We start from the raw sequence: 120,780 nt of genomic DNA, 5'->3' as shown, positions 1-120,780 counted from the left end.
TTTCCATCTCTCCGGTGCCCCAGGGGTCTCAGTTGTCTATAAAATCCAAATAATGTTCCCATTCACAAGGTTACTGTGAGAGAACAATTGCCAAAACCAAACGCTCGAGCCAGCTCTTCCTTCTGATTAACGGAGCCCTGGGGCTGGGTCTCAGGGCTCCTGACTCCAGGGGTCCCCGCTTCTCCTCCCGTTTGTGGCCCATGCTTGTTCTCCATTGTGCCCACCTCTCCCTGTCGCTCTTAGGGCTCCACATACCCTACCCCTGCCCGGAGGGCCGAGTCCAGCAGGGATCGAGAGGCGGGAAAGGGGGGGAGGGTGCTCCCCCTCCCCTTGGCCCCAGTCAGGATATGGCGGCTCTGGGCCCAGCCCTGACCGCTGGGTGGAAACAGGAAATGTGTGAGACTTGGTGTGCGCTGGGTCTCTGCGCCTGGCTCCACGGCTGATAAGGGCCATTGTGTGGCCGCCAGGGATGATCCTGCCCTGGATAGATGTGCTTCCCGGAGGAAGGAAGGAAGCTTTGCTGGCCTTTCCTGGGCGGGGGAAGCCGAGGGCAGGGAAGGAAGGGTGCCTGGGGGAAGGTGCCTACCCCAGGGGCTGTCAAGGCCAGCGTTGCCCCACCGGACCCTGCCCCTCCCATGCCAGCGTCTGACTCTGGAAAGGTCGCTTTCCCCATCCACTTCCCTCTCCGCACTTCCTATAAGGAATGGCCGGAGATCCAAGGGCTCAGTCCCAGGCCAGGAAAGTGTCAGCTGTGATTTAGCAACAATGAAGATAGAAAAACAGGAACGTCTGGGGGTGGGGAGCACCTGAGGGTGGGCGAGGAAAAGTAAGGGGCAAATAGGACCCAGCTACCCACTGCCACGCCACCCAGCGACCCATCTCTTAAACGTTTGAGGCTCCAGAGGAGGATGGGACAGGGACCTCCTCCCCGTGCCCTCCTGCCTCCCAGCTAAACCCCTCTGCCAACACGGCCAGCTCCCAGCAGCAGCCCTGGCCTCTCAAACTCCAGGGGCTCACCTGCTGCTGCAGGAGGCAGGCAAGCTCGGGGGGACAGGCAGGCGGGGCAGTGCCTACTGATGCATCCTCTTGGCTTGGGGCAGGATGCACATTTGGGGAGTGGTCGCAGCTCTCCAGCGGACACCAGTGAGAACACCCGGCCGTGAAGCTGCTGGGGGGAAAAACTTCCTACCCTTTGACCTGGAGCTCAGGGTCCCTCGTGGGTGGCTACATCAGCTCCTCTGGTTACCTGGGACAACAGGCATTTCCTCCATCCCTCAGCCCCTCCTCTTCCTGCCCCAACCCCGCTGGGCCAAGAGGCTTCCCAATCAGACCTGGGCTGCTCCAGCTGTGTCCTGAGGCGCTGGACCAGACACATCCCCTGGGGCTGGAGTTGAAGCTGAACCAAGTGGCCATCCCAGCTTAAGATCAGATTCCTGGTTCCGGCAACAGGCAGAGCCAGCAGGCAGGCAAGCGGGCTTTTGCTCAGAGGCCCCAGTGCTCAGCACGCTGGCTATCCACAGGCGGAATGGCACTGCAAGTGGAGCTGATACCCACGGGGGAGATCATCCGTGTGGTTCATCCCCACAGGCCCTGCAAGCTAGTAAGCTGGGAAGCTCTGGGCTGGGAGGAAGGGTGGCTGTATCTGCCCGGGGCCCAGCAGCCCCTTCTCAAGCAAACCCCTTGAGAAGGCAGTGAGCAGTGGGGAAGCGTTCTGATCCCTGGTGGAACAGAGACAAACCGGGCAAGAAGGGGTAAATGGAGGGAAGGTTGAAGGTTTAAGCCTATAAGGAGTAGGGTTTCAAAGCCGGGATCTGGGTTTGAATCCCTTCTCCTCCAGCTCCCTGATCCTCAGCGGGCTGAGCTATGAACTGGTGACAGAGCCGCTCTGAGATCTAAGGACCAGTGCACGTGAACCTCCAGGTGCATAGTACAGGCTCAGTTAAAGCCGCCGCTTTCCGGTCTGGCCTGAAGAAATGACGCCCACCGGCTCAGCGCGGTAGCGTGGGCGGGAAGGCAGGTGAAGGGAGCATGGTAGTCACAAACGGGAAAGAACTGACTTGGCCTGGCATGCAGGGCAGGGTCGGGTTTGCTCTGGGGATGCAAAGGCGCCCTACGATGAGAAGCGAGAACCCCATACGACACCCACTCGCCCAGGACTGCAGCGAGTGGGCCGGGTCTTCGGTCGGAGGAGGGTGCGTGTGTGTGTGTGTGTGTGTGTGTACCTGTGAGTGTGAATGACTGTGACGCGCCTCGTCCCCGGAGAGCTGGCTGCGGAGTGCGCTGCACCAAGCCTCCACGGACACGAACGCGGACCGGGCCGGGCGGGCGGGCGAACGGGGCGGGGCCGGAGGGTGCGCGCGCGGGGCCTGAGCCCTGCCCGGGATGACGACAGGCAGCGGCCCGGCCCCGGGCGGGCCCTGGGCGGGGAGAGCGTGCCGGGGCCGCGGACTCCGGAGCCGGCCACGCCGCCCAGCCTGGCCCCCGCCCGCGCACCCGAGAAGCCGAGCCGGTGGGTACGCGGGGCGGGCCGCAGCCGGGGCGGCGCGGGGTGGGCTCCGCTGGCTGGCAGGATGGGGGAGAGGGAGAGCGGCCGGGCGGCGACCTAGGCCCGGAGCTACCGTTCGGGAGGCGGGGTCGCCGGCGCGGAGACTGCGAGGGCCGAGGGTCGGCTCGGCCTGGCCGGGGCAGGGCCCCAGAACCTGGCGGCTCCAGGATTGGGCTGATGGAAACGTGGATTCGTTGCGGGTAACGTGAGGGCGAGAAGGAGCGTCCTGGGTGGCGGGGCTACCCTGCGCGCCCTTCGGGGCCCTCCGACTGCCAGCTTTGCCTCCGGGTTCCGGAGAAGCCGCCCCGGCCCCGCCCCTTCCCGTTCCCCGCCCACGGGCCCCGCCAAGGCAGGAGCCCCCGCGTGTGAGTGTGGCGGATGGGGGGCTCTGAGATGAATGAGAGAATGAATGGCTGGCCCATGGCCTATTCAATGCCAGGCACGCTCCGGCTTCCTGCTCACCCTCCCGGGCTCTGTGATTCATTCATTCAGGCGGGCGTCCACGAGGGGCGTTGAGCCCCCACTGGGTGCCGGTATGGGTGTACCGCCAGAGCGCGGGAGTCGTCTCCTGGGAGAGACTGACAAGGAAATATCCAAATAGAGCGGATTGCGATGAGGAGAGGGCTGTGTGTTTTCGGGGAGTCAGGAAGGGGCTCTGGAGGAAGTGATACCCGAACTGAGTCTTCAAGGACCACCAAGAGTCAGTCAGGTGGGGAGGGGGTTGGGTCGTCCAAGGATGCTGCAGGTGCAAAGGCGAGAAGCTTAGAGCCCCACGGCTGGTGGCAGGGGTAGGCGTAGCTCCTCCTGGCTGTGCCTGGTGGTGAGGGAGGCATGGGGAGACAAGGGACTGGAGAGGGCTACCCATGTGGCCACGCGGGAACGGGACGCGGGGGAGCAGTGGGGGCTGCTGGAAGAAACAGTGGGTGTGCTTGGCACATGAAGGAGTGCCCTATAAACCTTCACTCTGTTAACATGAGCTGTTAATTGATTGGATTTGGATTTGTAAAAACCACCGGCTGCTGTGGGAAAATGAATTGGAGGGAGGAAGGCAGGGAGGCCAGTGTGGAGGCTGCTTGCTTACTCTGGCAGGGAGAGGGAGGGTGGAGAAGTGATACAGGAGCAGAGGGGAAGTTTCAGCAAGTGGTGACTCGTTGGTGTGAGGAGTGGAAGGAGGAGGGCAGGGCTTTTGGTGCCAAAGAAGTGATGACTTAGCTGGAGGTGCCTCCCTCCTCTCAACATACAGGATCTTGAACAAGGAGGATAGGTTAGGCGGCAAGGTGCTTTGTGTCTTTCTGCTAGACCCTCAGGCAGAGGCATCTGGCAGGCAAAAAGCCCCTGGTTCTGGAACCAGAGTGTACAGCCCTAGACCGGAGCCCAGAGAGCTCTCAGGTAGAATCCCTAGTCTTCACCTTCTCCATTCCCCCTCAAAACGTTTACCTTGAGTCTGGAACAGTCCTTGGTGGGGCAGCCTGGGCCCGGACCTAAGATATGTTCGATACACAGAAGTTGAGCCACTGTTCTGTGCCCAGCATGAGCTGTGAGTGAGATAGGCTATGGTTATTCTGTTTTCTTTTTTGTCTTTTAGGACTGCACCTGAGGCATACGGAGGTTCCCAGGCTAGGGGTCACTTTGGAGCTGTAGCCACCAGCCTATGCCACAGCCATAGCAACGTGGGATCTGAGCCGCATCTGTGACCTACACCACAGCTCATGGCAACACCAGATCCTTAACCCACTGAGCAAGGCCAGGGATCCAACCCACATCCTCTTGGATGCTAGTCAGGTTCGTTAACCGCTGAGCCACAATGGGAACTCCTCTCTTTTTTCAAGTTTTATTGAAGTAGAGTTGATTTACAAGAGTTGATTTACAATGTTGTGATAATTTCTGTTTTACAACAGAGTGATTCATATCCATATCCATTCTCCCTCAGATTCTTTTCCCACATAGATTATCACAGATTATTGGGTAGAGTTCTCTGTGCGATACAGCAGGCCCCTGTTGGCCAATCATTCCATATACCTCAGTGCGTACATGCCAATCCCAAACCCCCAGTCTATCCCTCCCCCCAGCCTGTCCCCTAGGCTGTGGTTCTCTTCTCTGCTCCCCAAGGCCTCAGTGGAAATCAGTTTATAGCAGCAATCTGGGGGTCTCCTCAGAACACCTTCTCCAGAACTGCAGAGCCCTGAGGTGGGGGAACACCTGAGGCTACCCACCACCCTCTCCCCCCTCCTCCAGAGCTTGGGGGCATCTGGCCGATACTAGGTCATGGATGACCCAGGTCTGCTGGACCTGTTCCATCCCCACCTTCACGGGAGAAACGACCTCCCCATGTGGGAGAAGACCCTGAGGGAGCCCTGGGAAATAAGTCCTGGGTCACTCGGGGACCATGACTGCACCCCAACCTGCAGCCAGCCTCTAGGTCCAGGGACATGCTGGCAGCTCCGATGACATGTCCCACTCCCAGGCTGCTATTCCTAAGGCCTACACGTCAATTGTCACACAATAGCGCCAAGGGAGGGTACCGGGCGCTGCAGTCACGAGTTTCCCGAGGAATGTCATGGCCTGGCAGGTAGCATGTTAACCTCTACAGAGAAGCCAGGAGATCCACCAGCCCTCTCCCTGCCTCATCACAGCCCTGCAGGAGGAGAGAGTGCTAGACTTCCCTTTTCCAATCCCACCTCTCCTTTTACTAGTCCTGGGCTCTTGAGCATGTCAGTCACCTGCCCTGCCTCAGTTTCCTCATCTGTAGAAGGAGGGGTAATAATACAGACCTCATGGCTCGGCTGGGGTCATTGACGGGTCTACCAGAAGACAGCACTCGGCTTTGCATCCTCGGCCGCCGTGTCTCTCTCACCCTCAGTCCCCCGCCTCCCCACCCCTCTCCCAAGAGGCCGCCCCTGTCCAGTGAGGCGGGGCGGGCGGTGGCTGTAGCGGGGCGGGGTGAGCCCTGTGGTCCCGCTAGGGGCCCACCGCGCTCAGGTCCGCCTGGAAACGGAGACGCCCCCTTCTTCTGCCGCCGGGCGGTGGCTGTGGGGGCGCCAGCGGGCATCCCGGGAATGCAGCGGCGCGGCTCTGGCTGGGGGAGGCCGGTCCGACCCCTCCGCACGCAGATTCCCCTCATTCCAGCAGGTTGACGCGGCGGCGGGTGGGGCGGGGCGGGCACTGCGGCCGCGAGGCCCCGCCCCCTTGCCAGCTCCTTCCCCAGGAGTCCGCCAGCCGCAGCCCTGAGCTCCAGCCTTGCCCGCCCCCGGGCCCTGCTGCTAGTGGGGGCCAGCTCGACCCCTTTCCCCCAGTCTTGCAAAGCACTCCACACCCCGGGTGAGCAGGAAGCTGAATCCCCTCCCCATTCTCTCTCCTTTCTGCATTTTCACCCTGGGGGCATCGCGGAAGGGGCCTCCTCCCACCCTGAGCCCGCCGCAGCGGGTGGCTTTAAGCACACAATCCCCACCCCTACCCGCTGCTCCCACCCATCTCCCAACTGCGCGCGGCAGCACCCAGTCCCCTCGCCCCCTCCAGAGGGCCCCATCTCCCAGCTGGTGCCCCCGCCGCGGGCTCCCCCGGGCTGCGGCTCCAGCTGGGCTGCTGTTCTCGAGGTAATGAGCCTTCCCCACGAGGCTGCAGCCCGCACCTGCCGCAGCCTCACTCTCTCCTGGGGGAGCCTGGGCCCGCGGGTGGGGCGCGCTGGGACTTTGAGTCCTAGGCCTGCTTTTTGTCCAATAGGACAAGTCAGTGTCCTCCGTTTTGCACCTCTGGGTCCTTATCTGTCAGGTGGGGCACAGGTAAAGTTCGAGAGCTCTTTGTAACTGGCAGACAGACACGCCTGAGGGGCTTTCCCAGCTAGATAAGAAAGGTGACCTGTCTGGGCCAGGACCTGGTTCTTAGTAGGTCTGCTCCAAGCGTGTGTGGGTGTGTGGCAAGAGTGTCAGGCCCAGAGAGGGAAGTGGTGTTTACTGAGGGACTGGGAGGTGCCTTGGCTCCTTATCTTAGCCTTCTCAACCACACCTTGGAGACTGGCATTTAAGGCTGAAGGAGAGACTCCCAGAAGCTGTGACCTGCTGGCAGGCACACAGCTCGAGAGAAGTGGCCCAGCCTTTTGGAAGCATTAGCCGTCACACCCCCACCAGCGCTGGGATCTGGGCCAGAGTTTGCCCAGCAGGCTGCTGCCCTCCAAGAGTCCAGAGAGGGTGGAGCTGCCTGGGGGCTGGTTTGGATAGAGAGAGGGTGCCCTGGTTAGAATACGAAGGGGGCCGCCGGAGGGACAAGAGGGGGAGGACCCCTCCAGTGGAGGAAGTGAAGTAAGGAGCCCCTGGGCACAGAGGCCCTGGTCAGGGTGTCTGGAATGGGGGAGGAGGGCATTGTCCCAAATGCTGGAAGTCGGACCTGGGTTTCCCAGATGGAAAGCTGAGCCCTCCATGGAGGCCGGGCACGCACTGAGCTCCAGAAAGGTGCTCAGTCCCTGGGGCGCGCGCTCCGGGCATACGCGGGAACCTAAAGAGGTTTTCTTGGGACTTAAAGACGCTGGATCCGCCCCCCAGAGATGGACAGTGTCCCGCACAGAGGCTCCGCCCGCCTGGGCGCGCCGGCCGTATTTGGACATTTCGTTCTATTTTTAACTTTCCCGGGACTCGAGGTTGGGGTGAGGGGGGGAGGGAAATCCTGCTTCCTCCAGGACCCACGAGCTTCTGCCTAGTGAGTCCTGCTCTTGGCCTAGTGCGTAGTGTAGACACAAGCCCGGAAGTGAGTTCTGGGCCTGTGTAGACGCGGCGGCCGCGTGGGTTCCGGGCCCCACCCTGGAATCAACGACGTCCCTCCAGGAAAACCTGACTCAAGCGGAGCCCCTGCTCCGCGGGGAGCCCCGCCCCCACCTCTGCCCCCACCCCCGCCCCGAGATCCCCCTATAGTTCCTGCCCCACCCCCACCAGCAGGAGAGGGACCCCAGAGTACGAGCCCCGAGGGAGGCGGGGGCGCCGGGGGAGTCCCGCGCTTCCGAGGCTCTCGGAGGGGGCGGAACCGGGGGCGGACTGGCCCCTCCCCCGTGACGCCGCCGCCGCTGCCGCCGCCGCGCCACCGGCCGAAAGCACGGGCAGCGGAGCAGGGCGCCAGGCCGGTCGGGCAGGATGCGCTACCGGGCGTCGGTGAGCAGGGGCGGCGGGCAGGGCGGGGGTCCCAGGAGTCCCTTCTGGCCTCGCGGCGCCGCCTCGGCCCCGCCAGGAAGCGGGCGCGGCCCAGGAATTTCGGGTGGAAAAACGTCCCGGAAAGTTGCAGGGGGAGGAGGCCGAGGCACGCAGGGCCTGGAGGCGCTCGGACCCGGACCGGGCGAATAGCTCCCGGGGAAGGCTGAGAGCGCCGAGACCCGTCACCCAGAGGGCAAGGGGGCGGGAGCTTGGGCTGCCAGATTTGGCAGCTGCTTCAGGACAGGATTGGAGGCAGCGGCGGGGGTGGGGGCGGGGGGCGATGAGGGACCTGCCTCCGAGAGACAGGCCCCTGGCCAGGGGTGCCCAGGCCAGAGATCTGGGTGGTGTGCGGGTGGGGGAGACGCCTTCGGGAATCCCACCTTTGCTGCCACCTTGCTCTTCTCTGACTGTTGACATTCTGGAGTCAATTTCCTAGAGCCCTCGGACCCTCTCTGAAGAACGTGGTGTGGGGTGAGGGCCTCGCTGAGCCCTGTACTTTTCCCAGCCTCTTATGGGCTGGGAGGCAGCTGGGCTTTCCGTGGTAAAACCCCAGGGCCACGAGACTTCTCATCGCTCTCAGGGGAGGAGGGTGTTTGGGGAACCGAGCAGCTGGAAAGAGAGGGTGTGGTTCAGCTATGGGAGGGAGGCCCCCCTTCTGGGGTGAGTGCTGAGCCCAGCTGGGATGCGAGGCCCCTGGGGGAATCCCTCTCCTACGTCCTGGGACGGCCTCTTGCTCCCCCTGGAGAGTTTGGTGGGTGGGGATGGAGAGTTGGCCCCACCCTGCCTGTAGAGTTCCCTCCGGAGCCACTTGTCCTACAAAGCACCTGTCACACGTGGCTCAGAACTAAGGGACTTGAAGTCACCTGGTCTAATTCTCAACTCCTCCTCTTGAGAAGGAAGCAGCCCAGAGAGAGAAGGCGTTTTGTCCAAGGTCAACAGAGCATTCTTTCTCTTCTTCTCATGACATTCCCCCGCCTTTTGCTACACAAAACCAGCATCTCCTTGGAATCAGGGGCCTTGCCCCATGTCCTCTGGGTTCTCTGCTCCAGGGTTGTGTGGTCAGGTCCCATGTGCCCCACGTGGCCTTTGTTCTGGGAGTGGTGTCCTCAGTTCCACGTGCCAGCTGTCACCAGCGTGGTCCATCTCCAGGGTGTTCCCTGTGTCCAGGCCCCCTGGGTCCACGCGCCCCTCCCTGGTGGCCCTCTCGGTCTTACAGGCTGCAGCGCAGGGGGAGAAAGTGGCCTTCCTGCCCCCTGCTACCTCTGACCCTCTCCCGTGGCCCACCCCTGCAGGCCCTGGGCAGTGACGGGGTGCGGGTGACCATGGAGAGCGCACTGACCGCCCGAGACCGGGTGGGGGTACAGGATTTCGTGCTGCTGGAGAACTTCACCAGCGAGGCCGCCTTCATCGAGAACCTGCGGCGACGCTTCAGGGAGAACCTCATCTATGTGAGGCCCAAGTGGGGGGCACAGATGCAGGGCTGAGGCGGGAAGAGGCTCAGGGGCCTCTGGGAGAAACTTCTGACCCTCCCCCCCGCCAGACCTACATTGGCCCCGTCCTGGTCTCTGTCAACCCCTACCGGGACCTGCAGATCTACAGCCGGCAGCACATGGAGCGTTACCGGGGTGTCAGCTTCTATGAGGTGCCCCCCCACCTGTGAGTGACCCCTCCTGACCTCTCCGGGGATGAATCCCGATTCCCCCCTGTGAGGGAAGCCACAGCCGCTCACCCATGGTCACCCCAGTCCCCCCTCCAAGGTGAATCTCCCTACTCCATCTGGGCAGGACCTCCACCCCAACGCACACCCTTGACTCATTCCCCCGACTCTGCCTGGGCACGGCCCCCCATCTTAGTGACCCTCTGAGCCCTGCCTCTGAGGGATCTCCCAGTCTGAACATATGCGTGACCTCAGCCTTCAGCTGCATGACCTCCAGTCCTCCCACCCGTGGGCGATCCGCTCAGTCCTCCGCCTGAATGGGATTCTCATCCTCAGCTGTGAAGGTCTCCCTGGACCTGCATCCTGACGGGTTCCCCCATCCTCAAGGGTACACCAGGCGTGGGAGCGCCCATCCCCTGCAGTCACCGGCCCCACCCCCCACCCCCTAAGCTCCTGACCAGCCTCTGCTCCAGGTTCGCGGTGGCTGACACTGTGTACCGGGCATTGCGCACGGAGCGCCGGGACCAGGCGGTGATGATCTCTGGGGAAAGCGGGGCAGGCAAGACAGAGGCCACCAAGCGGCTGCTGCAGTTCTATGCTGAGACCTGCCCAGCCCCCGAGCGGGGCGGTGCCGTGCGTGACCGGCTGCTGCAGAGCAACCCGGTGCTGGAGGTGAGGGGACAGCAGTTTGGCCAGGGGTTGGGGGGGCAGGGGGAGACTGCCAGGCATCCCTCATACCCCCGTCCCTTCCTAGGCCTTCGGAAATGCCAGGACCCTCCGGAATGACAACTCCAGCAGGTTCGGGAAGTACATGGACGTGCAGTTTGACTTCAAGGTACCAGTGGGTGCGTCAGGGCAGGGGGAGTGGGATTCCCATTCTGTAGGCGCCCACTGGCCAGGTCTTTGGCACCAGCAAAAGACTTGTCTACTTATGGAGAACCTACTGTGTGCCAGGCACTGTTCCAGGTGGTGGTACCGCAGTGAAACAAAACTGACAGAAACCCTGTCTCCAGGGAGATAGACGATGAACAGAAAGATGTAATTTAGGTGACAAATGTCATGGCAAAAAAAATAAAATGAGGTAAGGGGAGGGGGCAGTTGCTGTTTTAAGTAAGGCAGATAGGGAGTTCACGTCATGGCTCAGCAGTTAACGAACCCAACTAAGGTCCACGAGGATGCGGGTTCGATCCCTGGCCTCGCTCGGTGGGTTAAGGATCTGGTGTTGCCATGAGCCGTTGTGTAGGTTGCAGACACGGCTTGGATCCCACAGTGCTGTGGCTGTGTCCTAGGCTGGCAGCTGTAGCAGCAATTCGACCCCTAGCCTGGGAACCTCCATATGCCGCAGCGTGGCCCTAAAAATAAATAAATAAGGCAGTTAGAGTGGGCCTCGCTGGGAAGGGGGCATTTTGGTAAAGGCTTGTTGGAGACGGAGGAGTGAGCAGATAGATATGGGGGGGAGTTCAGGCAGAGGCCCTGAAGTGGGGGGGTGCTTATGAGTTCGAGGACAGCAAGGAGGCCAGAGTGGCTGGAGAAGAGAGGGAGGGGCCGAGGAAGAGAGGTGGAGGCCAAGGGGTGCAGGCCCTTCGGGGTCTTTGTAAGAATTTTTTTAAAGCTTTGAGTGGCAGGGAGACCATCAGAGAGTTTGAAACAGAAATGTGTTATGGAGTTCCCCTGTGGCGCAATGGGATTGGCAACGTCTTAGGAGCGCTGGGTCACAGGTTCTATTCCCAGCCTGGCACACTGGGTTAAGGATCCAGTGTTGCTGCAACTGCAGCTGAGGTCGTGACTGTGGCTTGGATCTGACCCCTGGATTCCTGGCTTGGGAACTCCACATGCTACAGGGCGGCCAAAAATGGGGGAAGAAAAAAAAGACTTGTGTTATGACCTCACTTCCCTGCCTGCTTTGTTGAGACTAGATGGTAGAGAACCAGTCTGAGCGAGGAAGCCAGTTAGGGAAGTGATGGTTATTAAATCTAGACGACAGATGGCAGGGGCTGGGCCCAGGGTGGTGGCAGTGGATTCTGGATGTTCTGAAGGTTAAGGCAGCAGGCTTGGCTGTCTGATTGGATGTTTGGTGTGGAAGAAAAGAGGCTTCCAGAAGTTCCCATCACGGTGCAATGGTTAATGAATCCCACTAGGAACCATGAGGTTGCGGGTTCGACCCTGGCCTTGCTCAGTGGGTTAATGATCCGGTGTTGCCGTGAGCTGTGGTATAGGTCGCAGACGTGACTCGATCCCACGTTGCTGTGGCTCTGGCGTAGGTCGGCAGCTACAGCTCTGATTAGACCCCTAGCCTGGGAACCTCCATACGCTATGGGAGCGGCCCTAGAAAAAGGCAAAAAGACCAAAAAAAAAAAAAAAGGAAAGAAAAAAAAGAAAAGAGGCTTCCAGAAGGATGGCGGGCTTCTTGGCCTGAACCCCAGGAAGGGTGGAGTAAGTGTTGACCAAATGGGAAGAGGAGCCAATCTGGGGAGGGGGAGATCAGGAGTTCAGTTTTAGGCCTCTTGAGGTTGAGATGCCTGCCTGGCATCCAAGTGGAACTGCCAGGTAGAGAGTGCTGGGCATCCTATCACTCAGAGGAAGAAGCTGAGGCCAGAGGGACGGCTTGCCTGGACCCACACAGCCATGGGCTGAGCAGGAACGAGTGCCCAGGAATGCAGGAGAGGTAGGGGAAGCTGGGCTCTGCCCCGAGTTCCCCTGAGCAGTCGCTGCACCCTGCCCTGCCCACAGGGTGCCCCCGTGGGTGGCCACATCCTCAGTTACCTCCTGGAGAAGTCGCGGGTGGTACACCAGAATCACGGGGAGAGGAACTTCCACGTCTTCTACCAGCTGCTGGAGGGGGGCGAGGAGGAGACGCTGCGCAGGCTGGGCCTGGAACGGAACCCCCAGAGCTACCTGTACCTGGTGAAGGTGAGGAGTGGGCGGGCAGGGGGGGCAGGTGCCACCCAGGGAGCCCAGTCCTAGGGCTGGTCAGCCAGCTCTGCCCGTCCTCCAGGGCCAGTGTGCCAAAGTCTCCTCCATCAACGACAAGAATGATTGGAAGGTCGTCAGGAAGGCCCTGACAGTGATTGACTTCACGGAGGATGAAGTGGAGGTGAGGCCTCTGCTGGGGACCCCCCCTTTTCTCCTGTCACACCGGCAAAATCTCGGTCCACCTTTACACCCTGTTTCCACACTAGCCACCCACCTTCTCCCCTCAAGGCTTTACCCCCTGGTCCCTGCTCCTTCTGACCTTCCACTGTGTGGGGCCCTCCCGTAACCCCACCTGCCCCTCCCCGTCCCCCCAGGATCTGCTGAGCATCGTGGCCAGCGTCCTGCATCTGGGCAACCTCCACTTTGCTGCCAATGAGGAGAGTAATGCCCAGGTCACCACCGAGAACCAGCTCAAGTATCTGACCAGGGTGAGCGGGGTGAGCGGGAGCGAGGGCAGGGCAGCGGGGCCGGGAGCGTGCTCACCCACCAGGCCTACCCCTTCCCTTGGCAGCTCCTGGGTGTGGAGGGCTCGACGTTGCGGGAAGCGCTGACGCACAGGAAGATCATCGCCAAGGGCGAAGAGGTGACTTTCGGCCCCGGGAGGTCGGGTTGGGGCGGGGGGGATGTTCCCAGGCAGCCCCTGCTCCCCTCGTCCCTTCCCCCGGGTCTGTTCAGCTGGTCTTCTCAGCGATGCTGAGGCAGGTGGCTCAGAGAGGCACCTCTGGCCAAGGTCGCAAGGAAGAGAGCGAGGCTTGAAGGCAGACTCCCCTCCAGGAAGAAGGCGTCCTGTGTCTACACCACCTTCCCTCTGGTGTGGCCACCGTGGCCTCCCCTGGTGCCCCCACCCCCAGGCTCACCAGGAGCGGGGAGGGCAGAGCGGCCAGTTTCCTGAGCTCGAAGGGGCAGGGCTGGGAAGTGGCTGCGTTCATCTCCCCTTCTTGCCCACGGCAGCTCCTGAGCCCGCTGAACCTAGAACAGGCTGCGTATGCGCGAGATGCCCTTGCCAAGGCCGTGTACAGTCGCACCTTCACCTGGCTGGTTGCCAAAATCAACAGGTCACTGGCCTCCAAGGTGAGGGCTTGGCCCCTGCTGCTCCCGAGGCGGCAGGGAGGGCCGTTCGGGGAGGCCTGGGGCGGGAGCTGGCCAGCACTCGGGCCCATGCTCTGGGTTGCCTGGCCCTAGGACGCCGAGAGCCCGAGCTGGCGGAGCACCACGGTCCTTGGGCTCCTGGACATTTACGGCTTCGAAGTGTTTCAGCACAACAGGTCAGCGCCCTCGGCCCCGCCGGTGCCTCCTCCACCCGCCCTGTCCCTGCTCGGGTCCCTCTCCTCCCCCTCGCCGCCCCCGGGCTTCTCTCACCCTTGCCAGCGACTTCCCAGCCACCCTGAGTCCTGCTCCGCGTTTCTTCCCTTCAATGTGCAGGGGCCTTGTCCCCCCGCTGCCCTTCTCCTGGTCTCATGTCCCCTGAGCTACTGAGGGCTCCTCTGTCCCCCTCCCAGCTTTGAGCAGTTCTGCATCAATTACTGCAACGAGAAGCTGCAGCAGCTTTTCATCGAGCTCACCCTCAAGTCGGAGCAAGAGGAGTATGAGGCAGAGGGCATCGCGGTGAGTGCACCACACATGTCACCACGGGCCTGCGGGTGTCCCCACATGTCCTCGAAGCCAGGTGTCGGCCTCCTCCAGAGGGGTGCCAGGACCCCATGACCATGGCTCCCTCCCCTCTTGCTCCTCAGTGGGAGCCTGTCCAGTATTTCAACAACAAGATCATCTGTGACCTGGTGGAGGAGAAGTTCAAGGGCATCATCTCCATCCTGGTGAGCCGTCTGTGCCTCCAAGGCCTGGTGCGGGGGCTGGGCGGGATGCTATCACTCTTTTGGCTCTGCTCTCCCCGCCTGTCCGCAGAGGGCTGGAGTCTGAGCAGGGCCAGGACAGGGCCATGTGCGGGGAGGGGCAGGGGGATGGGAGGTGTGGAGAGGCCTCCTGGGCCTGCGTCTCCCACGAGGGCCCCTGAGTCCCTGTGCTGTCCAGTCCCTCCGCCACGTACCCCGCACCCTCTGCCACACCCCCTAGGACGAGGAGTGTCTGCGCCCCGGGGAGGCCACAGACTTGACTTTCCTGGAGAAGTTAGAGGACACAGTCAAACACCATCCACACTTCCTGACGTGAGTAAGGCTGCCGGGCTGTCTTGGGGTGGGGGGGGTCTGTGGAAGCCTCGGATCCCCCTCGAATCATGATACACCTGGTGACTCAGGAGGTTGGGGACCTGGTGTTGTCCCTGCCGTGGCACAGGTTCAATCCCTGTCCTGGCCTACACCACAGCCACAGCAACACAGGATCCAAGTTGCATCTGGAACCTATACCACAGCTCACAGCAACCCTGGATCCATAACCCACTGAGAAAGGCCAGAGACTGAACTTGCATCCTCCTGGATGCTAGTCAGATTTATTAACCGCTGAGCCACGGCGGGAGTGATTCTTTTTTGAGAATGAAACTTGCTAAGGTTTTTTAGCTTCCTTATTTGGAAACTGCTTTTTATTTAAGGAATCCCCTAAAGTGGGGAGAGAGGAGGGAAAAACAAGCCCTTCTGTCCCATTTCTGCTGTACTTTGAGCTCATCATCTCTAACCTGAAGCAACCCTTGAAGGAGGTTTTCCTGAGGCTCGCAGAGGTGAAGCTACTTGCCCAGGATTATCTCACATGCTTAAGTCTGGAACTGGGACTCAGCCCCAGAGCCACAAATGGCAAAGCCCAGAGCATTTTTTCTTTCTTTTCCTTCTTTCTTTTTTTTGCTTTTTAGCGCCACATCTGTAGCATATGGAAGTTCCCAGGCCAGGGGTCTAATCGGAGATGAAGCTGCCGGCCTACACCACAGCCACAGCAACTCGGGATCTAAGCTGCATCCTTGACCTACACTGCAACTTGCAGCAACGCTGGATCTTTAACCCACTGAGCAAGGCCAGGGATTGAACCCCCATCCTTATGGATATTAGTCAGGTTCTTAACCCACTGAGCTACAACAGGAACTCTGCCCCTGAGAATTTGTATTTAAGAGAATTTTTTTTTTTTTTGTCTTTTTGCCATTTCTTGGGCCACTCCCATGGCATATGGAGGTTCCCAGGCTAGGGGTCAAATCGGAGCTATAGCTACTGGCCTACACCGGAGCCATAGTAATGTGGGATTCGAGCCATGTCTGCAACCTTTACCACAGGTCACGGCAACGCTGGATCCTTTTTTTTTTCTTTTTTTTTGTCTTTTTGTCTTTTTCTTGTTGTTGTTGTTGTTGTTGCCATTTCTTGGGCCGCTCCCGCGGCATATGGAGGTTCCCAGGCTAGGGGTCCAATCGGAGCTGTAGCCACCGGCCTACACCAGAGCCACAGCAACGCGGGATCCGAGCCGCGTCTGCAACCTACACCACAGCTCACGGCAACGCCGGATCGGTAACCCACTGAGCAAGGCCAGGGACTGAACCCGCAACCTCATGGTTCCTAGTTGGATTCATTAACTACTGAGCTATGATGGGAACTCCTAAGAGAATATTAAAAACCCTTTTTCTTATTATTTTTTAAAACTTTTAGTTGAAATTTTTTATTATAGTTGATGAAAACCTTTTTCTGATTGTAAAAATAACACTGCTCATCAGAGAAAAGTTGGAACATGTGCAAAAGCCACTTGTAATCCGTCACCCAGAGGTCACCACTGTTAACAATTGGAGGCATTTTCTTCCTGCCTTTTTTCTATACATTTTTTTTTTCTGTAGTTGAGAACTTATTGTGTATAAGGCAGGATAATGTTGTATCCTGAGTATGTTCCTGTATCATCAAACAGAAAAATTTCCTCAAAACACTTCCTGCAGTGAGTCTAACACACAGATACTCCACTGCTCTCACCCAGCCTTTGGGGGCCCTGGCCAGCCTCCAGGTTTCTGCTGGGAAAGCAGTGCTGCCACGGATATCCCTGGGCCTTAAATCTATGCCTGTGTCTCTGGTTAGTTGCTTGGCATTGTTCTTAAAAGTTGAAAATGGGTTAAAGAGTATAAACATGCTTAAGACGTAAGTGATCTCTTGGGGCAGATTCCATTCTTTTTTTTTTTAAGGGCTGTACCCACGGCATATGGAGGTTCCCAGGCTAGAGGTCAAATCGGAGCTACAGCTGCCACCCTATGCCAGAGCCACAGTAACGCCAACTGCGAGCTGCATCTGTGACCTACACCACAGTTCACGGCAATGCCAGACCCTTAACCCACTGAGCGAGGCCAGAGATCGAACCCGCAACCTCATGGTTCCTAGTCAGATTCGTTTCTGCTGCGCCACAACGGGAATGCCTTGCTTTTTTTTTTTTTTTTTTTTTTCTTCTTTCTCCCAGATTCCATTCTTAACATGCAGTGGGCAGCACCCAGCCCTCTGAGCAGAGCCATGCAACAGCCAAAAGCAACACCAAGTAACCCTCCACCCAGCACGCCCTGGCAGTGCAGAGGCGTAGGTTCCTGGTCCTGGCGCTGTGTGACCCTGGGCAAAGCCATCTACCTCTCTGAGCCTCTCTGGCAGCCTCTGTGCAGGGAGGTGGCCCCGCCCTGCCCGCTGCTTACGGGATGCCTGGTTCCTCTCTTGAAACCTCTTCAGCAGGCAGGGCGCGTGGCTCAGGCCAGCAGTCTGAGGCGTCCTCTCCCTGTCGCTCCCAGGCACAAGCTGGCTGACCAGCGGACCAGGAAATCTCTGGGCCGGGGGGAGTTCCGCCTTCTGCACTACGCTGGGGAGGTGACCTACAGTGTGACCGGTGAGGAGCCCGGGGCTGGGTCCCCACAGTGCGCGGGGAGAGGGGCTCGCCCTCGCTTCACAGGTCCTCTCTCCTCCCAGGGTTTCTGGATAAAAACAATGACCTTCTCTTCCGGAACCTGAAGGAGGTGAGGACGTGGGGAGGCCGCGCGGTCTGGGCTCTGAGTGACCTCCGCCCCAGGAATCAGACTGGCTTGTCCCTGTGCTCCCACCGTGACGCCCTGCTCTGCCCTCACAGACCATGTGCAGCTCGGAGAATCCCATCATGAGCCAGTGCTTCGACCGGAGCGAGCTCAGTGACAAGAAGCGGCCAGAGACGGTGTGAAGGCTGTGGGGCCCGAGGGGGCATGTGTGTTTCCCGGGAGCGGGACCAGTGCCTGCATGAGCTGGGAGTTGGCAGTGTGTGTGTGTGAGTTCGTGCATTCGTGGGTGCCTGGGAGCACATCCGTGTGTGTCTAGGAGGCTGCCCGTGGGTGGGTGCACCTGTGCCTGCTTCCATGTGTGCTTGTGTGTGCACTCACCCCCTCAGCAGATGTCTGTGGTGGCTGCTGCTGTGCTCTCGTAGAAATGGGAACTTAGAATAGGGAGCAGCAAATTGCCCAAGGGAGTAGAAGAGGGGAGGGGACCAGGGAGGGCTTCCTGGAGGAGGAGGCATCTAAGACCACTTGGGAATGCCTAGGTGCTTGTCAGATAGACCTATGGGAGGGCACTGTAGGCAGCCAGAGGGCCCCACACAGGTACATGAAAAGGACTGGGAGATGGACAGAAAAATGACATTTTGAGGAGAGAGGCTGGGAGAGGCAGATAGGGCCAGTGGCACCAGGTGTGGGGAGGGTTCCAGATGTCAGCAGAGGCGTGGCTGCTGGGCTTGGCAGGAGGAGGGCCGGGGTGGTCCCAGGAAGAGCCAGGTCCGTGGAGAGGAGGAAGCCAGAGTGTGGCAGGCAGGCTGAGACATGCTGGCAGGGAGGCCATGGAGGCAGCGTGTGGCTCAGGGTCTGACTCCCTGGGACCCTGCCCTCTGTGCTCCGCCCGTCCCCCTCCCTGAGCATTCTCATCCTCCAGGCCAAGGTATCCCCCTCCCCCGCCCTTGAGAGGACACCCCAACTCCTGTCCAGGCCTCTCCTTAGATTCTGCTGACCTCTTCCAAGTGGCCCGCAGGCGCTCCAGACTCCGCTAGTCTGTGACGGGTCCTTGACTGTCCAGGGTCCCAGGCCTGCTCCTTCTGTTTCCCTGATTCGGGGCAGGGACTACCTTCTACTCAGTCCTAAAGGCCCAGAAACCTGGGCAGCATCCCCGATTCTGCAGCCTTCCCCTTTCCCTCATCCTCACAACCACTGGATCTTGCCTCTTTCTGCTGCCTAAATACTCCTTCCTCTCGGCCCCCCCCCCCCATCACCATGACTCCAGCTCAGTCCTCTGAGCCAGCCAGCCACCTCCCTGGTCTCCTTACCAACCATCCTCCATCTATCTGCCATAGATATTCCAAAAAGCAGGTCCAAAAGCATTCCCTCACTCCAGATTCCTCTTTGGCTCCCTATTTCCCTCAGGATAATAGTCAGTCTCCCTTCTGTGGCTCTCGAGTCCTGCCATGATGCTGCCTCTCCAACACTATCATTTTTCCTCCCCAATTGGATCCGTGTGCTGCTTGCAGCTCCCTCTGTACATCTAGCCTTTGCCCACACTGTTCCTCCCCCTGATGCCTTTCCCTCCTCCCTTCCCTCTGGCTGTCCTCTACTTATCCTTTCCTTCTTTATATATTTTTGTCCTTGCCCACGGCCTGCTGAAGTTCCTAGGCCAGGATGGAACCTATGCCACAGCAGTGACAACACCAGATGACTCCTGCTTATCCTTTAAATCTTAGCTCAGCAGTAACAAACCCAGCTGGTGTCCATGAAAATGCAGGTTTGATCCCTGGCTTTGCTCAGTGGGTTAAGGACCCAGCGTTGCCATGAGCTGTGGTGTAGGTTATAGATGCAGCTTGGATCTCATGTTGCTGTGGCTGTAGTGTAAGCCGGCAGCTGCAGCTCCGATTCGTCCCCTAGCCTGGGAACTTCCATATGCCTTGTCTGTGGCCCTAAAAAGACAAATAAATCTCAGCCAGAGGGTCATTTCCGGAAGGCCCTTCCTGATGCTCCCTACCCCACAAACTGGATTAGTTGCCCCTTCTTGATGCTTCCAGAACCCCCAGGCACATGCCCATGGCATTAATGGGACCATGATGAACTGCGAGTCTTTGCTGAGGCATCCGCTTCTCCCACAGGCCTGAGACCCTTGGAGGTTCCGCAGCACAGTCTGTAGGGATAACGGTTGTAGGCAGAGAAGTAGGATACCTTGTTTAACAATATGGCCCTGAAATTCTAAGAAGAGAGAGTGGCTGCCAAAGGGAGATGTAGGATTCTGGTTGCCAGGAGACGTGAGCAGGATTTTTGGAGCCGAGTGAAGCTCCCTAAGCTGAGGTCTCTAGCTCAGCCAGAGGGATGCTGGTGAGGTAGTCTGGCCCCTTCCATCACTGTGAGGGAGGGGTGATGGGAGGAAGTAAGCCCCCCCCACCTAAGGGCAGGGGTAGTTGTGGGAGCCAGTGCTCTTTGGCCCAGGGAGGGGCCTCTGGAGCTTGGCAGCTCTGCCACAGGGAGGGTCATTTGCAGGGGTCAGCGGCCTCAGCCCAGCTCCAGCCAACCTTGTCTTCATCTTGGTTGACCAGGTGGCCACCCAGTTCAAGATGAGCCTCCTGCAGCTGGTGGAGATCCTCAAGTCTAAGGAGCCTGCCTATGTCCGCTGCATCAAGCCCAATGACGCCAAGCAGCCTGGTAGGCCGTCCGCTCCGTCGGCGGTGGGGGCCTTGTCTCCTCCCGTTGCAGAGGCGATGGCCGTCTGTGGGCAAAATGCCCGCTGACCACCCCGTTGCCCCCCCCCCACCCAGGCCGCTTTGACGAAGTGCTGATCAGGCACCAGGTGAAGTACCTGGGGCTGATGGAGAACCTGCGCGTGCGCAGAGCCGGCTTTGCCTATCGCCGCAAATACGAGGCTTTCCTGCAGAGGTGGGGGCGGGGCCTGGCTCTGCGCCAGGGGTGAGGGGCGGGGGGGTGGGGGCAGACGGTGGGAGCCTGGGCATTCCCGAGAGGGAGGACAGCAGTTCTCAGGCCCGTTCAGGGACAGGGCCCTGAGCTGCCGGGGGATCCACGGCAGGGGCCCCTCGGTGCTGCTGGCCTAAGGTCGAGCTTGGAAGGGCAAAGACTCACCCCCCAGCAACCCCAGGCCCAGCCCTCTTCGAGGTCCCTGAGGCCTGTCACCGAGGGAGACAGTAAAAGCCTAGGAGGAGGACAGAGTTGCCAATCAGCTCAGAAAGGCTAGAGCAGCTCTGAGGCGACCTGGAGTTAGAGAGCTGGGGAGTCGGTCAGGCCTGAGTGTCTCTACCGCTTTCAGGTCCATTGCCCTTAGGCAGTTGAGAAACCTGTTTCCTCATCTTTAAAGAGGGGGTGTAGCAGAGCGACCTCCCAGGCTTTCTGTGAGCTGTCAATCAGTGGGAGCGCCCAGCAGGTGCCCAGGAAATCTGGTTTGGGCCCCCAGAGAAGGGCGCTGGCAGGGGTGGGGACTGGGTGTGCATTTCTGCTCTTCCTGGCCCCAGGTACAAGTCACTGTGCCCAGAGACATGGCCTACATGGGCAGGAAGGCCCCAGGATGGGGTGGCTGTGCTGATCAGGCACCTTGGCTACAAGCCAGAAGAGTACAAGATGGGCAGGTGAGTGGCACCCACGCCTGGCGTTTGGGGGCACGGGGGTGGCAACCAGGGGCTCATCACCGCTGCCCTCCCAGGACCAAGATCTTCATCCGCTTCCCCAAGACCCTGTTTGCCACAGAGGATGCCTTGGAGGTCCGGCGGCAGAGCCTGGGTGAGAGAGGGGCCCCATCCTTCCTGTGCCAGCGGGGTCCATTCTGGGGAACAGGAAATAAATCCCTGCTTTGGGGCTCCTTCTGCAGAAAGCTTGCCACGCCCACCCTCAGCGGGCCCCCCTCCTCAGCAGCTCCAGCCCCAGCTGCCACCTGTCCTGCCCCCAGATACGGGATCCCAGCAGGTTCCCACCTTGCTCGGCTCTCTCATTTCCTCTCCCTTCATTTATCTCTCACTCAGTAGCTCGTTCAGCCACTCCCCTCCCTCATGTCACTCATCGGGCTCTGCCCGTGCCAGGCCCCCGGCTGGGTCCCCTAACCTTTGGCCAAGTGACTTTCTTTCCCAACCACAGCCACGAAGATCCAGGCCGCCTGGAGGGGCTTTCACTGGCGGCAGAAATTCCTCCGAGTGAAGCGATCAGGTTCGGGGCCCAGGGGGTTCTACAGGAGGACGGGACTGGGGCTAGAGTGGGCCACCGCGGGGAGGAGAGAGAGAGGTCAGCCCTCTGTGGTCTCCGCAGCTATCTGCATCCAGTCCTGGTGGCGAGGAACGCTGGGCCGGAGGAAGGCAGCCAAGAGGAAGTGGGCGGCACAGACCATCCGGCGGTGAGCAGTGGGGCGTGGGGAGGGGATGCGGAGCCGGGTGGGAGGGTCCGTCACCAGGCTTCTCACCCCCACCCGTGTCGGGCCTCCGCCCGCAGGCTCATCCGTGGCTTCATCCTGCGCCACGAACCCCGTTGCCCCCAGAACGCCTTCTTCTTGGACCACGTGCGCACCTCTTTTTTGCTCAACCTGCGGAGGCAGCTGCCCCGGAATATCCTGGACCCTTCCTGGCCCACGCCCCCACCTGCCCTGCGTGAGGTCTGTGGGCCCTCCCTCCTGACTCGGGAGCCACCAACACCCTCGGCAGAGGGACTTGATAATCATGTGACCAGAGGAGCGAGCGGCAGGGAAGGGAAGGGACCTGGAGCTGGGCTGCAGCGAACAACTCCGGGAATGGAGGGGCGGTCCAGGTCGAGGGGGTGTCGCTTCCGCCTGTCGTCTTCCGAGTGGGGGGGTGGAGCCAGGCTGCCTGGCTGCCCTGACCTCGCTTGTGCCCCCAGGCCTCGGAGCTCCTGCGGGAGCTCTGCCGGAAGAACATGGTGTGGAAGTACTGTCGGAGCATCAGCCCCGAGTGGAAGCAGCAGGTACGGGCGAGGGGGCCCTGGGGACCAGCCAGGGGCCGCTGGAAACGTGCCGGCCCGGCGGACCTTTACTTGGATTTACCATGTGACCTCAAGTGGGTCCCAGCTCCGATTCCGCCTCATGCATGAAGCCGAGGCTGGAGAAGACTTTTTGTGGCCAATAGGGTTCATGGTCCGTACCAGCTCCCCTGACTGGGAGGGGCTGCCCAGAGCGCGTTGTTGAAAAGGCTGCAGCTTCAGTTTGATGGAATGATGGCAGAGAGAGACACTGGTGACTGACAGGCCTTGCATTTGCCAGCTTGGTATAGGACGATGCTAAGGGATCCACTCAGCACCGTTACCCTGTCTTTAAAATTTATTTCTGTTAGAGTGTAGTTGACTTACAGTGTTGTGTCAATTTCTGCTGTTCAGTGTACTGACCCAGTCCTACATATGTGTATATATATATATACACATATATATATAATTTTTCTTTTTTTAATTAAAATTTTTTTTAAATTTTGTAATGATTTTTATTTTTTCCATTATAGCTGGTTTACAGTGTTGTCAGTTTTCTGCTGTACAGCAAGGTGACCCAGTTACACATACATATATACACGATCTTTTTTTGCACATTATCCTGCTCCCTAATAAGTGACTAGATATAGTTCCCAGTGCTATATACATTATTTTTCTCACACTGTCTTCCATCAAGTTCTATCCCAAGAGACTGGATACAGTTCCCTGAGCCGTACAGTAGGCCCTCGTTGCTTATCCATTCTCAATGTAATAGTTTGCATCTACCAGCCCGGGTAGTAGTTTCAGGTATCAGCAATCAGCCAGCTTCAAGATCCCAGGCTGCAGCTGACTCTCGGGGGCTCCAGGGCCTGATATGATGGGGAGTTAATATCATGACTATACTGTCCTGACCCTTCTGAGGGAGCCCCCCGCCTTGGTTGGTGGGGATGGCGGTAAGGGAGAGGAGGGGCGGATGGGGAATGTTGGTGTCGGGGCTTAGCCGCCTGTGGCTGGGGCCAGAGAGAAGGCGAGGGGGCCTGTCTCGGTTCCTGAGGCCGGGCCTGCCTCTGCGGTGATGGCCCCTACCCCCACTCTGACAGCCCCCTCCCTGCCCTTATCTCCTCAGCTGCAGCAAAAAGCCGTGGCCAGTGAGATCTTCAAAGGCAAGAAAGACAATTACCCCCAGAGTGTCCCCAGGCTCTTCATCAGCACACGGCTTGGTGAGCCCCTGACTTTCCAGTGCCAAAGGCCCCCATCTCCATCCTCGGCCCCTCTCTCCTCCTCTTACTCCCCTCCCCCATCTGGGTTACAGGTGCGGATGAGATCAGCCCCAAGGTGCTGCAGGCCCTGGGCTCTGAGCCCATCCAGGTGAGACCTGCCTGTAGCGCCCAGTCCCGCGGTTCTGCCACCCAAGGGCTAGGTGGCGGTCAGGGCCTGGGGCGGAGGGTGAGGGAGGCCCCTCAGCCCCTCACCTGCCCTCTGTCCCCAGTATGCCGTGCCCGTTGTGAAATATGACCGCAAAGGCTACAAGCCACGCTCCCGGCAGCTGCTGCTGACACCCAACGCCGTGGTCATCGTGGAGGATGCCAAAGTCAAGCAGAGGATTGATTATGCCAACCTGACCGGTAAGCCAGAGTCCTGGGCTGCGTGGGGAGGGCCTCCTGCTCTGACCCTTGAACCCTGACCTCTGCCTTTCCCCCTCAGGAATATCTGTCAGCAGCCTGAGTGACAGCCTCTTTGTGCTGCATGTGCAGCGTGAGGACAATAAGCAGAAGGTGCCCCTCGGGGGACTGGGAGGCAGGGAGGGGGTGGGGTCTCTAGCTCTGGGCAGGGCCTGACCCCTCCCTCCGTCTGGCCCCCAGGGGGATGTGGTGCTGCAGAGCGACCACGTGATCGAGACGCTGACCAAGACGGCCCTCAGCGCCGACCGCGTGAGCAACATCAACATCAACCAGGGCAGGTGAGGCGGGGAGGGGTGGCAAGGGGGCCGTGTGGGCACAGAGGGCAGGCCTCACCCACCCCCTTCCCTCCAGCATCACGTTCGCAGGGGGCCCGGGCAGGGATGGCATCATCGACTTCACACCCGGCTCGGAGCTGCTCATCACCAAGGCCAAGAACGGGCACCTGGCCGTGGTGAGTGCGCCTGGCAGCAACTCCCTGCCTCCCGGCTGAGAGCCCTGGGGCCACGCCTTCCTCCCAGGGCTGGGCAGAGCCTGGGCACCTCCCCGAGGGCCTCGATTCAGAGGGCACCATACCACTCCCTTCCTCCTGCTGCCCCTTTGAGGACCAGAGAGAGGGCCACTTGAGCCTCCAGAGAGCAGAGGGTTGTAGAGATGGCAGCACAGGGAGGTAGGGGAGATCTGGGGGGGGGGGGGTCAGTGTGGGTAGGAGAGGCTCACCCTGGCTAGGACACAGATTCCTATGGGGACAGGCTCAGGGTCTCCAGCACCCCGTACACCACAGCATTCCTAAGCCAGGAAGACACGTGCCCCCAGCACCTCTGCTTCCTGCTCACCCCTTGGGCTTCTTCCCCGGCCCCCACAGGTGGCCCCACGGCTGAACTCTCGGTGATGAAGGTGCCCGCTGGACCCTCTCCCGCCTCCCAGTGCTTTGCTCATCCCCCCTCCCCTTCCCAGTTACCAAAGACTCGAGCTTCCAGACAGGGACCCAGGGACACCTCGAAGCCCACCGACAAGCTCCCACCCCCTGCTCATCCCTCTCCTGGGGGAGCAGCAGGGGCCAGGGAGCTACCCCAGGAGTGGGCCAGGCCGGGCCACAGCAATAGGAAAGCCGGGGCCAGAGGCAGCCGTGCCAGCCCCACTGCCAATGCCAAATATTGGAGAAAAGGGAACTTTTGCTGAGGTTTTTCTCTGAGATTTTTTGATGCTTTATAGGAAACTTATTTTTTTAAAAAGCCCTTTTCCTACCCCGAGACACACTGGATGTGTTTTCCCTGACTCCAGCAGGGCAGGGAATGTAGCTGGGAGGGTGGGCGGTCTGGGCCCTGGTGCCCTCTTCCCTGCCCGGGCCACCTTCGCCTCCTTGTTCCCTTGGCACCTTGTCTGTCTGCCTGCCCACCTGTACCCTTTGCAGCCCACTCCAGCATCCCCCTGGGGCTGAGACCATCCTTGCCTGGCCCCTCCTTCCTGCCTTAAAGATGCCCTTCTAATGTCATGCCAGCCTGAGGGCATCCTGGAGTGGGGGCAGGACTCTTAGACTGTGTATTTTAGAAGCTCTGAGAGATCATCCAGTCTAGCTGCCTAGTGTGACAGAGCAAGAGACAGAGGCCCAAAGAGGGGAGGAGACTCGCCCAAGGTCATCCAGCAGGCTGGGGCAAAACCAGACTGCAGCTTTGTCCTCAGCTCACCTCACCTCCTCTCCCAGGGACAGGGGGGCCCATGAAACTGGCTCATGTCTTAAGGGTGCACATGGCTCCCTGACCAGCAATCACCCTCGGGGGCCACCAGGTGGGAGGAGCCCTCCCGCCCGAGTTCTTGCCTTAGGATGACAAACACCCTGCCCATATACTTTGGGCCCAGTTCCAGGACGAAGGGCCTTCACAGGCCCCTGCACCCCTCCCCATCCTGGGAGCCTGGGGGAGGGGCTGGCCTTGGGAGGAGCTGCAGGGGCATCACCTCTTTCTGCTGCTTCTCCCCCCACCCACCCCCACCCACCCCCACCTCCCATGAGGGCCTAGGGCCTGCCCAGCTGCCTCTGCCCTCCTGGGAGTCTCAGTCCACTGCTGACACTTCTGCGATCCAGAGAAACACTAAATAAAGCAATATGTGTTTGCCAACACTGGTCTCCTTGTGAATTAGCAAAGGGAGAGAGGACCCCTAGAAGGCAACCAGGGGTCTTCCAGTATAGTTTTCTCCTGTGCCCAGAAGGAAGGGGACAGGGCTGCCCTCTCTCCCCACCACAGGGGGAGAGCAGGAGTGGCCAGTAGCTCCTGTAATGGCCTCGCTCTTTCATTGCTGCCTATGGAAGGGCCACTTGGCCCGGTCCGGTGGGCGGGCTGGGGAAGGGGCATCACACAGTCCCTGCCCTGTGGTCTGTGGCCCCGCGAACAGGGCTGGTGGATGGAAACACAGCCCAGTGCGGCAAGTACAGGCACCAAGGGCCCACTGACAGGAAACTGACTCAGCTGGGGTTGAGGAGTTGCAAATGCTTCACAGAGAAGGTGACATTTGAGGGGGTCTCTAAGGATAATCTTTCAGCTTTGTTGTGAGTGACCGAGCCAGCCCAGACTGCTTTGAGCAGAAGAGGACATTTATCAGCATTAGCTACCTAACAGTTCCAGGATAGGGCTGTTTCAGGCACTCAGACAGCACTGTCAGCAATGCGTCTGGAACCATCTCCTGGCTCCAGCCTCCCTGGGAGGTGGCTTCAGTCTCAGGCAGGTTCTCCCCTAGTAATGCGGTGGCCGCAGCCACCAGCAGCTCCAGGCTTACTTACATTCTATAATTCAGCATCGGAAGGAGAAAGAGAAAGTGCCTCTTGGCCAGTAAAAGTCAAAAGTCTCAGAGCTGGTTCTCAGTGGGCCGGCTTGAAACAGGTGCTCTTCTCTGACCCAGACGCAGTGCGGGGGGCGGAGCCTATTCAGATACGTGCCTGCCGGGGGCCCGGGTCACGTGTCTGCTTCCCCTGCACAGAAGCTGGAACCACCCCTGCCCGCAAGGACAAAGCCTGGGGCCCTGTGATTTCTCAGGTGATCCGAGTGGCTGCCTTTAGAAGGAAGGGAGTGTTGGAAGTTGCAATCACAGAGCCCATCTGGAGGCTGAGATTTCCCCAGGGGGAGGGGCACTGTGGGCAGAAGGAATGGCACGTGCAGGGCTTACAGGCAAGGAAGGGTGTCGAATGGAGTCAGGCTACGGCTGAGGAGTTGGTTCATCACCTTGGACAACATTTCGCAAAGAAAATGAGATGCCACGTGAATGTCTCGGGTTCGACACAGTCCTGTGACCACACCCAGATCTGGATCCCTCCCGGGCAAGGTAAGTTACTGAAAAATGAAAGCACCACAATAATTTGTCCACTCTGTCAGCAGTAACCGCGGCTCCAAGAAGCTGACACCAAGAGGCTGACAGATAAGATAAGCATTGAGATAGGTGCAATTACCAGGTTTACAGCTGTAACAACACGCCTTTCTCTAGCAAGTTGGAGCGCACGCGGGAGTGCTGTAGAAGACAGAGACCAGATGCAGCCGAGGACCTTTTGAGAGGGAACCAAGAATGGTTTGCACCCCCAGCTCACATCATGCGGGAGTGCAATGCCCCCCAGGAGGTATCTGTCAATTGCAGGAAGCTCCTTTTGGCTCTGGACAGGTGCCTGGATTCCATTCATTCAGTCATTCATTCAACCAATATCCACTGGCTCTCTGCCAGGCACTTGGGATATAGCAGAAACAAGAAGACCCAAATCTGGAGTTCCCATTGTGGCTCAGGGGTAACAGACCCGACCAGTATCCTTGAGGATGTCGATTTGATTCATGGCCTCGCTCAATGGGTTGAGGATCTGATGTTGCTGAGAGCTGTGGTGTAGGTTGCAGACTCAGCTTGGTTCTGACACTGCGTTGCTGTGGTTGTGGCGTAGGTGGGCAGGTGCAGCTCCAGTTCAGCCCCCTAGCCTGGGAACACATGTGCTGCGGGTTCGGCTCTAAAAAGCAAAAAAAAAAAAAAAAAAAGTTCTTGTCTCTGCAAAACTGAGGGCCACGCACTGAGGGCTGGGGCATCTTTCTTCTTCATAATCCAGAAACTCCAGCAGACACTTGGAAATTTCTGTCTCCTGTCTCCTTGTCTCTATACTGGCAGAAATGTATTTTCCCACTAATATAAATAGCACCTATACCCCCACCATCTCTTTTCTTTCTCTTTCTCTCTCACACACTTTGGATGTTAACTGTCTGTTTTCTCTCTAAACAGCAATTTTGGTCATCCTCATACAAAAATCTTTCTGTTCTTTTTTTGTTTTTGTTTGTTCGTTTGTTTGTTTGTCTTTTGTCTTTTGAGGGCCGCACCTGCGGCCTATGGAGGTTCCCAGGCTTGGGGTCTAATCGGAGCTATAGCCGCTGGCCTACACCACAGCCACAGCAACGCCAGATCCGAGCTGTGTCTTCGAGGTACACCACAGTTCACGGCAACGGTGGATCTTTAACCCACTGAGTGAGGCCAGGGGTGGAATCCGCAACGTCATGGTTCCTAGTTGGATTCGTTAACCACTGCGCCATGATGGGAACTCCTGTTTTTGTTTCTTATTTCTTTTCCTTTTATTTTTTTGGTCTGTGGCATGTGCTAGTTCCTAGGCCAGGGATTGAACCTGTACCACAGCTGTAATCAGAGCCACAGCAGTGACAATGCCAAATCCTTAACCCATGGCACCACCAGGGAACTCCCGTTTCGATTCTGGGTTTTTTTTTTTGTCTTTTTTTTTTGCTATTTCTTGGGTCGCCCCTGCGGCATGTGGAGGTTTCCCAGGCTAAGGGTTGAATCGGAGCCATAGCCACCGGCCTACGCCAGAGCCACAGCAACGCGGGATCCGAGCCGCGTCTGCAACCTACACCACAGCTCACAGCAACGCCGGATCATTAACCCACTGAGCAAGGGCAGGGACCGAACCCGCAACCTCATGGTTCTTAGTCGGATTCGTTAACCACTGTGCCACGACGGGAACTCCTCGATTCTGTTTTTTTAAGGAAAAAGTGAGTGTGAGTAGCCCAACTCCAGAGGGTTGCATTTACCTAGGACCCTGGAGTTGTGCAGTGCACAACTGTACAAGGCAGCTCTAGACACTTTAGGAGACACAGAGCGGTCAGGCAAATAGGTCCTTGAACCCTTGTTTCCTGGTCTTCTGCCAAAATAAAGAATGCCCCTTTATCTGGTTAGAGGGAAGGAACTTTGATGTGTTTCTCTTTTTTTTTTTTTAGGCAGCATATGGAGGTTTCCAGTCTAGGGGTCAAATCAATCAGAGCTGTAGCCGCTGGTCCATACAACAGCCACAGCAATGTTGGCTCTGAGCCGCATCTGCGACCCACACCACAGCTCATGGCAATGCTGGATCTTTAACCCACTGAGCGAGGCCAGGGATAGAAACTGCATCCTCATGGATGCCAGTCAGATTGTTTCCACTGAGCCCCACCGGGACCTCGGTATCTCCGATGTGCTTTTCTCTTGAACAGGTCAGCCTTCCGTTTCTTTTCCCCTTTCATCTCTGTTTCTCCTTCAGGCACCTCCAGGAGAATCTTCCTAAACAAGAAAGTCACATTCTCCACATTCTTTGTAGGGCATATCTCAGGCTTCTCAGGGGCAAAAGCCACCATTTTGGCTGTAAATCCTTCTGTAGAAGAGGGGAGGTGGAGGAGGAGGAAAGAAAGGAGGGAGGGGCAGGGGCCTTGTCTTTTCATCCCAAAGCCACTCCGTTCCCACCTGGTTGGCCTCTGAACTTGCAGGTTCTCTGTGCTCCAAGGAAGAACACCCTTGAGGGGCTGTTTGGTGCTGGGCATCCCCTCCTTACCAATCCCCTTGCTTATTTTCCAGCTCAGTTATGATTTGTTTTCTTTGTTTCTTTCTTCTCTCTTTCTTTCCTCCTCCCTTAAGGTCTTTCCTTCAGTCCTGTCCCTGTGCCCTAGAGAGGGGACCCTCAGAGGCAAGGCGTCAGACACCCCCCCCCCCGCCGCCAGGCGATCTCTGGTAAGGTCCTGCCTCCAAGCTCAGTCACTGTGGGGACATGAAGAAGAGCCACTTCTCTTTCCCAAAGGACCCTGGGCTGGCTTCTCCTACTAGCTTGTGGTGGCATGCTGTGACTAAGGCAGGGTCACGATGAGTCACCCGCAGCAAGGAAGGTGCCCTTGGCTCCCCACCCCTTCCCAGAGCAGGCCCAGGGGTGTGTGAAGTGGGTCCGGAAGAGGTGCGTTATTCATGTAAGGCCATAAAACCCAGGGCTGACTGATTTTTTTTTAAAATGACTTTCTAAATGAATATTTAGAAAAGGGGGGGAAGTCTATTTCTGCCATATTTCCCCTACCCCTCATCTCCTGCCATTGCTATCCCAGAAGTCTGAGGATATAGCAGTGTGACCAGAGAGCTCTTTTCTTTCTAGGATTTGTTTTTTCTTTTTCTTTTTTCCTTTTTTTTTTTCGCTTTTTAGGGCCACATTTGTGGCATGTGGAGGTTCCCAGGCTAGAAGTTGAATCGGAGCTATAGCTGCCGGTCTACGCCACAGCCACGGCAATGCCAGATCCGAGCCATGTCTTCCGACCTACACCACAGCTCATGGCAATGCCGGGATCCTAAACCCACTGAGCGGGGCCAGGGAGCGAACCCGCAACCTCATGGTTCCTAGTCAGATTCCTTTCCGCTGTGCCACGAAGGGATCGCCTCATTCCAGGATTTGAATCTCAGTTCCCAACTCAGCAGCCGTGTGTCTCAGGACAAGTTACCTAACTTCTGAGCTTCATCTGTAAAATGGGAATAGTTGTAAAATACCAATCCAGAAGGTTGAGAGGATTAAATGAGAGACCTACCTAAGGGCAGTTAGCACTATGCCTGGCAGGTAAAATTCCCTAAATAAGTGTTAGTTATTCTTATGAGGCAATTATGGAGTGCCTCCTACACTTGCTGCCTAGCCTTTGAGGAGATCTAGCATGGAACACGGACTTGTAAATCGAAAGATTACAATACAATGGGTAATACAACAGGTAGAACCATAAGAGAGATAACCTGGGAGTTCTAACACCTGGAGACTGTTAAAAGTTTTACACAGGGTAGCAGCACACTCAGAGCTATAATTGAGAAAAATACAACTTGGCAGATGTGTGCTATGCAATTAGGGGCAGCAAGACTATAGAATACCAGGGACAGGCTGTCATAGGAATACAGATATAGATATGGAATATAGAGATAGCAGTGATCGTGACGGCAGAGAGAGTAGAGGATATCCATGGCCAGACTTAGAGAATCTGGGCAGATGACTTGAAAGCCTCAACAGAGAGGACTCCATATGTCTCCTTGACTTGGCACACTCTGGTCCCTTTGTCTTGAATGCTTTTCCCCAACTGCCATTCAATATTCAGCTCAAGCCACTGGGAAGTACTCTTGGGTTCCTCTAAAGCATGGATTAGGGGGCCCTGCTCTATGTTCCTAGAGCCCCTTGTCCTTACCCCCATCAAATGGCTTGGCATCCCTTCGTCATGGCCTGTTTCCTGGTTCCTCCTACGGGGTCTGAGAATTCCCCGAGGGAAGGGCCCAGCCTAGATGACCTCTGCGACCGAAAGGCAAATGTGGTGTCAACTGTTTGCTGAATGAATCAGTGAAAACAAGAGCTTAACAGATCTGAAAATATTCAGAAAATATTCGTCTCAGGGAACTCAGGCCCTGAGGCCACATCACCTTTTCTACTCCAATTCTGTCTCTTAGTTGCTGCCCAGAAGCACCGGGCCTTCCAGGAAATTGAAGCCTGGACTAGCCAGAACCGCGTGGCCAACAGCACACAGACAAACTTCTGCGGACTGCTAGTTGAGGCCCCGCCCCTCGGCCCTAGACTCCGCCTCTCCACTCTCTGCACTCCCTGTCCCCACCAGGCGGCGACGCCCAAGAGTCCGCATGCGCAGTGAGCGCGCGAGCCGCCCCTTGCCCTTCTCCCAATGGCGGGCGGCAGTCCCCTTCCCGGCATCCTCCCGGAGGCAGGGAGTACGTCATTTCCGGTGGGGAAGGCCCGCGGCCGCCGCCGCCATTTCAGGCGCTGCTGTGAAGCGGAGACCCGAGCCGGTCCGCTGGGCGGCGGGCGCCGGGACTGGAGGGGCGCGCGTGGCGGCGGCGGCCCAGCGTGTAGGCGCGGAGTCGGCCATGGCGGGCAACTTCGACTCGGAGGAGCGGAGTAGCTGGTACTGGGGGCGGCTGAGCCGGCAGGAGGCGGTGGCGCTGTTGCAGGGCCAGCGGCACGGGGTGTTCCTGGTGCGGGACTCGAGCACCAGCCCCGGGGACTATGTGCTCAGCGTCTCCGAGAACTCGCGCGTCTCCCACTACATCATCAACAGCAGCGGCCCGCGCCCGCCAGTGCCACCGTCGCCCGCCCAGCCTCCGCCCGGTGAGGGACGGAAGGGACGGGAGGCCCCGGGCGGGGGTTAGGGCCGCCGAACTCCCCAGCCTAGCCGGCTGCTCCTCGAGAGCTGACCCCCACGAGGGACTTGGGCAGCGGGCTGGAGTGACCGTGGCCGGAGGGCAGCCCGCTGTCCGGCTCGCTCCCACGGACGAGCGGGAGTGTGTGGGGGAGGAGGAGCCGCTGACCCAGGCCTCTGGGTGTGACTTGGGAGGACAGCCCAGGGGAAGGGGAACTGTTTCGGCCCCAGGGTGGGGCTAGCGCCCGTGCAGGGCCAGGCAACGTGGGGACAAAGAGCTGAGGGGGATGTTGGCACTGCGGGGGCATCACTTGGCAGCGGTGCCCGGAATGAATCCGATAATCCTACAAGTGGCTTTTTAGGCTTGAAACATTTCCTGCAGTGTTGGAGAGCCGGGTTTGGCTATACTCCCCTGGTGGCCTTTGGTAGGAAGTCACCACATACCGGCCGGGAGGGATGGAGACACCCTCAGGAAACCGGTCAGCTTTTTCCTTTCTTGGGCATTTTTCCAAAATACTTTTACCGTCCTCTTCCCCCGCGGAGGACGAAGGTGGTGAGCTAAGTGCCTTGGTTATAGAAGAAAGGTCCCCTGTCACCGGCCCAGAATAAGCTGATGCCCGGCTGACTGTGCCGAGGAGATCCTGGTGTCCAGCGACTGTCTTTGACAATTAAGGGGTTGTAGTTTTCAAAGCGAATAGTGGAGGAAAGAATTTTTTTTTTTTTCAGGAAATAAACCAGATATACGCCAATGGAAACAATCCCTTCCCTGAAAGTGAATGGAACTTCATTTTTCCTTGGACTTCAGCATTGTCAGTCTTATACTGCAGGGTCTCTCCTTGCTCAGTAGGTTGGGGGTTGTTGCCTGAATCTTCCTAGATATGTCTGTCTTACACATAACATGGGCTGTTTGGGGAGTGTGAAGAGGATTTATGCACTTGGTACTTGAAGTTTGTGAGGTACAGAGTAATTCTGAGGCTGTTGTTACCTGTGTAACAGCACCTAGGGTCTTAGTGCCTTTTCACGCTCACCAAGCTGAAGCAGTTTCCTCCTGACCAGTTGAAACTAGATTCAGGCTAGTCTCACATGAATCGAAAGGCTCCTGAACTAGCCCTTTGCAGACTTGCCCTTTTAGAATAATCCTAATTTAGATTTATCCCCTCTGACCAGAAATGGGAAGATGAAATAGTTTCTCTTGTTAACACATACCAATTTTAAAAAGGGTGTGGAATCTTTAAGCCCACAAATTATCCTAGGTCTTTCTCGGTCTGATTGGTTTTATAACATTATAACCTGAGATGGGAATAGGTATGTAACATGTACTTACCCTAAACCGAATGTATTCGAGTTTTTACCACCTTCCTAGTGTCTGGGGTTTTGCGTTGCTGTGCAGTGAGTGACACAGCAAATGATCATTGGAACTCAATTCTCGACCTTTTGTTTGTGTATGTGTTTTGTTGGTTACAAAATTTGGAAATGGCAGGCAGTTTTGTTTGAGCTTTCCCCACATCTTGGTGTTAGAACTTTAATCTCAGATCTTACCTTAATACTGAGCTCCACCTTTTCATAACAGATAGGAGGTCAGATCCTTGGCCCAAGAGAGAAGGTGAAGATTGCCAGAGTTTGTGGATGGGGTGTGGAAAGTTCATGGCTATTGTAATTGTTCTTTCTGCCATGTACCCATTTTCCACATAGGGCAACTGATTCAGTTGCGTCTTTTTAAAGATTACTTAATCTTTGTTCCGCCCTGCCCCCATTGAGCTCTTTTTCTTTGGAAACCACACAGAAGAATTTCTTGAACTTAAGCAATACAATATTAATGACTGGTCATTCTGTGCCAGGTACTTTGCTGAGTACTTTAGTGCCTTGTCTCATTTACTGTCTATGACAGTCTAGTGAGGAAATTACTGTGATTTCCATTTATTAAAATATTTACATTTTAGGGAGTTCCAGTTGTGGCTCAGTGGATTACAAACCCTACTAGTATCCATGAGGATGCAAGTTTGATACCTGGCCTTGCTCAGTGGGTTAAGGATCTGGCTTTGCCATGAGCTGTGGTGTAGGTCTTATTTGTGACTCAGATCCCTAGTTGCAGTGGCTGTGGCGTAGGCCAGTGGCTACAGCTCTGATTTGACCCCTAGCCTGGGAACTTCCTATGCTGGGGGTGCAGCCCTAAAAAGCAAACAAAACAAAGCAAAATTCCATTTTGCAGGTGAAGAAACAGGGTCAGAAATTCAGTAATTTGCCCCAGGTCACACAGCTAGTCAATGACTGAGCCGGAATTGGAACCTAGGAATTGTGACCTGAGATCAGACACTATTGGACTGTATTCTTTTTTTGTCAAAGCCAGTTTCCTTTTGAGATCCCTTGAGGACTGAACACTTTTGTCATTGTCCTGGGTCCCAGGTTCTGCTTAAAGACCAAAAGGAAAGGATGACAAGAAAATGGCCTTCAAGAGTTCCCGTTGTGGTGCAGTGGTATCTATGAGGATTTGGGTTCAGTCCCTGGCCTTGCTCAGTGAGCTGGGCATCTGGCGTTGCCATGAACTGTGGTGTGGGTCGCAGAGGTGGCTCGGATCCCACGTGGCTGTGGCGTAGGCCGGCAGCTGTAGCTCCAATTAGAACCCCTAGCCTGGGAACGTCCATATGCTGCGGTTGCAGCTCTAAAAAGCAAAAAAAAAAAAAAAGAAAAAGAAAGAAAGAAGATGGCATCTGCTGTCTAAAGTCAGTGATGCTGAGGCTTTTAATAACCTTTTTTGGCAGATTGAATGTGGGAAATAAGCTTTTTGTTTAGGATTATATAATGTATTTTGTGGATATAGGCATAAGATAAATTTGTATGGAATGTCTTAGATAGAGATTTTAGAGGCATAGGAACAGAATAGGCCAGGAATTCTCAACCTTTTCCTGTAAACCCATTTTTAGCTTAACTGTTTAGCTCCCCCAGGCTATCAGTGCTGCCATCGCCTGGAGGTGCCCTTACTGCCCCAGGGCCAAAGGGCAGGGCTTGGTCAAGTCTACTGGTTATACTCTGCAGGTGTACTTCTTAGGAAGGTTTTGCAATCATTGATTGATCCACTAGTTTCTTTCTTGTGGAACATGAGGTTTTTACTAGACCTTGTCCAGTAGACAATCAATAAAACTGAGTTAAGTATGAGTTAGGAGAGTAGCTAAAAGCTCGTACTCTGAAGCCTGGGTTTGAACCTTCTTTGCTTGCTGCTTACTACTTAATATGACTTTGGGCAAGTTCTTTAACTTCTCTCTGCCTCAGTTTCCTCATCTGTGATGAAAGAGAGGAAATAGTAATACTGACCTCATAGGGTAGTCGTGGGGATTTTAGTGCATTACATGCTTAGGAATGGGTTTAGCATGTAGTAAGTACTCAATAAGCATTATGTATGTTAATTTATGTGGTTGAGGGGGAGGAGTTGAAGCAAAATGGGAAACTGTCCTCCTTTGAGAGGCTTGCAACACGACTGAAGAAGTAAGTGAAGAATCCATTACGTGGAAGTAGGATGACAGCTGTTACCTGCTCAACCCAGAGCTACCCACCTGTTGTCCTAGGCGTGACGGGAGCATAAAAGCTTGCCTCATTTTGGGGTCGGGTGCAGAAGCTAGGGTGGTAATTGTTGGTGTTGGGCCAAGCCACCTCTGGAGATCCTAGGGGACTGCTCATTACCCACTGCTGCCTTTTTGTGCCTTCAGCATCTGTTTCATTTGTTTACCTCATCTTTGTAGTTCTCAGACCTGGTCTTCATGTTTCGCTCTTTAATATCAGAGTATTTCTCCATTCAGTAGGTTCGGAGTTCTAAAGTGAGTTACTTAAAGGTTTTAGCACCCCTTCCTCCAATTTTTTTTTCATCATGACAGGAAGTAGGTTTATTTATTGCAGAACTTCTCCAAGTTTTTGCTATGCTTATGTGAAATTATGGTTCTATAAGAGAGGCAGGCATTGGATACTGGATTTTTCAAACCAATTTGACCACAGAACTTTTTGAGAAACATCTTGAATTTCTGTGGAATCTTCTTTTGGAAACCGTGCAGCAGACCCTGGATTTAGGAATGAATCAAAAATTTTTAAAGGGGAGTTCCCATTGCAGCTCAGCAGAAACCAATCTGACGAGTATCCACGAGGATGCTGGTTTGATCCCTGGCTCGTTCAGTGAGTTAAGGATCTGGCATTGCCCTGAGCTGTGGTGTAGGTCACAGATGCGTCTTGGATCTGGCATTGCTGTGGCTGTAGCTGTAGCTCCAATTCGATCCTTAGCCTGGGAACTTCCGTGGGCCTCAGGTGTGGCCCTATAAAGCAAAAAAAAAAAAAAACAAAAAACCTTTGAGTTTGGTTTGGGGGTGTGTATTAGGGTAAATTGCTTTTTATTGGGCACTTATACCAGCTACTTTTAGGAACTTTGTTAGATAGCAATTAGGCCCTATAAGAAGTTAAATAACAACTCATATAGCTAGTAAATAGTAGAGCCAGGATTCATCAAACTTAGTCTGAATCTTCAAAGTACCTTGCTGACATCCACCATTTTTAGTAAGTTCTATTTGCTTAGGATCCCCTACATCTTGATACTTCTTTGGGATACTTTCTCAAATGGAATCAGTGGCCTTGCCAGGGCTTTTCATTGGACAGGTGGTGAGAGTGAGCAACCTCTAAAAATACAGAGAACACTGAGGAGAAAGAAGAGAGGGAATGGAAATTAAGAGCAGAGGAAAAGAAAGAGGAAGAAGTGCTGTGATACCAAGGAGAGAGGCTGATGATGGAGCCACTGTGGTGGTACCCATGCAGAGTGACTTGGCCTGTTTTGGCCCACACAGCTCTTGGATGTTCCTAAAACCCTCGGGGAGTGGTGGTGTAAAAACTGATGTAACCTGAGGGCTGAAACGCTTAGAATTAATTATGTATAGAAACCGAAAGATACATCTGACTGTATTGATTTTGATTTCTGACTGTTCTTAACTGCAGATTCAGAATCCAACACAGCTTTGATGTAGAACAAGTCCGCTCCAAGTCCCAGCTGTGAGAACTCTGTTGTTGGTTCTGTTCTCTAGACTGACTGACTGTATCTCCTTCCTTTCCCGCCCTTCTATTTCCTGCCTTTGGCTGCTTGTGGTTGGAAGGAGATGAACTAGGGAAAAGGAGCCGGAACACATAGCTGTGGTGAGGTTTGGGCTTATCTGGGACTTAACGTGTGTTCTGTTCTCCTCCCTTTCCTTCTGGATCAGTGAAGCTTGATTGCCCCGTATATCTAACTCTGCTGCAGCAGTGCACAAAAACAAATATTCCTCTCTGGAGTAATTATAGTGTCATTAAAATAGAAAAAGAATTTATAGGTAAAATTTTCCTTGTATTTCTGTATTTGTTGGGATTGCCAAGCAAGAAACAAAACAGAAAAAAAAAAAAATGGTGGACCCAGTTCACAGCATGAAGCATTTGAACAAGAAATGAATTGAACCAATTTGCTACCTTTCTGGCAGGTGAGCTGATCTTTCCAAGGGATTTGGCTTAATGGTTTTATTTGTTCTTCTAATCCCTGCCCCCCCTTCCAAAAAAAAAAAAATTCACTTGCAGTGGTACAGTAATTGGAGGAACTGTAACAATGGTTGAAAGGGAGTGGTTGCCATCTTAGAGTGAAAAGAGTACCTTAGAAACATTCAGGAATGAGAAGAGCTCCTTTGTTATTCTTTTTAGGCCTGTACCCTTGGTGTATGGAAGTTCCCAGGCTAGGAGGGTCAAGTTAGAGCTGCAGCTGAGGCCTATGCCTCAGCTCGCAGCAACGCCAGATCCTTAACCTACTGAACAAGGCCAGGGATCGAACTTGTGTCCTCATGGATACTAGTCGGATTTGTTACCACTGAGCCATAATGGGAACTCCAAGAGCTGCTCCTTTATCATGATTTTGTTGTATCTTTTTTTTTTTTTCTTCTTCCACAGTGGTGACACTGAACACTGAGTCTTTAACTGCTAGGTCATCATCAGACTGATTTTGTTGTGTCTTAGAACGTAGTTTATTGTCCCTATTTTTTGTAAGAACACATTTGCAGTTAAAAGTGAAAGTGGAGGGGGGGGAAATGCCTTCCTAAGACATGCTGCTCTGCTGCTCACTCACCAACCCCATAGTGTTTGCTTTTGTATCCCCAGTTATGCTGAGTTTCAAAGCTGTGAAAAGATTTTCATTTAACTTTTCCTTGCTTCACAATTAGGTTCATTAATAGTATATAAGGAGTTCCTGTTGTGGCTCAGTGGGTTAAGAACCCAACTAGTATCCATGAAGAGGTAGGTTCCTTCCCTGGCCTTGCTCAATGGATTGAGGATCTGGTGTTGCCGTGAGATGATGCAGCTTGGATCTGGCTGCGGCGTAGGCTGGCAGCTGCAGCTCACATTTGACCCCTAACCTGGATCTTCCATATGCCGCAGGCATGGTTCTAAAAAGGGGGGAAAAAAACCCAAGAATGCTGTATAGTAACATCTAACACTGAGCACTTACAAAATGCTACCCACTGTCCCAAAAGGTAACTTAACTAGTGAAAACCATTTTGTCTACAGTACTAACTCTACTCTAGCAAGGGAGCTTTTCTTTCTAGGTGTCATTAGGATTCTTTTCGAAGCCAGAATGTTCTGCTGGTGTGAAGTTCTCCCTACCGCTCTGCCCTGGAAGCTTTCTTAACCAGGCAGCAGTGCTAAGTAGATTTTGGAGTTGACACTGACCCTGTCTTTGACCTAGTTCTGCAGGCCTCGTGATCACTGTAGCCTAGTGATAGGTGAGGTGGTACTGCATCTCCTTGTTCACGAGACTCGCACAGGAGTGGTTGCCTGTCAGTGCTCTGCCTTGGTGAGGAGAAACTCCGGAGTGGAGCAGCACCATGCTCTGGTTTGATCCTAACCACAGTCACCTCTCCAGCCCTGCACTTGGAACTATTGGGGCTGCATTCTGCTGGTGTCTGATGAGTGTTTGCCATAGATGGACAATTCTGGGTTTGGGCATCTATTTCAACATCTTGAGTTGGAGAGACAGCCAACATTACTGAACGTGGGCTCTTAACTTGTTTTAGTTTATAGCCTTGAATTCCACAGATGGACTTTTGCAATGTAAGAAATGTGCATCAGCCCTCTAAAGTATGTCTCAGTCTTTCTTTCATTTGGGTGAAAAGGGAAGCCACTCATTAGTACTCATTCTGTCTTGAGGACTTTTGGTTAACTTCAAAAATTTATATGTTCACCTCTCCCCAGTGGAGAATTTTAAATGTACTTTTTCTGGTTTTTCTGGAAGAAGTGTTTTCTAACATGGAACAAATTAATTAGATCTCATTTCTTTAGAGTGGTGAAGTAATTTAGACATCTGGGCTACCACAATATTCTGATTTCACAGCATTAATAGCTAAGGCTTTTAGATGTGTGGGCCAGTGTCAATAGGAGTGGAGAGGGTGGATTGGCCATTTTCCCTTAACAAAGTACTCAAAACAAGGAGCTTTCACAAAAGAAGTACAAAAAGTCAACAGAGATGAAAAACATCAGTCAAAGATATTGAAGAAGATATATCCTTGCTGTTTTGGCAAGGATAGAGGGGAAATGAGAACTCATAAACCTCTGGTGGGAGTGTAAAATTGTACAAACTTTTTGGAGAGCAGGTAGGCAACATAAACTTTAATGTAAGAATATTCTTTGATCCAGCAACCGCATTTCAAGTTTATCCTAAAGAAGTATTTAAAAATGTTCATCCATAGATCAGAACGAAAACACTCAAAACAGCATTGTTTGCAACAGTGAAAGCTTGTAAATATTTTATAGCCATTAGAAGTCATATTCTTGGGGAGTTCCTGTCATGACTCAGCAGTAACAAACCTGACTAGGATCCATGAGGATTCGGGTTCGATCCCTGGCCTCGATTAGTAATTAAGGAACTGGCATTACCGTGAGCTGTGGTGTAGGTTGGCAGCTGCAGCTCCTATTCAGCCACTAGCCCAGGAACTTCAGTATGCTGCAGGAGCAGCCCTAAAAAAAAAATTTTTTTTTTTTTTGAGAAGGGGGTTCCTTCCGTGGCACAATGAGGCTGGTGGTGTCTCTGGAGTGCTGGGATGCAGGGTTGATCCCAGGCCTGGCACGGTGGGTTAAGGATCTGGTGTTGCCACACCTGCAGCATAGGTTGCAACTTTGGCTTAGATCTGATCCTGGCCCAGTAACTCCATATGCTGGGGCGGCAGTGCCCCCCCACCCCCCACCCCCGCACCAAAAAAGATGATTTGAGGAGTTTCCTTTAGGCACAGCAGGTTAAAGGTCTGGCATCACTGTAGCAGCTCAGATCACTGCTGTGGCATGGGTTTGATCCTTGGCTTGGGAACTTCCACATGCTGCAGGCAAGGCCAAAAGAAAAAAAAAAGATGTGATAATTTTTTTTTCTTTTGTCTTTTTTCCTTTTCTTGAGCCAATCCTATGGCATATGGAGGTTCCCAGGCTAGGGGTCTAATGGGAGCTGTAGTTGCCAGCCTGCACCAGAGCCACAGCAACGTGGGATCTGAGCTGCGTCTGCGACCTACAACACAGCTCACAGCAATGCCAGATCCTTAAACCACTGAGCAAGGGCAGGGATCGAACCCACAACTTCATGGTTCCTAGTCAGATTCATTAACCACTGCACCACGACAGGAACTCCTGATGTGATAATTTTGAATGCTTAGCGGAGTGCAAGCTAAAGTTTTGTATTCTTCATTAGAAACTTTGCTTCTTCTTTTAGAATGGAATGCAGTCATTTATTATCCTTAAATTTTTGAATCTCAGGATAGAGAGGGAATACATCTGTTTGTTTATTTCTGTCTTTTTAGGGCTGCAACCCATGGCATATGGAGGTTCCCAGGCAAGGGGTCCAATCAGAGCTGTAGCTGCCAGCCTCCACCACAGCCACAGTGATGTGGAGTCTGAGCTGCATCTGCAGTCTACACCACAGCTCACAGCAACACTGGATCCTTAACCCACTGAGTGAGGCCAGGGATCAAACCTGCATCCTCATGGATGCCTGTCAGATTTGTTTTTTTTTAATTTATTTATTTTTCTTTTTTTTTTTTTTCATTTTATTACTCAAATGAATTTATCACATCTGTAGTTGTATAATGATCATAACAATCTGATTTCACAGGATTTCCATCCCACAGCCCAAGCACATCCCCCCACCCCCCAAACTGTCTCCTCCAGAGACCATAAGTTTTTCAGTGTCTGTGAGTCAGCATCTGTTCTGCAAAGAAGTTCAGTCTGTCCTTTTTTCAGATTCCACATGTCAGTGAAAGCATTTGATGTTGGTGTCTCATTGTGATGCTAGTCAGATTTGTTTCCTCTGAGCCATGGTAGGAACTCCAGGGAATACATTTTATTTAATTTATTTATATATTTTTTTTGTCTTTTTGCCTTTTCTAGGGCTGCTCCCTCGGCATATGGAAGTTCCCAGGCTAGGGGTCGAATGGGAGCTGTAGCTGCTGGCCTACACCAGAGCCACAGCAACGCAGGATCTGAGCCTCGTCTGTAACCTACACCACAGCTCACGGCAACGTCGGATCCTTAACCCACTGGGCAAGGCCAGGGATCAAACCCGCAATCTCACGGTTCCTAGTCGGATTTGTCAACCACTGCGCCACGACGGAAACTCCATAGGGAATACATTCTAAAGCATGCTCTCTGTCTGGGGCCCACTCAGATCTTTTTGTGTCCTGTGAATTTTAAGCATTCCTAATATGTCTGTCTTTTCCCCCCTTTTTGGCCACACTGGTGGCACGTGAAAGTTGCTGGGCCAGGGATTGAACCCTCACCACAGCAGTGACCTGAGCTGTAGTGGTGACTGCTGGATTAATCTGCTGAACCATAAGGGAACTCCATGTCCTTTCTCTTGCATGCTCACCATGTCATCCAGAGGTTGGGGATTTTAACACTTTGTTTTCTTGAGCATCCTTGTTTTACCTTTTTTCAGGACCTGTTTGTTTGTTTGTCTTTTGTCTTTTTAGGGCTGAGGCATACAGAGGTTCCCAGGCTAGAAGTCGAATTGGAGCTGTAGCCTCCGGCCTACCCCACAGCCATAGCAACACAGGATCTGAGCCACATCTGTGACCTACACCACAGCTCACGGCATGACGGGAACTCCAAGACTTACTTGTTTCTAAGGGAACAATCCAGTTTCTATGTTTTATTTAAGTGAAGATCGTGGGAACTGAGGTTTAAGCAGTTTGCTTTTTAGTTTCTCTTTCTAGTGTTTTTTTAGCTGTCAAAGAAATGAAGTTGAGATTAGTAATTGTAGATTGAAAAGATAGCCTCAAAACTTTTGCTTATTAGGAATTGCCCAGTCTAGATGTGAAGAGATGAATGTATGAACCTAGTGTCGATGACGTTCTCCCCACCTTTTCCTGGGACACTTGCTGGGACCCATGGAAAAGAGGAGTTTGCTACATTTCCAAGGTTCAGAAGAGGAGTGTAACACAGCCTTGAACCCTTAGTACTTTGTAAGTGGAATGACAACAGAACATTTTGGGAGAAGGAACAAAAAGGCCATGCTGCTGTGTCTGATCCAGTACGAGAGCTTCTGAGTGGTGTGACTGGTCTGTCATAGCCTTCTGTTCCTTTTCTGCCTCAGACGGACACAGCCATCTTTCTTCCCAGGGAATGTTTGAGCTACAAAGTATTTTAGTTTGCTATGAGGAGAAGGGGTTATTTAGATTTATTTTTTTCTGATTGAATTAATGTGTGTGGGAAATGCTTAAAATCTGCGTTTCATTCCTGGTATATCTAAATAATGCCCTGCTCTGTTTTTTTCCTAGGGGTGAGCCCCTCCAGACTCCGAATAGGAGATCAAGAATTTGATTCATTGCCTGCTTTACTGGAATTCTACAAAATACACTATTTGGACACTACAACGTTGATAGAACCAGTTTCCAGATCCAGGCAGGGTAGTGGAGTGATTCTCAGGCAGGAAGAGGCAGAGTATGTCCGAGCCCTCTTTGACTTTAATGGGAATGATGAGGAAGATCTTCCCTTTAAGAAAGGAGACATCCTGAGAATCCGGGATAAGCCTGAAGAGCAGTGGTGGAATGCGGAGGACAGCGAAGGCAAGAGGGGGATGATCCCAGTCCCTTACGTCGAGAAGTATAGACCTGCCTCCGCCTCAGTATCGGCTCTGATTGGAGGTAACCAGGAGGGTTCCCACCCACAGCCATTGGGTGGGCCGGAGCCCGGGCCCTATGCCCAACCCAGCGTCAACACTCCGCTCCCTAACCTCCAGAATGGGCCCATTTATGCCAGGGTAATCCAGAAGCGAGTCCCTAATGCCTACGACAAGACAGCCTTGGCTTTGGAGGTACATAATGTGCAAAATGTAGAAAGAAGAGATCTGCTACAGGGTCTCCCTCTCAGACCTCTTAGAGCTTTGTAGCAATGCCAAATACAAGCGGCAGCATTGTGATGTTGTTGTAGATGTCGAACCGTTAAGTACTGATTTTGGCATTTAATGTTGGGTTTTCTCTTTTACGTAGAAAACCTGTTTGGGAATGAGTAAGCTTAAAACTGTATAACGGAATGTTCTGATTGATTTACTAAACCATACCTTGACGACTTTAATAACACCACCTGAATTCACAGGAATTAACCTAAAATATTTTTTCTCATCTACATTCTCATCTGTTTCTTTTTTTCTGTTTATCATTATCTACGACAAAATGGGCTCACACAGATTTGAGTATGATAAGTGGTCTCAGTCAAAATACTTAAATGGAATTTTCTTAAAAAACCATGATATTTTTACTTTAGAGGGCATGGAGTTTCTTACCATTGATTGTGCATTCATTAAATAATTCAGGAGGGTAAGTGAAGTGTGCAGGTATGGAGAGATACCCAGAAGTATTCGTTCCAAGGAACAGCAGGTTGACTTGGTCTTTGTTTAAAGCATTTTATAGACAAGTAGCCAGTTCCTCCTGAGGAGCAGATTTTTGCCTTTCGCTGGTTAATGGTTCTCCTTGGCAACCCATCTCCTCTGGCCAGCCATTATATTGTATTGATTCCTGTCTTGAGCACTCACAGCTTTGTCTCTTAGCTCTTCTCTTCCTCTTGCCCACCCTCCCTTTCTTTCTCAGTTATGCAGAGCTAGTGGTTTAGCATAAAAGCTTATACAGATGGGGCACACTATCCCAGGTGTCAGAGCCTTTTAGATATGGTGACTTGAATGTAAGCAAGTAGCTAACTTTCGTAAGCACAGGCTGAAGTTATGTGAGTACAGGTTAGCAGAGGAGGGGCAAAAGTGTGTTCTTGTAAGCTGAATTCTCTTCTCAATTTTGTTTCTTCTGGGTCACGTTTATACCACGGAGGAAGGGGAGCTGCCCTCTAAGTGGGAGCATTAGCCTAGAGAATGAGCTGCTTTGAAATAGTCTCTGATAGTACTGGATTTGATAGTACTTTTACATTCTGGATAGCGCATGCAAAGGAGGATTAGTTGGTTCTTAACAACTTTGACTGAAAAATGGTGGTGGTGGTGGTGGTGGTTGTTTTTGTCTTTTGTCCTTTTTAGGGCTGTACCCGAGGCATATGGAGGTTCCCAGGCTAGGGGTCTAATCAGAGGTGTAGCTGCCGGCCTACGCCAGAGCCACAGCAACTAGGGATCCGAGCCGCATCTGCGACCTACATACACCACAGCTCACAGCAACACTGGCCCTTAACCCACTGCGCGAGGCCAGGGATTGTACCTGAAACCTCATGGTTCCTAGTCGGATTTGTTTCTGCTGCGCCATTACGGGAACTTCAAAAATGTTTTTTTTTTTTTTAAGGTGGATATATTTCGGAGTTTCTCTTGTGGCTCATTGGTATTGAACCCAACTAGTATCCATGAGAACCAGCATTCATCCCTGGCATTGCTCAGTGGGATCAGTCGTTCTGTGAGCTGCAGTGTAGGTCGCAGAAGAGGCTCGGATCTGGTGTTGCTGTGTCGTAGGCTGGCAGCTGCAGCTCTGATTTGACCCCTAGCCTGGGTACTTCCAAATGCTGCACCTGCTGCCCTAAAAAGACAATAAATAAATAAATAAAAAATAAAAGGTTTGTATATTTTGAGATCATGTAACTTAAAGGTATTGTGTCTTAGCTTTGATGAGAAATAAGATGTATGTTGTCTAGGTCACACCACTTTTTCCCACTTAGTGGTTGGAGAGTAAGAGAAACAGTGAAGAAATAAGGAGTTTCTGGCCTCATACTTTTGATTAAGTTCAGATAATGGCAAAATGCAACACTGTGCTGTACACGTGGTAATTATGACTCTTGACATTTACTGCAGACCTTGCTGGCACTGGACTGGAGTGTGAAAATAACATTCATAGAACAAGCCAGCCAACACCCAGGAGAGAATTATCACATTAATTTTGCTTCCATTTGCAATTCCTTTCTCGAAAAGAATTGTTTCTTAATGATGCCTACCTTGATTAGAGGCTTTATTTAGTGCTCAGAAATGATTGAGCTGCTCTCCTGCTGTGAAACCTAAATCTTGTGAAATAAAAATTAAAGTAGAAGACGAGTTTATGATTTTAGTAAGTTTCCTTTTTTAGTTGGATGTTAATTTTGAGCCATGTATGTTGATTGATGAAGATAACCACTTTCCAGTTGGAACACATACCCCAAATAATAGCTTTAAAACACCTTATGTACTTAAAACATGGTGTGTTTTTAGTGTCATAGAATTTTATTTTATTTTATTTTTGGTCTTTTTCCTATTTCTTGGGCCACTCCCGCGGCATATGGAGATTGCCAGGCTAGGGGTTGAATCGGAGCAGTAGCCACCGGCCTACGCCAGAGCCACAGCAACGCGGGATCCGAGCCGCGTCTGCAACCTACACCACAGCTCACGGCAACGCCGGATCGTCAACCCACTGAGCAAGGGCAGGGACCGAACCCGCAACCTCATGGTTCCTAGTCAGACTCGTCAACCACTGCACCACGACGGGAACTCCAGTGTCATAGAATTTTAAAGGGAGGTCCTGTTGTGGCTCAGCGGGTTAAGAACCCAGCTAGCATCCATGAGGATTCGGGTTTTATCCCTGGCCTCTCTCAGCAGGTTAAGGATCTGGTGTTGCCACAAGCTGCAGTGTAGGATCTGCTGTGGCTGTGGCTAGCAGCTGCAGCTCCATTCAACCCCTAAACTAGGAACTTCCATATGCCGCAGGTGTGGCCCTAAAAAGCAAAAGAAAAAAATGAATTTTAGAGCTGGAAAGACCTTAGATGTCCTTACTCACTGTGTGGAGAAAACTCACTTTGAGGCAGATTGAATGGGTTGTTCAAACTAGTTTGGTGGAGATGTAAGGAACCCAGACCTCCCTTGGTCCCTTTTCTACCATACCAGGATTCAGTCTCCATTCTTTGGTTTTATAACAGTGATGCTGCCTCCCTCAACGCAAGTTGTGTGTGGTTTTACTGACGCCATATCCTCACTTGCACTCTATGCAGGGAGGCAGTTTTCCTTTCCCATCTATGGTTTTTCCTAGGAGCTGATGCCTGGTCCTTATTGAGATGAAGCTGCGAGATAAGACTAGGAGACTCTGGCTTTCTGGTCTTGGTGTTTTGATAAGAAAAACATTCATCGCTGTACTTGACCCACTATAAGTTCAGGTCTGTAGATTGCCTAGGCACATTTTAGTGGAGTTAACTTGAAGTTAATAAATTAGAATTACTGCATTTTAGAATTGGACAGGACCCTAGACATAATATATGAAAACAGTAGAATTCAGACTGCTCCCATGTCTTGACACTTCTCAGGAAGTGTCAACTGAGGATTTAAGGCTTTGGGTTTCCTCTCTTACTTTAATTGAAGCAACTCTGTTTTTGTTTTTCTTTTTTTTTTGGTCTTTTTAGGGCCACACCCACAGCATATGGAGGTTCCCAGGCTAGGGGTCGAATCAGAGTTATGTATAGCTGCTGGCCTATACCACAGCCACAGCAACACTGGATCCCCGACTCACTGGGTGAGGCCAGGGATTGAACCTGCATCCTCGTAGATAACTAGTCAGATTTGTTTCTGCTGAGCCATGGTGGGAAATCCAATGCAACTCTGTTTATTTTTTTATTTTTTTGCATTTTAGGGCCACACTTGCAGCATATGGAACTTCCCAGGCTAGGGGTGGAATCATAGCTATAGTTGCCAGCCTACGCCACAGCAAGAGCAATGCCACATCCAAGCCAAGTCTGTGACCTATACCACAGCTCACGGCAAAGCCAGATCCTTAACCCACTGAGTGAGGTCAGGGATCAAACTCGAGTTCTCATGGATACTAGTTGGGTTCGTTACTGCTGAGCCACAATGGGCACTCCTAAAGCACCTTGTTTTTAACTGTGTTATATGTCAAGGTCTCTCGGAGGTTGGTTTGTTTGTGTGTTTTTTGTTTTTTTTTAGGAATATCTGTACTTTAAAAAAATTACTAAAAAAATTGTTCATGAATGGAGTTCCCATTGTGGTGCAGTAGAAATGAATCCAACTAGATCCACGAAGATAAAAGTCTAATCCCTGGTCTCATTCAGTTGGTTAGGGATCCGATGTTGCTGTGAGCTGTGGTGTAGGCCGGCAGCTGTAACTCCAATTTGATCCCTAGCCTGGGAACTTACATATGCCGTAGGTTCGGCCCTAAAAAGAAAAAAATTATTCATGAGCTACCTATCCTCACTTTACAGATGGATATTTCCTGCATGGTATATTTGCAGTGACCAGAGTCCTCCAATAGAATATAAGCTGATGGCTTTTTTCACTTTTCCTACTCACCAGATTTCTCCAGTAGGGGTGAAGGATATAGGAAGAAGGAATTAATTCTAGCCAATAACCAAAGTAGGGGTATTCCTCTGCCCACTGTAGTTTTAGGGGAATGTAACCAAACCAAGAAGACACCATCTGTTCCATCCTGGAGCTTCTCATGAAGAGAGATTTTATTTTATTTTATGTACTTATTTATTATTTGTTCTGAAGATAGTTGTTTATTTGTTTTGTTTTTTTTTTTTTTTTTTTTTTTGGTCTTTTTAAGGACGTACCTGTGGCACATGGAAGTTCCTAGGCTAGGGCTTGAATCGGAGCTGTAGCTGCCAGCCTACGCCAGAGCAATGCCAGATCTGAGCTTCGACTGTGACATACACTGCAGCTCACAGCAACACCGGATCCTTAACTCAGTGAGTGAGGCCAGGGATTGAACCTGTGTCCTCATGGATATCAGTGGGGTTTGTTACCACTGAGCCACAACATAAACTCCTGAAGACAGATTTTAAACAAATTCAGATATGCTGAATATTTTGATGGAGAAATACTGGAAATAACATTAGAATAGTGAGAGTGTACCTTTTTTTTTAATCTTGATCTAAGATTTTGATTTTTTTTTTTTGTCTTTCTGTCTTTTTAGGGCTGCTCCCTCTGCATATGGAGGTTCCCAGGCTAGGGGTCTAATCGGAGCTGTAGCCACCGGCCTATGCCAGAGCCACAGCAACGCAGGATCCGAGCCGCGTCTGCAATCTACACCACAGCTCACGGCAACGCCGGATTGTTAACCCACTGAGCAAGGGCAGGGACCGAACCCGCAACCTCATGGTTCCTAGTCGGATTCGTTAACCACTGCGCCACGACGGGAACTCCAGATTTTGATTTTTATTTCATGGCTCCTGAGAGCTGGAATAGTGATGCATTTTATCTTGTACATTGTAGGTATTAAAGTTTATTTTATGCCTCTATAGACTGTCCAGAACAATCACATTATCTGTAAATGTACTAATCAAGTGAGTTCCCTGGTGGCTCAGCAGGTTAAGGATCTGGTGTTGTCACAGCTATGGTGCAGGTTTATCTATTTATTTATTTGCCTTTTCTAGGGCCACTCCTGCGGCATATGGAGGTTCCCAGGCTAAGGGTCTAATCAGCTACGCTAGAGCTACAGCAACACCAGATCTGAGCCGTGTCTGTGACCTACACCACAGCTCATGGCAACTCCAGACCCTTAACCCACTGAGCAAGGCCAGGGATCAAACTCGCAACCTCATGGTTCCTAGTCGGATTTGTTAACCTCTGAGCCACAACAGGAACTCCTTTATTTTTTATTTTTACTTTTCATATTTTTGCATTTTAGGGCTGCACCTGCGGCATATGGAGATTCCCAGGCTAGGGGTTGAAATGGAACTGTAGCTGCTGGCCTACGCCACAGCTCACAGCAATGCCAAATCCTTAACTCACTGAGCAAGGCCAGGGATCGAACCTGCATCCTCATGGATGCTAGTCAGTTTCGTTAACCTCTGAGCCACGATGGGAACTCCCATGGTGCAGGTTTGATCCCTGGCCTGGGAACTTTTCATGCCAAGGGCACAGCCAAAAAAGAAAAAAAGTGCTAGTCACATAACTTCTGTTTCCTGATTTGACTTGATATTTGCCTTTGTTAGATAAAACTTCAGAGTAACCCAAGAGCCTCTTGGGTGTTCTTAGGCAGGGACCAGCTCTTCAGGGCACACATAGGAAAGGAGTAAAGTGCTTTGGGTCCTGGATTATATGCAGCAGGGCCTACGTCAACTTAACATCTCCCCGCGTAGAGCTCTTTGAGATCTAAGTAATTTAGGCCTTTTGACTGATATAGAAAATTGGAGTGAAGATCTTAATTTTCCCTTTGTTCCAGAGAGAAAAAATGAGATTGGAAAGTTTAAGAACCTAAATGACAAGTCCTGGCTGTGTCCAGTTTGTCTTTCTCTTGAATTGTGGACTGTTCATTGAGACAGATGTCTCCTCTCCCTCTTCTTCCACACATTTTGGACATCTCCTTCCGTTCAAATCACAGTATCTCAGTGGGAAGAGACTGTCTCAACCTCTCAGATATTGAAGGCAGCCCCTCTAGTATCTGCATGGATGAATTAACTTTTCTTTTTAATTTCAAGTTTAGTTGATGTACAATATTATACGTTACGCAACATAGCGATTCATAATTTTTAAAGGTTATATATATATATTGTCTTTTTTGCTAATTCTTGGGCCTCTCCCACGGCATATGGAGGTTCCCAGGCTAGGGGTCGAATCGGAGCTGTAGCCACCAGCCTACGCCAGAGCCACAGCAACGCAGGATCCGAGCCGCGTCTGCAACCTACACCACAGCTCACGGCAACGCTGGATCGTTAACCCACTGAGCAAGGGCAGGGACCGAACCCGCAACCTCATGGTTCCTAGTCGGATTCGTTGACCACTGCGCCACAACGGGAACTCCCTAAAGGTTATATTCTATAGTTATTATAAAATATTGGCTATGTCCCCTGTGTTGTGTAATATATCTTTGTATCTTATTCCCCATCTGTATCTCTGGCCCTCTGCTCCCAGATGATTTTTTTTTTTTAATCAAGTATCAATGGTTTTTATTTATTTATTTTTTGTCTTTCTGCCTTTTCTAGGGCTGCTCCTGAGGCATATGGAGGTTCCCAGGCTAGGGGTCTAATTGGATCTGTAGCCACCAGCCTACGCCAGAGCCACAGCAACGTGGGATCTGAGCCGCATCTGGGACCTACACCACAGCTAACGGCAACGCCGGATCCTTAACCCACTGAGCAAGGCCAGGGATCGAACCCACAACCTCACGGTTCCTAGTTGGATTCGTTAACCACTGCGCCACGATGGGACCTCTGATTTTTTTTTTTTTTTTAGGGCCGCTACCATGGCATATGAAAGATCCCAGGCTAGGGATCGAACTTGTGCCACAGCTGGAACAAGAGCCACAGCAGTGACAACTCTGGATCCTTAACCTGCTGAGCCATGAGGGAACTTCCACCCCAGGTGGTTTTTATTTTATTTTTTTTGTGTGTGTGTTTTTGTCTTTTCTAGGGCTGCACCCGTGGCATATGGAGGTTCCCAGGCTAGGGGTCTAATCAGAGCTGTTGCTGCCGGCCTACACCACAGCCACAGCAACTCAGAATCTGAGCCTCATCTGCGACCTACACCACAGCTCACGGCAATGCCAGATCCTTAACCCATGGAGTGAGGCCAGGGATCGAATCCACAACCTCATGGTTCCTAGTCATATTTGTTAACCACTGAGCCACAAAGGGAACTCCCAGATGATTTTTAAACATGTGTTTGAATATCTCTCCTTTTGTGGAGCTCCCTATCAACCACAAAAATGTAGATTCCGAACTTTCTTGATTCATAGAACCCGTAGTGTTTCAGTGATATTTTACAGTGTTCCAGGCCAAATGAAGTACTTAACAGTTCCATTTATTAAGTAGCTAGGTTCATACAACTTAATTATTTGTATTCTAGGAGTTCCTGCTTTGGCACAGTGGGTTAAGAACCTGACTGCAGCAACTCAGGTCGCTGCAGAAGTACCAGTTTGATCCCCAGCCTGGTGCCGTAGGTTAAAGGATCCAGCATTGCTGCAGCTGTGGTGTCGGTTGTGGCTGCGGCTGAGATTCAGTCCCTGGCCTGGGACTGAATGAGTGCAGCCATAAAAAAACATTGTATTCTGATAACTTGTATGCATTTGAGAAAATAAACTATAATTGAAAGAAAGTAATATTTATATTTTAATAAAATAACTTCAGATACTTAACTAATAAAATGTGTACTCTGAGATACTTGGTTTTTATCATAGCAACTGTCAAAACCCAGCTTTGGGAGTTCCCGTCGTGGCACAGTGGAAACGAGTACGACTAGGAACCATGAGGTTGCGGTTTCAATCCCTGGCCTTGCTTAGTGGGTTAAGGATCCGGCATTGCCGTGAGCTGTGGTGTAGATTGCAAACGTGGCTCGAATCTGGCGTCATTGCTGTGGCTGTGGAGTAGATCGGTTAGACCCCTTGCTTGGGAACCTCCATATGCTGCGTGTGCAGCCCTAAAAAGACAAAACCCCCCAAAAATCCAGCTTTGCAAAGATACAACGTCTTTGAAAGGATGGATGTAGTACGTTTGGATGTTGAAATTTTTAGCCTGCCTTAGTAGTAGTTCCTGTGGCATAATGCGTCAGGTGTTGCTTTGTTTCCCTCAAGTTTTTTTTGAGGGAAACAGCACTCGCAGCATATGGAAGTTCCCAGGCTAGGGGTTGAATCGGAGGTATAGCTGCCAGCCTACATCACAGCTACAGCAACGTGGGATCCGGGCCATGTCTGTGACCTATACCAGAGCTTGCGGCAACACCGGATCCTTAACCCACCTGATCCTTAACCCATCTAGTATCCATAAGGATGCAGGTTCAATCCCTGCATCCTTATGGATACTAGTCAGGTTCGTTAACCGCTAAGCCACGATGGGAACTCCAAGAATTTAAAATACCTGGTGGCACCTCTCTGAATTTGCTGCAGTGCCTCTGATGTACAGTTTTGGAAATTCAGGTCCAGTTCATTGTACTAACTCTTAGAAAATTCTCTATGTTGAGCTGAAAGTTACCTACTATTTGTGGTCACCTTTCACCAAGGGGAGGGGTACTTAGTTTCATTCATTATCAGTTGTTAAGCTACAGAAACTTTTCTGACTTGAACTAGAATCCGGGTAAAACCTATCTTCAAGACCACTGTGATGCTTTTCCTCCACACCTAGAAGCCTACCTACCAGTTAAATTTCTTTCTTTTTTTAAAAAATATTTTATTATAGTTGATTTGTAATGTTCTGTCAATTTCTGTTGTACAGCAAAGTGACCCAGTTAATGCATTTATATACATTATTTTGTCACATTATCCTTCATCATGTTTCTTTACAAGTGATTAGGTATAGTTCCCTGTGCTATCAGTTAAATTTCAAAGGCCTGCAGCTTTCCACCAATATGAGCCACAGCTATGTCCACTTCAGTCCATCTCTGAGGCAAGTGAATCATTAAGGCTGAATTGTCCTCACTTATTTCCGTTGATTTGAAAGATTTTATTTATTTATTTATTTTTAATGTTTGGATTTTTTTTTTTTGCTTTTTAGGGCCATACGTGCGGCATATGGAGATTCCAGCCTAGAGGTCTAATTGGAGCTACAGCTGCCAGCCTACACCACAGCCAGAGCAATGCAGGATCCGAGCCGAGGCTGCAACCTACACCACAGCTCATGGCAACGCTGGATCCTTAACCCACTGATCGAGGCCAGGGATGGAACTCACAGACTCATGGTTCCTGGTTGGATTCACTTCCATTGCGCCACAACGGGAACTCCTGATTTGAGAGATTTAGGTAGACCCTAAACATTGCATATTCCTTAGACCAGGTGTCTGCAAACTTTTTCTGTAAAGGACTTTACAGGCCCTCTGGCCTCTGTCACTCTTTCATCATAGCAAGAAAGCAGCCATAGACAAAACAACAAATGAGTTTGCTGTATTCCAGTAAAACTGCAAAAATAGGCTATAAGCTGGATGTGGCTCATGGGCCAGTTTGGTGGCCGCCTCTTAGATTGCTATAGTTTTACCTTTTTTTTCTCTTTCAGTCAAATCTTGAAGTATTTACTAAATGTGTTCTTGGTGTGTTTGAAAATGTTTAAAGACAAGGTCCCTGAGCTCCATCTCTGTACCTGGTTTTCCTTGGCTTTATTTATGTGAAGTTGTGTGTATTTCCTGCCCTGAGCTCCCCAGAATCCTGCAGCAAATCTGGATCAAAGGAACGGTGGCAGCTGTTGATGGCTTTCTGGTTAGATAGCAGGGATAGAAACTAGAAAAGCAGTCACCTGTGGTGTTATGCCAGCAGAGGAGTTTAAGCAGTGCCCTGATGTCTTCTGGTTAGTGAATACCAAAAATTAATGCCATTTGGGTTCCAGTTTCTTTCTTATCACTGGAACTGATTGGTGAGGATGACCTGGATAATCTTTTGCTTAGTTAGATCAGTACTAGATTTCACTCATCTGTACTGAGATCGTGATTGACTTTGGGGACTACACAAAGCTGAGGAAGAAACCAGTGTTCCTCAAGTTGGTCTGGGGGTGAAGAAGCTGAAGTAACTGTATTCAGGCTTCTGTACAGAAGATGCCATGATTTACTTGAGGCCTTGCTCTTCTGGATGTGGTGTCGGACCTGACTGGATACAGCAGTACCTTGGTGAAAGAATCATCACTGTCTCTCCAAAGTACTGGTGAGGTCTGCCTCATAATCAGAGGTTTCTTTTTTTGTCTTTTTAGGGCTGCGCCTGTGGCACATGGAAGCTCCCAGGGTAGTGGTTGAATTGGGACTGTAGCCACTGGCCTACACCACAGCCACAGCCATGCCAGATATGAGCTGCATCCATGGCCTACAGCACAGCTCACGGCAACGCCAGATCCTTAACCCACTGAGTGAGGCCAGGGATCTAATCTTCATCCTCATGGGTAGTAGTTGGGTTCTTAACCCGATGAGCCACAATGGGAACTCCTTGTTTTTTTCTTTTTATGCCGCAGCTGTGGCATCTGCAAGTTCCCGGGCCAGCAGTCAAATTGGAACTACAGCTGTAGGTCTACTCCACAGTCACGGTGACATAGGATCTGAGCCACATCTGCAATCTATGCCACAGCCTATGACCATGCTGGATCCTTAACTCACTGAGCAGGGTCAGGGATCAAACCCACATCCTCATGGACACTATATCAGGTTTTTAACCTGCTGAGCCACTGTGGGAACTCCTGTTGTTGTTTTATTATTAATTTCCTTTAGGCCATGCCTGTGGCATGTAGAAGGTCCCAGGCCAGGGTTCAAACCTGCACCACAGCAGTGACCTGAGCCATTGCAGTGACAATGCCAGATCCTTAACCTGTTGCACCACGAGGGAACTCCTTGAATAGTATTTGAGTATAAGATGAGTGTTTTAACAGAGAGTACAGATAAATAATGCAAGTGGGGGAAGTGTTGCACTTGCTCTGATTCAGTGTAACATAGCAAGGGAAGACAGCACAGGAACGTTACTTTTGAGTATATGTGTGTGAGAGGGAGGGAGAAGGGTAGGGAATCAGGGGTAGCTGATAAGTCAGAAACAAGGCAGATTCACTAAGGGATAGTTGTATGTTATGGAGCTTATGTAGAGCTTAACTTGTTATAACACTGCAAAAAATTTTTAAAGAGGAAAACGTGAGATGTTCTGAGTACTAGAATTAGCGATATAGGAAGAAATCTTTTAGATTGTTTTTACTACTAAGGAAAAATTTTCACTTGATGTTCTGGTCTTCTTTTCAAAGACTGAAAATTTTTTCCTGTTATAGTTGGCCTGCTCGGATGTCAGAAATTGAATTGGAGGGTTGCTGGGAATAAACAGAACCCTGGTGCTAGCATCCTATAGAACTGGATCTGTTTGCAGGGATGGACATGCAATATAATTTTTCCCTCTCCTTCCTCTACACCATCAGTCTTAATCTTCACATATCAACAGATTGAGCTGCTGTTTTTTCTCATGCTTGTATCTTGTCCCTTGTCCCTGTAATATTCCATGGTTTCTGTTGTCTTTTTCTCAGCATCCTGTGACCCCACCCCCCAACCACTTTAGGTCTCTCTGGTTTTCAGATAATTCTTTTTTTTTGGCTGTGCCCTTGGTGTATGGAATTTCCTGGGTCAGGGTTTGAACCTGCACCATAGCGGTGACCCAAGCCATTGCAGTGACAATGCTAGATCATTAACCCCCTGCACTGCAGGGAAACTCCCAAATAATTCTTAAGGAAATACAGGCCAGTAGGCAACCTGTTTCCTCTGTGAGTGAGTGTGAAGCTGGTTTTAGAGAAGGCCCCTGGTTTACACTGGAATTAGCCTTCAGACATTCTTAGGGAAGGAACTCCTAGGGCCATGGGAGCATAATTTGAGTGTTCTTGGTATAGTAAGTAGAAAGAACACAAATGGGCTTCAGAGCTTATACATATGGGTTCAAGTCCCAGCCCTGTCACTGGCTCTTTTAGCTCAGGTATAACATGTAATTGCTGTGAACCTCAATTTTATCACCTGTGAAATTTTCTATCTTACAGGGTCATTATGATTATTGGAAAATAATTTATATAAAATACCCTTTATAGTATTTTATGAAAATTAAATATATAGTAGTTATTAACTTGATAAAAGCAAATGGACAGTAATGCTTTGAAACCACTTGTATGCTCAGAGCTCAAATGTTGTTAATTAAAGGATAGTCATAAAGTTCCTTAGGGTAGTGACATCTGAGGCCTTATCTCACCATTGTTAGATATTTTGCTCCATAGCAAATCCATTCATCAGACTGATCTTGTCTTCAATTTCATGGTAAGATAGATGTGTATCTTCAGTTGTCACAAATATTTGATGTTGCAGCAGGAATCTTTTTGTAACAGCAAAATGATGTCCCCTTATTGTTAATGAACAGGTACCAAGTGTCAGTGAGGGAGCAACCTGGTTGCTCCCATGGTGCAGGTGAGGTCACTAGCAGGCAGTGGCCTGCCAAGTAGAACTTGCTGAAGGAGGTGGGATCTCTCAGGGTACTGATGGAGTTTGGAGGATTGGCCTATACCTGCACAACTGGGAGAAGCCTTGCCTTGGAATGAAGGTGATGGGAACACTTCATTTTCTGGGACCAAATGAAGTATGCTTCCCATGATCGCCTTCTGCTCTCCCAACAGCAGCAGCAGACCAGGATATGTGTACAAGAGTGGGCTGGGGATTGTGCTGTTATATGCAAGTGAGGGGAGGGCCGGTGAGGCTAAGGCAAGAAGCTAAGGGTAGTGGGTTCAGAGACAAGGAACACTGGATCGCTCTAGGTAGGGTTGCTCCTCTAGAGACACTTGAGATTTCCAAAGGTATTATTTTCTAGTATCCCTTCTATTTTCTGTACTCTGTTTTCCTGCGCTGCTGAAATCACTTCTTCTTCCTGCCTGCATTAACCACAAGTAATTGGTCTGGTGGCTGGGGCTTGGGAGGCAGGGAATAGTCATTTCTGTAATATCAGCCCTAGAGCAATCACATGGGCAGGGTGTGGCTAAACTGAGAATGGCGTTTTTCAGCTTGCTTTCATGACTGGAAATAAAGTGCTGTCCTTATTCTCCTCCTGCAGGTCGGTGAGCTGGTAAAGGTTACGAAGATTAATATGAGTGGTCAGTGGGAAGGGGAGTGTAATGGCAAACGAGGTCACTTCCCATTCACACATGTCTGTCTGCTGGATCAACAGAATCCCGATGAGGACTTCAGCTGAGTATAGCTCAACAAACAGTTTTGCTGACAGATGGGAACAATCTTTTTTTTTTTTTTTCCAATTGCCATCTATACAGTTTTCTTACAGATGTCAAAGCAGTCTAGTTTCTATAAGCATTCTGTTACCTGTGATCTTTTTTTGGATTGAACTGCTCCATTCCTAGTCTCATTTACCATATTCAGGGTACGAAACTGGAGGGCTTGTGTGTTAACTTCTGAATTGACAATTTTAGGTGGTAGCAGCGTTGCCTGAGTATATCTGAAGGGCTAGGTAGCTCGCCTCCTTTCTCTCAGGCGAAACAAATCAACCTGTGGAAAACTGCTGGACAGGAGAGGAGTGTTGCATACTGCTTACCCTGATTTAGTCAGTGGTTTTATTTTCATTCTGAAACCATGCTATCAAATGGCAATAGACTGTTCCCTTCCACCCCCGTGAAGTAATCACGCACCGTGTGAATAGTACCCAATGGGATTGCTTTTTCATTTATAGAACATGACCATTGTATGACTCATTCTGACAGTTCAAATCCTGAGAATTCTGAGGACACTACTAGAGGCATTTGTCTTCCTTCCCAGTCAATGCTTCATACTTTTTCTTGGGATTCTTTCAAGCCTGGTCATTCTTTTCCCCAAAACCTACAGATAGGTTATTTCTCAAGATAAGTGTTTATTTTCATTCCAGATGATAAGCAGGATGTGCAGAGCACTTTATTCAGTGCATAGCTTTAAGCCAGTATTGGATTCACTGCATGGACAGCCAGACTCCCAGCTCTCCGCCTTCCCTCAAGGGGTCAAAGTAGGTTCACATTGCTACCACAGCTAAATAGACTCGTGGCTAGTGGGATCCAGCAGGGCCGTTTCTCCCGAGTGCCAGTATCCTCTTAGGGGTCTCTTTGGAATTCTTAGCTTCTACTTGGAGTGGAAGGACCAATCACTTAAGAATATTCCATAGAAGGTTGGGGGGCCAAATTCTGCCCTTTTGCTTTATGTACAACTTGTATAAAAGTCAAATTAAAATTACGTGAATTTGGGGATAGGGTTAGTGCTTTGAAAAATGTTTGAACCAATCACGAATTACTTGCGTATTATTCATTTCATATGGCCAGAATAGTGCTTAAACTGCCTTCATTTTGGGCTCTTTTTCTTTGTGTTCAAGTTTAGTTTACAAAACCTTTTAAGTGTGGAATGATTCGTTTATATGGGGTTAGGCGCTCCAAAGAATAGACTTCTGAGACCAAAAATGATCTAGGCTATTTAGATTACAGTTTGAATCTTTCAAAGTTAGTTCGCAGTCCGGAGGCAGTTACTATCTATAGTGTGATATGAGCAATAGAAACATGTTGTTTTTGCTTTTGGCCTCATTTTGGAAAAGTAGTGTATCTTTCCAATTGTTTTGCATAGGTTAAGATTAATTTGCCTTCTTTGAACATAGGCCAAATCATGGTATCCCAGCGACTAGCACAGTGCCTGGCACAGTCAGCGTACAGATGTTTGTGTGAGTGAATGAGGGGTGTGCAGAAGCTCATTATATGGCACAGGGAAGCCAGCTGGCACAGGATTTACATACATTACCACAAGCGAACTAATGAGTTATGCTAATTTAATATATTTTTACCTCACACTAAGGTAATGCTTGATAAAGACATTAGTGCTCGACTTTTAAAATGTTAGCACAGTGCTGTGCACATAGTGGGTGCTCAATAATATTGAATGAACAGATTTGCAATACTAGACTTCATTCCATCTGACTACTCTGTTAAATTTTCAGTTAGAGCGTAGATACTGTAAAATCCAAATACACGTTAAATCTTGTTTTCCTGAAAGTATGACATCTAAAATATTTGTAGAAAAGCTTTGTCACAATTGAGTTGAATGTTTGTATTTTCTTTTGCCTTTGACTTTGATATTGGCTTGTAATGTCTCTTCATCATATGTAATATTGGTGGAACATGCAACTCCACCCAAATCATGAGAATTTCTTAACCGTCGGTTGTCCAAAGCCATTACATGAACTCTTGGGTTGGATTTGGCTGGGTATAGCAGTTATTGGACCTTAAGAAATCAAAGGACTTCGTATAAGTATATTTGAAAAGCAAATGCTAGAATCTTATTCAAGTGCATATGTACATTGTCACAGAGCAAAATGAACTGAAATTGGCTGCTATATTTTATATAATAATTTCTGCAAAAGCCCATTTTTTGGATACTAATATTTGACATGGTTAATTCTTATTAATTTGTTGGAATTGTTTATTGTTAATAATGCAAATAGATAATTTTTAATTATCCTTAAGTAACATTTCACTATTAATGGTTTGAAATGGGTGAAAAGCAAACCAATTTGAAATAAAATATGAACATGTGCCATTGTATTATAACACTATACACTTTCTTGACAGTTAAATTTAAAAAAAATGTGTTTTTTGTAGCATGTATTGTATATGTTTATAGTATATGTAGTAAATAAAAATATGGCCAAATATTTGGCTTGGTGATCTTTTGAAGAAAGTAATCTTTGAATATTTTTCACAAAAGAGCTAAGTCTTTTATGCTTAGGGAATAAGAATTGTGTGTACGCCACAGCCAACAATCAGATAAGCAGATAAAGAAACAATCATACACACTCTGTGGGTACTTATCAAAGATTGGTGATATTTTGAAGGGTCTCCAGAAGTCATGAAATATTTATTTGAGGGGGCTATAAGAAGAATGATAATGTGAAGATTTGAAAAGGTGGAATAATGCGGATAGATAATATCATACTTGTCCAGGAATGGTTATAATGTGAGTGTAAAAATATGAATGTGGTGTAGGAGGCTTTGTAGAGTAAATGAGAAGTGTGGATGATGTACAGTAGGTTTTAGAATGTTAGGGTAGATATTTAATTTCTCCTTTTGTATTTAAGTAGCACTTTTACAGGGCAGACAACTTAGGAAATTCAAAAAAGGTTTTGGGAGTTCCCGTTGTGGCTTAGCGGGTTATGAACCTGACTAGTATCTGTGAGGATCCGAACCCTGGCCTCACTCAGTGGGGTAATAAGGATCTGACATTGCCACAAGCTGTGGTGTAGGTCACAGATGTGGCTTGGGATCCCTTGTTACTATTGCTGTCGTGTAGGCCAGCAGCTGCAGTTATGATTCTACCCCTGGCCTGGGAACTTCCATATGCTGCAGGTGCAGGCCTGAAAAGAAAAAAAACAAGGTTTAGCATTATGTTCTTCCAATCCTTTCTCAAAGCACATGTATATTTAAATGCATAAAAGGTTGACATTATACTCCATAGTCTGTGTACTGTAGGTGGTGAAGTTTTAAAATGAAAATGACAAGCTTTTCCAGTCATTAATACAATATATTCTGCCTTGGACCCAAAACAAAACATCTAGTTAATGCTGTAGTCAGAGCAGAGTATCAACCCAGAGTTAGATAAAACGACTGCAAAGGAGCCAGCTTTGGCGTACACATGATTGACAGCAAGTTGATTTACGTAGGTTTCCACTTTTTATCAGTAAGAAATAAACTGTCAAAACCTTGTGATAAGTTGAGTGTTGGGTTCCTTTACACATCTTGGAGTGCTCGTACCAGTGTTTATATTTTGTAACCCTGTTCTTCAGATTAGATTCTACTCTTACAGACATGAAGAGAGAAGTGGTCCTGTCCATAGATGAAAATAGTCCTCCAGAGTTTGGCAGAAGGAAGCTAAAGAAGGTGGAACTCTGCTGCCATACATACCCTGAAGAAGAAGTGGGGAGATGAGGTGGGGGGCCAAGAAGAGCTAGCCATTAAGAGGTGAGGTTTGGAGTTCCCGATGTGGCTCAGCAGTAATGAATCCAACTAATACCCATGAGGACACAGTTTGATCCCTGGCCTGGCTCAGTGGTTTAAGGATCTGGTGTTGCGAGAGCTGTGGTGTAAGTTACAGGCATCTCGGATCCCAGGTTGCTGTGGTTGTGGTATAGGCTAGCAGCTGCAGCTCCAATTCAACCACTAGCCTGGGAACATCCATATGCCACAGGGTGCCCTAAAGAAAAAAACAAAAAGAGGTGAGGTTCAAAAAGGGCAGCATTAAGGGTCCTGGTTGGATATGGGTTAAAAGCAAGCTTCATTTCCCTCCCAGTAACTCTGGCTTAAATGTTGCTTTCTCGGAGATGTCTTCCCTGAACCCCTAAACCCCGTTTATGATCGTCGCATCATTCGCCTTCACGGCGCTCTGCTCAGATTGTAATTATCTGTTTCTATGATGATTTCATTCTACCTCTGCTAGACTATAAATCAGTTCCATCAGGGCAGGAACTGCATCTAATTTGTTTTCTATCTCCAGAGCCCAGTGCGGAGCCTGGCTCACAGAAGGCAATACATGTTTATTGAGCAGATAATGTTTTCTTCAGCGGGGTTTGAGTCAGGAATGGGGACCCAACTGGTTATCTCTCAGCTGCTGTTCCTGGCATCGCTGGTCTTGTGCATGCTTGAACACTAGGTTCATTTTAACATCGCTCTAGAGTAAAACCCATTTCTGAAGGTCTTTTGTTGTGGAAACGTGAAGTTCTTGACAAAGCCCAGACTCAAGGGTTCTGGCGCTTTCCTATTTTTCCATAGAAGGAGAGGACTGGATCACTTAGAAGGGAGCTATATTCACAGAGTGGAGACTATTCGGGTTGAATCTTTAAATTTCCAGCTTTAGCAATACTTTCAAAAAGGCTGGATTCCAGTAACAAAAATGTCAAGATTATGTCCAAATTATTTTGTTCTAAAACACCAGTTGTAATGGAAGTAGCTTAATACAGTCTAAACAATATTCAAAGTAGTTATTCCTTATCCTGCTGTCATTTCAGACTTTCGATAATAGATCTCAGAGGCAGCAACTCAAGAAAGCACCTTAGAGGGGCAGAGGTCATTGTGAATTCTTTTTGCATTATTGTAGATTTCATGACCCTATTCTAATGCCAAAGTAGGTTGGAAGTAAAGAGAAAATTGGCCTGGTTCTGAGGCCGAGATCCTTTTATGAGCCTTGTGATATAACAAGAAAAAAAAGCCAGAGCCCAAAAAAGAGTGTAATAAGAGGAAGTGGTTTATGTAAATTCTTGGGTCACATCTTTGCTCCCACTAGAATCAAGTTCTTCCTCTTACTTTCACCTTTTCTTTGGAATAAGAAATTGCCTGTTTCTTGTGGTTTGTTTTGCTTTTTTTTCAGTGACCACACCCATAGCATATGGAAGTTCCCAGGCCTACGATTGACTCTGAGCTGCAGTTGTGACCTATGCCAGGGCTACGGCAATACCAGCTCCTTTAACCCACTGGTCCAGACCAGGAATTGAACTTTATGCAATGACCTGGGCTCTGCATTCTGATTCTTTACCCTTTGCACCACAGCAGGAACTCCTGTTTTTTGGTTTTCGTTTGTGTTTTGTTTTGCCTGTTTCTTATTTCCCTTGTTAGACTTGCTTGAGGGATTAGGTTAATGGCTGAACCAGCTAGTTGCTTGTTAATTAGCAAACTGCCATGTGATCCAGGGCAGTCCTCCTTCATTGCCATGACAGCCAACATTTACATTAAGCAAAAATGAGAGGAAAAAGTTTGTCATTTGGAATCATTTGTGGCAAATTGCATCATAAAGGAAAAATAAAGCACAAACTTCTTGGTCTAACAGCTAGAATTTGGAACAACAGGATGGACTTAACGCTATTCTTTTTAGTGAGATCTTTTTGATAGGTACTGTTTTTGGCTGTCGAAAGAACTGATGCTGGGGGAAAAAAAAAGGAATTCATGTAATGAACTTTATTTCTGGGCTGATCATCTTTTCAGTAGCAATTACAATGGTGTATGTATGGATGCCTCTTCTAAAGTAGGGGTTATTGACCCAAAATCTTGATCCCTAGGGGATCCACAGACTTATAAGATGTGTGGCAGAAATTGCTCTCTCAAATCCATGTTCTTCCTGTGCGCACTGCATTTCTCAGGCTCCCTTGCATTACATATGACCATGTGATTGGGTTCAGCCAACAGACTGCACAAAACTCTGCACTGGAGTTCTCGTTGTGGCTCAGTGGTTAATGAATCCAACTAGTATCCATGAGGATGAGGGTTTGATCCCTGGCCTCGCTTAGTGGGTTAAGGATCCAGCATTGCCGTGTGCTGTGGTGTAGGTAGCAGATGTGGCTTGGATCTTGCATTGCTGTGGCTGTGATGTAGGCTGGCAGCTACAACTCCAATTTGACCCCTCACCTGGGAACCTCCATATGCTGCGAGTGCAGCCATAAAAAGACCAAAAAAAAAAAAAAGTACCCGCACCACTTTCAGGCTTGGCCTATAGAAACCTTCCACAGGTGCTCCTCCATGCTCTTCCTATCAGTCAGGAGTCGAGATGACACCTACGGCAGAGCCTTCATCTACTCGGGCCCAAAGTGACTGCATGGAGAAGGGTGTCTGGCTTGGTGACCAGCTTAGTTGATCAAGAAATGAACATTTGGGAGTTCCTGTCCTGGTGCAGCAGAAACAAATCCAACTAGGAACCATGGGGTTGCAGGTTCGATCCCTGGCCTTGCTTAGTGGGTTAAGGATCTGGTGTTGCTGTGAGCTGTGGTGTAGGTCGCAGACATGGCTCAGATATGGTGTTGCTGTGGTGCAGACTAGCAGCAACAGCTCATATTAGACCCCTAGCCTGGAAACCTCCATATGCTGTGGGTGAGGCCCTAAAAAGAGAAAAGACAAAAAAAAAAAAGAAAAGAAATGACCATTTGTTCAATTATATATTTTTAAATCTAATAGGTGGAGCAGTTAGGCCACTCCAACTAGGACAAAGCAGTTGAATTGGACTGGTGAGAGGCTAGGCTAGCCAACTGGCAGGTTATTATGACCACATGATGCCAAAGCTTTATATATAGAAATCAATAATGCAGCTTCAGGCACCTCAGATAACAAGTAAATACTTTTTTAGTGTAAGGATGTCCTATGTCATAGTTGAAATTTAACTGGGCATCATGTAGTTTAATCTGCTAAATCTGGCACCTGTATCCCTGGTCTCCCCTTTAGAGAAACACTACTGTAGGACGCCTGCTCTTTCCTCTGGGGAACTGAATTCTGAAGCAAAACTAAACCATATAAGGTCATCTGGGGCCAACTATCTCCTTCCATTCCTCTTATTTTTACTTGTGTGATGCTCCTCTGTCACCCTAGTCCCCCTTAGCACCTCTCATTTTGTCCCTGTCATCCTCAAGCTGCACTGGATTGTCTCTGACCACACATTTTTGGACTTGATTTTTGAAGCTTTTGCCATCCTTTTTTTTTTTTTTTTTTTTTTTTTGGTATTTTAGAGCTGCACCCGTGGCATATGGAAGTTCCCAGGCCAGGGGTTGAATTGGAGCTACAGCTGCCAGCCTACACCACAGCCACAGCAACCCGAAATCCTAGCTATATCTGCGATCTACATCACAGCTGACAGCAACGTCGAATCCCCAATCCACTGAGGCCAGGGATTGAACCTGCATCCTTATGGATACTATTTGGATTTGTTTCTGCTGTGCTGCAAAGGGAACTCCTTTTGCCATCCTCTTACACTTCCTATCCTCTCTACTGTCACCAATCTAAATTTCTTCTCATTTAGTAAAGATTTTTGACCCTGACTCACAATATTTTTTCTTGCCAAGTCTTACTGTCATCTGGGGTTAGCCGTTAATCACCTTGGCTTCTCACTCCTTTGACCATGTCAAATCCATTATCTTGTACTGTTATGTTCCTGGAGTCTTAAGTATCTTACCACTACCTTCTAGTCTTCCAGTTCCCTTACTCTCTTCCCAAAGCCCTTGTTCTTCCTTTTGCAAGGCATCTTCTAGTCCCTAAACTCCTCAGCTAACAGCTATCTAAATTCTTTTTTTTTTTTCCAAATTAGGTAATGAACAAATATGTAAGTTATTGTTAGGTCTTAGTTATATTCACCTGCCTACTGGACATCTCCTTTTTAATGTCCTAAAGGCACCTCAAACTCAATATATTCAAAATGGAATTCATCATCCCTTTGCCCATCTGCCCCTCTGCCCCTCATCCAGACTCCCTATGTCAATGTCTATTACCTTTTGGCCAAGCTAAAAACCTGGGCACCATCTTTTCTTCCTTCCTCTTGGGGGTTCATCCCATTTCTAATCATTTTCCAATTCCTATCTCCTGAGCATCTCAAATCAGTCACTTCGAGAGTTCCTGTTGTGGCTCAGTGGTAATGAACCCAACTAGTATCCACGAGGGTAAGGGTTTGATCCCTTGCCAAGTTCAGTGGGTTAAGGATCTGGCATTGCCATGAGCTATGGTGTAGGTTGCAGAGGTGGCTCAGATCCTGTGTTGCTGTGGCTGTGGTGTAGGCTGGCAGCTACAGCTCCAATTCAATCCCTAGCCTGGGAACTTTCATGTGCCACATATGCAGTTCTAAAAAGACAAAAAAAGGAGTTCCCGTTGTGGCTCAGCAGTAATGAATCCAAAGCGTATCCATGAGGATTTGTGTTCAATCCCTGGCCTTGCTTAGTGGGTTAGGTGTTGCCATGAGCTATGCTGTAGGTCACAGATGTGTCTCAGATCTGGCATTGCTGTGGCTGTGGTGTAGGCTGGCAGCTGCAGCTCTGATTCGACCCCTGGTCTGGGAACTTACATATGCCATACACAAATAAATGAAAAATAACGACAATAAAAAACAAACAAAAGAAACATGATGGAAGATAATAAGAGAAGAAGAATGTATATATATACGTATTCCTGGGTCACTTGGTTGTCCAGCAGAAATTGGCACAATATTGTAAATCAACTATAATTAAAGTCAAAGTGAAAAAAAAAAAAAAACAGTCTACTTATCTCCATCCACACTACTGCTATCTTAGTTCAGACTGCCAGTGTTTCTCATCTGGATGAACTCAACAGCCACCAACTTCTCTTGCCTCTAGTTTTGGCTCTTCCAATCCTTTTGTCACATTTTAGTTCCGGTGAGCTTTCTTTCTTTCTTTTTTTTTTTCTGCTAAAAAGCAGGCCTGCACCATAACAGGAACTTCCCCCTAGTGAACTTTCTATAATTCATGTTATATTAGGTTATATTCTCCTTCAGCAGGTATCTAAACTCCCTGTGAAGGGATATGGAGCTCTTTATTTTCTAGTTCCTCCTCTCTCCAGCCTCATCTTCCCTTACTTTCCCTGCTGTACTCTGGGCTCAGGCCAGACCAAGTTTCTTGTCATTTTCCTGACCCATCTGCTTGCTTCTCCAGGATTTTGTACAGTTTGTACTTCTGTCTGGCTTGCCTTCAATTACCAGTCTTTTCTGATGCTCTAATTTGGGTTATCTGTTCCATGTCCTCTCTAGGTAATGTGTACTTACAGAGTTGTCACGCTGAACTGAAATTGCCTGTGCATGTGTCTGTCACAAGACTGCTCGTTTTATTTCCAGCAGTCAGCCCTGCTTGACAGCAGATACCCAGGATGTGTATTTTGTTTTGTTTGTTTTTTAGGCCTGCCCTCGTGGCATATGGAAGTTCCCAGGCTAGGGGTCTAATTGGAACTGCAGCTTCAGGCCTACACTTCAGCCACAGCAATGCGGAATCTGAGCCCCATCTGCAACCTACATCACAGCTCATGGAAACACCAGATCCAACCTGCCGCCTCATGGATGCTAGTCGGATTTGTCTCCACTGCCCCCAATGGGAATTCAGGGTGTGTATTTTGAATGAAAGAATAGGTTACAGTATCAGCTTTTGCTGCAAAATAAGCCACATCAATACTTAGTGTCTTAAAACAATCACTTATCCTAGCGTTCTATAGCTCAGCTGTTTGGGTTAGGTTCTGCTGGGCGGTTCTTCTGGTCTGGGCTAGTCTCACTGACTTGTCTGAGATCAGCTTCTGGTTGACTTGGGGCTGGCTGGTCTTGGATAGCCTTCAGATTCTCTGCTTCATGTGGTCTTCCATCCTCCAGGAGGGTAGGCCTGGATTGGTTCTCATGGCTATTGACAGGGTCCTAACTGAACAGGTGGAATCACACAAGGTCTCTTAAGGCCTGGCATTAGAATTGACATGATATTGGAGTCAAGGCTCAGTGGTAGCGAACCCAACTAGTAGTATCCATGAGGCCGTGGGTTCAATCCCTGGCCTTGCTCTGTTGGTTAAGGATCCGGCATTGCCATGACTGGTGTAGACATGACTCAGATCCCTTGTTGCTCTGGCTGTGGCTGGCAGCTGCAGCTCTGATTGGACACCTAGGCTGGGAACTTCCATATGCCATGGGTGTTGCCCTAAAAATAAAACAAAAACAAAAACAAAAAAACCCCCACAATTGACATGACATCAATTGCAAGTCTCAATTGATGTGTTGCTCAAAGCAAGTCACAAGGGCAGCTCAGGTTCAAGGAGTGAAAAAACAGACTCTACCCTCTTTTTTTTTTTTTTTTTTTTGGTCTTTTTAGTTCTGGACCCATGGCATATGAAGGCTCCTAGGCTAGGGGTTTAATTGGAGCTGCAGCTGCCAGCCTCTACCATGCAGGATCCAAGCCACATCTGTGACCTACACCACAGCTCACAGCAATGCTAGATCCTTAACCCACTGAGTGAGGACAGGGATCTAACCCACACCCTCATTGATACTAGTTGGTTCCTTACTACTGAGCCACAATGGGAACTCCAGGAGGCATCATTTTAAATTCAAAGGCATATTTCCCTTGCTAAGCAGTGAGCCCCTTGGGCTGCATCTGTGTGGGAAATGCACCTATTTTGTAAGTCTCACAAAGTTCCCTGTGGGCTGGCAGGGTCCTGATACTCAACCTAAGGTAGGTGAGAAATGGTTACTGAGGAATATGAGATGGCACAAAAGGCACAAAGCAAGAAAAGTAAGTAAGCACAACACACTGTTCTTATAAACGGATCAAATGAATGAGGGATTGAGAGATCCAGGAGGAAGAAGAAAGCAAAGACTTAGGTTAATATGTGTGAATCGAATTCAGAAACCAACTGAATCAACGATAATGGAAAAAAGAAAAATCTTAAAAAAAAAAAAGGAGTTCCCGTCGTGGCGCAGTGGTTAACGAATCCGACTAGGAACCATGAGGTTGCGGGTTCGGTCCCTAGCCTTGCTCAGTGGGTTAACGATCCGATCCGGCATTGCCGTGAGCTGTGGTGTAGGTTGCAGACGTGGCTCGGATCCCGCGTTGCTGTGGCTCTGGTGTAGGCCGGTGGCTACAGCTCCGATTGGACCCCTAGCCTGGGAATCTCCATATGCCGCGGGAGCGGCCCAAGAAATAGCAAAAAGACCAAAAAAAAAAAAGAGAGAAACCAGCTGAGAGTTAACAGAGAGACCAGAACACTGAAGCACACAAAAAACACAAAATATGGTTTGTTTCTATAAAAGGCAAATCTATAGAGACAGAAAATAGATTAATGGTTGCCCGGGGCTGAGAGTAGAAATGGGGGTTGACTATAAATGGGTTCAAAGTTTCATTTCAATGTGATGGAAATGTACCAAAATTAGATTTGGCAATGGTTGTACGACCTTGTAAATATACTAAAAGTCACTGAATTGTGTGCTTAAAATGGGTGGATTATATGATATGTAAGTTATATTTTAATAAAGCCATTTAAAAAACTTTCTTGACAGTGTCAGCATCACTAAAAGTGAACAAGGCATTGTATGTGTCTGATGTGATACACAACAAGAAGTTCACAGCAAGCACCACCTCTGAGGCATTCAGATTCCCCCAAATTGAACCTGACTCTAATCCAGGTATTTACAAGAAATAAGAGGAATAGAGGAACAAGTTAAATAACACCATCTGGAGCCGAAGAAACAAATCCAGGATTTGACATACTCTATAAAACAAATGGTTCAGTTTCTTCTCAAATCAATGGCATGAAAAAGGACAGTAAGGGAGGTCTGTTATGGATAAAGAGAGATTTAAGACATATCGGAGTTCCTGTCCTGGTGCAGCGGAAACGAACCCGACTAGGAGTCATGAGGTTGCAGGTTCAATCCCTGGTCTTGCTCAGTGGGTTAAGGATCCCGTGTTGACGTGAGCTGTGGTGTAGGTCGAAGACGTTGCTCAGTTCTGGTGTTGCTGTGGTGTAGTCCGGCAGCTGTAGCTCCAATTAGACCCCTAGCTTGGGAACCTCCATATGCTGTGGGCGTGGCCCTGAAAAGACAAAAAAATAACAATAATAACAGCCTTCTCAAAGATGTCTTCATCTTGATCCCTAGAACTTGTTACCTTAAATGACAAAAGGGATTTTGTAGTTGCTGCATCTCATAATTTTTGGTATATTGTATTTTTGTTTTTATTTATTTCAAGGTATTTTCCAATTTCCCTTATGATTTCTTCTTTGACCCATCAGTTAGCTAAGAGTGTGTTATTTAATTTCCACATATCTTCGAATTTTCCAGCCTTCTCATTGATTTCTAGTTTCATTCCATTGTGTCAAAAAAAGACACCTTGTTGATTTCAATCTTTAAAAACTTTATTTAGATTTGTTTTGTGGCCTAACATACGGGCTCTAGTTAACTTTACAGATGAATATGAAGCTCAGAGGTGAAATGGTATTCTGAAGGTCACACACTTGCTTAGTTATAGAATTAGGACTAGAACCTAGGTCTTTTTTTTTTAGGCCTGTACCCACAGCATATGGAAGTTCCCAGGCTAGGGGTAGAATAGCAATGCCAGATCCAAGCTGTGTCGGCACCTTACACCACAGCTCACAGCAATGCTGGATCCTTAACTCACTGAGCAGCGCCAGGGATTGAACCCTTATCCTCATGGATACTAGTTTGGGTCTGTTACTGCTGAGCCACAATGAGAACTCCCAGAACCCAGGTCTTTTGATTTCTCAGTCATTTACCATTGAAATGTAACAAAATATATTAAAAGTGTAAGAGGCTTAATTAATTAATTAATTTTGTATTTTTAGGGCCTCACCCGTGGCATATGGAGGTTCCCAGGCTAGGGGTCCAATCCCAGGTGCAGCTGCCAGCCTACACCAGAACCACAGCAACGCCAGATTCGAGCCGTGTCTGGGACCTACACCACAGCTCACAGCAACCCCAGATCCTTAACCTACTGAGCGATGCCAGGGATGGAACCCGCAACCTCACAGTTCCTAGTTGGATTCATTTCTGCTGAGCCCAGACGAGAACTCCAAGGCTTAATTTAAATAGTCCAGGAGTTCCTGTCATTGCTCAGCGGATAGCAAACCCGACTAGCATCTGTGAGGACACGGGTTTGATCTCTGGCCTCACTCAGTGGGCTAAGGATCTGGTGTTGCTGTGAGCTGTGGTGTAGGCCACATATGCAGCTCAGATCTGATGTTGCTGTGGCTGTGGTATAGGCCGGAGGCTATAGCTCTGTTGCAACCCCTAGCCTGGGAACCTCCATACGTCGTGGGTGCGGCCCTAAAAAGACAAGACCCCCCCCCAAAAAAAAATAAAAATAGGAGTTCCGTCGTGGCGCAGTGGTTAACGAATCCGACTAGGAACCATGAGGTTATGGGTTCGATCCCTGCCCTTGCTCAGTGGGTTAACGATCCGGCGTTGCCGTGAGCTGTGGTGTAGTTTGCAGACGCGGCTCAGATCTTGTGTTGCTGTGGCTCTGGCGTAGGCCGGCGGCTACAGCTCCGATTCAACCCCTAGCCTGGGAACCTCCATATGCCGCAGAAGTGGCCCAAGAAATGGCAAAAAGACAAAAAAATAAAATAAAAAATAATCCATGAGTCAAAGAAATCACAAAGGGCAAAAAAAATTAAAAAAACTTAAATAGTCCAGCTCCTTTGCTGGCTCTCCTGCTTTGTCCTATCATCTAAAAGTAAGTATTCTCTAAGGTTTTGTGTCTGTCCTCTTCTACCTCTACTGATCCTCTAGCTCCTTCCATTGCAGCGTCCCTTCAGTTTGGAATGTTAGTCCCCTTTTCCAATCCCATGTCTGTTATTTCTACTTGGGCAATCTTTTTTTTTTTTTTTTTTTGCCATTTCTCGGGCCGCTTCCAGCGGCATATGGAGATTCCCAGGCTAGGGGTCGAATCGGAGCTGTAGCTGCCGGCCTACACCAGAGCCACAGCAACTCGGGATCCGAGCCGCGTCTGGGACCTACACCACAGCTCACTCCAATGTCGGATCCTTAACGCACTGAGCAAGGTCAGGGATGGAACCCGAAACCTCATGGTTCCTAGTCGGATTCGTTAACCACTGAGCCACGACGGGAACTCCCATGGTTCTTAGTCGGATTCGTTAACCACTGCGCCACGACGGGAACTCCTACTTGGGCAGCCTTTGAGAACCTTATAACCAACTGTGATAAAAGGAACTCGTCTTTCTCCGCATTCCATCTGAAAATTTTCCTAGCATTCTTATTTTTTTTTGTTAATGGTACCATTTTATTCTCTTAGTGACTAGGTAGGGAAGATAGAAGGTCAATTTGATCCCCCCCCACATCTGATTAACTACAAACTCTTCGTAGTTTCTCTGTTAGCACTATCTCCATTTGTCCTTTCCTATTTTCACTGCAGTCATATTACCTTTTGCCTGTATTATTGTAATAGCCTGATCATTTATTCTGCTCTTTAATCACTGCTATACAATAATCTTTTTAGAGAATAACTATGGTGTCATCCACCATGAAAAATCATCAAAAAATAATTTCCTTGTGGCCACTGAATAAGGCGCAAACTTCCCAGCATGCCATACAAGCTTCTTCATAACTTGGTTCCAACCTTTTATTACACATTTACCGCAGACACTACCAAACAGCTTATATTCTAATTACCTGAACTTCAGTCTTGCAACACATACTGTATGAATACAAGATGTTAGGAATCCACTGGGAAGCAAAACATCAGGTCGTTTCCCTTTCCTGCCTCCTGATCTCAATGTGATCTTGCTCCTGCTCTACTGCACCTTAGGTGCTCCAGACCAGGATCCCCTAACAACTTCCCTGTACCGATCCATGGTGGGCCCAAGGGGAAAAAGAAGGCTTAAGGAGAAGTAAAGAAAGATTGCGAAGTAAGAAGCTGAAGTGTGAAGTCCTCGTTCCCCATTTGGCTACAGAAGAGCCCAACTCTTTACCCTGGGGTTAAAAGGGTCTGAGTAAGATCCAGGACTGCCTTTACCATTACAAAAATCGTTACTGCCGCTAGTTTCTCTGCCCGTAGTCCAGCTCTCTCGTTCACTCTCTCGCCTGGCTTTCCTCACTTCCTTGGGGAGCTTTCCCACTATGCAGTCGCAGTTCCCGCTTCCAACCGCCCCTAAGCCCACGGAGGAGGGGCGTCTAGTAGGTTCCAGCCTCTTCGGGCGCTGAGCTCCCAGACCCGCCCCCCCGCGCCAGTTGCCAGGGAGCGGTTGCCATAGAGCTGAGCAGTTGTCCGCGTGCGCAGGCGGAAGTCCCGGATTGAGGCGCCGCCATTTTTGCTGCCCGGTCGCGGAGCGAGAGGCTGAGAGAGTCGGAGACGCTATCCGCTTCCATCCGTCGCGCAGACCCTGCCGGAGCCGCTGCCGCAATGGATGATCGGGAGGATCTGGTGTACCAGGCGAAGCTGGCCGAGCAGGCTGAGCGATATGACGGTGAGTTGGGGGGGGAACGGGGGGCTGGAATTCTAGGACCCTCTGCCGCCGCCCACAGAGACCAGGACCAGGAGACAAAATGGCGGCATCGTCTCCTAGCCTGGCCCGGGGAGGTGGATTTGGGAAGTAGGCAATGCCCTGTAGGGTTTCAGAGCCGCAGGAGGCTCCAGACTCAGGATTTTGACTCCTTCGGCGTTCTCAGCTGCAGACACTCGGGAGCCAGGAGGCCGGGGCGTTAGGGTGGAGGAGTTGGTTGTAAAATGGCGGCTGGGGGGGAGGGCGAGTCCCGGGGCGGGGGAGGGGGAGGAGATGGCGGGTGCTGTCTCCCAGCGAGCAATCCCCAGGGGAGCCTCGGGGCCGTTCTTGGGACGTGGTGAACAATTGGGTGGCGTGACTAGGGAAGAAACACCCGCCACATGGGGGAGAGTGGCGACCGGGAGCGCGGGCGCCTTTCAGGGAAATATGGCGGGTGGGGGCGGTGGCTTTTCCCCAGAGGCCCAATGTGGGGCGGCGGCTGTGTAGTCTCACAAAGGAGAACCCTTGCGAGCGGAGGGCTCCTTTGGGTTTGGGGTGGGGGGCAGTCTCGGATGAGGGTGGGGAGAGCGAGGGGAGAGTGGGAATCACTGCAGTTCATCCTTGGGCGGAGGCCAGCCGAGATGCTACGTTCGGATTTCCTTCCCGTAGACCAGCACACCTTGTAGTGGGATTTTTTAGGCTTTCCGTTCAACCTCGCCTTTTTCTGGGGAGGTCTAGAAAAATCTCTCTCACGCTCCCTTTCCTCAAACTTAACCTGCAGAGTTCGAAGTTCCTGGTAATCATTTTCTGGCTTCATAAGCTGTGGGTTCTGGTGGATAGATAGAACATTGAACAGGAAACAAGGAGATGATGAATTTTAGTTCCTCTGCTATTCCCGTGCCTCAATCTATCAGTATTTAAAAATGACGACTTTCCTGTTTACACGCGGCATTACGACAAATGGAAAGACCTGTTGGAAAATCAAGTTTTTTCAAATAACGTTTAGTAACTGTATTTTAGTTGCCTTCCTTGGCTTGGAATGCGTGATCGTACTTAACCGATCCCAAAGCACTCAGCAGAGATTTGGGTTTTTGAATTAAGACCATAAGGGATCCCAGTAGATCTTATTTTCTTTTCTCCGTTTTAAGTAAATGGTTTCATGCACAGATTTGAGCAGTTCTTTGTTCATTGCTCCTTTTCCCCTAAAGGCTCTGTAGTCATTTTTCAGAACTTCATCGAAATGGCCACTGTGTCTTTTTAGTCGGTTCTAGGCTGCTTTTTTTATTGCCCCTCTAGTTGTGGGTCTCCTGCCCCCGCCCATTTTGGATCTAGGTATGTGAATTACTCCCACATCTTTTAAACTGGCATTATCAAAACAAAAAGTCCTATATATGGTTTTTGTGGTTTTTATACTTTTGTGGCGTAAGACGGGGTTGGAATCAAATGTCAATGAATAGATTTTTCTTCATGAAGCCACTTTTTTCCCCAAAATGTCGTGTGGAGACCTTGCTTTCCTTGAGTGCCTGTTTGGTCATGTGAATAGTCTCAGGGCTGGTCCTGGCGTACCTTCATTAGGAGTCAGGAATTTGAAAATTACTAGAAAAGACCTCGAACTCAAATTTAGGAAGGTTACTAATTCTATTTTGTAAATCCTTCAATTGCTATTTGTATTGAACAAAATTCCTGTGGAAAGGGGGAGGGGAAAAAGATGGGGAAGTACAGCTCAAGGTCAGTTTTGTCTTTATTTCACTGTTGAAAAGCAAACAAATGTAGGTGTGCTTGTAATGAAAGTTTTTCTCTTCTCCCCCCTCCTGTCCCAAATAGGTTCCTCTCTTAATACACCAGTGCCCTTAGGGAGGAAACTTGAAATTATATTGGAATGCTTTCTGTTCTTTAGGGATTTATAGGCTCTGGCTGTGATTACCAAAGAGGACGTGGAGGGAGCTTTTTTTTTTTTTTTTAAGAACTTGTTTTAAAAACTGGTTTGAAAGTTCATGATTGTAGCTTTCAACTAAGTGACAGTTTAGTGATAATAATGTATTGGTTTTGAGTGTTGAGGATTTTTGACCAAAGGCCTTATTATTTAGCACAGGTCTATAGATGGAGCCATATTTTTAAGGTTGTTTAAATGTTAGGAGTGTCCTTCAGAATCTAAAGGGAGGTAGGGAATATAGGATCTACCAGTTTGGAGAGGAATGTCCGTGACTGTTGGGTACAAGACAGAGAGGGATTCATTGGAAAGGGAGAAGAGGAAGACACTCCTTAGGAATCAGCCTCTACCTGTGACCACTCCTTTATTGGATATAATAATTCAGTTTTGTTTCTGGTGACAAAAAGTGATTTTATAGTTGTAGTTAGCAAATAATTTATCAGGCATGGGGAAAGTGAAGAGTGCATTTGAATGACTTGGCTTGGTGTAATTGGATACAAATGTTGGCTTTTCTTCTTGTTCCTGTAGTACCTTTGTCTTTTATTTTGCATGTTATGTTGAATCTATTAAACTTTTTTAGTACCATCATTGAACTCTGTCCTGGGGAATTGGAATCAATTGATATGGATTATTTAATGGTACTGGAGGATGAGCTAAGCTGTGTTCAGGAAAAGGACAGTTTCGGGTTGCAGATAGGAAGTAAGTTTGGGGCTGGGACTGTTAATTTTAAAGATTAAATCGTGTAACAGGCTGAGGAATTTCTATCATTCATAGCCAAGTTAAGCTCATCACCTTTTAATATTCCTGGGCCAAGTCTTAACTTACCCTGCATATATGAACCACATTAGTACAGAAAAGTGGGAAATAGGGAAAAAAATAAGTACTTTTACATTTTTTGAGAATGGAGGGTCAGCATAAACTACATCTGGGTTTTGGGATAGTTGCTTGTTTTTTCCTTTCCTCACTTTATCCCTGTGATGATTGGCTGCATGTGAGGTAAGAGTAAACTTTTGATAGTCTTGTTTGGTTCAGTCTGTGAATACAACACCAGGAATGCATCTATTGGAGTCACTTGAGAGCTGTCCTTTTAAAACACCAGAGCCTCATCTCTAACTTTTTCTGGTAGTTATCAGTGAAGGGTGGGGCATGTTGTCAATTAACTCCTTAATATGCATCTTGTTTGGAAAAAAAGTGTAAGAGTGAATTAACCTTAGTAATGATTTTAAAAGCATGAGTTAATTATCAATTCTTTGATCAGTAATAATTTTTATTGTTGTTTCAGTTAATGGCCTTAACTTTATAGCATACATTTTTTTCTTCTTGCCTAAACATGAGCAGAGTTGGATGATGCAATTTAAAAATTTCCTGCCTACAGGTAGCTTTTGGTCTTTGTATTTAAATTCTCTTTTGTGTACTTTAGGCTCTTATACAATCCTTTGGATTTGGGGCATTATTTAAGTTTATTCTGTTGGTTTACAAAGTTATGGGATATAACAAAATAATAAGTCATTGCAATTTGAGGTGTTGATGGGTTGATTCATATGGTAAACATTTCTGGGCACCCTTTTCACCTTTACATGTAAAGATCTGTGTTTGAATTCTAGTGTGGGGAAAAATATACATATGAAACTGAGCAAATTTTGGATTCATTAAGTACAAGCAAACCCATTGAAAGTCCATATAAACAAGCAGGCTTTTCATAATTGTCTTATAGCTTGGTCAAGGGAATATCAACTATTTAAAAAATTTCTTGACTTTAACCTGATGTAACAAGTGAAATTTCAGCACAATAAATAAATGTCTCTAATTTTACAGATAAGTTTCAAATATTTTAAAAAGCTCATCTGAAAGCATGATTTTTAAAAAAGTGCTGTAAGGCTGATTTTGCAGAAATATTTTAACTTTATATGTAAGTGTGTGTATTTAAACAGTAATAATAGGTGTAGGGTAAAGATTAAAAATTTAAACTTTACATTATATAGTGCTGCATTTATATAGAACTTGACATTCATAGACCACTTTCATAAAATTTTTTACTTATTTCATGTAACTTTGAAGTAGGTAATGTTAACTTCTGTTTTATGGTTCAGGAAAGTGAATTTGAGAAGATTTAGAGATTCCCCCCCCCCCAGTATCCCATGACTAGTTGGCAAGTACATGGCAAAGCTAGAGCTCTCTGTCTGCTGACCTTTAGACCAGCACTCTTATTTCTCCTGAACCACTCACAAAGACCTATGTGTAACTAAATCAGATGGTGCCTTGTGTATGGGGGGGTATGCTTATGGTTTTTTAGCAGTTATTTCACACACTGTGTCTTCATGAGTATCACTGGTATCCATTGTAAACTAGTTAAGATACTGTCATACTTTTCTGAAGAAATCTCTTTCTTTCAAAAACAGGCATAGTATATGAAATTATAAGGAGGGAATTTTAGATTATCTCAGCTTGTTTGTGTTTAGGTATTTTGGTTGTACATTGTCTGCGTTGGGATATGGCTAATGGTATGCATATCTGAAAGTACTTTTAAAATGTTTGTGCCCCTTTCTTTAGTCTTAATGGATACAGCCCTTAAATTAATGATGTAGCCATAAAAAATTGGTGTGGAGGGGTGTTGGCAAATGATCCACAAATGTTGCAGTTAGTAATCTAGATAGCTGTCAAACAGAATCCATTAAGGGATAGTGGGAAACAATTTTTACTGGGTTTTTTTTTTTTTTCTTCTTCTCTTTTTGCGATTTCTTGGGCTGCTCCTGCGGCATATGGAGGTTCCCAGGCTAGGGGTCGAATCGGAGCTGTAGCCGCTGGCCTACCCCAGAGCCACAGCAACTCAGGATCCGAGCTGCGTCTGCGACCTACACCACAGCTCACAGCAACGCTGGATCCTTAACCCACTGAGCAAGGGCAGGGACCGAACCCGCAACCTCATGGTTCCTAGTCGGATTCATTAACTACTGCGCCACAATGGGAACTCCCAGAAGCTTATTTAAAAGTTCACTAAGTTGTGGAGTTCCATCGTGGTGCAGTAGAAATGAATCCGACTGAGATTGAGGGTTTGATCCCTGGCCTTGCTCAGTGGGTTAAGGATCCAGCATTGCCATGAGCTGTGGTGTAGGTCACAGACACGGCTGGGATCCCGTGTTGCTGTGGTGTAGGCCAGCGGCTGTAGCTCCAATTCAACCCCTAGCCTGGGAACCTCCATATGCTACAGGTGCAGCCCTAAAAGGCATTAAAAAAAAAAAAAAGTTTACTGAGTTGTAATAAAAACTGCCATAGTAATAAAAGGGTCATCATAATATATCATCCAAATCGGGATACCTTGAAATAAAGGGGTGCCAATTTATAATTATACTTGGACAATAGACATGAACTGGGGCTGTTCTGAGCTGCAAAGTTATCCTTTGGTCATCCTACTTAAGACCATTTTTTGCCACTAGTTGTCTCACATAGATTCATATGAAAGTTTCCTAAGCTTTGTCCATCCCTTGACCACAGAGATATCTTAAATCTAAATCCCCAGAATATTTTTTTTTTCTTTGAAATAAAGTTAACATTTGGCAGAACATATGACAAAAGCAAGGTGAAAGCTTTCTTCCTCTCAGTCTCCTTTCCCCCAAATGGAAGCTGGAAAAGTTAAGGATAGGGTAGTTGCTGAAAATAGAGCTTGCTGGCATACCAACTAGTCAGTCTGACTGATAATGTCAAAGTCAAGTATGTTTTATGTATGTCTACATTGAGCTAGATTTTATATTTAAAAATACTTAGGTGTTGGAGTTCCTGTCGTCGCTTAGCAGTTAATGAACCCGACTAGCATCCATCAGGACTTCGGTTTGATCCCTGGCCTCGCTTGCTCAGTGGGTTAAGGATCCAGCATTGCCATGAGTTGTGGTGTAGGTCGCAGATGAGGCTTGGATCTGGCGTTGCTGTGGCTCTGCCATAGGCCAGTGGCTTCTGCTCTGATTAGACCCCTAGCCTGGGAACCTCCATATGCCGAGGGTGTTGGCCTTAAAAAGACAAAAAAAAAAAAAAAAAAAAAAAAGATAAAAATACTTAGGTGTTAACAGCAGTGTCTGTCTTAAGTTTAGAACTTTTCCCCAAAATTACATTTTAAAAATCTCACCCTTGTCTTGGCATTCCTATTGTGGCTCAGGGGGTTAAGAACCAGACATAGAGTCCCACAGGATTCAGGTTTGATCCCTGGCCTCTGTCAGTGGGTTAAGGATACAGTGTTGCCTCAAGCTGTGGCATAGGTGGAAGATGGTGCTTGGATTCAGTGTTGCTGTGGCTGTGGTGTAGGCCAGCAGCTGCAGCTCTGAACGGATCCCCCCAGCCTGGGAATTTCCATATGCTGCAGCTGTGGCCCTAAAAAGGAAAGAAAAAAAAAGAAAAACTCTCATCCACGTCTTGTTATGACCATTATGTTTTTCGTTTTTTTTCTTTCCTTTTTTTTGGCCACTCTGCTGCATTTGGAGTTCTGGGCCAAGGATCAGATTCCAGCTGCAGTTGTGACCTATGCTACAGCTGCAGCAACACCAGATCCTTTAATCCACTGTGCCGGGCTGCAGATTGAACCTGTATCCCAGTGCTGCAGAGACACCCATCGGGGTCGCCACAGCCCTTCCAGTGATCCATCATAGTAGCTGGACAGATTTTAGCCTTGGTAGGCTTGATTGTGATCAGGTCAGGATTTTATCTATCTAAAGTAATATGAAATGTGTTAAACTCTCTTCATTTATGTGTGAAATTTGGAGGAGATAGGTTACATTATGAGTAAGAATTATGATTTTCACAGTTTGGAAGATGTGTAGTGCATAGGCCTGGATTCTTCATCTGTAGAATAGGGATTAATGATGTCTACCTTGCCTGCTGATTTACAGGGTTGTTATGAAATTGTGGCTTTGTAAACTGCGAAGTATACTTATTAGGTGGTATTATTTATTTATTTTTGCTTTTTAGGGCTGTACCGGCGGCATATGGAGGTTCCCAGGTCAGGGGTCCAGTTGAAGCTATAGCTGTGGGCCGGCCTACACCACAACATCTCATCTGAGCCTCGTCTGTGACCTGCATCATAGCTCATGGCAACACCGGATCCTTGACCCACTGAGTGAGGCCAGGGATCGAACCCGCAACCTCGTGGTTCCTAGTCAGATTTGTTAACCACTGCGCCACAGTGGGAACTCCAAGATCCTTAAGATTCTTAACCCACTGAGTAAAGCCAGTCCTCACGGATACTAGTCGGGTTTGTTACCTCTGAGCCACAATGGGAACTCCTGGAATGTTGTTTTTTCTTGCTCAGCGGATTAAGGATGTGGCGTTGCCATGAGTTGTGTAGGTCATAGACGTGGCTCAGATTTTCATTGCTGTGGCTCTGGCGTAGGCTGGTGGCTACAGCTCTGTTTTGACCCCTAGCCTGGGAACCTCCATATGCATTGGGTTTGGCCCTAGAAAGACAAAAAAATACAAAAAACAAAATCAACTTGGCAAAGTAGTTGCCTCCATTTTTTTCTCCTTTTTTGGCCACACCCATAGCGAATGGAAGGTCCTGGGGCAGGGATTGAATCTGAGCCTACACCACTGCTTTGACAATGCTGGATCCTTAACCCATTGCACCACAGTGGGAACTCCTAGATTTTCTTTTGACTACTGTTCCTTCAGACAGGTCACTTAGTCTCAGGGCCTGTTTTTCTCATCCGTGTGATAGATTTCTGAAAGCTCTTTTATGCAGTGAATTCACAGGCTGAAACTAGGGTTCTACTTCATCAACTGAGCTACTACTGTTGATTTAATAGAGGAACTCCCGTTCTCCAAATTTGTTTTTGTTCTTGCTTGTGTCGAGTGAATTGTAATATAAGGTTGAACTGTATGGAATTGTCAATTTCAGCCATTTTGACTTATAAAAATGATCATTTTATAGGGTTTGATGTAATGCTAAGTTGTGGTTGGTTGGAAGGCCTGGAAGGGGAGGCCTCAGTGTACCCCAAAGGGCATCAAACTTTTAAGGAAGCACCAGGATTGATGATGCACATGAATTCTTTCCTCCAGAGGTTGGTTTTGCTTTTTGCCCTTAGGTAAGTTGATTTTACCTATTTTAACTTTCTAGGTTTTTTTTTTTTTTTCCCTCTTAGAATAATGGGTTCAAATTTGCTCTATTGGCAGTTCTAATGCAGCACTTTCAGGGTCATTGTAGCAGTGTAAACTTCTCTTGGAATTGTGCAACATAGAGACCCCAGGTATTTTGATCATTTTGGGGAAAAGATGGTGTATAAAATACTGTTTTTTCCCCCTAGATAACATTAACGGAATTTAATCCTTTCTTTGCTAGTTGTCAGGATAGAGAGGATGTAAAAAGGTTACTTCCCTTACTGTTCTTTCCAGAGGAGAATTGGTCAGTAGCATACTTCACAGTTGGTGAAATGCAGTTGTAAGAAAATGTTTGGATTTATTAGATAATGCAGTAGCAATACGATTCTTTTAACTGTAACCAGTAGAATTCCATTTATTAATATGGAATTATTCTTACTGTCCTTATTTTTGTGGGTTTTTTTTTTTTTTACTGTTTTATATTTTAAAGAACTTCTCCTTTCCCTTTACCCATTGTGAGAGTCTTTGTTTCTTTTTTTTTTTTTTTGTCTTTGCTATTTCTTGGGCCGCTCCTGGGGCATATGGAGGTTCCCAGGCTAGGGGTCTAATCGGAGCTGTGGCCGCCAGCCTATGCCAGAGCCACAGCAACGCAGGATCCGAGCCGCGTCTGCAACCTACATCACAGCTCACGGCAACACCGGATCCTTAACCCACGGAGCAAGGCCAGGGATCGAACCTGCAACCTCATGGTTCCTAGTCGGATTCGTTAACCACTGCGCCACGACGGGAACTCCTAGGACTGCTGCATTTTATGACTTTCTTTACCTTTAGGTTTCCTCATTTGAAAATTTATTGCCAACATTTCTTCAGTCATTTTGTCTTTATCTTTGTCTATCAGACTGCATTAATATTTCCCAGTTTTCCTTTTCCACCTCTAAAAGCCAAAAAACTTTAGAACACCAGTAGTAGTCTGTTTAGCAGACTGTTTTAGTTTTTAAGACTTTGGAGACAGTTAGATTCAGAGGATGTTTGGTTTTATGTGTATTTTGGAGGTTTGGGATAGATTACCAAGTAGGCTTTATTTCACCAATCAAGATGTGATTTTTTTTTTTTTTTTTTTTGGTCTTTAGGGGTGTACCTGTGTCATGTGGAAGTTCCCAGGCTAGGGGTCAAGTCAGTCTATGTTACAGTAGTACCAGATTTGAGCCACATCTGCAACCTGCACTTGGAAGTTTCTGGGTTGGGGGTTGTATCAGAAGGACAGCTGCAGGCTTTTTCCATAGCCACAGCAATGGTGGATCCTTAACCCACTGAGCAAGGCCAGGGTTTGAAAAACCCTCATCCTTGAAGGGGCAATGTCAGGTACTTTAACCTGCTGAGCCACAATGGGAACTCCAAAATAACACTTTGGGTTAAGGATCTGGCATCATCACTGCAGCAGCTCAGGTCCTTGATTTGGTAGGGGTTGATCTCTGCCTGGGAACTTTTGCATGCCATGGGTGTGGCCAAAAATTTAAAAAAAAAAATAGCACTTTTTTCCTTCTCTCTTTTTTTTTTTTTTTTGTCTTTTTGCTATTTCTTTGGGCCGCTCCCACGGCATATGGAGGTTCCCAGGCTAGGGGTCGAATCGGAGCTGTAGCCGCCGGCCTACGCCATAGCCACAGCAACGCAGGATCCGAGCCGCGTCTGCAACCTACACCACAGCTCACGGCAACGCCGGATGGTTAACCCACTGAGCAAGGGCAGGGACCGAACCCGCAACCTCATGGTTCCTAGTCGGATTCGTTAACCACTGCGCCACGATGGGAACTCCTCCTCCTCATTTTTATTTGACATCATTCAGGGGGGTTTTTTTGTTTTTTAAGTTTTAGAAATCTGAATTTTTTTTTTTGGTCTTTTTTTGGCCCCACCCGTGGCATATGGAAATTCTCATGCTAGGGGTCGAATCAGAGCTGTAGCCTCTGGCTTACGTCACAGCCACAGCAACAGCAACCCAGATCCAAGCCATGTCTGCAACCTACACCACAGCTATGGCAATGCTGGATCTTTAACCTACTGAGTGAGTCCAGGGATCACACCTGTGTCCTTATGGATACTAGTTAGTTTTGGTAACCACTGAGCCATGACTGGAACTCCTGAGAATGATTTTTTTTTTTTTTGGCTTTTTAGGGCTGCCCTTGTAGCATATGGGGGTTCCCAGGTTAGGGGGTCTAATCAGAGCTACAGCTCCATCTTATACCACAGCCACAGCCACGCCAGATCAGAGCAGCTTCTGCAATGTACAGGGCAGCTCACGGCAATACCAGATCCTTAACCTTTTGAGCGAGGCCAGGGGTCAAACTCGCAACCTCATGGTTCCTAGTTGGATCCGATTCCACTGTGCCGTGCAGGAACTCCCTGAAATTGATTTTTAAAATTTAGTGACATTTTGGAGCAGAGAGGATTTTAGGAGGACAGTCATTACTAAAAATAGTAGTTGATTAAGTTGCGTTAAAATTGACTTGGGCAGCTTGTATATTTTCCAGTTAAAGTATCTATTCAGTATGTTTTCTGTGTTGTTTTCAGTATGGTTGTATTCATGGAAAATTTGGAAAGTCAAAGTGGAAAGAAAACTTGCGTTATCTGGTATTTTCTTTGCAAAAGGTTTTTGTTTTACTATTTAATTTTTTTTTCTTTTATGGTCGAGTCTGCAGTATATGAAAGTTCCTCGTCTAGGAGTCGAATGAGAGGTGCATCTGCAGTCTTAAACCACAGTAACACCAGAACTGAGCTGCATCTTTGACTTATGCCACAGCTTGCAGCAGTGCCAGATCCTTAACCTACTCATTGAGGCCAGGAATTGAACTGCATCTTCACAGACACAGTGCCAGGTCCTTAACCTGCTAAGCCACAACAGGAACTTTCTTTCTTTCTTTTTTTTTTTTTTTCCTCTTTGGCCATTCCTGTGGTATATGGAAGCTCCTGGACCAGGGATGGAACTTAGTGACCTGAGCTGCGGCACTGACAACACTGATTCTTAACGCATTTAGCCACCAGGGAACTCCTAACTTGAAAACTTTAGAATGTCTGAATTGTTTACCTAGTTCAGTCTATCTTTAAAGAAGAAAAAACTTTGCCAGAGGATTTGACTGTGCAGCCAGGGTTGAGAACCACTGTAGTAGATTGTTTCTCAAACACCTGAGTTAGAGTCACTGAGGGTACTTACTAAAAAAGCATTTGATCTGTACTCCAAACTTAATACATACCTCGGGATATATAGCTAGATTTGGCTACATGGCTTTGCAGAGCTCCCTTCTAGAGTCTGTCTCAGCTGTTTTTTTTTTTTTTTTTAATACCTTTTTGTCTTTTTAGGGCCACATTCGTGGCGTATGGAGGTTCCCAGGCTAGGGGTCTAATTGGAGCTGTAGCCACAGGCCTACACCATAGCCACAGCAACGCCAAATCCAAGCCGTGTCTTCGACCTACATCACATCTCATGGCAACACTGGATCCTTAACCCACTGAGCGAGACCAGGGATTGAACCTGTAACCTCATGGTTCCTAGTCGGATTCATTTCTGCTGTGGCACACCAGGAACTTCTGTCTCAGCTGTTTTTTCAGCAGTGAAGTAATTGCCTGAGACCTTGAGTTTGAGGATATGGGAAAGTTTATGACAGCACTGCATAGTTTTTTTGTCTTACTGTAAAAAAAATATTATCAATTAACTTTTGATTTCAAGCTTCATCGCATACCTAATGGGAAGACCTTTTAGTCTTTGTTCCTTTAATTTATGGTAGCTTGAATTCCTGTATCCGCCTCTGTATTTTTATATTACATTTTGATCAATTGATAGGATTAAGAGTTCCCCTCTTCCCTTTACAGTCATTCCTAAAACTTTGTCTTGTAAACCCATTCTTGGATGCCTCACCAGCCCCTTGCCGACCCTGCCCAACTCCTGTGACATATGGAAGTTCTTGGGCCAGTGAATCAAAGCTGCAGTTTTGCCAGTGCTGATCTTTAACCCACTGTGCCATGGTGGGAACTCCTCCATTCTTGGACTTTTTAACCAATGGATACTTACTTAGCATGTCTTAGAAATGTTTCTCCTTGTGAATTATAAAATAATGGTTATTGCCAGCTTTGTGATAAAGGAATTTTAGAGAAGGGTGACAGGGCATTAGAGGATATTGTTGGGGAAAACTCAAGTAATAGATGAGATTTGGGGTGGATAAGATTTGGATCTGGGAGAAGGAGATTCTTTTGGATACAGCATCAAAGTTACAGATACAAGATTAAGCATGTGAGGCCTGAAAATGGAATATCTGGGCTAGAAAGAAAAAAACGGAGCCAGATTAGAGTTCCCTTCATGGTTCAGTGGTTAACGAAACCGACTAGTATCCATGAGAATGAGGGTTTGATCACCGGCCCCCGCTCAGAGGGATAAGGATCCAGCGTTGCCATGAGCTGTGGCATAGGTTGCAGATGCAGCTCAGATCCCAAGTTGCTCCGGCTGTGGTCTAGGCCAGCAGGTGTAGCTCCGATTCGACCCCCTAGCCTGGGATGTTCCATGTACTGTGGGTGTGGTCCTAAAAAAAGCAAAACAACAACAACAAAAAAACGGAGCGAGACTATATGAAAGGCTTTATTTATTCGGTTTGAATTCTAAACTCTGTTCTTTTTTTAGCTCACTACTGCTTTAAGCACATTGTTAACACTCCTCTAAGTGCTTATATCTTCCTGGATTCCTGTTTAAGTCTTACAAGAGTCAAGCAAAGAAAATAATTTTATTATGTTGAATTCCTCTTATATGCCAAGTTATTATGATGCAATCTCATTTTAACTCTTAAAAACTAATGAGAGGTGGATGTCTTCCAAGTTGTCGGTGAAGAAACAAGTTCATAGAAGTTAAGTGACATAGGTCAAACAGCGTGTAAATAATTAAGCCAGAATGAAAATCTAATCTGAATCTTTCTGGCTGTAAATGTAGTGTTTTCCTAACACAGTTTCTCAAAGTGTGTGTCTCTTTTGGTTCACCTAGTAAGACTACGAGTAGGGAGTTCCAGGTTGGTCTAGTGGTTAGGAGTCCGTGCTTTCACTGCTGATGTCTATATTCACTCCTTGGTGTGGAAATTGAGATCCTATGTCAAGCTGCTGCATAATGTGGCCAAAAAAAAAAAAAAAGTACAATTAATATGTGGATATGACAAGAATAATGAAAATGTTACTGGAGTAAGACCTTTAAAGAGAGGCTTCTCAGACCTGCTATGTTGTTTTCTGTCATAGTACTCAAAGTGTACTTAGATATCACATTTATTTATTCTGTCTGCTTTATTCTACTTGAAGCTGTTTAAACCTTTGCTTAAAGAAAAAATCCCAGGAATGGCTCCCAAATCCTGGCCAAACTGTTTATTCAGGTTATTCCTTTTTTATTTTTATTTTTAAAATTTTTATTTAATTTTTGTCTTCTTAGGGCCGCAGGTTAAGCACATGGAAGTTGCCAGGCCTAGGGGTCAAATCGGAGCTGTAGCTGCTGGCCTATACCGTAACCACAGCAACATGGGATCCAATCTGCAACTGTGACCTACACCACAGCTCATGACAACACTGGATCCTTAACCTACTGAGTGGGTCCAGAGATCAAACCTGAGTCCTCATGGTTACTAGTTGGTTTCGTTGCTGAGCCACAAAAGAAACTCTAATCTGGCTCCATTTTTTACTTTCTATCCCAGATACTCCATTCTCGGGAAATAATGTGGTTCCCAAGCATACCTGGCCTATTCTTTGGAAATATAGAATTATCAATCACAATGCAGAAAAGGTTGAAAACTTGTTAATGTCTCTTTTGTACTTGAATTTTTTATTTTTTTCTGTCTTTTTATGGCTGCACCCATGGCATGTGGAGGTTCCCAGGCTAGAGGTCTAATAGGAGCTGTAGCTGCAGGCCTACTTCACAGCTCACTGCAACACCGAATCCTCAACCCACTGAGCAAGGGCAGGGATCGAACCCATGTCCCCATGGATGCTAGTCGGCCTCACTAACCTCTGAGCCATGATGGGAGCTCCAGCATTGAGATTTTTAAGGGAGACATTCATCACATTAAGCTTTCTGGGCAGCTTGTGCTCTTTCATCTTAGGCCTTTTAGCTCTCACTTTGGTCCTCAGTCTAGTTGCTCTTTCAATATGGTTGCTGGTACAGGTCTGGTTTTCTGCTTTTTACTCATTTGGAAGAACCTCCCGCACATGCAGAAATCACATTTTCCTTTGTCACTGTATTTCTCTCCCCTGCTTTAACTTTTAGGCTGGGAGACGCAAATATGCATATGGTGCAAAAGCTAATCATTGTCATACATCCCTGCTCACATTGTTAAGTTTCTCTGATAATCATAAGATGGGAATGTTCTTAAAGTTTAAATTATTGACACTGACACTCTCCTAAGTACACTTTTATCATCAAAGGTTAAAATACCTTTCTCCTCAGCAATTGGGAAAACTTCTACAGGATATTTGTTCTCGAAGTTCCCATTGTGGTATAGTGGTTAACGAATCCGACTAGGAACCATAAGGTCTCGGGTTCGATCCTTGGTCTTGCTCAGTGGGTTAAGGATCCGACGTTGCTGTGAGCTGTGGTGTAGGTTGCAGATGTGGCTTGGATCCCAAGTTGCTGTGGCTCTGGCATAGGCTGGTGGCTACAGCTCTGATTCGACCCCTAGCCTGGGAACCTCCATATGCCGAGAGAGCGGCCCAAGAAATGGCAAAAAGACAAAAAAATAAAGATATTTGTTCTCCCTCTTGCTGTTCTCTTCTAGTGAAGAATGGTTCTCTATAGGGTGACTCTTTTCTCTTTATTGTATTCTCCTTATTTTAGGTTTTTTTTTTTTTGCTTTTTGCTTTTTGCTATTTCTTGGGCCGCTCCCGTGGCATATGGAGGTTCCCAGGCTAGGGGTCTAATCGGAGCCGTAGCCACCAGCCTACGCCAGAGCCACAGCAACGCAGGATCTGAGCCACGTCTGCAACCTACACCATAGCTCACGGCAACGCCAGCTCGTTAACCCACTGAGCAAGGGCAGGGACCGAACCTGCAACCTCATGGTTCCTAGTCAGATTCGTTAACCACTGCGCCACGACGGGAACTCCTATTTTAGGTTTTTAAAATGTTTTGTAAAGAGTTCCTGTTGTGCCTCAGCAGTAACGAACCCAACCAGTACCCATGAGGATGTGAGCTTGATCCCTGGCCCTGATGAGTGGGTTAAGGATCTGGGCGTTTCGTGAGCTGTGGTGTAGGTTGCAGACCCAGCTTTGATCTGGTTGTGGTGTGGCTATGGTGTAGGCCAGCAGCTACTGCTCTGATTTGACCCCTAGCCTGTGATGCTGGGGATGCGGCCTTAAAAAGAAAAGTTTTGTAAAGTGTCTGTCGTAGTCATTTGATGAAATAAACTTAGTGTGAGGGGAAAATGATGGCATTTTGTTGGAGTACAGCTCTTACAGTGCCACTTGTAATGTAATAATCTTTTTTAAAGAAGTGCTCTTTTTCTGGTGGGGGTGGGGGAAACTGCATATCCGGCATATGAAGGTTCCTAGGCTAGGGGTTGTTGAATTGGAGCTATAGCTGCCAGCTTACGCCGAAGCCACATCAGATCTGAGCCGCCTCTGACCTACATCACAGCTCATGGCAGCGCTGGGTCCTTAACTGACCGAAGCCAGGGATTGAACCCGCAACATCATGGTTCCTGGTCAGATTCATTTCCACTGCACCATGATGGTAACTCCAGAAGTGCTCTCTTTAATAGAAATATTAGTATATCTTGCAGGACTGTTAAAGACTTCTTTTATATGTCACTCCAGATGTATGTATATAAAATGTATTGTTAGATCCTGATTAACAACTTCAAACAACCATGCTCGATTATAATAGTAATTGGCCTAGAGAGATTCTTACTGAGGTTGAGGTGTGATTTTTATAATTACCACAAGGTGATTTTACACAGTTTTACAGTTTACCTTGCTTTTTTCTCCTGGCTTTTCTCATGATAGTTCTGCGTCATCCCTGAGATAACTTTGCATTCTTTCCATTTGACATAGTGATTTGTGAAGCTTGCCTTCAGGCAAGCCAGAAATACATTGTTGTCTTAAGTTTCTTCTCATGGTAGGTCTTTGAAGGAGTTTCTTTTCAACAATCCACAGTTAACTGAAGATTCTATTCTACTGTCATCATCGTGATGTCTGTCATCTGGGTTACTTTTTATTGAGAAGAGGGGACTACAGACTTTGGGACAGAGCCACTTAGTTCATCTTAGTCATGTGTGTTTGTGTGTGTGTAAATACGCATAACAAAATGTACCATTGCCATTGCCCCCCCCCCCCCCATTTGCCTGCACCTGCAGCATTCGTGAAGTTGCCAGGCCCAGCACAGAACCTGTGCCACAGCAGTAACCAGAGCCATAGCAGTGACAATGCTGGATCTTTAACCCACTGTGCCACCAGGGATCTCTCCATATTGGCCATTTTTAAGTGTATAGTTCAGTGTTGTTGAATACATACATTTTTTTCCCCCCTTTTTAGGGCCACCGCTGCATATGGAAGTTCCCAGGCTAGGGGTCAAATTGGAGCCCCAGCCACCAGCGTACACCACAGCTACAGCAACATCAGATTGTAGTTGCATCTGTAACCTACGCTGCAAGCTATGGCAATGCCTGATCCTTAACCCACTAAGTGAGGCCAGGGATCGAACTCCCATCCTCATGGACTGTGTTGGGTTCTTAACTTGCTGAGCCACAATGGGAACTCCTACATAGTACAGCTCTTACTATCCATTCCCATCATTTTTTTTCATCTTGTAAACTCTGTCCATTAAACAGTAACTTTCCATTCTCCCTTCATTTCTTCAAAACACTATACTTTCTTTATGAGTTTGAGTAATTTAAGTGTCTCATATAAGCAGAGTCATACAATATTTGTCTTTTTGTGACTTGCTTTTTCACTTATGATAATGTCTTCAAGGTTCATCTATGTTGTGTTGCAAGATTTCCTTTTCAAACTGAATAATACTTTTTTTTTTTTTGGTCTTTTGTCTTTTTTTAGGGCCGTGCTCTCGGCATATGGAGGATCCCAGGCTGGTGGTTTAATCGGAGCTGTAGCCACCGGCCTGCGCCAGAGCCACAGCAATGCCAGATCTGAGCTGCATCTGCTACCTACACCACAGCTCACGGCAACACCGGATCCTTAACCCACTGAGCGAGGCCAGGGATGGAACCCACAACTTCATGGTTCCTAGTTGGATTTGTTTCTGCTGTGCCATGATGGGAACTCCCCTGAATAATAATCTTTTGCATGTACATACCACATTTTGCTTACATATTCATCTGTTGATGGACACTTGTTTGCATTCATGTTTTAGCTATTGTGAGTAATGCTGCTATGAAGGTGTCCTGATACACTTCTTTAAGACTCTGATTTCAGTTCTTTTTGGTGTATACCTAGAAGTGGAATTGCTGGGTCATGGTAATTGCCTTGTCAGAATTTTTTGAGGAACTGTCATAAAGACTTAACACTGCAGGTGCAACATTTTACATGACTACCAGCAGGGCACAGGGTGCAGTGTATCCACATTCTTGCCAATAGCTTTTTTCTGGTTTCTTGGTAGTAGCCATCCTAATGTGGTAGGTATCTTAGTCTTCTATTTATTTTTGCTTTTCTTAAAAATATTTTTTATGTTTTATTTTTATTTATTTATTTATTTATTTATTTTTTAGGGCTGCGCCCATGGCATGTGGAGGCTCCCAGGCTAGGGGTCAAATAGGAACTGTAGCTGCTGGCCTACACCACAGCCACAGTAATGTGGGATCCGAGCCGTGTCTGTGACCTACACTACAGCTCATGGCAATGCTGGATCCTTAACCCACTGAGCAAGGCCAGGGATAGAACCTGCACCCTCATGGTTCCTAGTCGGATTTGTTAACCACTGAGCCACAATGGGAACTCCTTATTTTTACTTATTTACTTTTTGGCTGTGCCTGTGGCATGTGGAAGTTCCCTGGGCCAGGGATTGAACCCACACCACAGCAGTGACAGTGCCAGATCCTTAACCTCCTGAGCCACCAGAAAATTCCACCATAATCTTGTTAATTGGGAATATTGTTTGGATATACTACAGGCACTTGGCTGAAGTTTGATGACATAGGACATCTCTACTCAATTCCACTTTATATATTTAATGAACAGACCTCAGACCCTCAGAATGATTCTTTGGGTCTCAGAGACTTCTTTAGGGAGATATAGCTAAATTTTGCAAGATAAAATGAACTGCAGAAAAAGGGCTTATTGAAGTTTCCGAGAACAGGTTATAGACTCTCTGGTTCTATCTAGAGAAGATCCTTATCTATAGGTTTCATTCATCTATGTTATTTTCAGTCAATCCCAAAATTTATTTCCAAGTTTCTCTATTTAACATAGTTGATCTTAGCTTCCCTCCCTCCTTCCTTTCACTGTGCACATGGCACGTGGAAAGTCCTAGGCCAAGGATTGAACCCGCGGCACACCAGTGACAGCTCCGAGTCCTTAACCTCTAGACAATCAGGGAAACTCCTTAACCTTCATTCTTTTTTTTGGGGGTGGGGGGATGATGCTACACCTGCAACATATGGAAGTTCCCAGGTTAGGGGTCAAATCAAAGCTGCACCTGACTGCCTATTCCCCAACCACAGCCACACTAGGGTCCAAGCCACGTCTGCAATCTACACCACAGCTCACAGCAGTGTTGGGTTCATAACCCCACTGAGCAAGGCCAGGGATTGAACTTGCTCTTCGTGGTTGCTAGTTAGGTTTGTTATTGCCGAGCCACAACAGGAACTCTCTCTTTGTTCAGTCTTTTATCAAATGTGTGCCTTTTATATCATTATGCTTTTCTTGGAATAAAGACATAGTTAAGCCCTTTTAGGAAGGTACTAATTGATGGTGGAAAAAAAAAAACTGATCCACAACCCTGAAGTATGAATATGGGTTTGTAGGGCACATTAAGGCTTCAGGATCACTAAGAACCTGTATCAGAGGGATGAATAATTTCCTAGGCAGAGAAAAGGTTATGGCCCAACTGATCAACCTTAACAGAAAGCAAACCCAAGACCTCTCTAGAACCTTTAGTGACAGAACCTTTTTTTAAGCAGTGTCTGATACTGTGGACCTTTTCTTTCCTTGGAGTGATGGCTATCAGTGTTTTTGGACTTAAAAATGTTTCTTTGGGGGAGTTCCCATTGTGGCTCAGCAGTTAATGAACCTGACTAGGATCCATGAGGATGTGGGTTCGATTCCTGGCCTCTCTCAGTGGGTGAAGGATCCGGCAGTGAGCTGTGGTGTAGGTTGCAGATGTGATTCAGATCCCACGTTGCTGTGGCTGTGGTGTAGGCTGGCAGCTGTAGTTCCAATTCAGTGCCTAGCCTGGGGACTTCCATATGCCCTAAAACGGCAAATAAATAATTTAACCCCCCCAAATGTTCCTTTGAGCACACTACTTGGAAAATTGGTCGAATATAGTGGTTAAGAAGGAGCTCAGGGACTTCCCATCGTGGCGCAGTGGTTAACGAATCCGACTAGGAACCATGAGGTTGCGGGTTCGGTCCCTGCCCTTGCTCAGTGGGTTAATGATCCGGCGTTGCCATGAGCTGTGGTGTAGGTTGCAGCCACGGCTCAGATCCCACGTTGCTGTGGCTCTGGTGTAGGCTGGCGGCTACAGCTCTGATTGGACCCCTAGCCTGGGAACCTCCATATGCCGCAGGAGCGGCCCAAAGAAATAGCAAAAAGACAAAAAAAAAAAAAAAAAAGGAGCTCAGGCATTAGATTGTCTGGATTTGAATTCTGAGTTTACCATTTAATAGCTGTGTGATTTTAGGCAAGTTACTCTGAATTTCAGTTTTGGTCTTTAATGTCAGCAGTCAAACTTTTTTTCCCCCCATGACTGTATGCTTTGGTAGGAGGTAGATTAATCCTGTTAGCCAGTGCGGAGCCTGCTGCTTTTCTTGTGACTGATTCTGAACAGTTTGCCTTCTTCTTGACCATAGGCTCTCGTTAGGAACTGTAGAATTGAGCTTGTGGTAACTTGAAATCTGTCTGATATTGGTGGAGACATGCCCCCCCTTTAGATTTTGTACTCTGTCTTCATAAAATTAAGACTATTGAAACTCAGTAGTGGAGTTCCTTTCGTGGCACAGTGGTTAATGAATCCAACTAGGAACCACGAGGTGCAGGTTCAATCCCTGGCCTTGCTCAGCGGGTTAAGGATCCGGCGTTGCCGTGAGCTGTGGTGTAGGTCGCAGACTCGGCTCGAATCCCCAGTTGCTGTGGCTCTGGCTTAGGTGGGGGGGCTACAGCTCTGATTAGACCCCTAGCCTGGGAACCTCCATATGTCGCGGGAGTGGCCCTAGAAAAGGCAAAAAGACAAACCCCCCTCCCCCCCAAAAAACCAAAAACAAACCAAAAAACTCAGTAGTTTCATCAGCTGGCAGAGACACTCTTGGGAGAGTAGGGTTTACTGGAGTGTTGAGGTAGAGCTATCAGTGAGTGGGATGGGGAGTATCACCTTCTCTCTGCTAGGCATTGGCAATAAGCTTTTTGGAGATAATGTTCTGAGGGGTAACTTTTAGGTAGGAAAATATGTGTTACAAGCAGGAATAAACCACATTTTAATGTATTAGGCTTTGTGTGTATGTTGTCATTGAAATTATTTGTCTTGCATCTGTTCTTTTTTTTTTTTTTTTTGTCTTTTTGCCTTTTGTAGGGTCGCTCCTGCGGCATATGGAGGTTCCCAGGCTAGGGGTCGAATCCGAGCTGTAGCCACCAGCCTATGCCTGAGGCACAGCAACTCGGGGTCCAAGCCACTTCTGCGACCTACACCACAGCTCACGGCAATGCTGGATCCTTAACTGCTTGAGCAAGGCCAGGGATCGAACCTGCAACCTCATGGTTCCTAGTCAGATTCCTAAACCAGTGTACCACAACGGGAACTCCATTGCATCTGTTCTTATAAAAGCAAACAAAAGAAGCCCATACAGGTGAATTCAAAGAAATATTCAAATCTGAGGCAATACAAATGATTACATTAAAGCGTGACTAGTCAGAGTGCCTGTTATAATCCACTGAAGTTGTGATATTGAGCTTTTCTCCTCCAGTTTTTAGTCCCCCCCCCCCTTTTTTTTTTTGCCATTTCTTGGGCCGCTCCTGAGGCATGTGGAGATTCCCAGGCTAGGGGTCCAATTGGAGCTGTAGCCGCCGGCCTACACCAGAGCCACAGCAATGCAGGATCCGAACTGCGCCTGCGACCTACACCACAGCTCACAGACGCCGGATCTTTAACCCACTGAGCAAGGCCAGGGATCGAACCTGAAACCTCATGGTTCCTAGTCGGATTCGTTAACCACTGAGCCACGACGGGAACTCCTAGTTTCCTTTTATAAAATGGGGATAATGCTGTTATTTACTACAAAGGTCTGTTTGTATTTACTGCATTAATACATGCAAAGCATTTGGAACAATGCCTGTCTTGAGGTGTTTTTATTTGTGAATTTATTGAATGAATGTGTAAGTACTTAAAAGAGCAAAACCAAGAACCAAAGCCAAATTAAAGTTTGATTCCTGGCAGGATAGTCCACAACAAATAAAGGCAAGCTAGTTTAATGTAATTGGATGTCTAACCTGGGCTATTATAACTCAATGAAGAGAAAATGACCTGGGATGAAACAGGCTTAGTATTGGGTTAAAATATTCTTTGAGTTGTGAGGATTATATTTTCAGAGTTTCTTTCTTTCTTTTTTTTATAGTTGATTTACAGTGTTCTGTCAATTTCTGCTGTACAGCAGAGTGACCCAATTATATATACATTCTTTTTTTTCACGTTATTCTCCATCATGTTCTATCACAAGTGATTATATAGTTTCCTGTTGTTTCAGAGTTCCTATTGCAGTAGTGATACTTATTCCATCAGCTCTCCATTGTCCCTGGACTAGTGAGGGTCCCTGAAATGATATTTTATTGCCTTAAACTTCACGTACTCAGCTGCATCCCCAAGTAGTGATTTGGCCATGAATTGCACTACTCTGATTCATAAATTGTGATCATATCTGCTGCAGAGAGATTTGACAACCTTCTCCTATCCAAGAAATGCTGAGATCACATTGATTAAATAGTTGCTGGAAGGATGGTTTCATGAAATTCTAGTTGTGTTTGAGAAATTTATGTGGATATAGCTGGTGTTAATCCTCTGCTGATGGAGATTATGAGTGTGGCTGGTCTAGAGTTTGGAGTAAATTAGGGTTTTCACATGGTTTGGGGTATGTTACAGTTAACGATTGTGTTTCTCTTGCTGGTGTTAAAAGGATAAAGGTGACATTAATGTTATGAGAATTTCATATGGTCGTAATTTGTACAAATTGGTACAGAGCACTGATTGTACAACTTTTCGGGATAGTATCACATTCTTTCCTCTTTTGATTTATACTGCTACTGTTCCTTAATCTGGTTCCTTTAGGAATGGGGAAATTCCTTAAGATAAAGACTTAGAGAAGTAGTTGGGGTTTTAAAAGTAACTACCACAATTCAATAATAAAAAGGAGCAAATAACTCAAAAATTGGCAAAACATCTGAATAGATACTTTCAGAAGAATATACCCAAGTGGCCAGTTAGCACATGAAAAGATGCTCAGCATCATTAGTCATCAAGGAAATGCAAATTAAAATGATGAGATAACAGTTCTCAATGTGGTGCAGTGGGTTTAGGATCTGGCATTGTGTCTGCAGTGGCCCAGGTTTGATCCCTAGCCCCATGCAGTGGGTTGAGGATCTGGTGTTGACACAGCCGTTGTGGTAGGTCACATCATGAGATGCCACTCCACACCCATTCGGATGACTTTTTTTTTTTTTTTTAAAGGGGGGTTCCTCTTGCACTCAGTGGTAACAAGCTGACTAGTATCCATGAGGTTTTGGGTTTGATCCCTGACCCTGTTGAGTGGGTTAAGGATCTGGTGTTGCTGTCAACTGTGGTATAGGTTGCAGATGCGGCTTGGATCCCATGTTGCCATGGCTGTGATAGAGGCCAGCAGCTGCAGCTCTGATTCAACCCCTAGCTTGGAACTTCCATAGACCGCAGGTGTGGCCCTAAAAAGCAATAAAAATAAGAAGAAAGAACAAGTTCCCTGGCTCAGTGTGCATTAGGGATCTGGTACAGGTTTGATCCTTGGCCCAGGAACTTGCATATGCATGTTGCAGACTAGGCCAGGGTAGGGGAGGAGGAAAAGAAACGACTGATGGTGAGAGTATGGAGAAATTAGAATCCTCTGTTGCTGGCGAGAATATAAACATGTGAAAAGTTTAGCAGTTCCTTCCTCAAAAAATTAGAAGATCCTGTAGTTCCACTACATAAGTGCATATGTCCATTAACTGATGAGTGGATAAGTAAAATGTGTGTGTGTGTGTGTATACAGAGAAAGTGAAGTATTTAGATGCTGCACAATGGCTGAATCTTGAAACATGCTAAGTGAAAGAAGCTAGTAACAAAAACACGCACCATATAGTTCTCTCTCTCTTTTTTGGTCTTTTTGCCTTTTCTAGGGCCGCTCCTGCGGCATATGGAGGTTCCCAGGCTAGGGGTCTAATTGGAGTTGTAGCCGCTGGCCTACACCACAGCCACAGCAACGCGGCATCCGAGCCTCATCTTTGACCTGTACCACAGCTCATGGCAATGCCGGATCCTTAACCCACAGAGCTGGGGATTAGCTTCATTGCTTTGTTGCAGTCCTTAGTTGCAGGATCGAACCTGCAACCTCATGGTTCCTAGTCAGATTTGTTTACCACTGAGCCACGGTGGGAACTCCCTATAGTTCTCTGTATATGAGTATTCAGAATAGGTTAAGTCCATAGAGATGGAAGGTAAATTGGTGGTTGTCTAGGGCTGGGGGATTTGTAATAAATGGGGAATGACTGCTAATGGGTCATTTTCTTTTTTTAACGTTGAAAAATGTGCTAAAATTGATTATGGTAATGGTTGCACAATCCTGTGAATATACCAAAAACCATTGAATTGTGTTATATGGTATGTGAATTGTATATCAATTAAGCTGTTATTTAAAAACAAATAAATGCTGCTTTTGTAGTTGTACCATGGTCTTTTATGCATTGTTTTGTGGCTTTTTCAAGGGAATTACATACTTACTTGAACCTGGGATAGTAGAATATCATTTGAGTATTTGAAATGTACTTCTGTCTTTCTCCTCCCCTCCTCCTGAGCCCACCTGTGCTTTTCTCCACAGGAATCTTCTCTCTTAATACTTTATTTACCTCATTACTGTATATAGTAGTGTATGTATTTACTATATATATATATATATATTTCTCCCTTCACATTATAAAAACTTTAAATGTTAATTGTTAAAACTTTCTAGGAGTTCCCATGTGGCTCAGTGGGTTAAATATCCGGTGTTGTCACTGCTGTGGGGTGGGTTTGATCTCTGGCTCAGCAACTTCAGCGGCTACCAAAAAAAAAAAAACCTAATGCATAGACAGGTAAAGAAAATCTCAGTCATCTGGAATAGTACAAAGAGAAAGATACACCATTGTTAAATTTTTAGTGTTATGATATATTTGGGTTTTGTTTTTCCATATATAAATGTTAAACTTTCTAGCTTTGAAGAATTATGGTCTTTTGTGTAGCTATGCTATTTTTTTATTTTTATCTTTTGCTTTTTAGGGTTGCATCCACAGCATATGGAGGTTCCCAGGCTAGGGGTTGAATCGGAGCTACAGCTGCCAGCCAAAACCACAGCCAGAGCAATGCCAGATGTGAGCCTTGTCTGCAACCTACACCACAGTTCACAGCAACGCTGGATCCTTAACCCATTGAGCAAGGGATCCTCCTGGATGCTAGTGAGATTCATTTCCGCTGAGCCATGCCGGGATGGATGTTTCAAATGAATGCTCTCAGGCCTCCCACAAATGAATCAGTGGTCTTATTACCATATCCCTTATTATATTTTTTAAAATGATTTTTGTTTTTTCCATTATAGCTGGTTTACAGTGTTCTATCAATTTTCTACTGTACAGCAAGGTGACCCAGTCACACATACATGTATACATTTTTTTTCTCACATTATCATGCTCCATCATAAGTGACTAGATACAGTTCCTAGTGCTATATATAGCAGGATCTCTGTGCTTATCCATTCTAAAGGCAGTTGTTTGCATCTCTTAACCCCAAATTCCCAGTCCATCCCAGTTCCTTCTACTTCCCCTTGGCAACCACAAGTCTGTTCTCCACGTCCATGATTTTCTTTTCTGTGGAAAGGTTCATTTGTGCCGTATATTAGATTCCAGATAGAAGTGATATCATATGGTGTTTGTCTTTCTCTTTCTGACCTACTTCATTTAGTATGAGAGCCTTTAGTTCTATCCTTGTTGCTGTAAATGGCATTATTTTGTTCTTTTTTATAGCTGAGTAGTATTCCATTGTATACACCACATCTTTTTTTTTTAAGGTTATCCTCTAACATACTATTTTATTTTATTTTATTTTGGCTTTTTGCCTTTTCTAGGGCCGCTCCTGTGGCATATGGAGGTTCCCAGACTAGGGGTCTAATCGGAGCTGCAGCCACCGGACTACACCAGAGCCACAGCAACGTGGGATCCGAGCAGTGTCTGCAACCTACAGCACAGCAACGCTGGATCCCCAACCCACTGAGCAAGACCAGGGATTGAATCCGCAACCTCATGGTTCCTAGTTGGATTTGTTAACCACTGCGCCACGACGGGAACTCCTACACCACATCTTCTTAATCCAGTCATCTGTTGATGGACATTTAGGTTGTTTCTATGTCTTGGCTATTGTGAATAGTGCTGCAGTGAACATGCAGGTGCTTGTGTCCTTTTCAAGGAAAGTTTTATCTGGATATATGCCCAAGAGTGGGATTGCTGGGTTATATGGTAGTTTTATGTATAGTTTTCTAAGGTGCCTCCATGCTGTTTTCTATAGTGGTTGTACCAATTTATATTGCCACCAACAGTGCAGGAGGGTCTCTTAATTTTTTTAATGCAGTGAAATACACCAGTTCTTCACGTTCAGTTCCTTGTTTTAATGAATGTTTTCAGTTGTGAAACCACAGTAAAACAGTTCTGTTACCCTTCAGATTTTCCTTATACTCCTTTGCACACAAGCCCCTCATTTCACTTCGGTACCTTGGTATCTACTTACTTGCTTTCTGTCTTTATAGTTTTACATTTTTTGTAACTTGATAACTTTTTTAGTCTTTTTTTCTTTTGGCTTCCTTCCTTCCTCCCTCCCTTCTTTCTTTCCTTCCTTTCTTTCCTCCTTCCTCACCCACAGCATGTGGAAGTACCTGGGACAGGGGTTGAACCTGAGCCACAGCAGCACCCTGAGGCATAGCAGTGACAAATGCCAGATCCTTAACCCACTGAGCCCCCAAAAACTCCCTGGCTTTTACCTTTTAAAAAAACATTTCTTGGGAGTTCCCGTCGTGGTGCAGTGGTTAACGAATCCGACTAGGAATCATGAGGTTTCAGGTTCGATCCCTGGCCTTGCTCAGTGGGTTAAGGATTCGTCATTGCCCTGAGCTGTGGTGTAGGTTGCAGATGCGGCTCGGATCCCACGTTGCTGTGGCTCTGGCGTGGGCCGGTGGCTACAGCTCCGATTCGACCCCTAGCCTGGGAACCTCCATATGCCGCAGGAGCGCCCCAAGAAATGGCAGAAAGACCAAAAAAAAAAAAAATTTTCCTGGAGTTCCTGTCGTGGCACAGCAGAAACTAATCTGACTAGTAACCATGAGGTTGCAGTTTCGATCCCTGGCCTCATTCATTTGGTTAAGGATCTGGTGCTGTGGTGTAGTTTGCAGATGTGGCTCAGATCCATGCGTTGCTGTGTCTGTGATGTAGGCCGGCAGCTGTAGCTCTGATTGGACTCCTAACCTGGGAACTTCCACATGCCGCTGGTATGGCCCTAAAAAGCGCAAAAACAAAAAAACAAAAAAAATCCCAAAAACATTTCCCGTGTAGGTTATTACAGAGTATTGAATAGATTTCCCTTGTTACCTATTTTATATATAGTAGTGTGTATATGTTAATCTCAAACTCCTAATTTATCCCCCCCCACTACATTTCCCTTTTGGTAACCATAATCTTTTTTTTAAGTCTTTTCGTTTTGTAAATAAGTTATTTTGGGAGTTCCTTGGTGGCCTAGGGGGTTGAGAAACAGGGCTCAGGTGGGTCACTGCCTTGGCTTGGTTTTGATCCCAGATATGAGAACTTCCCTGTGCTGGGGTGTGGCCAGAGAAAGTTCATTTGTCTCATTTTAAAGATTAGATTCTAGGTGTTCCCATGTGGCACAATGGAAATGAATCCAACTGGTATCCATGAGGATTCTGGTTCAATCCCTGGCTTCAGTCATTGGGTCGGGAATCCAGCGTTGCTTTTTCTGTGGTGTAGGCCAGCAGCTATAGCTCCCATTTGACCCCTAGCCTGGGAACCTCCATGTGCTGTGGGTTCATCCCTAAAAAGCAAAAAAAAAAAAAAGATTCCATATATATATGATGTTTGTCTTTCTGTGACTTCACTTAATCTCAAGGTCCGTCAGTCTGGCTTTATTCATTCAGTATGATTTTTGAAATTCATCCATATTGTTGATCGGATTAGTAGCTCTTTTTTTTTTTTTTTTTTTACTCTTGAGTAGTATTCCATTGTAAGGAAGTACTTTGGGATTGTTTACACCTTTTGGCTATTATGAGTAACGTTGCTGTGAACATTTGTGTAAAAGTCTTTGGGAAGATATATTTTGTTTTCTGTTGGTAATACCTAGGAGTGGGCTTGCTGAGTCTTACGTTGTTTAACTCTATAAGAAACTATTGAACTGTTGAGATCATGTTGTTTTAGGAGTTCCCTGGTGACTCAGTGGCTTAAGGATCTGGTGTCACATTTCTGTGCTCGGGTCATTGCTGTTCCCTGGGCTTGATCACTGGCCCGGGAACTAATACATGCTGTGAGTAACATCGCAAAAAGATCATACCATCTTAATATTTCCATTAATTTCCTGATACTCCTGAAAGGATGATTTTTGGAAACAGATCATTTGCTGGGATTACACATAGTTTTAGTTTGTCATTAAGCAGTATTTCATAAAGTCACTATTTACAGCAAACCTTAAGTTATGCTTATACTTGGAATGTTAATGTATGCTAAGAGTCCTTGCTTATACTTGGAATGTTAATGTATGCTAAGAGTCCTTGTTAAAATGCAGACCCTTGTGCTTTTTGGGTTTTTTTTTTTTGCCTTTTCTAGGGCCGTTCTCGTGGCATATGGAGGTTCCCAGGCTAGGGATCCAATTGGGGCAGCAGCCGCTGGTCTATGCCAGAGCCACAGCAACATGACATCCGAGCCAAGTCTGCAACCTACACCACAGTTCACGGCAACACCGGATCCTTAACCCACTGAGCAAGGCCAGGGATTGAACCTGAAACCTCACGGTTCCTAGTCAGATTCATTAACCACTCTGCCACGATGGGAACTCCAGACCCTTGTCTCTTATCACCAAAGACTTTGACTGTAAAATTGGAGAGCCACATGGCATTGTCTTCTAAAAGTGTGTTTTTCATTAATACTTTATTAATATTTTTTATTTATTCAGTTAGTGCTCATTGAGCTATTTTTGGTTATGGTGCAACTTAATTTTTCTTGTATTTGGGGTCTCTCAAGGTGTATCTGGGCCCCTTTGTTTGGCTCGCCACCTAGTGGTAACAAGTAAGAACCATCCAGAGTTTTTCTGATGCATGAACTCATAGGTGGACAGTGCCCTTCTAAAGGAGAAAGGATTAGAAATGACCAAAGATAAGTTTGGTTTGTGACTAACCAAATGCTCAGTATATGTTTGCTATATGAATGAATTCCCCTTCCTCCCCTGTTTTTTTTTGTTTTGTTGTTTTTTTTTTTTGAAATTTAGTTTATTTGTATTTGCTTGGGAAATAATTTTTTTTTTGTTTTGTTTTTGTCTTTTTGCTATTTCTTGGGCTGCTCCCGCGGCATATGGAGGTTCCCAGGCTAGGGGTCGAATTGGAGCTGTAGCCACCGGCCTACGCCAGAGCCACAGCAACGCGGGATCCGAGCCGCGTCTGCAACCTACACCACAGCTCACGGCAACGCCGGTCATTAACCCACTGAGCAAGGGCAGGGACCGAACCCGAAACCTCATGGTTCCTAGTCGGATTCGTTAACCACTGCACCACGACGGGAACTCCTGCTTGGGAAATTTTTTTTTTGTCTTTTTTTTGGCTATTTCTTTGGGCCGCCCCCGTGGCATATGGAGGTTCCCAGGCTAGGGGTCGAATTGGAGCTGTAGCCACTGGCCTACACCAGAGCCACAGCAACGCAGGATCCAAGCCGCGTCTGCGACCTACACCACAGCTCACGGCAACGCCGGATCGTTAACCCACTGAGCAAGGGCAGGGACTGAACCCGCAACCTCATGGTTTCTAGTCGGATTCGTTAACCACTGCGCTACGACGGGAACTCCGGGAAATAATTTTTTGATTCTACTGAGCCACTAGGGAACTCCTGAGACAGTGTCTTGCATTTAAGAGCCTGTAAATTTAAAATTTTTGTTTTAAACTGCCAGCTGAGTTATGTTTATTGGGAAATAGGTAGACATGTGTTCCTGGTTCTCTTTATGAGAGAGATGACTCCCAAGACAAATTATACTTGTTACTGTATGAAGACATTTTGATCCCATACAACTTATATTCTAAATCCCCTTGTTCTGGGCTCTTAATTTACCTAGTCTTTTACACATTTAGTGGGTTTAGTGGGTTTTTTTGGGGGGAGGGGGCACCTTCTTGCATGTGGAATTTCCCAGGCCAGGAATTGAACCCTTGCCACAGCAGTGACTTAGGCTGCTGTGGTGGCAGTGCTGGGTTCTTAGTCTGCTGCACCACAAGGGAACTCCTATTCAAACTCTTTTGATCATTATTTAAAATTTTTTTTTGTTAAGAAATTTCTCTTTTAGGGAGTTCCCATCTTGACTCAGCAGTTATGAACCTGAGTGGTATCCATGAGGATATGTGTTTGATGCCTGGCCTCCATCAGTGAGTTAAGTAAGGACCCAGGGTTGCTGTGGCTGTGGCATAGGCCAGCAGTTGCAGCTCTGATACAACTACTAGCCTGGGAACTCCCATATAGTGTGCTTGTGCGCCCCCCCCCCCCCCCCCGAAATGTCTTATATACCACAGGCGTGGCAATAAAAATTTTTTTTCTTTTATTTCACATTAGCTTAACTGATTAAAGACCTAATGTGATGGGGGTGTTTTAATAAAACAATTTATAAGGTCTGATTTTACTTTCCCTTATAGAAATGGTGGAATCAATGAAGAAAGTAGCAGGGATGGACGTGGAGTTGACAGTTGAAGAAAGAAACCTCCTATCTGTTGCATATAAAAATGTGATTGGAGCTAGAAGAGCTTCCTGGAGAATAATCAGCAGCATTGAACAGAAAGAAGAAAACAAGGGAGGAGAAGACAAACTAAAAATGATTCGGGAATATCGGCAAATGGTGAGATTGTTGTATCCTAGGCAACATTGAAGAATGATATCTTGCTGTTGAACTATTTAGATCACAGCCTAGTACAGCCATTGTTTACCTGTGTAATATACTTTTTACATTAATGGATTTATATCTTCTACTCACATGAATTAAGAATTACAGGCTGTACAGTATTTTAAGACAGGAGAAGAACTTTATTCCCTTGGAAGCTGCAGAGAGTAGTGTTCAACTTTGAGCACCACTCAAGTAGAGAAATAATTTAATCTTCTGTTTATACTTAACTACAAAATACTTCATTGAGTGACATGAAATTATTCTTTAGGACAGTTTAACAAATACGTACTACACAATTTTCTAGGTGGTAATAGGTGCAAAATGTGACGGATATAGTTAATAACCTCATGGAAGATCAGTCTTTTTTTTCTCTTTTTGGTCTTTTAGGGCTGTACTTGCGGCATATGGAAGTTCCCAGGCTAGGGATCACATTGGAGCTGCAGCTGCCTTCGCCACAGCCACAGCATCACCAGATCTGAGGTGTGTCTGCAACCTACACCACAGCTCGAGGCAATGCCAGATCCTTAACCCACAGAGCAAGGCCAGGGATGGAATCCTGTCTGTAAGAATACTATTTGGGTTTATTACTGCTGAGCTACAACTGGAACTCCTACTCATTTTTCTTTTTAACTTTTATTGAATTATAGTTAATTTACAATGTTGTGATAATTCTGCACAGTGAAGTGATTCACTTCTACATATACACGTAGCCATTTTTTTTCCCAGATTCTTTTCCCATGTAGGTTATTACAGAATATTGGGTAGAATTCCCTGTGCTCTACATCAGGTCTCTGTTGACCATCCATTCCATATTCAGTAGTGTGCATGTGCCTAGTCATTGGTTGTTTTTTTTTTTTCCTTTTTTTGGCAGCCCTGTAGCATATGGAGTTCCCAGGCCCAGGATCAGATCTGAGCCAAATTTGCAACTTAGGCTGCACCTGTGGCAAAGCCAGATCCTTGGACCTCCTGTGCCAGGCTGGGGTTGAACCTGTGTCGTCCTGTTGCTACAGAGACGCCACTGATCTGTTGCGTGCAGCAGGAACTCCATCATTGTTTTAATAGAGTAGAAAATATCCCATGGCATTGGGCATTTCATAAAGTTGTTTCATATATATGTGATGTTTTTCTTATTGTGGGTTTTGGTTACAAAAGTTTGATTTACTGTAGTGGTTCTTAACCAGAGGTTGATTTTGCTCCTTGGAGAACATTTGGCAATGTCTAGAGACGTTTTTGGTTTTCACAGCTCGAGGGTGCCACTGGTATTTATTGCATAGAGGCAGGGATACTGCTAAGCATCCCATTATGCATAGAATAGCACCCCCCCCCCAACAAAGATGTATGTAGCCCAAAGTGTCACTAGTGCTGCTACTGAGAAACTGATTTTAGTGGAGCAGAGAGACATATAATCACACTCATTTAAGAGTACAGTGAGGGAAATGACAGAAGCAGTCACAAAGCATAGGGAGAGATATTACACTCTATGTAATTGTGCAAGTTAATTTAATCTTTAAATGATCTTGTAAAGGATAGGTTACTATTCCACTTTATAGATGGGAAAAACCAAGGTTGTTCTGAGTGATTAAGTAACATACCTGGTGCCACATAGAAGGTGGTGAGCTGGTACTAGTGTGACCATTACCTTCAAATACATTGGAACAAACATAGGGATCGTCAGTAGACAAGTTTGATGTCTCAGGGATGAGGAAATGAGAAAGTTTAATGTGCTGAAAAGAGAAGTCTGTGTGCTAGATTATAGGATTTGGGGTAAGTAGGAAAGGAAGCAGGAAGCAAAAAGAGAGACTGATAAATTGGGAGAAGATGAGAGTCAAGAGACCGGATGTCCTGATGTGCCTTTAAGTAGGAATAATAGTAAGAAAGGAACTAGAAAAGGAAGTTGTAATCCAGTAGTAAAATACTGGAATTTAAGAATTCCAGGATAGGAGTTCCTGCTGTGGCTTAGTGGGTTAAGAACCTGACTAGTATCCATGAATGTGCGTGTTCGATCCCTGGCCTCGCTCAGTGGGTTAAGGATCTGGCATTGCCACAAGCTGTGGCTCAGATCTGGAGTTGCTGTGGCTGTGGTGTAGGCTAGCAGCCGCAGCTCGGATTTGATCCCTCGTCTGGGAACTTCCATATGCCGAGGGTGTGGCCCTAAAATAAAAAAAAAGAATGATAATTTGTATAATTTCGTATTTAAAGTTTTTGACTTTTTTTTTTAGGTTGAGACTGAGCTAAAATTAATCTGTTGTGACATTCTGGATGTACTGGACAAACACCTCATTCCAGCAGCTAACACTGGCGAGTCCAAGGTTTTCTATTATAAAATGTAGGTTCTATACTAGATGGGAAAATGTCAGATTAAATGTTGGCCCTTTTAGAATCACTTTTTCTTTTAGGTTTTCAGCATTTTATTTAATGTTGAAAGGGTAGTTAACAGGGGAGGACTGAATCTCAAAACTTACATTAATTTTTGAACACACATTTGCAAATTTACTGCTAAGAAGAATCAGTATTATTGCATTTAAGACGGTCAGACTGTTACTGTAAAAATGTCCTAGGTTTTGCTTTTCCTATTTATTACTTTCATTGGCTTGTGTAGGGCTGCCCCCCTAGCTACAAGTAATGCAAAGTTTTTTTTCATGATTAATAAACTACTGTGTCAGTCTTTAGAACCATTTTTCTGTTTTAATTCAGGTCTGTCAAGTGGTTAAATTTGATTTTTTTTTTTGAGCCCTTTTGGTTAATTTTCTCTAGGATTTTTCTTAACATTTGGCAGTGTGAAATCTGAGGAAAACTGAAGAGATGAGGCAGTCATTCCTGAAAGAGACTTTTTGAAATTTCTGAACTATATGTGTTAATTGTTATGCATTTTTTTACATATTTGATTTTATGTACTACAGAAAAATTTGAGGAATTTATTTTAAAAGTATTATTCCTAATTCTGTTGTTTTTTTGTTTGTTTTTGTTTTGTTTTAGGAAAGGGGACTACCACAGGTATCTGGCTGAATTTGCCACAGGAAACGACAGGAAAGAGGCTGCAGAGAACAGCCTAGTGGCTTATAAAGCTGCTAGTGATATTGCAATGACAGAACTTCCACCAACACATCCTATTCGCTTAGGTCTTGCCCTCAACTTTTCAGTATTCTACTATGAAATTCTTAATTCCCCTGACCGTGCCTGCAGGTAAGTCATGAAAGAGAACAAAAGCTCTCAACTGTGAATGTGAAAAAGGTTACAAGGGAGAATAGCTACTTGTTTTTCTGTCTTGTTCCCTGGGACTGCTTTTGTCCCCTTGGCCATGTAATAAGAATTATTTTGGGAGATCCTGTCATGGCTCAGTGGTTAAAGAATCTGGCATCCATGATGATGCAGATTTGATCCCTGGCCTCACTCAGTGGATTAAGGATCTGGTATTGCTGTGAGCTGCGGTGTAGGTCGAAGACATGGCTTGGATCCCGAATTGCTGTGGCTGTGGTGTAGGCCCAGCAGCTACAGCTCTGATTCGACCCCTACCCTGGGAACCTCCATATGCTGAGGGTACGGCCCTAAAAAAGCAAAAAACAAAAAGAATTATTTTGGCTCTTAATGAAACTGTTTTGGATGATATATAGACTGACATTTCAGTTCACTAGGATAGCAGGATAATTATGTTGATGGGGAAAAATTTGATTGGTAGAAATTTTCACAGTACTTCATTTTTATGTATTAACTTTCAAAGCCTTTCTACCATGTTTTTAATATATTACACTCTTAGTGTACATCTCATTTTGTATTTTGCATCCTGTTACTTCCATCAGTATGTGAATATTCCCTCATTTATACTTCAGATTGTGCCCCCCCCTTTTTTTGTCTTTTCTAGGGCTGCACCTGTGGCACACGGAGGTTCCCAGGCTAGGGGTCTAATTGGAGCTGTAGCTGCCGGCCTATGCCAGGGCCACAGCAAAGGATTGGAGGTGTGTCCTCGACCTGCACCACTGCTCACGGCAACGCCGGGTCCTTAACACACTAAGTGAGGCCAGGGATCAAACCCCTGACCTCATGGTTCCCAGTCGTATTCATTAACCACTCAGCCATGACGGGAATGCCAAGATTGTTCCCAGTTGTTGATACTGACATAAATTTGAGGAATATCTTTTTTTTTAATTAATTTTTTTAATCATTTATATATATATTTCTGTACAGCATAGTGACCCAGTTATACTTACATGTGTACATTCTTTTTTCTCATATTACGTGTTCCATCGTTAAGTGACTAGACAGAGTTCCCAGTGGGAATATCTTTATCTACATAGCTTTTTACTTATTAAATATATATAACGTTTATTATTCTAACGATTTTTTTCATTTTTTGAAGTATAATTGACTTAAAAGGCTGTGATAATTGTTTTAACCATTTAATTTTTATTAAAAAATTTTTTTTCTTTTTTTTTCTTTTTGCCATTTCTTGGACTGCTCCCATGACATATGGAGGTTCCCAGGCTAGGGGTCTAATCGGAGCTGTAGCCACCAGCCTACGCCAGAGCCACAGCAATGCGGGATCTGAGCTGCATCTGCAACCTACACCACAGATCATGGCAACGCCGGATCTTTAACCCACTGGGCAAGGCCAGGGACCGAATTCACAACCTCATGGTTCCTAGTCAGATTCGTTAACCACTGCGCCACCACGGGAACTCCTGAACTGCAATTTTAAAATGGTTAAAATAGGAGTTCCCATCGTGGCGCAGTGGTTAACGAATCCGACTAGGAACCATGAGTTTGTGGGTTCGATCCCTGCCCTTGCTCAGTGGGTTAAGGATCTGGCGTTGCCGTGAGCTGTGGTGTGGGTCCCAAACTCGGCTTGGATCCTGCGCTGCTGTGGCTCTGGCGTAGGCCGGCGGCTATAGCTGTGATTCGACCCCTAACCTGGGAACCTCCATATGCCGCGGGAGCAGCCCAAGAAATGGCAAAAAGACAAACAAACAAAAAAAAATTTTTTTTGCAGTTCAGTGGCATTAAGTACACTCACAATATTGTGTAACTGTCATAATTATTTTTAAAACTTCCATCACTTGAAACAAAATAACCACTAAACAGTAGTTCCATATTCCCCTCTGCCCCAATTCCTGGTAATCTCTACTTTGTTTTACTGAATTTATTATTTATTATTTGAGGTGCACCTGTGGCATATGGAAGTTCCTGGGTTAGGGGTCAATTTGGAGCTGCAGCTGCTCTTACAGCACAGCAACTTGGGATCCAAGCTATGTCTGTGACCTTACACCATAGCTCATGGCAACACAAGATCCTTAACCTACAAAGTGAGGCCAGGGATGGAACGCACATCCTCATGGATACTAGTTGGGTTCATAACCCACTGAGGCACAGTAAAAACTCCATGAATTTATCTATTTTAGATATCTCATGTAATAGGAATAACAGTCTTTGTAGTAGCTTCAGTATTCTTGAGCATGTAAGAATCATATATTCCATGGAAAAAGAGATTTTCCTGATGTAAATTGGATTCATTTGAATGCAAATCAGTATTAATTCTTCATCTGAAAACATTTTTTTTCTTCTTTTTAGGGCTGTACCTGTGGCATATGGAGGTTCCCAGGCGAGGGGTCAAATCAGAACTTTAACTACCAGCCTGTGCCACAGCCACAGCAACTCCAGATCAGAACTGCCTCTGTGACCTATACCACAGCTCATAGCAATGCTGGGTCCTTGACTCATTGAGTGAGGCCAGGGATTGAACCCGAGACCTTGAATACTAGTCACGACGGGAATGCCTAAAAACAGTCTAAGTGACTCGTCTAGTTTGTTCAAACAGGTTATGTATCTTGACTAAAGAAGCTATATAGCTCTTTAGCTGATAATTCCTTCCTTCGTCCCTCCCTCTCTTCCTCCCTCCCTCCCTTCCTCCCTTCCCTTATTGGCCGCACCCACAGCATGTGGAAGTTCCTGGGCCAGGGCTCAAATCCAGGCCACAACTGTGACCTACTGCTACAGCTGGGCTATAGCAGGTAGTGTTGATTGACTCATACCATTCTTTAGTCCCACGTGTAGCTTCAGCTTGTCTTTTCCATGCTTTTGCTTTTATCTGAAGAGTGCCATTTATGCTTTTTTCCTACCCATTAGGATTAGTTCAAGTATGAACATCCCCCTTTGTTCTTCTTGGGCCCCTGAAGTACTTCATCATGTATTTATTTATTTAAAAATCTCAAATCACTTTTTTTTTTTCCTGAGCCGTGGAGTTCCCAGGGATTGAACCTGAGCTGTAGCTATATGTATGGAAAAGTGATGAATCCTCACCACTAGACCACCAGGGAAACTCCCATCCTTCTTCTGTCAGAGTTATTTATGTTATCACTCCTTGTATTATTAGATTTCTTTTAAATTTTTTTTAATTGAAGTATAGTTGACTTAGTGTTAATTTTTGCTGTGCAGTAAAATGACTGAGTTATACACATATTTAGGTTCTTTGAGAGAACTCCCGTAAATGGCTTTACAATCACATTTTCATTGGTTCTGTATTACTTTTTTCTTTCTTGCTCCAACTAATATTAAATTCTATTGAACTAAATTGTGAGATACCATCCAAGAATTTTTTTGTGTTAAAAATTTATTAAATAGCAAACTATTGCCTTTGGAATGGATTAGCAATGAGATCCTGCTGTGTAGCGCTGGGTACTATGTATAGTCACTTTATTTTATTTTATTTTATTTTTTTACCTTTTCTAGGGCTGCTCCCGCGGCATATGGAGGTTCCCAGGCTAGCGGTCTAATTGGAGCTGTAGCTGCCGTCCTACGCCAGAGCCATAGCAATGCGGGATCCGAGCCGCGTCTGCAACCTACACCACAGCTCATGGCAACGCCGCATCCTTAACCCACTGAGCGAGGCCAGGGACTGAACCTGAAACCTCATGGTTCCTAGTCGGATTCCTTAACATTGAGCAACGACAGGAACTCCTGTATAGTCACTTATGATGAAGCTTGATAATGTGAGAAAATAGAATGTGTACATGTACGTGTAGTGTAACTGGGTCACCATGCTGTAGAGTAGAAAAAAAATTGTATTGGAAATAAAAAAATCTTAAAAATAAAAATTAACCATTAAAAAATTATTAAATAAGTAAGCTAGACTAAAACTTGGAAATTCCTTTATTATGCTTATATATTGGTATTGGATTAGGATGGAATTTGGTCTGCTTGTTGAAAGCATAGCAGTAAGTGGACCTGGCAGTTAAAATTGGGAATTGACCACTGGACCAGTAGTTCTTGCGTTTGTTTGTTTGTCTTCCTGCCTTTTCTAGGGCCGCTCCAGTGGCATATGGAAGTGCCCAGGCTAGGGGTCTAATCGGAGCTGTAGCTGCCAGCCTATGCCAGAGCCACAGCAACTCGGGATCTGAGCTCCATCTGCAACCTACACCACAGCTCATGGCAACGCCAGATCCTTAACCCACGGAGTGAGGCCAGGGACCGAACCCGCAACCTCCTGGTTCCTAGTCGGATTCGTTAACCACTGAGCCACAACAGGAACTCCACTAGACCACTAATTCTAAAGTTGCTGAATTATAAAAAATCGAGCAAATTGAAATTAATAAATTTTCACTAGTTACATACTTTATTTCAGTGCCTAAGCCCAAGCTTATAGTGTCACTATTATGTACTATGTAATAACTGAATAAAAGACTGGCATTTAACTTACGTCATTTCTTATTTTGTTTTTGTACTTATTTTTGTAAAACATAAACATTTGTAGGTTGGCAAAAGCAGCTTTTGATGATGCAATTGCAGAACTGGATACGCTGAGTGAAGAAAGCTATAAGGACTCTACACTTATCATGCAGTTGTTACGTGATAATCTGACACTATGGACTTCAGACATGCAGGGTGATGGTAAGGAAACTGAAGTTAAATTTGTTTTACAGTTGTTGAATCTGTTTATTTTTAAGAATTTCTTGGTATTTTTCTACATTAAGCTGTAATTTAAACTGAGACTATCAAGTTTTAATTGCCACCTTTATAGGAAATAAAAAGAATTTTCTATTTTGATCTGTAAGATGATAAAGTAAAAGATCTATTTGGGAAAGGGAATCTTTTGTTAATATTCAAAGATTTAATGTTTTCTCTCTAATAAAATTTATTAAACTTAGCTTACCTGTTCTCTCACACTGTGCTTTGAAAGATAGCGAGGAAGCAGTTCATATTATCTTCAGATTTAATTTTAGGGGTCTAAGGATAATTGTTTTTGATTGTCATGGTCATTGCTTTGGCTGAGTGTTTGTTAATCCTCAGGTTAAAACTAAATGGTATCAATAGATACTTATGAGGCATTTTTTTTCCTGCCAATCTTTTATCTAAAAAAGGAACTAGTTTTCCTCTGTATTCTATACAGCGAATGGAATGTCCTGCCTTTAGGTTCTTATTTTAGAGGTCTGGCCTGGTCCCTTTCTGTTTTCTTCTGTTTCAGTTGTAAATAGTTAATAGAATGTTTTAGAAAATTTAATCTTGTGATGGAGGTAGGTATGGGATGGGTTCTTAACATTTATTCTAGATGTAAAAGGCAAAATTTGTTGCATGTCTTGATTTTAAAGGATATTTTATTCTGCCCATTTCCAAAGACTCCTTTTTTTACCATGATAGATCATTTGGGGGCAAGGGAGAAGGAGATGGACACAAACTAGTGATTCATGATTGTTTACGAGATTGTGGGAGTTTTGTAATTGGTAGTGGTGACATGGGAAGTGGAAACAAAGTTTGTCAAAAGTTTGTTGTCACTTTTACCTGCAGATCCTTTAAGAATGTATTACCCAAACTGAAATTGATGTACTGCTTGAGATGTTAGCTGTAGTTTTAGTTGGTCAAACCAACATATGTACTGTCGTGGAATCATACTTTTTAAAGGTGCCACTGAAAATGAGTGTACAGGCATGTAGGTTGTCAGTGGAAGTACAAAGAGTCAAATTTTAGAGTTATTTTGGGTTAAGATACTGAAGTGAGAATTAGGTGACTCAATTTCTAAATCTCACTAGTTCTGTGAACTATTCAGATATTTGCCTTGGGTTGGCTTGCGATATGTGGTGCATATGACCTATTCGCACACTTTCCAACAAAGCCAGATGGAGCCACAGATTACTTTTTATTCAACACAACACTTTAGGCAACAACTACCACTCTGTGGGACTTAAAACCAATTTAACCATCTCTGAACTAATGACTTAAGGTTCCTTCCAGCTTTATATTCTGTTGTATTCTAACAATAACTACTAAGAAGAATGGCCAAATAGCTGTGGATTCTTCACAGTCACCCTCAGCTCAGAGAAGAGTAATAACTCTCTGCCTATATGAGGTGATAGAAGGAAAGCATGTGGAGAGTTTGGTAAGCTGTATTGACCTAAGTAAGCAACACCCCTTTGACTTCTGGGGCTTTTTTTGAGGGTGAAAATAATATTTACAAAAAAGTGACTTTCATTGAAAATCTGTTTTTTTTAGACATTTGATGCCAGCTCTTATAACTTAAGTTGCTAGATTACAAAAATAAGTAAAAATAAAGTTTATAATTTTCATTATCATTCATAACCAAAAATTGATTTAATTGAAGTAGGCTATAGTATATGCCACTCCATTTTTATACAGAACTAAAGATACTCCTTTTTTTCTTGGTTATTGAGAGCATTGGTTTATAAAATGGATCATTTAAAAATAGGATATCTTGGGAGTTCCCGTTGTGGCGCATCGGAAATTAATCCGACTATCTGTGGTTCGATCCCTGGCCTCACTCAGTGGGTTAAGGATCCGGCGTTGCTGTGAGCTGTGCTTTAGGTTGCAGACGTGGCTCGAATCTGGTGTTGCTGTGGCTCTGGTGTAGGCTGGCAGCTACAGCTCCGATTAGACCCCTAGCTTGGAAACCTCCGTATGTTGTGGTGCGGCCTCAGACCAAAAAAAAAAAGGTATCTTTCTAGTTTCTGTTGTGGCGCAGTGGAAATGAATCTGACTAGTACCATGAGGATGCAGATTCAGTCCCTGGCTTTGTTCAGTAGATTAAGGATCTGGCGTTGCTGTGAGCTGTGGTGTAAGTCACAGGTGCGGCTCAGATCCTGAGCTGCTGTGGCTTTAGTTTAGGCCAGCAGCTGTAGCTCTAATTCAACTCCCAGCCTGGGAACTTGGATATGCCGCCAGGTGTGGGCTTAAGAAAGCAAAAAATAAAAAAATTAAAAAAAGGATATCTTTGAACTTCTTATGTTTTCATAGGAGTGCTCTTTGTACAAAGATATTTTATTACTTTCAGCGTAGATTTCTTTTTAATCCTAAAATGTGAAATTCATTTGCATCAATTCCTTATCTTATTAATCAACCAATTAAATTGAGTTGAAACAGACTAATTTTTATTTGGTTAAAATTTGGAATTAATGACAATGATAGTTTAACAAGAAAAATTCAAGTAGTTTCTTGAGATTTTAGTGAAGTTAACAAGGTGTAGGGAGTTCCCATTGTGGCACAGTGGAAACAAATCCAACTAGTGTCCATGAAGATGCGGGTTTGATCCCTGGCCTTGCTCAGTGGGTTGGGAATCAGGTGTTGCCGTGAGCTGTGGTATAGGTCACAGACATGGCTTGGATCCTGTGTTGTTTTGACTGTGGTGTAGGCCAGGAGCCAAATAACTGCGATTCAACCTCTAGCCTGGGAACTTCCAGATGCCACCAGGTGTGGCCCTAAGAAAGCAAAAAAAAAAAAAAAAAAAAAAAGGTGAATTTACAACTCGTTGTTAGTACTAGGATACTATCTGCCAGTTTTGCTAAAAAGTTTTATTAAATTGGTTTTGTGCTTTAGAATCAATACTGAATATGGAAGAAATTGGGCTACTTGGATTTAGTTGAATGAATTATGTGGTCTTCTCTGTTAATTTACTTAGTATGATTAATGGTGTCTAAAATATCTTAATTGAGGGTTCCTAAAGAAATAAGTGTATTGGTTCAGAAGCTTTTATTTTACCTATATACTTTTTTTTTAAACTGCATAATATGCTAATTCTGTCTAGGTGTGCTGGAACATACTCTTTAAAGGGAGCACCGCTTTTTCTCATCGATTTCAGTCCTTTTCTCTTAACCCATGTCAGAGGACTGTTTAGCTCGAAAGTCCATAGCAAGGAAATGTGTTCTCTCTGCTCCCCCTCAAATCTAGAAATGGTGGGCAAAGAAATACGTATCCAAGGAAACCTTACCTCTCTTAAGAGGGTATTATTTCATCCTCTTAAAAAGGAACAGATTATTTCTAGAGTCAAGTTTACAGGAAGCAGAAAGACCAAAATCTTACTCCCCAAAATCATTAATGTTTTCCTTTGTCCTGCTCTTGGTTTATTTTTCTTGTAATGTTGCTTTCATATGATTGTTCTCCCTCCCTTTCTCCTTACAATATAGATTCCTAAAGGAAAATCCAACTCTTCCTTTCCTAAAAACTCTACTTTGTAAGTCATTATCATGGCACAGTGAATTCTGCTTTTAGTTTTGGTTCTTCACTAATTATGCCTGCATTTCATCATCTTGTCGCTTAAAAAACTGCTTGTTTTACATTCCAGGATGCGAAACCTAAGACATTTATGATCTGCTACCTTGTCTACCTCTGGTTGGATGTGACTTAGCTGACAATATTTTTATGCCAAAGTTACTTGAAACTATTGGCAAATCTAATGGTTGCTTATGAAAAAATTAGTGTGTGCTCTATTGTATGTTAACCATATTTTGGCAGTTTTTTGCTGTTAAAAATGAGAGTGAATGTTCCTATCATTTCCTAAATTTTAATGCATTATTGTTCTTTGAAGCAGGGACATGATTGGGTGGTCCATTTCTTACCTCAGTAAATGGTTATTTTTGTCAGTCTTTGCATGTGTTTTTCTAAATGTGAGTCAAAAATCTTTATGTGCCTTAAGTACCTTTTTAGAGTTAAATAATGGTGTCAAAAATACTATTTTTAATTAATCCTTACTGTCATGGTAGCATTTATCATGTCCAGGTCTTTAAGACTGTTTAAAAGTATTCCTCAGAGTTTTGCTTTATGTATGTAGGCAGCCAGTCTTAGTGTTATTTGTCCATTCTAATTAAGTATTTTAACAAGCAGTATGAATGGATAGGGTGTCTGAACGGTCGTATGATTTTCGGGTTAATTTTTCATTTATTTTGATCAAACTAGTTAACTGTGTAGGAAGTATAAGTGGTTCGTTAAAGCACAAAAGAATGTAACTTTTACCTCTTTATTTTTTGGCAAAAGCCTGCATGCTTCCTTATGATGGCTGACTTAACTTAATGCTTATTAATAGGTAGATGACTCTCCAGTGAGTAGGCTGGCTTTCTATTGCATGTCATAGTGCAATTGAAACTCCTCAGGCTAATCATCATGTTCAAAGGGAAGAGAAAAATGGCATGAGAGAGCTGGTCCAAATGCCCTTCTTTAATAACCTCAGTGGTCTGGTTTACTTTGAGCATGCTCTTCTGCCCTGGAGTGGGAGATCTGGGTGGTGGTTTGGTGTGAGAGGCCAAGATACAAAATGTAAAATACTCATTTACAAAAGCAGAACCCTCCCTCCAAAACTGTAGAACTTCTTTGAAACATTTTGCTGCTCACTCTTTTATTGAAACATTCTAATGTGGAGCTTGTAGATAAATGAGATTGTGCAAAAAAATTATAAAATACTCTTGGTTCTTGAAGAGGTGAGGTTATTGAGAAAGAGTATTTTGACTCAAGATATATGTGAAAGCTTGAAAATCATTTTAATAATATGGTTACTTTGGCTGTCTACTTAAGAGCTTTTTTTAGCATAAATACATTGACTTTTACTATGCATCACTTCTTTTCATACTGTTGATCATTCAGGACCTTGATCCAGCAGCACCTCTTGGCCTAGTCATCTCAGGTGTCAAGGATGGTAGAAGTCCTTTGCCTGTCTTTGTTTAAACTAGTTGTAGCAAATATAAAGAATCTTTATGTTTGGAATGATACCTGTGTTTGTGACTACAACAGCCTAATTTGGTCATTATGAAATAATTGTCATTCTTCTTTGCAGGTGAAGAGCAGAATAAAGAAGCGCTGCAGGATGTGGAAGATGAAAATCAGTGAGACATAAAAGCCAACAAGAGAAACCATCTCTGACCACCCCACACCTTCCCATCCCACCCCTCTTGGAAATTCCCCCATTGTCACTGAGAACCACCAAATCTGACTTTTACATTTGGTCTCAGAATTTAGGTTCCTGCCCTGTTGGTTTTTTTTGTTTTTGTTTTTGTTTTTTTTTTTTTTTTTTTTAAACAGTTTTCAAAAGTTCTTAAAGGCAAGAGTGAATTTCTGTGGATTTTACTGGTCCCAGCTTTTAGGTTCTTTAAGACACTAACAGGACTGTGTAGAGGCTTTTTCAGCATTACTGTATTGTCTCCCGCTAGATGTGGCAAGATCACCACTAGAAATGGAAATTACATTCGAAAGCTGTTAGACTTCTAGATGATGCAAGCATCTAAGAAAAAGGTTAATCACACTATAGAGGTGTATGTGATATCTTTTTTCCTTTTTCTAATTGTTTGAATTTTATATCAATGTTTAAAATTAATTGGGTTTTAGCTTGAGGTGGTTAAAGATTTGATTGTTTAGAGTTTGTTGTAATGGTTTTGCTGTAATAAGTGTTTCAAACTCTGCTGAAAATGTTGCTGAAAAGCATGGTGCTGGTAACAGTTCAAGAATCCGTGGCTGCTCATTCTTGCCTACTTTTATTCTCCCTCTAAAGCAGGTTAGCATTGAAGGTGGTATGGAAAAGCCTGCATGCGTGTTCAATTCTTTGTTTCTTCTCCTTCCCTCTCCCCCGGGCCCTGCCCCTCCCCTCCTTCGCTCGCTCAACCTCTTTTGTTCAGTATGTGTAACTTGAAGCTAATTTGTACTACTGGATATCTGACTGGAGCCACAGATACAGAATCTGTATTGTTCTTACTGAAACACAGCATGGATTAACATTAAACTTAAATAAAACAAACCTAAATTAAAAATGCCAAACATTATTGTGCCTCCATCCATTTCCTTCTAAAATAAAATCTCTATAGTCTAAACACTAGATCATATTGTTTGCCTGAACATGAAAACTCTTTTTCTTCCCTTCCATAAATCACTTGTCTGTTTTCCAAAAAAATGATGTATATTTCAGGGAAAAGATTACTTATATCCTGGTTGTGAAGAACAAGAAGTGTAAGTAGTCCAGGTACCCAGTCTTCTACACCAGGTAGCAGCATGGCTTTTATTTTAAACATTAAAGTGACAGTTGTGTTTATAGTACAAGGTATCATTATGGATTGATTATTTTCTAATGTGAAATCTTTTTGGTTGCACAACCAAAGGCTGAATGTGTCAGAATAATCCTTATTAGGCTGAGGGGAAATCTTCCACCTCCCCTCCCAGGTGAGTGGCGGGAGCAGAGAAGAATAACTAAATTCATGCTCAGTAGTACATAATAGGTATAGTAAAGCAATAGTATAGCGATTCCCTTTACTAGAAACTTTCAATGTAAGTAGTGTCTTCTAGAGATAACTTATATGTGGTTGTGTATAGTTATTTAGTTAATATAGGTCATTTTCTATTAGGCATTGAGATCTATCTTATTGAAATGACTGCCTCACATTGATGTACTCCTGAATTTAAAAAAAAAATGACTGCTCTTGGATATTCCGATTGCTTCCAGTCTTGTGTTAAAAATGATGCTGCAGTAAAGATCCTTGTTAACAGTCTATTTAAATAATTGCATGTGTATGTGTATGATACATTTGTAGATTTCCTGTGTCGGAAAACACATCCCTACTTTTCCATTGTCTGTTTCTCACCAAAAGAGCTGTTCCGTGTTATGGGGCCATCAGCAGTGTCTGAAAGTACCAGCATCACCATGCTTGATTCAATGTTAAATGAGATGTTGACACCAAAAGTATATCTTGGGTTTAAGTTCTTTGTAGTAAAGACGTGGGAAATTAACAGATTGGTTATGTTCTAGTAGTTATTTTGAAAAGTGTATGAAGAATAAACAATTGCGTTTTTGTGATGCTTTTCCATCAGATAGTTGGAGATGGTTGTATATATAAATTACATTCTAGGCAGCCACCTCGAAGAACTAATCAGATCGGTTTGTCCTTTTTCCAGCAGTAATGTTGCCAAATGCCTGCTGTTGCATTTTCTTTTTTCTTTTTGTCTTTTTGTTGTTGTTGTTGTTATTGTTGTTGTTGTTGTTGTTGCTATTTCTTGGGCCGCTCTCCGCGGCACATGGAGGTTCCCAGGCTAGGGGTTGAATCGGAGCTGTAGCCACCGGCCTATGCCAGAGCCACAGCAATGCAGGATCCGAGCCGTGTCTGCAACCTACACCACAGCTCACGGCAATGCCGGATCCTTAACCCACTGAGCGAGGCTAGGGATCGAACCCTCAACCTCATGGTTCCTAGTCGGATTCGTTAACCACTGCGCCACGACGGGAACTCCATGCTATTGCATTTTCTTTTCTTTCTTTCTCTTTTTTTTTTTTTTTTAAAGAAATCACTAATGTGATTGAGGGTTTTTCAGGCTGCTACCTATCACACTAAATACTAATGCATGACTGCCTGGACCTGAAGGATTCAAATGAACACATAGGTAATGTTTTTACAGAATGGTCTGATTTGTGGAGATGATTCTTTGTCAAGTTGGGTTGTCACATGGATTTGTTGAGTGAAAAGTTTCCTTGGTGGACTATGTAGACCTCATTATATATATTCAGCAAACTCAGGATGCTGTGTCCATTTTCAGTGCTGTGGCAGTCTTGGTATGGAAGAAAATGAACTTGCCATCCAAAGAAACCAATGAAGAAAGGCACTTACGAAGGAGAGTGATGATTGGTACAGGTCTTCATAAAGGAGGACAGTTGTGAGGGAAGACTGGAGAAAGGTGACAGTCCTGTGTTAACTCCACTTCCTATATCTGTGGTCTGGAAATGTGGAGGTATTTTTTTCCCAGCTCTTGGTTTAGTCATCTTTGAGGATCAGTTGAATTCAACAGAAACTTGAGTTAGTAATTTGTTTTGAATTTGATTTTCTTGATAGTTGCTTTGAAAAAGTTTTAAACTCAGAGTTTTGTAAAATGTTAGGAGCACCAATAAATGGGTTTATTCCTAGGCTTAGGTTCTGAGATGAGTGGCCAGAAAAAAAATCTCCAAAGTTTTATTTTGCTCTTTTCTGGGAAGGTGAGAATGAACTCTAAGATCACTGTAAGGGCAAGTTAATGAATCCAGTGACTCCTGCTCCAGACAAATGCCACTTGAGATTTTAAAAAACTGAAATCTTGGAGTTCTTGTTATGGCTCAGTGGGTTACGAACCTGACTGTTTATCGTCTATGAGGATGCAGGTTTGATCCCTGGCCTTGCTCAGTGGGATGAGGATCCAGTGTTGCCATGGGCTGTTGGGGTAGGTTGCAGATGGCTCAGATTCTGTGTTGCTGCTCCTGCGGTATAGGCCAGCAGCTACAGCTCCAATTCAACCCCTAGCTTGGGAACCTCCACATGATGTGCGTGGGGCCATGAAACAAAAATTTCATATTAGATGCTATGTTTCTGATTGTAGAACAGTAGAGAGGAGAGTAAAATTCTGGGTCGCTTCATTTAAAAAATTGTAAGTTTTTGTTTTCATTTAAAAGTTTTTTTTTCCCCATTGAAAATGGTTTTTTACATTTAGCTTTGCGTGTTTTATGTTTTAGATGTACAATGTAGTCACAGTTTTTAAAGGTTATTCTCCATTTGTAGTTAAAAAATCTTGGTTGTATTCCTGTGCTGTACAATATATCCTTGTGGCTTATTTTATGCATAGTCATTTGTATGTCTTAATTCTCTTCCCATCTTGCCCTTTCCTCCTACCCCTATCCCCACTAGAAAGAAATTGTGAGTTTTTGTAGGAAGTGGCATAACTGGGTTCAACCTATGTTAGCACAATTAAACTCTTGTTTTATCTCATAAGACTCTAGATTTGTGATATTGACAACTAATATTAGCTGATACTAAATATCAGCTATGTGTGAAACACTGTTATTAGGCACATATGTGTCTAGCACATAGGTCCTCGATGATTAGGTTAATTTTCCATCTGTATTTTGCAAATAGGAAAACTGGAATAGGGAGAAGTTGAGGAACTTAACCAGAGCCACACAGCTAGTAGTGTTTAAACAGGATTCAGTTACATTTGTATGACTGAAGAGCCCATGCTCTTAATCATTAAGCATTCT

At 46.6% G+C, this 120,780-nt stretch overlaps 3 protein-coding genes across 8 annotated transcripts; all 3 read left to right on the top strand.

The window, feature by feature from the left end:
* Nucleotides 1-1,317: 1,317 nt before the first annotated feature.
* On the top strand, nt 1,318-25,986 carry MYO1C (myosin IC). Of its 4 annotated transcripts, none has more exons than XM_047758701.1 (32): nt 1,318-1,600; nt 9,012-9,167; nt 9,260-9,375; nt 9,850-10,048; nt 10,131-10,211; nt 12,107-12,286; nt 12,372-12,470; nt 12,664-12,777; nt 12,861-12,932; nt 13,301-13,420; nt 13,532-13,614; nt 13,849-13,954; nt 14,083-14,163; nt 14,420-14,511; nt 17,028-17,122; nt 17,203-17,249; nt 17,360-17,440; nt 19,823-19,928; nt 20,042-20,159; nt 20,747-20,860; nt 20,935-21,011; nt 21,363-21,431; nt 21,531-21,615; nt 21,711-21,870; nt 22,113-22,196; nt 23,317-23,410; nt 23,503-23,558; nt 23,680-23,815; nt 23,895-23,965; nt 24,053-24,150; nt 24,224-24,323; nt 24,735-25,986. In XM_047758701.1, exons 1-32 carry the CDS (start codon nt 1,526-1,528, stop codon nt 24,759-24,761), a joined length of 3,192 nt encoding a protein of 1,063 aa, XP_047614657.1. In that variant the 5' UTR covers nt 1,318-1,525; the 3' UTR covers nt 24,762-25,986. The 4 variants fall into 4 exon arrangements, with proteins under 4 accessions (XP_047614657.1, XP_047614660.1, XP_047614658.1 ...); XM_047758704.1 differs by lacking the exon at nt 1,318-1,600 and adding an exon at nt 2,391-2,509; XM_047758702.1 differs by lacking the exon at nt 1,318-1,600 and adding an exon at nt 7,531-7,680.
* A 5,892-nt stretch (nt 25,987-31,878) lies between these two features.
* CRK (CRK proto-oncogene, adaptor protein) lies at nt 31,879-59,871 on the top strand. 2 transcript variants are annotated; one of them, XM_047758707.1, is made up of 3 exons: nt 31,879-32,270; nt 43,095-43,460; nt 57,231-59,871. In XM_047758707.1, exons 1-3 carry the CDS (start codon nt 32,030-32,032, stop codon nt 57,236-57,238), a joined length of 615 nt encoding a protein of 204 aa, XP_047614663.1. In that variant the 5' UTR covers nt 31,879-32,029; the 3' UTR covers nt 57,239-59,871. The 2 variants fall into 2 exon arrangements, with proteins under 2 accessions (XP_047614663.1, XP_047614662.1); XM_047758706.1 differs by having other exon boundaries at nt 43,095-43,630.
* A 12,859-nt stretch (nt 59,872-72,730) lies between these two features.
* On the top strand, nt 72,731-117,551 carry YWHAE (tyrosine 3-monooxygenase/tryptophan 5-monooxygenase activation protein epsilon). 2 transcript variants are annotated; one of them, XM_047757198.1, is made up of 7 exons: nt 72,731-72,912; nt 103,294-103,493; nt 105,758-105,864; nt 106,515-106,721; nt 111,280-111,416; nt 114,938-114,984; nt 116,578-116,641. In XM_047757198.1, exons 1-6 carry the CDS (start codon nt 72,849-72,851, stop codon nt 114,943-114,945), a joined length of 723 nt encoding a protein of 240 aa, XP_047613154.1. In that variant the 5' UTR covers nt 72,731-72,848; the 3' UTR covers nt 114,946-114,984; nt 116,578-116,641. The 2 variants fall into 2 exon arrangements, with proteins under 2 accessions (XP_047613154.1, XP_047613153.1); XM_047757197.1 differs by lacking the exon at nt 114,938-114,984 and having other exon boundaries at nt 116,578-117,551.
* The last annotated feature ends 3,229 nt before the right edge of the window (nt 117,552-120,780 follow it).

Source organism: Phacochoerus africanus, chromosome 14 (genome assembly GCF_016906955.1).
Source record: "Phacochoerus africanus isolate WHEZ1 chromosome 14, ROS_Pafr_v1, whole genome shotgun sequence".
Classification (NCBI taxonomy): Eukaryota; Metazoa; Chordata; class Mammalia; order Artiodactyla; family Suidae; genus Phacochoerus; species Phacochoerus africanus.
The sequence above is the reverse complement of the archived record's forward strand: the minus strand, read 5'-3'. Positions and strand labels throughout refer to the sequence as shown.

Excerpts from the sequence above, each read along its gene's own strand:
- CRK (XM_047758706.1), top strand. The coding sequence starts at position 32,030 with ATGGCGGGCAACTTCGACTCGGAGGAGCGGAGTAGCTGGTACTGGGGG. Across the intron at positions 32,271-43,094 it reads GCCCGCCCAGCCTCCGCCCG|GGGTGAGCCCCTCCAGACTC; the intron begins GTGAGGGACGGA and ends TTTTTTTCCTAG. Across the intron at positions 43,631-57,230 it reads AGACAGCCTTGGCTTTGGAG|GTCGGTGAGCTGGTAAAGGT; the intron begins GTACATAATGTG and ends CTCCTCCTGCAG.
- YWHAE (XM_047757197.1), top strand. The coding sequence starts at position 72,849 with ATGGATGATCGGGAGGATCTGGTGTACCAGGCGAAGCTGGCCGAGCAG. Across the intron at positions 103,494-105,757 it reads TTCGGGAATATCGGCAAATG|GTTGAGACTGAGCTAAAATT; the intron begins GTGAGATTGTTG and ends TTTTTTTTTTAG. Across the intron at positions 111,417-116,577 it reads TTCAGACATGCAGGGTGATG|GTGAAGAGCAGAATAAAGAA; the intron begins GTAAGGAAACTG and ends TCTTCTTTGCAG.
- MYO1C (XM_047758701.1), top strand. The coding sequence starts at position 1,526 with ATGGCACTGCAAGTGGAGCTGATACCCACGGGGGAGATCATCCGTGTG. Across the intron at positions 12,287-12,371 it reads GCTACCTGTACCTGGTGAAG|GGCCAGTGTGCCAAAGTCTC; the intron begins GTGAGGAGTGGG and ends CCCGTCCTCCAG. Across the intron at positions 23,411-23,502 it reads CTTCATCAGCACACGGCTTG|GTGCGGATGAGATCAGCCCC; the intron begins GTGAGCCCCTGA and ends TCTGGGTTACAG.